Source organism: Mytilus trossulus, chromosome 7 (genome assembly GCF_036588685.1).
Source record: "Mytilus trossulus isolate FHL-02 chromosome 7, PNRI_Mtr1.1.1.hap1, whole genome shotgun sequence".
Lineage (NCBI taxonomy): Eukaryota > Metazoa > Mollusca > Bivalvia > Mytilida > Mytilidae > Mytilus > Mytilus trossulus.
In genome coordinates this window covers 50,635,104-50,779,282 of record NC_086379.1, presented here as the reverse complement: position 1 = coordinate 50,779,282, position 144,179 = coordinate 50,635,104, and the positions used below count along the sequence as shown (strand labels likewise).

Sequence of the window (144,179 nt, the reverse complement as noted above, 5' to 3'; positions counted from 1 at the left end):
TTTTACTTATTTATTACATATATGTAAACATAGAAAAATGGCATTAGAGAAAAGAACATGTAGAACATGGTATTGAAAATATCAACATCAACAAATGTCTATGATTGTTGTGTCACGTCAAGACGTCTTAAATCTATATTTAACAAGATTTGTTTTATATTGACAACCAATACAAAAGATTAGTTAAGAAAAACAGGATGCAGATTGACAAACATTTATGGAACAACCTATGAATGACTGATTAAAGATTAAATTATGAAATAAGTACAAACAATATTGTCATGATTTGATATCATCTTCATTTATTCGCAATTAAATCATTCTGAAAGCTACAAAAAAAGGATCTGGTCCTGTCTTCTTTCTTTTATATATGGCATATCAATTCTTATGATGTTTACACTGAAGTCATGCATATGTCTATCATTCAGGACAAAACCTGACAAGTGTCCAATAATTTACACTTAGAAATCCCCTAAAAATGATTCACTGCTCATGTGATGTTATATGGAGGTTTATGTACATTTGCCTGTATGTACAATGTGCCGAATTTATAATATCTGTCAAAGGAAATGTTAACTGTCTTTGCATTAGTGGCATGTTTGTCATATTTCTGAGCTGTTTTAGTTAAGAGAAGAGAAGTTTCATGAAAAATAATAGAGAGACTGCAGTGCCTTACCAATCTGAGATGTGTACTGAAATTGTCCTCGTGTGTAAACAAGGAAGGAAAATGAAGGAAAATGTCATGTGACTATTCCAGATATGTTCTCCATGATCAATATTTACTTCTCATATTTAATTTTCCTAAGTAAAACGGGATTGTGTCAATTCGTCCCGAGCTGAATATTTGTCAATGACAGTCGATGTTGAAAAATGTCGGTTTCAAAGATTGTTCCACTAAACACCTTAATAAAGTTTTGACTACGATTATTTCTACGAAAAAAAGATGGCCTTTAACAATTTTGTAATGAGATAATCAAATATTCTCAAACATTTTAAAGGTCTACTGCTAGATCTTAGATCACAATCTGTGCAATTATGCAGCAACATTTAGACTTTTGATTTGACTACGCTTTACATTACTATTCTCCATGCTTAATTGAACGATCGACTCATTACACAAACTTTCTTAGTTTAAACAATATTTATTAATAAACAATTTCAAGACAAATATTACAATGTTACATAAAGTACAAATATGGGATTCGGAAACAAGTTTTCTTGTTTAGAGTTATCTATACTATTATACGAGAAGACCTCATTTTGGATGTCGCTTCTCTTCTTTTCACAATAAATTAATATTCATGTCTCTGTGTCCTATATGTACAGTGCATAATCGCATTTGTCATCCATTCATATGATTATCCAGATTGAGTTATTTTGGGAGAAAAACGAGAAAAAAAGGCGTCCGGATATGTTTCCGTCACTGGACGAAATTTTAAGTCAGATTAGACTTCCGGTTTGCGTTTTCTGTTATCATACATATACTACGAATAAAGTGTATTTTCTGTCTGATATCCGTCATTGGACGAAATTTTAATTCAGATTAGATCTCCGGCTTGCGTTTATTGTATACTTTGAAGCAAGTACATATACTAGGAATAAAGTGTATTTTCTGTCTGATACCATTTTCAAGTTTAATTCTCAAGGCGGTAACATAGTTTATTAAATAGAGAGTGTCTGTATAATATATCAATGACCGCCATGGATCGATTATTAAACTGAGAATTGAATTTAAAAGAAAATACACTTTATTTATAGTAATAAATGTAGCAGGGCCTTTTCGGGACGTCGGGAACGGGTGTTTTGAAGATCGAAATTTTAGGATTGACCATTTCGGGATCCGGGATTTCTTTTTACGAATTTCAGGATGTCGAGATATTTAATTTATATTATATTCGGAACCTCGGGATTTCATGTTCTTAAGACTGGGATGTCGAGATCAGGACCCCTCCCGGTGCGATCCCCCCTTGTATGAATGTTTATAATATACAGATAAGCGCTAAAATTATCCATGTGTCATTAAAATTAATAGAGAACTAACCAAAAAAGGATTTCTTTTGTGGAAAAAGGAGGAGCCGGGCTAGAAAAACAATTATCCTGTCCCAAATTACCTATGACTTTTGATACCTTTTCTGAAATTCTCCAGTCATTACGTTTTTTACAAAAAAAGAAGATGAGATATGAATGCCAATGAGACAGCACTCCGCAAGAGACCAAAATGACACCGAAACTAACATTTAAAGATCACCTTACGGCATACAACAATGTGCAAAGCCAATACTGCATAGTTTGATATAAAAGGCCCCGAAATGACAATGTAAAACAATTCAAATGAGAATACTAACAGCCTTATTTAATTACAAAAAATGAACACTGAATTACAGGCCCCTGACTTGAGTGTTCATAATATACTACATGTATGTTCATAATGAAATTAGTAGAAAACAAAAAGATAGGAATTTTGGAAATAAAGAAGGAGGGTTAAAAAAAACATTTTCCTGTTCCTAAGTACCTATTACTTCTGATACTTTTCCTGAAATTCACAAGTCAGTAAATCTTTTACAAAATTCTTCCTACAACACTTTACATACTTTCAACCACGCTCTTAATGCCCGCGATTTCGCGGGTGTGTTATATTATAATTCTGATTTTGTAAAGAATCTCACTGATTCTACCAGAAATATACTTAAGATGATAGTATCAAAATGCTGATCCTTTTGATCGACAAATGTATTTGTTGAGTTTGGAGGCTTGATGTTTCATCAGACATTTGATATTCCAATGGTACTAATTGTGCAACCGTACTGGCCGACTTGTTGTTGTACTCGTATAAAGCAGGATTCAATCACAACCTTCTAAAAGACAAAAAGAAAAAGCACCTTGCGAAATTCTTTAACTTTACCTTTAAATATACTGATGATGTCTTATCACTAAATTACCCATATTATCCAGTGAAGTCGAAATTAAGGATACTACTTATACTAGCATGACTCATTCATACCTTGATCCCTTCCTTAATATTACCACAGAGGACGACTTCACACTAAAATATATGACGAACGGGACAATGTCTACTTACAATAATCAATTTCCCATTTCTCAGCAGTACTTACCTTCTACCTTATCGTACGATATTTACATATATTAGTTGATACGTTCTGCTCGAGCATATCACACAATACAGTTTTCGTATGAAGGAGTGTGCTACTTACGCAGCTCTAATAAAGTTATGAGGTGGTACTTTAAAAAATCATCCCGAAATGGTTGATCCTAACGATGTGTCTGTGTCTAAACTAACCAAGGACATGTTTTGAACGTCTTATAAATGTTAGATTGTGGTTTACATAGGTTTAGCTAACTTTAAGAACCATGTTTAATCCACCATTTTCTACATAAGAACATGTCTGTACCAAGTAAGGAATATGCCAGTTGTCATCCATTCGTTTGATGTGTGTTAATCTTGATTTTGCCATATGATTAGTGACTCTCCGTTTTGATTTTTCCTCGGAGTTCAGTATTTTTGTGACTTTACTTTTTACCAATTAATTCGTCTGATATTTAAAGTACCAAACGTGATCCATTCCCAAATATGTATGACTGTTCTCCTGACTGTGAATTCGCATTGCTATGCAGTGCCTCGATATTTTTTTATCCAGCGTTCATGTATTTAGTTACATAGTCTAACTTGTAACTCTGCTCAGATATTGATTTGTGTCATATTGTTTGTGGTTTTTATTTAATTTTTTTTTAATTTTTTAGTCGTATGTAAAAGAAAAGATAATCAATCACCCATTTCATATGTATGATTATAGTTTAACAACGATGTGCGTATAATTTTTTTATTATATACAGTTTTGGTTTGGAAGATAGACAGACATACTTAGTTGTACATTTCTATATTAATATTCATATAATTTTAGAAAAAAAACATTTCTGTGAAGTTACTTTTTCATACCTGTCAACTGACCCGTATTCTGCGGGTGTGACCCGAGATTTTCACTATTATGAGGGATCACCCGGGACACCCGCCGGGTCATTCAAATAACCCGGGAATTCCGAAAATGACCCGATTTCACCCGTTTTTCTTAGCTTTGAGATTGATTTCATAAGTAATATTCCTTTGAAATACCGGCAAATTCGTAATTCTTCCATGAACAGGAAGTTCATTTAGCTATACAAACTGTCAAATTAAGTGACCCATTAGGTGTATGGCTTCACTTGACAGCTTTGGTGTCAAAAACACTGTTAATTAACACCAATTACCTTAGCTTTAGGTCGTAAATAAATTGTAAACATATTTCAAATAGACGTCTAGAGCTACTTCCCCGTATTTGTCACCATTCAAAATTATTCCTTATATTTACGTTTTATGGGTGAAAAAGATTAAATCATTAATAAATATAAAATTCAAATACATATTGAAAACTAAATTTTTATTATTTATATACCTTTATACAATTTTTTTTTTAAAAGTTGAAATTTTTTTTTTACGTTTATACCTTCTTAAACTATATAACTATATTTTATCAAAGTCTAATTTCCTTCTATAATCAAAAAGGGTATGTTTAAAACTATATAGCCAGCAAAAAATCACTTTACTTTTGAACAATTTTAATTCTTTATTTGGATGAATACAAATAGTAAAGAACATAAGACTGTTACACAGAATTATAAAAATCTTTAAAAGTGCAATGAAGTAATAATTAATATGATTTAAAATGAAGAAAATGTACCATAAATACTGAAATTCAGCTCGAAAAAGTTCGTACGCGTTATGACCTGAGATTTGATTCTTCAATGCAGGTCATGACCTGCATTTTCATCGTCACAGGTTGACAGGTATGCTTTTTGTGGCGTTAATACATTTGTGTGACAGACACACAGATCGTAATTCCGTTAAGCTGTTTTTGTGTACAGTCCTAGATTAATAGCTAAAGTGTTTTACTCATTTTTAGTTTGTCACCTGATTTGTTTTCCTCTCAATCGATTTATGACTGTAAGCGGCGGTATACTACTGTTGCTTTTATTTCTAGTTATCTGTGGAATATAAGTTTATAGATATTTCATATATTTTTGCAGTGTTTCGTACCATACCTGACTTAAAACAACATCCATTTCATTTTTATAGTACACTGTTCTGTGAGAAATATATTAACGTACACAACACATGTATGTCATCAAAGTAGTACATAAAAAGTATAAATATGTGCATTCGAAGTGTGATATTTACAAAACAAAAAATGTGAAATTCTCAATTTAGTCTGCGATTGTTTGATAGTCTCCACTGGTCTCTACCATACCAGAAGGGATAAGATATCCCGATGTATCAATGTGTTGTATTTGATCAATGTTCTGTTGGACAGTTGTAAGACATCCTGAAGCAGGGATTTCTGATAATGGAGACACCTCATAGTATTGTCCTGCAATGGAATCTGACATCTGTTGTGGTATTTCATTGTAATTATTTTGATCTCGTCTGACTGTCAAAGTTGTAAAAGCAGCTTTCGTTAATTTTCTTCTGAGGATAAAAATTCTGAAAATATACAATGACAATATGTGAATGTATGGTCAATATACTAGTTATTTCAAACTTTGCATTTAAATCATCTCTTAAATATTTCATTGTGTGTGTGATCTGATTACACTGGAGTTGGGAGCTTTCGTTATCCTTTCCGTGTTATGTGGGTCTGTTCTTACGTATCATGTGCGTGGTGTGACTGTGAGATGAAGTAAATCAGTATTAACACTGTTTCATTTTTTTTTATATATGTAACAGCTAGTATACCGCGGTATAGATTTGTTATAAAATTATTGAACACATTTTAAAGAAAATGAGATATTGATACTTAGACAAATGTATTAGCAAGTAAAAAATCAATTAAAAAGCTGTACACAAAATACAAATAAGTGCAGCTATTGAGGTCATGGAATGTACATAATGTACTAAAAGGTCAGATGACATTCGTTTAATGTGTGTGAGCTTTTGATTTTGATATTTGCTTAGGGACCTTTCATTTAGAATTAACCTTGGATTTAAGTTATTTGTTATTTTACTTTTTACATGAGATGGATTTTATGGTAACTTTAGTCTCTATGTAACAGACACACAATTTGTCTTAGTTTATTATTAATATTGAAGATGCACAATATAACATAAACTTAAGTAAATTTCCATACTATTGAGAGTCTTCGAACAGCGGTAAACTACAGTTTACTTTATTTAGCTAGCTATGAACACAGAGATTTAATCTATTCAATTTTCTACATTTGTAAATGACAGTAACGCGTCAGAAATAAGACAACTGCTTTCCATTTGTTTGATGTGCATAAATTTTAGAATTTGCAATTAAATGAACAACTTTCTGTTTTGAATTTTCCTTGGAGGTCGGCCTATTTGTTACTTTTTTCATAACAGAAGATGAATGTGGGTATGTAGATCATTGGCCTTAGGGGCATGACTTAAATATCTAAACTGAGCTGGTGTACAGTATCACTGAAAAGTTTGAAAATTGAATGAATCAGTCGAAAACAAAGTTATGCAAAATCATTAAAATGCTCATCAAATTAATATCAGATGTTATAGCTCAAATATATATCGGCTCAAATAGATCAAATATTTTACATAACTCATGGCGTGGAAGCGGGGGTGTTGGATTTTTATTGAAATCGAGTTTGCTACAACATTTTGAGGTGGACATTTTAGACAATAATCGAGAAGACATCTTATGGATACAACTTAGATCAAAGGTCGATCAAGACATGAAAATGTACTTTTGTGTATGCTATTTACAGCTTAAACGTTCAAGCAGGGGAAATATAGCGCAAGACTTCTACGACAGTTTACTGTCACAACTCTTTTTATACAGTAATGATGTTCCAATATTCCTTTGTGGCGATTTTAACAGACGTGTCGGATCTATTCAAGATTTTGACGATATGATGGACTTATTTCCAGAACGAAAATGGGTTGACGATACAAGAAACGCGTTTGGTGATCATTTGGTAAATTTTCTGTAAGTCAGTAGATGTTGTTTGTTAAACGGTCGGGGGAAAGAAGATAAAAACAATTTCACATATGTATCAAATATCGGTAAATCGGTGGTGGACTATATGATCGTATTGTACAACTTGTTGACGCAGTATGAAAACTGAAATGAAACTCGTTTCTGATGTCATTTCTGATCACGATCTTCCATTGGCATCGAATTCAAATCCTCCGGATCATTCGTTTTACAGTGCTCTGTTCAACTATCTGGATATTCAAAACTGAATGAAATAAACTTTGATAAAGGAGATCAAGTATCAAGGAATATGGATAACTCACACAATTTTCTCAAATGAAAATACAACGTCAAAAGTATCTCTACGAACATTTTCTCGAGCGAACGTTGCGTCGTAGCACTTAGCGGCATTATAGACTCACTGCTAAGAGTACAGAACGTCAAAAACAAAATCGACGCAATTTACGATACCCTTATTAACACACCCCACGATGAAATGAGCGAGCATATGTTGTACAAAGATATCAGGTCATCGACTAGAAATTAAAAAAAATAGAGCCAAACCCTATTGGAATAATGAATTGAAGAATCTGTGTAAACGAGCTTGTAACGCGGAAAATACTATCTTAGATTCAAAGGTGATCATCGCAGGAAACTTACATTGAAAATGAAATTTAAGACGGCAAGAAAAACATTAGATAAGGCACTGAGACAGGAAGAACGAAAATTCACGAAGGAACGTAGAGAAAAGATACAAACGCTAAACACATCGAACCCAAAAGAATTCTGGAATGAGATCAGGAAATTAGGACCTGGAAGGAAAAATACAATTATCGATAACGTAGTGATGGATGATGGCACTTATTCTAACGACCCGAATGTAATCCAAGAAAGATGGAAAGAAGAATACTCAGAACTTTTCTCCGAAAACACTACAAACGTTGATAATGAGTTTATGAAGAGAATTAAGGCACTTAACAGTCCATGGGAGCTAGAACTCGAACAATTGCGAGTAAATGTAGATGATAATGAATCTCAACACATAAGTACCATGAACGACGAGATAACGATAGAAGAAACAAAACGTGCGATTCGGAAAGCGAAAAACGAGAAAGCCGTAGGACTAGACAATATTCCGAATGAAATAATAAAGAACGATAAACTGCTAACGGTCCTACATCGCCTCTTTAACACTTGTTTTACGCATGGAATAGTTCCGGATTACTGGGCCAAGAGTATTATTCATCCGCTTTTTAAGATTGGAAAAGACTATAGAGATCCTTTAGGATATCGATGTATTAGCCTCATCTCAACAATAGCGAAAACGTACAGCAATATTCTTAACACTCCAGAGGATAATAGTTTACTCAGCGAGAAACAGAATGGATATTGGAAACTCCAATCATGCTTGGACCATATATACAGTTTGTGCACTATTCTCCGAAACCAAACAACTTGCGAATAAAGACACTTTGTTTCATCGATTTTCAAAAGGCGTTCGACTCCGTAGATCACAACCTACTTTTTCACAAACTTTTGTCGATTGGAATTCATGGAAATATGTACAAAGCGATCAAGTAAACTTATGAAAAGCTTCAAACAGCGGTACGCTTAAACGGATCTCTAACAGACTGGTTTTCAGTAAAAGTAGGCGTCCGTCAAGGTGACCATTTAGCACCGACCCTATTCGCAGTGTTTGCTGACAATATAGTGACGGAAATAAACCGTATTGGTAAAGGTTTTTACATTGGAACAGATTATTAAGCTGTCTTCTCTGCGCTGATGACATAGTACTGATCTCAGATACAGTAGATGGATTACATTCATTACTTCATTGTATAACCGATTTGTCAAAGACATGGCGACTTAAAGTGAATACGGACAAAAAGAAGATAATGCACGAACGGAAAGCTTCGAAACCTAAGTATGATTACGAGTTCCAGTTAAACAATATGTCTCTCGAAACAGTCTCGAAATACAGATATCTTGGACTTGTAATTAATGAACATTTGGATTATAAGGAAACAACAAACGAACTAGTTTCCAGTGGAAGCAGATCGTTGGGTTCACTTGCGTCGAAATACTATGCAATGGATGGAATGGACTTTGATACATATACGAAGATTTTTGACTCCACAGTTTTATCTATACTGAATATTTTATCGTATGTTTTTATATGTTGTGATGTTATGCTATTGTTTCAGAAAAAGGGAGAAGGTTTGGGCCCATTAAAACGTTTAATCCCGCTGCAAATGTTTGCACCTGTCCTAAGTCAGGAATCTGATGTACAGTAGTTGTCGTTTGTTTATGTAATATATACGTGTTTCTCGTTTCTCGTTTTGTTTATATAGATTAGACCGTTGGTTTTCCCGTTTGAATGGTTTTACACTAGTAATGTTGGGGCCCTTTATAGCTTGTTGTTCGGTGTGAGCCAAGGCTCCGTGTTGAAGGCCGTACTTTAACCTATAATGGTTTAATTTTTAAATTGTTATTTGGATGGAGAGTTGTCTCATTGGCACTCACACCACATCTTCCTATATCTATAAAGTATGGATCCGGTGTGTGGGGACATAAACGCTATGATTCATTAGAAAGACTGCAATATAGAGCTATACGTACTTTTCTCGGTGTAAGTCTAACAACGCCGATACCCGCAATAACTGAAGATATGGGATGCTATCCGATTCATCATAGAATTCAGGTCAATATTTTGCGTCTTTATTGTAGACTAGTCAAATTACCTGACACTAAAATATGTCGTAAAGTTTTCGTCTTGGATCAAAATGTATCTACCAGATTTCGTGATACGTGGTTCAATCACGCAAAGAAATGGTTTGACTCATGCGGACTCAACGATGTTCTTTTTCTAGAGAATCAACATATTATAACGCCATACTTAATCGATTCTGTGAAAACGCATTTAAAAAACGAACATAAACAATCTTGGTTTGACACTATTCAGCAAATGCCTAAACTGAGAACGTACAAACTTTTTAAAACAGAATTTGAAACAAAAACTTTACTGAAACGTTGCTTAACTAGAAGTCAACGATCTTCTATTTCACGGATGCGTTGTGGGACATTTCCTTTAGAAATCGAAAAGGGACGAGTTAGAAACATTCCAGTAGAACGCAGAACTTGTAAAATGTGCGATACAGACTCCGTTGAGGACAAAATACACTTTTTGATCCACTGTCCAAAATATACAGAGAAAAGAAACAAACTGTTTGAAAATATTTGTGTAACATTCCGTGATATGTATGGTCTTTCTGACACTGATAAACTGTGTGAGCTTCTTTCTAACCACAAACTTAGCAAACTCGTGGCAAATTGTATAGCAGACTGTTATAATATCAGAACTATAACACTATGATCATTTGATTTGAAATTATTTATCTTATCTTTTTACAATTCGCTTATACACTGTATATATAACATGACACTAAACTTTATGAACAATGATAAAGTCTCTTAATTATATGTATGTTAGATAACGATTCAAACAGTGCATCATAAGCCTATTGGGCTGGCTGAAGTTTTATATTATGTATTTAATGTAACGATATACTGTATATTCAGGTTGCACTATAATAAACAATTCTTCTTCTTCTTCTATAGAGACAAACACCAATGTTCTTGCAAATATATAATATAAAGAAAAACTAGGCCTTTTCTGACATCTTTGGTTTATCGTGTTAGCAGATATACAGTTTTATACAATATGTTCCACACTAGCAAACGAGTACTGCATCCATAGCGAGTGAAGAAGGAAATGCTAACTCTTTGGGAAATGGTTGATTATTCAAATAATTTTTATTTCTTGGTATTCAATAATTGATGATTGATATTTAACGCTTCTATCTGAAATCTTGGCTTTGTCATGATTATTTGCTTATATTGCTGAAGGAAGAAATAAGGAAAAATCGACATTTGGCAGCAAACCCTGGCAATCTTACTCAATTAAGATCACACTCGAATGGACCTGCCAAGAGATTAATCCTTAGAGCTGACAATCTAGTGACTATTGTAGATAAGCTTCCTAGACCACTTACAACAAAAAAAAACTCATACTTTGATTTTAAGAATCTATATCTTTTATCAAAAAGGTAATGCAAATATGTCACTGGTTTGTCAGCCATCGGGATGTATGGCCCATCTTTGTATTGTTAGCTGTTGTTTGCCTTTTCCTCGTTTTCTTTTTTAACGAAAATAACGTACTCCAAGGTAAAATTAAAAGTAGAAGTCAAAAATAAACTGAACTGAACTTGGTAAAGACATTTTTTATACAGGCAAGTGCGACTCGAAACACATCATAGCTTGATACTAAAGTGCTGCACACAACCCAATACGATATCATTATGCTAACGTCATTTCACATGACAGACAGTTATATATATATATATAATCTTTGTTTTTAAATTTAAAAACAATTATACTCCACTTGATGATGTTCAGAGATAGCTTATTATATTACTTACATGATCAAGAAAACAATAGCAATAGTTGTTAAGGATGCAGCGCCTCCAACAGTAATTTTAAAACACAAATCTGCAATTATACACACATTAGAAATCATGCAAGATAAACAAATTTGAAATCATGCAAATACCTGAATGAATCACATATGTATTTAAAATGCATAATGTCCCGTTTAGTATATTTAGGGAGAGGGCAAATCTCTATTCATGTTAAACAAACTCTTGCAAACGAGTTGCGAAAAGTAGCAGACGGACATTCACACTCATAAATAGAAAATGAAATGTCAACGCCATGGCTAAAACAAAAAAGGCAAACGGAAAACAATATATTACATAAAACACCACATATTTTTCTCCCAACACTAAGTCTTGAAATTTTAGTAATTAAAATCTAAATTGTGGTCTCTTAAATATTATTACAAACCTGCTTGTGCATTTTTCATTGTTATTCAACGCAAAATAATTATCTAAAAAATCTGGGATGATCTTTTTTCACAAGGGATTTCTATTGTCTACTTATTGTACCTCGAACTTATTAACCCGGTGAAGGTCTTTAAGTTGAGGTTCAATTTACTTAAAGTCAATCTGGCATGACTAATTAGATACGCCCTCTTAAAATTTGGGGGTCCGAAATAGGATCGGAAAAATACACCCATCAAAATACCTTAATTTACAATTTGTTTGATTCAAACTGCTTTTGGTTGCTTAAATATCTACGATCAATATCAGGCAGTATTTTGTGGAAATAATAACCTGTCCCGAGCCAGGAGATGTTGGCTGCAAAAGGAATTTATTTATAAAAAAAGTTCATATCTCAATTATTTATAGTGGTCGTTATTGATTGTAAATTCATGACGTTTTGTTTAAGCAAGGAGGTTATATGAGAAGGAGAGTGAATATTATATAATACTTTCATGATCAGATAAAAATTATCAAAATATAAAGAAACCGACATGTTTATCACCCACTTGACATGGCCCTCTGATGTACCGGGCTGTTACCGCGAGCAGTTCGGGATATTAGATAAATCGCATATGTTACGTGATAGTTATCAGTGAACGGGTTCTGAACACTCCTTTTTGTTCCGAGGTCTTTTAATATCAATATAAACTTATCATTGAAGTTTTACTATTACAAAATATCAACAAGAAAATGACCTAATAATGAACTGGTACGGAAAAAGAAATATCCACATTACCGCTTGCGCAACATGGAAGAAGGTAACAGGAGACTTTATTTGTTCAATTAAAAATTTATCTGACTTGTACTTGTTATTTGTATAATAGTTGGCTGATTGCAGGATAAAAAGCTTTATATACAAGTTTTATGCTCGCGATCAGTTTAATCATAACCATGTTCTTATTCCAAAACAGCTACATAATTCCCCGTGCATGGCGCGAAAATTCAGAGAGTTAACATTATGAAAAATTAAAAAGAGAAACGATCCTTTCTAAATCTGTCCTTTGCTAACAAAGGTTTGATACTGTCTATTGTGGCAACATCCTTCATCATCAATCTGGTAAATAAAAAATTCCAATAATCTGATAGAATCACCACTCATACTTATACCACATATATTGCAATCAAAATTTCTTTATCTAGAAGCAGGTGGATCAGAATCTCAGACTTCCAAATAAATTGGTTTGTTTCTTTCGAAAATATGTTTAAGTGTTGCGTTCATTATTATATTTTATAGTAAAAAAAATTCATACCGAATTTATCTTTTGCTATACCAGATCTTTGTATAGTAGAATTGTGTGCTAACTTGAAAATTGTTGCGTTTGCAGGCAGCTGACTTTCACGATTCACAAATACTGGCGTGCTCATATGATCTACAAATATAAAGCACAATTTGTATAATTAAAAGAGTCTGTCATTATTAAAATAAAGATTTTCTATTTAAGAATATTTGTTATAATATAGCAAAAATAAATTAAATAGTTATGAAGAGAAATATTAAAATCTTGAGATAAGATATTAAAAAAACTATTACATTTTTGTAAATAATTGTCATCTAATTCTTGTGTTATGAAATAATAATGACTGAAGATTGAGAATATTTGTTATTTTGTGCTTCAATTATCTGCTTACATTTATAGCATTTAAATTAAAAATTGAATGCTTCTTTTTGTTAATTCATTGGGGTGTAAAAGCGTTGACCGAAGTACATTTTGAATTAAGCGTTTCCCTAAAAATGTACGCACGGTCAACGCTTTTACAACCCTATGAAGTTACAAAAAGAAGCATTCAATACTTATAATTACACTTTATAGCAATACTCATGAAAACACGAATTTTATTTAAAAAAATTATTTTATTCACCTGTGCACTTTATTGTGGGATCACGTGCTATTATGAATGAAAAGTTTTATTGAGTGATGCAATTGCAAATGCCCGCGTCACACTGTCCCGATTTTTATATACAATGTACGATGAACACCCGAATGCGAAAATTGTAAGTTCGTACGAAGTTGGTCCCGATCTCGTTAAAATACCAAACAGTGACCGAAGCAAGTACGATGAAGAACGAAGTCTATACGATAGTGCCGAAATTATATACAATAGCAAAAGATGGACATACGAAGAATAACCGAAGACGGGTATTTAAGTTTCATATCTCAGCCATCTCTACACGATGGATCACGAAGGCTACACGATGGATTACGAAGGATACACGATGGATTACGATGATGGCGCGATGACCATACGATGTCTAAAAGACGTCGTGTACAGCTTACTCTAAAACCAATATGCTTCAAAAGATTTTAACAACCTTTGATATATTGTTCCTCCTTGTAATGATTTGACATTTTTTACGTTCAAGGCCAAAGATCAAGGTCATGCAGATGGACTTGTTTTTTTTCTCAGGACTTCAAATACATGTAGCATAATACACAAGAAATTGGTTGCTCATTTTTTTAGCTGCTGGTTTTAAAGGCAATATTAAAGGTATTTCCAGTTACTAAATGTTTTGGTTGATTTATAAAAAAATAGTTTTTGTATCAAATATGCATATTCAATTTACCATTTTTTGCATGTGTCATATACAAATATAGTGTCCATATAAAACAGAAGATGTGGTATGATTTCCAATGAGACAACTATCCACAAAAGACCGATAATAGAATAAGTAGACAGCTCTCTCACAAGCAATAAAAACCCTAACTGTAAAAATATAAGGGCATATACTACAGGCACGGGGACACATTCTACTGAATCCACACAGCACGAGTAACAAACCCTGCAGAAAATATATAAAAGAAGATGTGTTATGATTACCAATGAGACAACTATCCACAAAAGACCGATAATAGAATAAGTAGACAGCTCTCTCACAAGCAAAAAACCCCTAACTGTAAAAATATAAGGGCATACACTACAGGCACGGGAACACATTCTACTGAATCCACACAGCACGAGTAACAAACCCTGCAGAAAATATAAAAAAAGAAGATGTGGTATGATTGCCAATGAGACAACTATCCACAAAAGACCGATAATAGAATAAGTAGACAGCTCTCTCACAAGCAAAACACCCCTAACAATATGTCCTCAATATGTTATTTACGATGGGATGCCAGGCTCGGCATTGCCTTGTTTGAACTGTTCAATGTGCGCACTAGTCTGAATAATCACCCATAATTATGCCCATGTTTACTGATCTATCCTATCTTAAAGGTAAGGTAATGGGTTCGTTGATCCCTTTTATTCAGAAAGAGCTCTTTCCAAGAGAATATCATAATAATATAGACAAAAGGAAGTATGTGGGGAAAGCAACAAATGCGGCAAAATATGACATATAGAAAACAAAATGTCTATGGAGTAAACATTCGTGTGAAAACAACTCAGACGATACATAAAAAAACCAGAATAATTAAGAAAAAGTTGATTTCCCTATATACGTGTACCTGTAGTGTCGGTGTACGAGGCGCGTTTATAATTTTCATTTCACTTGTAAAAGTAAATCCTGAGCCTGTCATAACTGCTCTCTTGTTCCAATTGAATTAATAGAAACAACGCTGTCTTCGTAGTTCCATCTTGTCGCCTTCGTACTTTTATTCGATGGCAACACGACGGGATTACGAGGTCTTCACGAAGTCGTGTTGCCATCGTAAGGCCATCGGGTAGCTTCGTGATTCATTCGTGTAGACATGGTAATGTCAAAACTGCCCGATGGAAACGCGAATACAATACGATGTATAAAGATGCATTCCCGGTGACATTACGATGGTGAGGATGGTGATACGAACTCACTACGAACCCTCAACATCGGACGCACCTTCGGGAATTTTTTAACATGTTAAAAAATTTAGAACCCTTCCCGAAGTTGTCCCAGAAGGCTAGAAAAAGTGGCCGATGGTTCTATGATGGTTAAAGATGGCACTACGAATAGCCCGATCTATATACGATCAGTCCCGATTTTGAAAATTTCCATAATCGTGTTGTCATCGGCGTAAAAATCGGGACTGTGTGACGCGGGCATTACGGAATAACATGTGATGCGCAGTTAGCCAATCAGAATAAAGTATTATAATGAAACATACATCCAATGTAATTATATAAAAATAACATATTAAAAGAAAATGAATGATGAAATTTCAAGCTACGTATGCATGGACTTGTTTTTCATTTGCATAGAATTACGTCTAAATTGATGTTTTGCAATTTATGTTAAAATAGTGTTATTGAATAACTTTTAATGATAAGTTTTACATGTATTGTCATCTATTACATATTGGTATGTAGTATACCTTTATCGTCAATTTAATATAAATAATCGTAAACGTGTGTGGTACCACGTATATTTTCCTTCAAATCATGATTACCCAATTCTGTAATCAAACTTTTAGGAAGCATCATTCCCAATTTGGAAAAGTTTCCACAAATCCATGCCCAGTGAATATGATAAATACTGAAATTGTATGTGCTATCAAACAGAAGATGACTACAAAAAAATGATAAGATGGTCTATGGTTTTGGGATTACACAAACAGTCATAATTTGATATTTAAAAAAAACCATCCAACAAACCAAAATATATAGATAGACTCATTGAGATCGATTTACCATAGAACAGATTTTTACTGTTTTATCGTTCTCATTTGTCTTTTTGTTTTAATAATTTGAATTAATTTATTTAGATATAAGAAGATTTGGTATGAATGCGATTGAGACACTCTCCATTTAAGTCACAGTTTGTTATAAGTAGGCAATCATAGAGAAAAGTACGGCCTTCAACAAGGTGCTTTGACGTATACTAAATATCATGATATAAAGAGCTCACAAAATACCAGCGTTAACCACGGAATCAGGAAATCAACAGTCTAATGTATATAAAAAATAGAAACACTTATGAAACAAACCAACAAACGGCAACCACTGAACAACATGTTTCTGACTTGTGACAGGTGAATAAATGAAGCGGGTTTAAAAGTTTTACAGGCGCCTATATTCGCCTTGTGTTTTTACGGGGACACAGAGCACTTAAAAAAGTTAAATCTTTTAAAATCAGTAAAGCTTATCAATGATCAAATAAGGTGTTTGTAAAACAATTATATGGGCTTTGCTCTTGTTGAAGACCGCATGGTGACCTTTAATTGTTAATTTCTTTGTCATTGTTGGTCTCGTGTGGAGAGTTATCTCATTGGCAATCACACCACATCTTCTTTTTTCATATATATAGGAAGTACACTACTAATGCATGGTGCTATTGCTAGTTATGTTAAATTCCTCAATTCCAAACAAATATCTCAAAAATAAGAGAAAACACAAACGACTCAACGTTAAAATGCAACACACAAAGAAACGAACAATAATACAACAATGGCCATCTTCCTGACTTGGTACAGGACACTTTTAAAGGGGAATAAAAGTGGTGGGTTGAACCTGGTTTTGTGGCATGTCAAACCTCGCACTTTAATGGCAAAGTTAAATATAACATTGAAATGACAACATAATATTACAGGACTACAATACAAATAAATAGAAAACATATTAGACAAAGAAAAACATGATTAATAGATAACAAAAAGCATCAGGTTAAAAATTCAATACGTCAAAAACGCGCCTTGTCCACACAAGACTCACCAGTGACGCCCAGATATAATAGATCGAAAGTGAAAAAGTACAAAGTTGTACAGCACTGAAGATCAAAAGTTGAAAAGGTTTCGCCAAATACGGCATTGTTTTTATGCCCGGGATAAGAACATTATTATTATATAGAACAATTCATGCTATTGCAAACAGTAAATTTTATCAAATGAATATGAAAGAGATATACATAAAGAAACTGAAACATTAACCAATTACAGAAAACTAAACCCCAATCAATAACGCCCAGATATAAAAGATCGAAAATGCGTCTTTCTTTAATAAGTTCAAGGTAATTTCTAATTGTTAAAAAATAAAAATTAAAAAGTGTTATACAAATATCACCATGACCAGTCATTCAACTTTCATTTATTACTATATTGATAGACAACTTTTAAGTTCGATGCATTTCCGTCAAAAACTTTAGTAACCATCATTCGTGCGTTAGGGGCATCGTCACTTCCGTTCAAATGTTGAGCCAGTAGTTGGAAAACTAAATTGCTCTATTGCAAAAATTATTCGGCAAATTAAATTTTCATGATTGACAAGCAGCACTGATAGGGAGTTTTGATTAAGTACGTACAAAACAAACTTTCTTTCTAGTTTACCCTGCACAATGAAGACCACAAAGACGCTTGATGAAAGGTAATAGTGCAGGGATACAGGCGTTCCCCTCTATCTGGTAAATGACGTCATAAAGGCGTCATCATTGATGAGTTTTTTCCCGGTGACGGATGAACTCGAAAGTGGTCCATTAAAATAGTGTACTTATTGTGAGAGTAACAGCCATGTGTAGAAATAATTTTTGGTACATGTATACTACCTACTGGTACCTGTTTGTGATTTTTGACCGGTACCATATTAGTGGTATTAAACCTGTATCTAATGAAAGTATTATTGTAATATTTGTGGTTCATATTTTTATTAATTTATTACTCAGTAAAAGGTAATTATTTAGTCAAAATGTACCGAAAATTAAACGAGCAAAACAAATTTCAGTCCAACTGTATGATAGCCCTTTTACCACTCACGAAAAATAGAGGATTGGGTGATGCGCGTGACACTGACTATAAACGACTGATAAATCGTGCTTTTAAAAGATTAATCTAATTCTAACTTCGTACTTTATTTGGCCTTTCTAACTTTTGTGGATTGGAGCATCAATGATGTGTCATTTAAAGACTAAACCCCCGTCTGGCGTATATACAAAATTTAATCCTAGTATCTATAGTTAGTTTAATGTTCCTTTATTTAGCATGAGGCTATCTTCATGACTATTTTAATCCCGCAATTGTGGTTTTGTGATATGGTAATTTTGAGTATTCTTGTTGAATATATTGTTTTAAGTGCTTAAGATTGTAGCACAATGTAGCAGACTATAAAGCTACTGTACATCAATTTTTTACAATCTAACATATTATTTAAATACACTCATCATAGATACCAGGACTAAATTTAGTATATACGCCAGACGCGTTTCGTCTACAAAAGACTCATCAGTGACGCTCGAATTCAAAAAGGTTAAAAGGCCAAATAAAGTACGAAGTTGAAGAGCATTGAGAACCAAAATTCCTAAAAGTGTTGCCAAATAAAGCTAAGGTAATCTATGCCTGGGGTAGAAAAGCCTTAGTATTTCAAAAAATTCAAAAATTTGTAAACAGTAAATTTATAAATATAACCATATCAATGACAATTCATGTCAGCACAAACAGTGCTGACTACTGGACTTAAAATTACTCACACATTGTTGTCAATATAATGGAAGTTTATTCTACTGTAATATACCATTGAGAGGTTTAGCTAGCCAAATAACAAGGTTTAATCAACAAATTTCTAAATAAGGATATGATTGTACCATGTTGAGAATATGAATGTTGTTTTCCATATTTTTTATGCGTTTGATCTTTTGATTTTGCCATTTGTAAATGACTTGTGTTTGGAAAATTCCTTGGAGTTCGGTAATTTTGCTTATTTTTTTTATTTCATATTTGTATCTATAATACTAAAATTACGAGGTCCTATTTGTCAGCCGTCATCACGTAAAAACGACAAATTCAAGAATTCATCTTTATATATAACTAATATCGGACAATAATGTTGATTAAAAATTACACCACTCCAGACCCTTTTGTTTTCCACATAATTAATATTGTCAATAATAATCAAGTTCCGGATCGAATCCGATACCGATACCAATATTATAATATATATTCACCTGTTGCCTATTACCTTATCTGTACGTTCCGCATCTGACAGGCGCACCACCAAAAGTAATATTTAGGACGCTACATATAATTAGACGGGTCATATCACAGGGTTGACACTACTAAATTCAATCATTGTCAATTTATTCCCTATTGTAGTATTTTAATTAGTAAGACTTTCTAAGATGACCATACGAATACTAAAAATCTGTAAGGCGTAGTTTTCAATATGTTAGCGGGCATGACGTAAAACAGCGAATCAAAGATTCATATGTATTAATTTTATAACTTATGTAGAACAATGCTGCTGATTAAAAAAAATACTCCATTCAAGGACCTTTTGATTTCCAAATAATTAATATTACCAATAATTGATAAGTTCCAGGTTGACAGGTTCAAGCAGGAAGATTTTGAAAGCAGAGAAAACTGTGCATTTTATAATCGGCATGACTTTATCTGATGACAATACCAATACTACAATAATACTTACGCATGGTTATATACTTTAATTCAGTCACGGACCTGCGATTTCACGGGTGTGTTCTAGTATCATAAAAAAATTAAGGCAATAACTTCTTTGAAAAGAAGCGAAAAGAAGTTCGAGTAGTATCTTTAACTTCCATTTCATCTACAAGGATATAAATAATGTTCTCTAGCTAAATAATGCAAAATTTGGTGAATATGTTGAAGGCATCTGTTACATCGAACTTGAAATAAAGGACACAACAGATACAATAAAATCTCCCCATATCTTGTCTTCTATCTAGAAATTGACAATGAGAGCGGGTTGAAAACTAATCTTTACGTCAAAAGAGATGAGAATCCCAACTTTCATTTTTCAATTTCTGTGAAAAGTAAAATAAAAAAAATACTGAACTCCGAGGAAAACTCAAAACGGAAAGTCCCTAATCAAATGGCAAAATCAAATGATGAAACACATCTAACGAATGGACAAATGTTGAAGCAATATTCCAGCAGCCCCTACATACGGGGTATATATCTCTTAGTTAATACAATATTCCAGGGCTTGTGTTTCCTATGACGAGATTTGCTGCTCATAAGCAAGCTTTAGCAGCAAAAGTTCCAAGAGATGAAGTTAAAATCATCCCTTCTGAAATTTTATGGACGCCATCATACGTTGGTTGTCAATTATGGATATCCGCTTTAAAATTATATCTATATGACAACTATTATGTCCCCGAGGGTATCACCAGCCCAGTAATCAACACTTCGATGTTGACATAAATAGCAATCATATGGTCATTTTTTATCAATTTCCCGTTACAAAACTTTATTTTTTTCGAAAAACTAAGGATTTTCTTATCCCAGGAATTATAAATGACCTTAGACCACAGTGTAGATACTATTCTGTACGCTATTCGGCAGTCGCGATTTTCGAAATAAGGATTTCCAACTGGCTAACAGAACGGTTTTGTTTCGGTGCTTTTTCTCATCATTTGTTTACTCCTATTTCTATAAAGTGCTTTGCACATCTTCAATGTACATGTATGTATATCATCATAAATGTGAGTAACTGTAACAAAAACATGCATAAGAATAAAAAATATACGTGTGCATCACACCAGCTTCATAGAAAAAAGTGGAATCGATGGACAATTTTGCTCTCGTACATGTAGTACAAAGCAAATAATCTGTTATTGCAAATATTTGCGTCAGTTTACAGTTAAATATATACTGTTTCAATATTCTTACCGTATTTAAGTAGAATGTTCGTATTTCAAATAAAAAAAAAATTCCTTGAGGATCCCAAAATAAATTACTGTACACTCAGTCTAAAATTGACTGAATTCTAGAACCGATTTCAGATTTTTTGTCTGTATGACCAGTCGTGATTTTGAAGAAAACAAACCAACGACAATTTAAAGGTTTATACGTGTCTATGTGTCTAAATATATTTCTGATGATTTTTGTAGACGGCAAAATAATTATATTTTTGTTCCGTCAGTCTTATTTAAAATCAGATGGCTAAAAAGCAATACATGATTCGCTTGTGGACTTTGTATTAGTGTGTCGTTGCAGTTATCTGTTTAGCTATTACATTTATAAAGACTATTTACACCGTCTGCCGTTGACCAATTGGTGATAACATACATCAAGCTTGTCTCTTTTAAAATAACAAAAAATAGATAGAAAAGCTTTGTTTAAAAACTTTAGGTTTTGAGGAAAGAATTAACGAAATTATACCCCGCCACTTCTATAGTCCATGTTTCGGAAAAAAATAAACCACCAAAAAAACTAAATTATAGGTGCACAGGGGCATCATTTTATAAAGAATATGAGGAAGTTTTATTAATATATGGTAAGTTTTTGAAAGTTGCGTATAGTAAAGGGGTACCACTCAATAAGGTAGTTGAAAAGTCCTTATCATGGAAATAGAAAACTGCTGAATTTTCGAAAAATCAAAATAAGAGGTGCACAATTGAATTAAATGATAAGGAATCTGAAAAAGATTCATAAGTTATAACAAGTGTCTGAAGGAAGTTGTGGATATAAAATAGGTTCGCCCAATATAAGGCTATGACAAAGTCCGTATTTTATATATAGAAATGTCAAAAATATGTTTACCAAAAATTCGAACTAGAAGGTCCATAATGCATTAAATGATTAAAAATGGAGCAATTTTAGAAACTTTAACAATTGGTTTTGGAGGTCACGGTTGGAAATACCTGATGGGTGCCCCCATATAATGCAATGTTCAAGTCCGTATCTTATATAAAGAGACCCCATTAAAGATTTTTAATAAAATTCGAAATACTTTCCTTTTTTTATATAAATAAGGCCGTTAATTTTCTCGTCTGAATTGTTTTACATTGTCATTTCGGGGCCTTTTATAGCTGACTTTGTGGTATTGGCTTTGCTCATTGTTGACGACCGTACGGTGACCTATATTTGTTAATGCATGTGTCATTTTGGTCTCTTGTGGACGATTGTCTCACTGGCAATCATACTGCATCTTCTTTTTAATATTATCATTTATGATACGGAAACCGAGAAAAAATAATTAATAGTTATACAAGTGACGGATTCAAGAAAAATGGGATCCGGCGGTTTGAAACCCTTTTTTAACTATCAATGCATTTATATAGGAACATATATTTGGAATACTCTTTTCTCCTGGATTGGACCCCTCTCCATTTAAAAATGTCGTCTGGAAACCCCAATGTATACTAAGTGGTTTATGAGGAGATGCGCTTACCGTGAAAACCGACGAAACATGTTATACAGGTCCAACGGACGAACGGAAAGACGGACTTCATTATCGCTACAAACCACCGCTTTACAAAGGGGTGTACAATTGAGTGTGAAAGAGACAGATCTACATCCAAAACAAAGTGAAGGAACTGTGTTCAAATATAGGTTACAGTACGGCCTCGAATGTTTGTAAATACATGCATTTTTAGATAACAATTAAATCTGTGTGGTTGCACAATTTTAAGTATAACGGAGGACATTTCTTAAACTTACAAACCTTCCTCTTATTTTAGCAAGATTCAAGCATCCTTATACTTAATATAGTAAGTCGAGTTCACCCCATCAAGCTAAAAAATGTTTGATAAGTTTTCAGGATGTGAATTTATTGAAATACATATGACTGTGTTATTTAGAAAAATGCCATCTTCTAATGTATCGTAAAAATTTTGAAATCACCACTCGAATACAGTGAAATAACGACTGGTCATACAGTTTCAAAATATACATGGGAGACTGATCGTACAGTGAGAAATTCAAACAAGTGTAATTTTCTTATTTCTTATTTCTGGCTTCAAAGATCTGACTAAAACTTTTACCACCACTCAAAATATACTTTATTTAGTTAATAAAGTCTGGTTTTTACGTTAATTTGTACAGTAAGGGTGCAAAAAGATTGTTTTTATGTTCACCGACTGATTTTCCTTATTGATGCACTTGAAAATCTCTTGATTAAGGCAAAGATACGAATAAATAATGTGCTAAATTTAATTATAAACCATTTGTGAATATCGATGTCAGCTGAATTAATCATTAAGCAATGTACAATTGAACATCTTACCGTTTAATACAGTATATCCAACAAATTTAAAATGTGATCCAAAAAGTTCTCGCTTCGAAAATCGCGACTTCCGGATAGCGTACAAAATAGTATCTACACTGTGTAGACGTATTTGGCACAATTTTTGGAATTTTGGGTCCTCAATGCTCTTGTTTGGCTTTATTACTATTTTGATCTCAGCGTCACTGATGAGTGTTATGTAGACGAAACGTGCGTCTGGCGTATCAAATTAAAATCCTGGTACCTTTGATAACTATTCCAATTATCGTAACTACAATCCATGCTTTCCATTGATATTGAGAGTATCCTTATTAAAAAGCGACTTAAAGATATTTGAATTATTAAATCAAAAAGACAGAACAGTATGCATTTGCATTAATTTGATAAGAGACTGTACTTTCTATTTTCAAGAATGGAAAAGAATTCGTAAACAAAATGAAATTCAATGTCAGTTCTGAAAAAGCATGAAATTACCCCGCCAAACTATCACAAACCTTGACAAAAACAAATATCTGTAAGTACAAACAAACATTTAGACAGTTGTGCTATCAATCTACAATTTATAATGTCCGTAATTCATGAATGTGCTGATGATGCAACAGAAAAACAATGAAGACGTACTGGCATGACTGATGAGATTCATTGCATATGATTTCGTATTAATTAATGAAAACGGAATAAAACTCAGTAAGCCATGCAGACGCAAAATCTTTTTGTTGCAGTGCTGGTATCATTACAAAAAAAAAGACTCTCTGATAATACGAGGTATCAATAAGTAGAATCATAAAAATACCGAACTTCGAAACTTCGAGGAAAATTCAAAAAGGAAAGACCCTTATCAAATGACAAAATCAAAAGCTGTCATATTTCTAACTTGGTACAGGCATTTTCTTATATAGACAATGGAAGATTTAACCTATTCTTATAGTTAGATAAACCCATCACGTGTACGACACATTGAGACAGTCGCATTAAAATCCATTATATTGACAATGATGCGTGAACAAAACATATAAATAAAGTATTGTTCGAAAGATTAGATTTTATTTGGACTTTTATCGAAATCCTTTCCATTTGAGATTTGCCGTAGGAATCAAGGAATGTCTATTAACGGTTATCATTGTAAATCATCGCATTTTAAAATAAATGACTATTTTGAAAGTCACAACGCCAAACAAACGTTGATTTTATCCACTACTTTTTCTGTATCATATCTAAATATTAAACTGATATTCAAAAGTATTGACAATTTAGTAAATCCACGTTTCAAAGATTCGATGAAGTTTTATTTGTATTTATTAGTAAATAGTTTTTGTTTGAGTTTGGTTCTAAGAGTTTAGGCATAACAAACTCAAATATGAAATATGTTTGCAGAACCATATGCGTCATGGTAACATGCAAAGTTTCTCCAAAGTGTTGCCCATTATGGTAAATGTTTTGAGAATTTTATTTGTTTATTATTTCAATGTAAAACAGTGTCACCTTGAATTGCGCACAGGCAACAATATAATTCTTCATTTTGAAGTATCACTTGCATCTGATGGCACCATGCACAATCCATCATGACACTAGTCTGTATCATCACTTGTTTCATTAAAAAAGGTTTTACTGGTGTCGAATATTTAACTCTTTATATTTATGTGGTATGTTTCTGTCGTGGGATGATATTTTACTTTAAAAACATTTGAAGATTTGCATCATACTTACTATCAATGTTTCGTATTTCCTCACAACCGATGACGGCGTTACACCTAAAAGTTATTAAATATGGCAGTTTGAGCTAACAATATTTTTTCAGCAGAATTATAAAATTGGGAGTCATATGAGAGTTATTACACATGATGGTTGCAAGAAGTTTCATAAAACTGTGTAAACATTTTTTTTTGTACAAAACTATGTACATGTAGTTTTTATCATTTGCATGCATTTTGCTGACCTGTCTCCGTGATTTTTGTTAAAATATTCTTTTATTTTGGAAACATGACATAGCAGGAATCAGTCAACATACATTTTCATCTGAATGCTTTAAAGCTGTTTTGTTAAGTGTGTAGTTCATTTGAAATAAATACCTACGTCTCATTGGCAAAGCAGTTACATCTGGAATTACATCTGAAGCCAAAATGGTGTTTATTACACTTTTCCTCGCAGTTGATTCCAAATGTTCCAGCAGGACAAACTAGTGAATTTGAAAATAAACATACTATCAATGTATATAATGATAATCTGTAAATTTATCATATATCAGTTGGATAGGTTCTAACCTATCTTCAAAACTGTCAGGAATTTTCTACATCTGTCTCCAGAACAGATTTCTGACACCATCTGTCAGAAACTGTACTCCCCTAGAACAGTTCTGATAGTTTTTATCCAGATAAATTTGAATATATTATACCAAATAAAAGGTTTTATCTTTAGAACATATTTACCAGTTTATAAGTTTTAATCATACAATTTGCAACCTTTATGCGCTGTTATGATTAGCGTAAACAAAAATCCAAAGCTTTTATATAATGACTCAATAATAGCCAATGATAAATCTTGCGGGGCGATGGATCATATAATTATGATATAGATACAAAATATGATGTATAATATATAACCAGTGAGTCTAAAAGAATACAACATCCAATAACTGTAAATTTTTCGGATAACAGATATCCTTAATCAGTATGATCACGATGTAATGAATTATATCAATCCATTCTGGTATAGATAATGCATATTTTAAGGTTTTTCTTGTCGTAGAACACACCGACTTTCTTTGAACAATCCTGATAACCTGGGGTGTGTTCTACTTCAAGAAAAACCTTAAAATATGCATTATCTGACTTATATACCGTCAAAAAAAATACTTATTTTATAAAGATTTGTAAAATTTAGTATCCTTCATGTCCTATTTTACCGACAACTCTCAAGTGGGATATTCCTTTCAAATGCGTTCAGGTTTTAATACGCCCTGCGGCTCATTTAGAAAGTGAAATAAAACTCACTAAATAATTTAGATATAAACCTTTTAAAAGTTATTATATATATATACACACAATAAAAATATTATTTAACAGCATGAAGTAAGACACAAAAATTTTAATGTAATGTTACCATCCGATAACGTTGCATGACAAATACAACACACATTGTAAGTACTTTATTTTACCACTTAGCTCATGGAAAAGGGGGCGGGAGTATGTTTTTTTCTATTTGTTATGAGTAAGTTCTATCGCAGAAAAGTGGTTATTTTTTTTTAACAATTTTACTTGAATCGAATGAAAAATTCAGAAAATTTGTCTTTTGAATAGCAATACATTTTATTTAAATATAATCGGGATATAATTTTATCCCCTCCGAACCCGACCCTTATGTGAGTCACGTTAATATTATTCAATAGAATATAAGATTATCTTATTTGTTGATCATTTGATAGAGTGAAAGGTATACATAAATTTTAAAAAAAGTTAAGAACTGACATGAAGACGAATATAAATACATGTAGGTCACAGTTTGATTTCCTCTTCAGTGTGTATCGTTCTGAACATGCATGAAATATTTGCCCCTGGACGTTAAGCAAGCATTCAGTTTGACTCAATAAGATTTTCAAAATCTTACACACGAATATGTTAAATTTAAATCTGGATTTATTTTATGAAAGTCTACAATAAAATTCATGTGACATATATGATAATGTTTCTTTATTGTAGCGATAAATTATCGAAACTTCACGTTATTTGTCTCTAAAATTAAAATGCGGGACTATAATGACGGTTTCTTTTACACCTTTTGAACTTTAAAAAATAAATTTCAAAATCGGCAACAAAAACATGAAAAAACTATTAGACAAATAAAGTTTTGAAGTAAATCATAGATTGCACGTTTATCAAGGAAAATAATGACCTCACACAGGTCATTATTATATGCCTTGGACATATTTCATTGAATTATGGTATCGTCCGGGTTGATTCTAAAAAAGAATGACCTATCGTTCTGAAAGAAAATGACTCCATATAGGGATTATAGAACTATAACAATCTTGAATTATATTCAAGACAGTTTTACCAACATCAAAGAGAAGCTAGTACAATTCTAAAATTTCCAAAGACGATGCAACGACATACATTAAATAAAAAATAGTTATAACGACTTGCACCATCCTGCAGTTCAACCGGTTTTATTGAAAAGGTTTAATCGTTAGAATATATTTACCAGTTTATAAGTTTTAATAATACAATTTGCAGCCTTTATGCGCTGTTATATGATTGGCGTTAACAAAAATCCGTATGCTGGTAACATATAAGAAAATTATTAAAAGAAAATAACGATTTCAATGCATCACTTTTTACTAGTACTTTCACCGCTTTTGCCGCAGATCTTCAGGTAATATGACTTGTAGATAAATAAAACAATTGATTGACGTTAACAATAGTATGACGTTAATAAATACAAAGGAGACTACTAATGTCACTTTAAGATTTTAAAATGTTACGTTAAAATTAGAATATCATTTATCATTTAATCCCGGGTTGAGAATGTTTATGAATAGATCTTTCTTCTTCCTCCAGAGAAAATCTGACGATTGACCATATACAATGGAAATATTTTAACTCGTCCATTAGAACAACGATGGAAATGGTCGTATGCCTGGATGAGTGTTAAATCTTCATGGTTGGTTTGCTGTCTATGTAAAGTCATTCTAGTCAGCAGTTAATTTTTTGTCTCTCCAACATAGAATTCCTCACAATTTGAACATATGGGAGAATAGATGACGTTTGAACTATTACAAGACATATTTTGCTTTACAGTAAAATGCTTTCCATTTTTGAAATAAATTGAACTTTCTTCTATTTAATTTGGACAAGTCATACATCGTTTATCGGTACATTTTTTTACATTTGGCACAGTTTCATTGAAGTCAAATTTCGAAGATGTTAAATATCGTTTTAGACTTTTTGACTGTCTTTTGCTGTTGATAATCTTCTTTTTCTGTAAGACCTTGTCCATTCTTTAACTTTTGTGTAAATTTGTTTCAATTTGTCGCATGAAACTAAATATATATATTTATTTGCAGATCTAACATTGTTGGACTGATGTTTAGATCAATTATATAATATGCAAATGTATTTTAGCCTTGTATCACCATCACTCTTGGGGATCCGATGGATAAAATATGTTGCAGCGTCGTCACGGGTCCACACATACTTATAATATAATTATTTCTGTGACTGCATCTTAAAATAATTTGTGGGATGCTGTACAATAGATAGTTCAGCTGAGCTTTTAATCTTCTTGCCTTATATATCAGGAAATGTGTTACGACGCTAGATTAAAACTGATGTGGAAAGGTAACACTCGTCACCGAAAAAAAGGAAGATATGGCATGATTCACAATGAGACAACTCTCAACAAGAGAACAAAAATGACACAGATATTAGCAACTATAGGTCACCGTAGGGCATCCAACAATGAGCAAAGCCCATACCGCATGGTCAGCTACACAAGGCCCTTAATGACTATGTAAAACAATTCAAACGAGAAAACTAACGACCTAATGTATGCACAAAAAATGAACGAAAACCACTGCATTACGGGTTACTGCAGGCACACACATAGAGAATATGGCGAAGTAAAACATGTAGGCGGGATCCCAACCCTCACCTAACCTGTGACAGTGTTTTGATAGTACAACATAAGAACGAACTACAAAAAATCTGTTATAAAAGGCTTTATTCATCAGATAGATAAAAATACAAATACTACACCTTCAAGAGAACGTGGACGGATACTTGTAAATCCATACAACAAAAACACACTATTTACAGAGAGTACTTGCAGTTACTGAAAGCTAGTTTAAAGCCATTAACAACTAATAAAAAAATCATGCATCTAAGACTGAATTATCAATCAGTATGCATCCAACATCCAATGAATTTAGTTTAGAGACGTCGTAAACAGTCAGAGAAAAACATCACCTTTTGCAATGCCAAGATACAGGTATCGACAGATTGGAAATCCAGGAATGTGAATATGTATTTATCTTACCTCCTATACATTGCTAGGAATATGATTAGTTAAAAGCGACCTCGTGGAGACCGTGTATTTATTAACATATTATAATAAAAAGTAAAAAAGTTTCACAAAGTTAATTTTACTTACTTGACAAAACTATAATAAACACATTTAATACTGATGATTATAACCGATTTGTAATTCGAGTGAATGGCAATATGTCGACTTAAAAAAAATCTAATTCTTAATGAACTGTTACACAAGAAGTCACTGGAACATAGTTTATTGAAGCTGTCTTGTGAATATGGTGTATTGCAGTCATATTACCATATTTGAGATCTAGATCTTCTAATAAACACTGTAGACATATATGAATGGCTGAAGACCTCGGTATCACTGTACGCAACTGCAAAAAGGCTAGCTCGCAAATAAAATGTGTAAATGAAAAGGATCGTGCACAACCAAGACCTACAAATGCAAAAAAGCTATGGTACCGTGTGAAAGTAAATGTCACCCCATGCCTACATTCAAGAATGTAATTAGCGATGAAAACTACCTATATATGACGTTAATATTTAATTTTTACGTAGTATTTTAATTATAAAAATAATACATTGTCATTTATATATAGAGGTATAGGAGGGGGGTTTAAATCTCATAAACATGTTTAACCCCGCCGCTTTTTTTATCAGGAGCCTCTGGCCTTTGTGTCTTGTAATATTTTTAATTTTAGTCTCTTGTGTACAATTTTGAGTTTAGAATGGCGTTTATTATCGCTGAAATAGTTTATATATTTGTTAAGGGACAAGCTGAAGACGCCTCCGGGTGCGCGAATTTCTCGCTACATTGAAGACATGTTGGTGACCTGACCTTCTGCTGTTGGTTTTTCTATGGTCGGGTTGTTGTCTCTTTGACACATTCCCCATTTCATTTCTTAGTTTCATGTTTACAACCATCATTGTTTTTTTTAGATACAGTTTTTTTTATTATTGAAACATATTTTAATGTAATTTAAGAAAAAATATACTTATATGGTCCATATACTCATATGGTCCGGCCCGTTAATAACCAAACAAGTATTATACTCATATGGACCGACCATACGCGTACGGTCGAGCCATACGCGTATGGTCCAAATACTTATGTGGTCCGGAACATATATAACAAAATAAGAATTAGTTTGTTATCAATTTACTGATACAAAATCAATATTAATAATTACCAATAAAAACAATATTCAGTGATCTAATTATACTGTTGAATTGGTTACCGTTTATGATCTTTTTATTCAAAGGATCGATAATTTTACTAAGATCGTTTCTTAATATCTGGGCACGGTAAACAATATTTCCGAAAAAATGAGGATGTGCTATCTCGTTCGAAATAGTTTTTTCTACAGGTACAACCAGACTTCTAAAACAAAACTTCTATGGAAGAATTTAGTTAACGTTTTCAGTAATTTGTTGTAACGAAATTCATGGCTTAATAATGTACCAGTAAAACATAGCAGTTATATAACGCAAATTTACAGATCTAACTTTGTTGGTATGAGGTTGAGACGAATTATATATACATTTTTTTGTACAGATGTATTTTCAATCTTGAATCGCCATCACTGCTGGTGATCCGATGGATACAATCTGTTGTAGAGTCGTCACTGGTTCAGACGTACAATTTACTTATAACCATCACTGTTGGTTATCCGATGGATACAATCTGTTGTAGAGTCATCACTGGTTCACACGTACAATGTACTTATAAAATCTGTTGTAGAGTCGTCACTGGTTCAGACGTACTTTAAAGTGCGTCTAGCTGCACCAGGGACAACTCTACAACAGATTTTATCTATCGGATCACCAGCAGTAATGGTGATACAAGCCTGAAAACAAATCTGTATATATAATTCGTCTCAACATCAACCCAACAATATAAGATCTGTATTTTTGCCTCCGTAAAGGAGTAGGTCCGGTAAGACCCCTTTTTGGCCCCAAAATATAACAGTTTTACAAAATTGTTCAAATGTAAACTTTTAGTTATTTATTGGACAGTTGAATTATTCTGCCACATAAATATGGGTTGTTTTTTAACAATACAATTCACATATATCGGGTTGTAGCGCCATCAAGTCATGCTAAATTACTGAAATCTTCAAAATTCTATCATTTTAGTTGAATTTTAGACGGTTTCCGTGTAAAACGAAAGTGGCCGCATTCGTGTTCATCCTTAATATTGAAATGTAAGTTGTATTTTATGATAATACATAACATATTAAATATAGGTTGTGGATGAACACGGATGCGGCCACTTTCATTTTTGACAAAAACCATCTGTAAAGTGACATTTTTCAGCATATTTGGTAGATTTTTCATATTTGAGCTGGAATCGGATCGATTTTAATGACTGAATCAGTTAAAATCTTTCACATAAACTAATTGAATCAAGTGAAATAGACACTTAAGTGTTTAAAAAGTGTTCAAAATCTTTCGTCAGATAAAACTGAAATTTGAAGCCAAAATAAGTCCTTACCGGACATACTCCTTTGTTGGTCTTCTCTTGCTAGGATTCGAACTCGTTTAACTGAGATATCATGGTCGAAAGCAAATTTACCAATCTGACATTTTTCGGCTGATGATTATTAAACGAATTATATATACTGCCTTTTACATTTATTTCTACTATTTTATTGTGAAAGTTATTACCTATGCAAGTATGTCCGTTGGAGTGTAGTCTGTAGTTTGGACAGCATCTCAATTTGGAACGGTTGACGCTATAAAATAATAAATAACGAAGCACCAGATAAAAATGCATTCTGTGGATTCATTATGATTCATTGGATACACATTTTGTAGATTTCGTGAGTACAGGTGAACCACGATGTCTGCAAATTTTCTATAGGTTTGTATTCAGATTTCGGCAAAAACATTTATTCAAATATTCAAGATATTTCGTATAAACGAAAGTAAACCACAGTGTAGATACTATTCTGTACGCTATCCGGAAGTCGCGATTTTCGAAGCGAGAACTTTTTGGATCACATTTTAAATTTGTTGGATAAACTATATTAAACGGTAAGATGTTCATCTGTACATTGCTTAATGATTAATTCAGCTGACATCGATATTCACAAATGGTTTATAATTAAATTTAGCACATTCATTATTCGTATCTTTGACTTAATCAAGAGATTTTCAAGTGCATCACTAAGGAAAATCAGTCGGTGAACTTAAAAACAATCTTTTGGCGCCCTTACTGTACAAATTAACGTAAAAACCAGACTTAATTAACTAAATAAAGTATATTTGAAGTGGTGGTAAAATTTTCAGCCAGATCTTTGAAGCCAGAAATAAAAAATTTACACTTGTTTGAATTTCTCACTGTACGATCAGTCTCACTTGTATATTTTGAAACTGTATGATCAGTCTTTATTTATTTCAATGTATTCTAGTGGTGATTTCAAAGTTATTTACGATACATTAGAAGATGGCATTTTTCTAAATAACACAAATATATTTTAATAAATTCACATCCTGAAAACTTATCAAACATGTTTTAGCTTGATAGGGTGTACTTGACTTACTACATTAAGTATAAGGATGTTTGAATGTTGCTGAAATAAGAGGAAGTATAATACAAAAGAAGATGTGGTATGATTGCCAATGAGACAACTATCCACAAAAGACCAAAATGACACAAACATTAACAACTATAGGTCACCGTAGGGCCTTCAGCAATGAGCAAAGCCCATACTAGTCAGCTATAAAAGGCCCCGATAAGACAATGTAAAACAATTCTAACGAGAAAACTAACGGCCTTATTTAAGTAAAAAAATTAACGAAAAACAAATATGTAACACATGAACAAACGACAACCACTGAATTACAGGCTCCTGACTTCGGACAGGCACATACATAAATAATGTGGCGGGGTTAAACATGTTAGCGGGATCCCAACCCTCCCCCTAACCTGGGACAGTGGTATAAAAGTACAACATAAGAACTAACTATAAAAATCAGTTGAAAAAGGCTGAACTCATCAGATAGACAAAAAATACAAGTGGACGTGGCCGGGTACTTATACATCCCGACACAAAAAGACACAATAAACAGATTTGAGAGTACTCGCAGTTATACTTAAAACTGTACAAACACAGATTTAATTGTTGTATAAAAATGCATTTATTTACAAACATTCGAGGCCGTACTGTAGCCTATAATTGATCACAGTTTCTTCACTTTGTTTTGGATGTAGATCTGTCTCTTTCACACTCAATTGTACACCACTTTGTAAAGCGGTGGATTATAGTGATAATGAGGTCCGTCTTAAAAAGACTTTCCGTTCGTCCGTTGGACCGGTACAACATATTTCGCAGGTTTTGTAAGCGCATCTCCTCATAAACCACTTAATATACCTTGGGGTTTCCAGACATTTTTAAATGGAGAGGGGGTCCAATCCAGGAGAAAAGAGGATTCCAAATATATGTTCCCATACAAATGCATCGAAAGTTAAAAAAGAGTTTCAAACCGCCGGATCCCCATTTTCTTGAATCCGTCACTGGTATATTAAAATTAACTATAATTAATTATTTTTTCTCGGATTCCGTATCATAAATGACAATATTAGAAAGAAGATGCGGTATGATTGCCAATGAAACAACCGTCCACAAGAGACCAAAATGACACAGATATTAACAAATAAAGGTCACCGTACGGCCTTCAACATGATGAGAAAAGCCAAAACCACAAAGTCAGCTATAAAAGGCTCCGAAATGAGAAAGTAAAACAATTCAAACGAGAACATTAACGGCCTTTTTTAAATCAAAAAAGGAATGTATTTCGAATTTTATTAAAAATCTTATATGGGGTTTCTTTATATAAGATACGGACTTGAACATTGCATTATATGGGGGCACCCACCAGGCATTTCCAACCGTGACCCCCAAAACCAATTGTTAAACTTTTCTTAAATTGCTCCATTTTTCATCAATTAATGTATTATGGACCTTCAATTTCGAATTTTTGGTAAAAATATTTTTGATGTTTCTATATCTAAAATACGGACATTTGTTATAACCTTATATTGGGCGTACCTTTTTCATATCTACAACTTCCTATAGACACTTGTGATAACTTAATGAATCTTTTTCATATTCCTTATCATTTAATTCCATTGTGCACCTCTTATTTTGATATTTTGAAAATTTATCAGTAACTGTTTTCTATTTCCGTGATAAGGACTTTTCCACTACCTTATAAGGCTTATTGGGTGGTACCCGTTTACTATACGCAACTTTTAAAAACTTCCTCATATTCGTTATTAAATGATGCCCCTGTGCACCTATAATTTAGTTTTTTTGTAACATTGGTTTATTATTTTTCCAAAACATGGACTATAGAGGTGGCGGGTATAATTTCGTTAATTCTTTCCTCAATAACTAAAATTTTTAAACAATTAAAGCTTTTTCTATCTATTTTTTGTCATTTTAAAAGAGGGAAGCTTGGTGTATGTTATCACCTATTGGTCAACGGCAGACGGTGTAAATAGTCTTCAAAATGTAAAAGTTAAACAGATAACTGCAACGACACACTAATAAAAAGTCTACAAAAATCATCAGAAATATATTTGTTTTGTCTAATGAAAGAAATTACACGTTACAGTTCAATTGACACAATCATAATATCACATAGAATGAAATTCAAAACAGTGTGGTTGTGGCCATTGATCGACACATTAAATTCAGCCATTGACTAGGACAATTTAGGTGAACGTTTGTATGTAGCGACCAGTGCTCACTATGCACTTTTAAAATTTTTTAAACTATGGGGTCACCAAAGTTTCTCAACACCTAAATAAAGTAATTCGAAAAATTAATCAGAAATAACACGGATGTTTTGATTTATAACAATTATATAAATCAAAACATAAAGATTATTCCTGATTAATTTTTCGATATATTTTATAATTAAGACGTTTAGAAACCTTTGGTAACCCCATAGATTAAATGTCTATCGTAGGTACGTCGTGAACAGTGGTCGTTACAGACAAACGTTTACGTAAATTGTCCCAGTCAATGGATGAATTTAATCTGTCAATCAATAGCCACAGCCACACTGTTTTGAATTTCATTCTAGACACGTATATACCTTCAAATTGCCGTTATTTTTTTCTTCAAAATCACGACTGGTCATACAGACAAAAAATCTGAAATCGATTCTAGAATGCAGTCAGTTTTAGACTGATCGTACAGTAATTTATTTTGGGATCCTCAAGGAAAGCATATATTTTTTATTTGAAATACGAACATTCTACTTAAATAAGAATATTGAAACAGTATATATTTAACTGTAAGCTGATGCAAATACTTGCAATAAAAGATTATTTGCTTTGTGCTACGAGAGCAAAATTGTCAATCGATTTCACTTTTTTTCTTCGAAGTGTGTGTGATGCACACGTATATTTTATATTCTACTGCATGTTTTTGTACCCGTTACTCATACATTGTATTTATGATGATATACATATATTTAAGTTGTGCAAATCACTCTATAGAGAAAGAAGTAAACAAATGATGAGAAAAAGCACGAAAACAAAACCGTTCTGTTAGCCAGAAATCCTCGCTTCGAAAATCGCGACTTCCGGATAGCGTACAGAATAGTATCTACACTGTGTAAAAGAATCCACAATACTTTACAAAAGTACAAGCAGGCGAACAATGAAATCTGGTAAGGTGGTATGAACTAACACGCAACACATTTTTATTGGCCAACTTTCAGACCCAATTAAAAATCTCTACTTTATGTACATGAATAGGCGTTCTAACAGAAAATTATAAAAAAAGAGTTGAACATGAAGTGATAATAATATTTCTCTAATTCTATGGAAATTTATCCCTTTTCTAACCCATTGTATAAAAAAATTTAATCAACGTGTGGTTGATGGTGATCTCAAAAGATCATTGGTTGATTTTAAGGGTCATGACCTTTTTAGCTAACTGGATGAATCAAAATTTGATAACAGGTGTTAATGAAATTGACAACTTCGTGCAATGTGAAAGGCACTCGAAGGGGATTTTCGGTTAACAAAAATAGAAAATGTCTTTTTAATCATTAGAGAAACAGATTCTTACATATTTACTCGTGGATTATCGGATTTATCCAATCTCGATAGTTAAATTATAAATTTTAAAGTCCTCGCCGATGCGTCTCGGACTTTAAAATTGATAATTTAACTATCGAGATTGGATAAATCCGATAATCCACTTTATCATATATTTAGTACAAAATACAGCTATTTTGTATATCTAATAAAGGTTCTTTTTTCCAGTCTGTATCACCTACCCTGTATCGCATACCCCGTATCGCATGGCTAAACCCGTATCGCATACCCCGTATCGCATGGTAAAATCCGTATCGCATACCTTTTTTTTTTTTTTTTTTTTTTTAAACATCAAGTCAGTTTTTTTGTTTTTTTTGGCTTAGAAAAAATTTCCAAAAAATAGGTCAATTTTTGGAATGACGTCATTGTTTGGTATGTAACGGCACGAACGTTAAGTTTTCATATTCTATGTGACGTCACGAACATTACGTTTTTGCAACATATTTTTTGGCACACTAAATGCAACTATAAACATACAAAACACTCAAATAAATACATTAATAAACAAAATATCTAAAACAACAGATTGTAAGGTAACCCAGGTGCTTCGTATAAATAATTGAGCAGTTTTTTTAAGGCTTTGAAACAAGAAAAAAGCAGAACTGAAGGTAACCCAGTGCTATGGATCAGAAAACAGTTCATATAATATAATACTCTTCTGTTGAAATATATGATAAAGCGTATAATACATGGCAAAATCCGTATCACATGCCGTATCACCCTCGACCAATATCATCCCTTGGGCCTAAAGGCCCTCGGGCTTATATTGATGTCTCGGGATGATACGACATATGATACGGATTTTGCCATGTATTATTCTCTATGGTATCAATGTAAGAATCTATATTCACATACCACATGTGATAAAGACAACTAATAAGAAGGAATGTATAACGAGACATTTTCCCTTTTGCTTATTAGTATTATGAAGCAAAACGACATGCTTATAATTTCTGTAAGTAGTTGTATATAGATTTACGATCTCTTCAGAATAAAAGTCTGGATAGCCAAACCTATAAGAAGTTTGATACAACAAACAACTAAAACGGCCTAAAACAATGTCTCACGCCGTGTAGCACAAATTTACCTAGTGATATAGAACTAGTACTGTAAAACAGTTAATTCTCTTCAACCTTCGGACTTTTTTGGCCTTTGTTATATGTTTTATTTGAGCGTAACTGAGGAGTCAATTGTACATGAAACGCTCGTCTAGCGTACACAACTTCCATCTTAGTTTCTTAGATGAAATATGTGTGTTGATTCTAAATTATACAGAATAATAACTATTGTCTAATAATTGGGAAGTAGGTTTAAACACGCTCAAACTTATCCTTATTTTTCCATAGATGTTAAAAAACTTGGAAAATATCCGCTGCATTATAAAAATGCATAATCGTGCCATTTTAATATCAATATATCAACTTACTTTCGATATAGACAAACTCCTGGAGTTTTATTGTTGAGACTTAACGAAAGTTTCACAATAAACACAATATAACGTACAAATACTAATTGATACAATAATTTCAACATGGCGAGAATCACAGAAATAATGTATGTTTTGCTGAAAATACTTATCAATAATTTCCTGATTGTTGGATATTTCCTGTGTATATTTATAAGGAGATCCTCATGGTAAATATTTTCCGAGTTATTCGATTTGTTTATAATAATTCAATGTTTGCTATTATAACTATTTTGACCAGAGCGTCTATGGTGCGTCTTATGTAGACAAAACGCGCGTCTGGCGTATTAAATGATCAGCCTTGTTCCCTTGATAAATATTTAAAAATATCTGTTAAAAAAAACAAAAGGGGCTATGTATTCGACAAGCATATCATCATCTGGACAGTCATGCTACATAAGGTTTTAAAAAATATTACTTTTACCATAATTTTTATTAATGTTGGCTATTTGGTATCCTTTAAAATCGTGTTACCAAAATACCGAAACTAAAATAAATTAAAAAAGAAGGGGAAGTCCATAAAACCTGACAAAATCAAACGCTCTACTTTATTAACCATAAGAACGAATGCAAAACAACTCATATTCCTGACTTTGAGAGGCAATTTCTGATAGATAAAAAATTATGGCTTTAAACCTGGTTGTATAGCAAGCTAAACCTTTTTTTAACAGTTGTTTACAGTTTCTTCATATCTATAATACTAAAATAACGAGGTCCAATTTGTCAGCCGTCATGGGGTAAAAACGACATATCATGTTAATGTATGTGTAATTTTGGTCTTTTGTGAATAGTTGTCTCGTTGGCAATCATACCACATCTTCTTTTTTATATATCAAAGAATTCAACTTCATGTATAGCTTAGGCCACACTAATTTAATTTCTTGTTCTACGGATTTTTGGACTCTAAATATTGGGGCGAGCGAGCGATTTGAAATTTTTTATAAAAAAATATTTAATTTGCAAATTTTTGAGGCGAAGCTTGAAAAGTAAAGGCGAGCGATTATATTTTTTTTGTGTAAACATAAAGTAGTAGGTTTTGACAATATTAAAACATGATTTATCACTTGTACTTTGACATTTCTTTAATAAATGAAGTATTTTCCACTGTTCACTAACAAAAAATTGAATAATTAGAATTGCTATATGTATATGTGCTAATTAATGAGACAATTCTTCATCCAAGTCATAATTAGGTTATAAGAACAATTTTATAAGTATCCCAGCCTTTTCATTTTTTGTAAATAACACTTTTGAGTACATTTAGTACAAAAGGGCTCATATTTTTCCAAAGAACTATATATCTATCTGGTATTAAATGGTAAAAACATGTCTAAGATTTTTGTTGTATTCCTGGACCTTAGCCATGTTAACACATTGTATTTAATATTATTTAAAACAAGTGGACCCCTCTAGTTGTTGAAAATATGATGTTTTTCTCCTCTTTTTAAGTAATAAATTCGAATTTTCAAATTATTTGTATAGAAGCACTATACAAATCCTTGTTTTTTCTTTTCTACAACAGTAATGATCCCATATGTACTCTGTCTGAGGGAGGATTGTTCCCAACCTGATGATACCAAAAACAAGTCATAGTACACCCTTTAACACAGGGCCTCGACCCAGACCAAACAGCAAGATATAAGGGACCCCACAATTATAAGTGTACACAATTGAAACAGGAAAACCAAAGATTTAATTTATATAATACTAGAACACACCCGCGGAATCGCGGGCCTTCAGAGCGTAGTTTAAAGTATGTAAAGTGTTGTTGGAAGAATTTGGTAAAATATTGAATGACCGGAGAATTTAAGCAAAAGTATCATAAGTCAAAGGTTATTGGGGACAGGAAAATGCTTTTTTATCCCTCCTCCTTTATTTCCAATATTCCCATTTTTTGGTTTTCTATCAATTTCAATATGTACAAACATTTAGTATGTTATAAACATTCAAGTAAGGAGCCTGTAATTCAGTGGTTGTTGTTTGTTTATGTGTTACATATTTGTTTTTCGTTCATTTTTTTTGTACATAAATAAGGCCGCTAGTTTCTGGTTTGGATTGTTTTACATTTTCAGTTCGGTCGGGCCTTTTAAAGCTGAGTATGCGGTATGGGCTTTGCTATTTGTTGAAGGTCGTACGGTAACCTATAATTGTTAATATCTGTGTCATATTGATCTCTTGTGAAGAGTTGTCTCAAAATAATAATCATACCACATCTTCTCTTTTTTTGTAATGAATGAATTGTATAAAAGATTTATGACTGGAGAATTTCAGAAAAGGTATCAAAGTTCACATGAATATTTTAGCACTTATCTGTATATTATGAACATTCATCACTGTATAAATATAGTGTATTTACTTTCAATTCTAAGGTTACTAATCGATCCATAGTGGTCATTGATATAGTATATAGACCCTCTCTCTTTATTAAACTCTGTGAATGCCGTGGATAGTAAACTTGAAAATGATGATAGCACAATGGCTTTGAAATTATGTTTTAACAATTTTCCCGTAGACTTCTATAGTAAATCCCAATGTTCTATTTTGAGCCTTGGTGGTTGTGTTAGTTGGATGGCAGGTTCATCGGATATTCGTTTAAATTAAGATATCTTATTCAAAATTGTGGCTAAGGTTAATTGTATTTGACCCTGTAGATTAAGTGGATTATATTATTGAAATTTACATTTAATTTATAAAAACCGTTCAAAAATTTACTATAAAGGACACTAACTTCTTGAAATTTTTCCAAGTTTGATTATATTTTGAAACGTACAGTTTAAGGGGAGAAGTTTTTTGTAGTTAAAAGTTAACGGATGACGTCGGACTTTGCCCTTTGGACTTGTGAGCTGAAAATTATAATAATGTTACAATGTCAAAGTAGGCTCTACGGTGTCCTTTAAACATTGTTTACAAAAATACCTAACATAATGGTCAATTAAAAAAGGAGGAAGTCCGTAAACCTATGAAAATCAAACGCTCGACTTTTTATATTTATCAACCAGCATTACGATTGGTACACAACTGTGATATTCCGGACTTTTCATGTATTTTCTTAAGAAAATGGGGGATTAAACCAGGTTGTTTAGCAAGATTAACCTGCTACTTTTTAACAGCTGATTACAGTTTCTTTATATTTGATAACATTTTGTTGGCAGTCTCCTTACAAATATTTTGTACAATTTACCAATATTGAGTTTCAGCAGTCAAACTATATACACACAAATACTAACACAGCTGATTCAAAACAAACATATAAATACATTTTGACATTCCAAATGAATAATTAGGAAAAAGCAGCTTAAAATGTAAATTTGTATTTCTTTGTAATATGGCATATGAAAAGTTGAATGTGGACCATTTACTGAAGTTGTAGTCCGTGAATGGGAATGATGTCATATATAGAAAAGATACGAATATCAAAGGTTCAATAAGGAAACGAAAAAGAAAAACCAACAATGACGTATACATTGATTTACATTGAAAACTATAAACTGAGCAACATGAATTAGTCCAGTCCATCTAGCACAAATTTGATCCTAACCTTAAGGTTTATGACCCCTTCTGTAGACATTTTTGTAAGATCTTTTTAAACTTTAATAGTATAAAAGCTACATATATAATGAATCATAAAGATAGGCCATTTTGTAGATATACCTAGGGGTAACTTACACTGTTTCATTACATTTAATTGAATAAGAGGACTTTTGACAAATAATCAAGATTTTTATAGAAAATCCACAGCCTTTAATTCAGAGATTTTTGTTATAAAATGTGAAAAATATATTACTCGCCGGTTTTTCTATGATGTGCTAGCGTTTATTTTTTTACAAAATGTTCTAAGAATCCTGTAAATTCATAAAAAAAAACTCGTGCTGAGTCACAAAATTCGAGTGCACCCTAAAAGGTGTATTTGATTTGGTCCATTTTTATATTTGTTTTAACCAAAAACGTCATAAATAAACTTGTTTTAAGGAAATCAATGCTATCACGGCATGCAATAGTCCTATATTTATCAGTCAACAAATTGCTAAATTTGAGAGAACAAGGATAAAGGCTGTGTTTTTTCTATAAAATGTTCATATGTTTAAGCATTTATTTAACATAAGGGTACATAAATGGTTGTTAACTCTGCAGAGAAGGCAGAACTATCAATAGAAATTGATACAAAATTATAACTTCACTGCTTCTATTCAGCAGGATGTATTGGTTCTAGATATTTTAGACGTCTTTAGAGTATCACAAACAATAAAATTGAGAAGGGAAATGGGAAATGTGTCAAAGCGACAATAACCCGACCATAGAACAGAAAACAGCCGAAGTCCACCAATGAGTCTTCAATATAGCGAGAAACTCTTGCACCCGGAGTATTCTGGCAGCTACATGTAGTCCCTTCAAAAATATGTATACTAGTTCAGTGATAATGGACGTCATACTAATCTGTGAATTATACACAAGAAACTAAAATTAAAAATCACAAGACTAACAAAGGCCAGAGGCTCCTGACTTGGAACATGCGAAAAATTGCGGCGGGGTTAAACATGTAAATGAGATCTCAACCCTCCCCCTATACCTCTAGCCAAAGTGGAAAAGTAAACGTATAACAATACGTACATTGAAATTCATTTCAAGAGAAGTTCGATGTCAGAAGATGTAACAAAAGAAAGTAAACAAAATGACAATAATACATAAATAACAACAGACTACTAGCAGTTAACTGACATGCCAGCTCCAGACCTAACATAAACTGATTGAAGGAGTATGTCTTCATCGTATGAATATCAGGCACAATTCCTTTCATTATGGGTTTAGTATCATACTTTCATAAAATATATTAGAAGATCATAACCCGTGTTATGCCAACTGTTGGTTTTTTTTAATGTGTTTAGTTCCGATGCAAAGACCCTTTAAGTGAATCAATATTAAAGCCAAAATATGCAATCTTTAATGATCTGACATCAGTATCGTAACTATATCCCTTCTTAATAAGTCTGTTTTTATAAGTTTGTGAGGAGAATACTGACATGTTTGTGCTTTGTAAAGAATATTACAATAAATTATTAAATTTGAAATACCTGAACGTATAAAATGTCTGCACGTTGAGTTATATTTACGAATTATTTTCTTATACCGATGATAAAGTTTAGTAAATGTTTTGACTAGTTTGTGATATCGAAAATCCTGGTGTTTTTTTTTAGTACTGCATTAATTTCTCTCGCTAAAATATAATACGTTGTTACGTAAACGAGCGAATCGTACAAGTTGAGATATAAAAACACTATAAGATGGTGACAAGGGAACGTCATCACCTAAAAATGAATAATTAACGATAGGAAATTTAAAATCATCTCTTTTATCATTAATTTCTTTAGTATACATACTGAAGTCGTCATTACTGAGAGCCAATATATCATCCAAATATCTAAAAGTATTGTTAAATTTTTGTATCAAATGTTGGTTTGATGGGTCTTTACTAGTTTTAGTCAGAAATTGTAACTCATAATAATACAAATATTGGTCCGTAATGAGTGGGCACAGTTAGTCCCCATTGGAATTCCAATAACTTGACGATATACGGAATCTCCGAAGCGAACAAAAATGGTATCAAGTACAAATTCAAGCGCAAAATATAGTATCAAACTCTGCATGTGTTTTCATATCTTTTATCATGCAACAACCTAGATTTCGTAATTTATTAGATTTAATAAAAATGATTAAGAATATATTTTTCTTTTTGTGGATTAAAGTTTCTTTAAACAAGGTTGATGCTGAACAAATATAATTTACAAATATAAACAAAACCAAATTTTCACATTATTATTTTCAAAATGGAAACAAAGCCACAAATTTGCAATTTCTTTAATGCAATGTGCAAAAAAAAATTATACATAACACTTCGGTTTTGTACATTTCATGTCCAGAAGATGATATAATAATATAGTCAATATGAATTATCATCAAATTACATGTATCATTCTTATCATGAAATAGAAGAATATCAACCAAAAACTAAAGAAAAAATATACTATTTTAAGTTATCTTCCCTTTCCAATGTAAATTTTCTAAGTTTTCTTTAAGTTAGACTTTATGGGATATTTTTCTGTGTATATTTGGGGCTTAGTGCTACAGATTGTAAATAAAATATTTCCTGTTGCAATTAGTTTGAGATGAAACCTTAGTCTCACTAGACGAAATCCCCAAAAATCAAGGTTAAACTCAGGTGAATTTAGGTGCTTCTACAGGTAACCACTCCTAAAAAAACGAAATGAAGTTAATTAACATGTAATTTTTAGACCTGTTCCTACGGATTGTTTTAATCATACAGGAAGAGTTATAATTATTCGACAGTTCCGCAAAATGAACTAAGATGAATCCAAATTAGAAACCAGCCCCACAAATAAGTCAACTTCTACCTGGACCGCCCCAATCGAACCAGACCAGATTTTTTGAAGATGGTGTATCTCCTTTATTTTTCCTTAAAATTTAAGAGTAGGTTTTTATTGATATGCACTATCAAAATATGCCCTAAATATATACAATCATGACCTTCTTACTGAACCCGAAATAGCCATTAATTTTGTTCATGCTCGTTTCTTAAATGATCATCAGACAGCTATATTATTAGAGATTATTTGATGGGTGAAAAAAAAACATGATGTGTAACAAGATTCCAAGAAAGCAGTGCGTTAGTATTAGAATGGAATATTTATTTTAAATAAATTTTTAGGCTTATGTATTCTGATGTAAAGTTAATTTTATGCAATTTTGTGTGCATTGATAAGGCCAATTCGATGACCTCAATCAAATGTTTTATGTACTTGTCGAATGAAATTAATCAATATCATACTTGTTTATAATTTTAACAAATGAATCAGTTTTGAAGGCAACATCATAAGGAAGTAAATATTTTTTTTTATATTAACATTATTACGTTAGCAAGCACAATATAAATTAAATTGTTTTCATCCAAACATTAAAACGTTAAAGTTTCCGTTTCCTCGACTCAAATATTTATGATTTCCTGTTGGGAAGATTCATCCATATGAACAATATAATGACGAAGTTCCAAGGGCTCATTATACATTTAGATGTTGTGATCACATATAGTTTCATTAACAGGCAGTACCATTTGATTGTTATTGTTGGGTCGCTATATTATGTTGAACAAACTTGAATATTTAACTGTTTTCTGGATTCAAACTCGTGTGTCGAAAATCAACGGACAACGCCATGGTTATAATATGAAAAGACGAACAAACTTTCACTTGTACACACAACACAACAACGAAAACTAAAGACTTAACAACACGAACCATACCTTAAACTGGGGTTGATTCCATGTGCTCCGGAAGGGTAAACACATTCTGCTGATTCATGGAAAAGAGCACTAGATTGTAGTTTTTAAATGAAGTATAATATATGATTCAAAATTGATTTTAATAATTCATCAGAATGATGTGTAAAATTTAAAAAAAAAATCTAGATTTTTATGACTCGACAAAAACGATTGAATGTTTGCCCTAATAAACTTATTATCAAAATAAACTTAAAGAACAGACTAAAATAAGTCACTGAATTAAACAAGTCAGATGTTGATGCCTTATTAAAGTATTATATTTCATATAAGTTTCTATTATCAACTCAAATTATGGACTAATTTAATCAAGCGGATTCCGTTTGACAGGTTAGAATGACATATAAATGATGTATATCCTGTCAATGATGGTAGTGGTAACTATTGCATTGTAAAGGGATCTCCCGAATAACCGTTCGAAGACTAAATTAACTTGACATCGAAACGGTTTGTAGAAATGTTATGTTAGGACTAGCGCAGCATATCACATATCAAGGATTTGTCATGCAATAACAGAAAACATATCTTATTGTCATAAAGACATAAAAGTAAATAAACATAATATAGCAAAGGAATAACAATTCTATTATGAAACGCATGGAAAACAATATAATACTGCTGCCCTCAGTTCTAATGATTGTTTTACAAGGAGCCAATATTTTCCACATGTTTCGTGATAGAGGGGTTTATTATTTCTTTTGATTTTTGTATGCAGCTCAAGTATATCAAGTATAGTGGAGGGTAGAGCATTTACAGCACATTTTTATTTAACCCACCATATGCATATTATATATGGGTACGGCCATAAATGTCGTGCATTTAAGGCGCTTCTATGTACATGTAAACTTTAAAAAGTTAAGGAAAGATATTGAACAACACAAGAGACCAAAATGACACCGAAATTAACAACTGTAAGTTACCGTACGACCTTCAACAATGAGCACAGCCAATACCACATAGTCAGCTATAAAAGGTCCCGAATTTCAATGTAAAACAATTCAAATGAGAAAACCGTCCACTTACGATTGTAGCAAAAACAATACTTACCTGTTACAGTAGATCTTCTTTTTGTGATCAATTTTATTGAACTTATCTTTCATAGTTCTCATGATAATACACTAATTTTAATTATGTTTTAATCAAAACCGCGAATAATGGTAAAAATGACATAAAACAGCAACAATTTCATCAGAGTCGATTGGTGATTTCGACTATGCTGAATCATTTGTACATATTTATTACTGTACGTTTGATGTTCAGTGTTTATCAATTATAGTTTTCAATATATTAGGCAAAAACACCCCAAAAAAAGTAAAAATCGCAATTTAAGGGTAATAACTCCAATAAAGAATCATCGGGCGATTTAAACATCTCGACTTATTTGTAGATATTGTCTTGTTGTTTATGTTAATATGTTGTATGTCACTGTGTCTATCTATGATCTCTGACCATATTTGTCAATGTATCAAAAACATCTAAACCGTCCATCTGCTTCAATATGGTTCATAAGTGCTCCTCGTTTTTATTTAGATTAGACCGTTGGCTTTCTCGTTTGAATGGTTTTACACTTGTCATTTTTGGGGCCCTTTTAAGCTTGCTGTTCTGTGTGCAATGGGTGAAATGAGGCTCCGTGTTGAAAACCGTACTTTGAACTACATGTATAACGGTTTACTTTTACAAATTGTGATTGAAAGTTGTCCCATTGGCACACATACAATGAACAACATCTTCCTATATCTACCAATATTTATGAAAAAATACTCTACACAAGTAGCTGAAGTATATTAATATTCTAGAAAGTTTTATCAATCAGAATAACAATAAAAGTAAACCAAAATGAGACGCTGGCAATATATTAATTAAAACCGTCAGTCGATCCATCTGATTCATCTGTCAGTCCGTCTCATCCCATGAATATTTTTCTCTCATCTTTCTTATGAACTACATTACAAGTTTTTCTAAATGTTGGTATCAGGGTTAAAATGAGTCATCTATATATACCGTGTGATGCGTTTTCAGATTCACCACTTAACAACGTCCTGTTTACCTTCCTTATACTTTTAACGGGGCGGGGGTATCATTGGTGAGCAGTAGCTCACAGATTCACTTGTTTTACTAGTAACCCACATCTTACTAAATTAGGAAAATTAATGTTTAAAATTTTATATGTTTCGTTGGTTTGACCAAATTTAAGTTGATTTAACAATGTTGTATCATGGGCATTTTTGATGATAATGAAACTAGGTAGCATTTGGCATGCTATTGTGTATACGCATGTTAGATTGATTTGAAAAGTGAAATGTATACTAACGTTGAACTTAAAGTATTGTAATAACTAAATCATGTGCTAAATAAACTTATCATAAATACAAGGATAAAATTTTATATTTACGCCAGACGCGTGTTTCGTCTAATAACGACATATAATGTCACTCGACTATCATAAAGGATCCAACACGAATATTCCCTTGTTGTGTGGTTGTAAAGTGCAGTAACTTAACCATACATGTAGCTCTTTGAAATCATTTAAAAATCTGAATTTTAGTTTCTTTGCTGTTATAGATCTCTTTTTTTATTTGAGACTGGACTGTTCTGGTACTAATATGAAGTAAGATGTGAAGAAACTACTACTGGTATTTAAACATGTAAACAATTGGGTTTAGTATATGGCGTTCTTTATCACTGAACTAGTAAATATATTTGTTTATGGGCCAGATGAAGGACGCTTTCGGATGCGGATATTTCTCGCTGCATTGAAGACCTGTTGGTGACCTTCTGCTGGTCCCTATGTTCTATGGTCGGGGTGTTGTCTCTTTGACACATTCCCCATTTTCATTCTGATTCTCAATTTTATTCATACATGTACATGTACATGTATGTTCAACCATATTTTAAACGATACATTTTGTCGTTTGTAGCTGTATTACACATATTGTTTTTGTTCATTTTTTTGACATAAATTATGCCGTTAGTTTTCCCGTTCGATTTTTTAACATGTTATTTCGGGGCCTTTTATAGCTGACTATGCGGAATTATCTTTGTTCATTGTTGAAGGTCGTACAGTACCTATATTTGTTAACGTCTCTGTCATTTTTGTCTCTTGTTAAGAGTTGTCTTATTGGCAATCACAATCGTTTTTATAAGATAGGTAAAAGTATACAAACAAAGTGAACACAAAAGCTACATCATATAATTACGTATATTCAAGCATTATTCATTATAAGATATAAACTGTACCGGATAGTACACGGAATTGTAAATGATCAGTATCAATCTGTAGTATAGCCAACGGAAAAAAAGATTCAATCGAGGCGGAGAGAGAGGACAACAAAAATAAACAGCTTATATTTTCTTTCTTCCAAGCCGTTTCTATCAATTCGATGAGGTTAACGTTTATAAAATGATTTTCATGATATATATGATGTTTTCTTTTTTATGTCAATAAGAACCATACACCTAGTGTCCTGAACATTTCGAAGTCGATCTGTTTTCCGTCGATCCGTAGGTCTGCAATTTCAATATTTTTTTCTATCTTTTTATTCGATGAATTTTAAGAATATGAGCATGGTATAAACGTATATTGTCTGAAATAATTAAATAATTTAACCCTAAGCCTGAATCTATTTATTTCGATGTATATATTAAGGTAAGTCAATCCAAGTGGAACTTTCAAATTTGGCTTAAAATTTGCTCGCTATCGCCCTAAACGGGCGTTACAGACCGCATACGTGTATATGTCATATACGGTCACTGTGTCAATAATAATTTTAGTCAATAAAGAACCACAGTGTGGTTCGGTTTTGTTTTGTTGTGTTTTAATTTTGGCTCAAGAATCGTTTATAAATATTTAATCTGGCTCTTTTGATTTTCTAAATGAATTGCGTTATTTCTCCACGATTTATATGTGTATAAATTGGAAAGAGAAAAAAAAATATCCTATCTACATTGAAGTTTGGAAAAGGGAATGCCCTATTATAAATCAAACTGATACAGTAATTTTATTATAACGACTTTTTATTACACCTGCTAAAGTGATTATCACAACAAACGCCCTGTGGATTTTCTCATTAACAATTTAGATATTATCAACACTACCTTCACGCCAGTGATTGGGTGTAACAGTTTCCTTCAGGTTATTTTCCAGTATCTTTTAAAAAAAAAATGCTAAACTGCAATATATTCACCTGGCAAATTTTTTTAATTTTTTTTTTATCTTAAAAATGGAATATGAGAGACATTATATAATATGCACTTTTAAAAGATGTCTACTATTTCTATTTCACAAAAAAAAAAACACAACCAAAGGCATATATGCAAATGTAATACATGTAAATAAATAAAAATGATGAAATAAAATAAATCATACGTATATAATGTTAGAGTTGTTTAAAGTGAAGGCATACGTGTAGTTGGTACAGTGGTTCAAGTCCGAAATATTTATTTAGTTTCTAAAGTCACAGTTAAATATGAATTTTCTCATGGTTGAAGGCCGTACGGTACCCTATAGTTGTTACATGTAATTTCTGTGTCATTTAGTCTCTTGAGAAGAGTTAAAATATAATTGAGAATGGAAATGGGGAATGTATCAAAAAGACAACAACCCGACCATAGAAAAAAACACAACAGAAGGTCACCAACAGGTCTTCAATGTAACGAGAAATTCCCGCATCCGGAGGCGTCCTTGTCTTATTTGCAATCATACCACATCTTCTTTTTTCATATTTGTAAAACTTTTCGTAATATAAAATAAATAAAAGAGAAATTATCCGTCACAATTTGTGTTTTAGTATGGGTATTATTTGGTGATGTAGAGTGCCCAACGTTTGTCATTGAACGTAATCATGGTGAAGCTAGTTCTATTCCAAAACTAACCCGCAAGACCATACCATGGCCTTTATTGTAGCGGATATTATAATGAATCAACATTTTATATGAAATAAAAAAACAAGAATGTGTCCACAGTACACAGATGCCCCATCTGCACTATCCTTTCTTACATGTATGTTCAGTTGACTGTGGAAATCGGGTAAAATCTCTAATTTGGTGTTAAAATTTGAAAGATAATAATTATCATATTAGGAAACGTGTGTACTAAGTTTCAAGTTGTTTGGACTTCAACTTCACCAAAAACTCCCTCGACCTAAAACTTTAACCTGAAGCGAGAGAGACAGACGGACGAACGGACGCACATACCAGAAAAAAATCCCAATAAATGGTGCATAAAAATGAAGCTACAAACAACTCATGTGAGGGTTTACTATCTGCATCGAAATCGACCACCCGCATACAGTGTCAAAAGATTTAACACACTGATGTAAATGATAACTGCGACTTAGTTGTCACAATGTCTGACATAGAGTAAGATACATATATCTAACTTCGCGTTGACATAAGCGACGAGTACCTCTTGGACTTAACCTTTTTGGGGTCTGATCCTGATTATATTATCTAGAATTAACATTTTGTGTTTGATCTATGTTAAAGGTGCCTAATAAATCTCGAAAGACAAAAAGGATACAGAGATAATGATATATTTCATGCTAAATTAAACTTATTCTTTATATGTTTTGGACACTGGCCATGTGATAATAGTAAAATGGCTTTGATTGCGTTTAATTTATAATGTTTCTACCGGTAGGGATTTCAAAGACCTGTGCATTCATATTTTTTAAGTAGGTATCAATTTACATGGTTTAAGGAAACTTGTATTTTGTTGATACTTAACTGCGGGGTTTTGCAAAACTATGCACATTCCTATAAAAAAAAATAGTAAATCGTTGAACATTTAATTCGTAGTTCCCTTGTTAACACGAAATGCACGAGTATTGGTAACCAACGAACTATAATGATCCACAGTAACTTTTTTTCCAAAATAGCTCGAGTTACTATATTTATAAATTTTTGAAACTGAAATAACAGCCTTTCAACTGCAAATAATTCGAAGTAAAAATAGACATATATTTTTACATATATATATAGAGTTATTTAAATTGATGAGTCAACTTATTTTGCTGATCTTTTTATTTTAGATTTACACTTAAGTTTGCCGTTGTTCAAACATAACTTTCGTCCATGTTTATTAACCATTCAACGAAGATTTTTTTTATAGTAATTGACATGTTTTCACGATGATTTTCTTTTGTAAACGTACATTGTATTTTACAATTTTTGGGGAAAACAAATATTTAGGTTCTATTTCTGTTTGATATGGAAAACGAGATCTTTCACTAGATGAGGTATTATTCCAGAAATTCATAAAACAAACACTTTATGTTTTACCCTTAATCACCAATTATACACGTTTATAAGCAGTTACAGATTAGTGCTTTATTTTATATACATTATGGATTAGTATTCAGTTTTTTTCGGGGAAGGGGCGAGGTATTGCTCAATCTTAAGTCTTCTTTGAAGTGATTTATTTTCTCTTCTTGACAGTTGTTTGCTCGTCTTTTTCGTATTGGTCATGGCGTCACATGTATCTGAGATTGTTCGATTTGTTATTATGATCGTCATCTTGTGTTGTCTTGCATCCCTGGAATCATGCATAGTCCCACAGACATTCTGGTTTAACTATGCTGATGATGTGGTATACAAAAATATAATATGATTCTGAATGTAACGATCCACCAAAGAGAAAAAAGATTATGTGAATAATAAATTTCCATCTGCAGGTGCACGTGACGACACCCTATACTAAAAGCAAAACCGATATGGTACAAGGCCCCAGCTATATCAAATGGTAAAAGTTCAGGCAAAACTTGTTTGTAATAAGCAAATTAAACGGTAAAACGTAGTACAAGTAAACGCAGGTCTAAAGTGCTCTTAAACAAGAACAGTTGTAAAAAAAATGATTCAAACACATAATTGATTATAAACAAAATTTAAGAATTATTGATTTTCAGTATTGAACTCTTTTATCCATGTGCTTATCAACAACAATTGCCGAGTAGTAGTATATAAAGCTCTGATAATTCCTCAATGATATTGAAAATAGGGCTGAACATTCACAGACAACCAATTAGTATTAAACGACCATTAATACCATGTCTGTACCAATGTACTACATATAATGAAAAAATCGTTGTGTCCATATCAATTTCAACTTGCACAAAAGTAAAGTGTCAGCCATTGATAATATATTCCTAATCACGGCTGTCATTTTTTGGCGTCGTACTTAATTTCGTTTACGTCATTCTAACTTGATATTTGGTTGCATGACAAAGTACCAAATGTAGATCGATATATCTGTTCATTCCAATAACCTTTAACATTCTTCAACTATCTTTTTTATGAAAAGAAATATAATTTAAACATGCAAAGAATTTATGTAAACATTACGAAACAATCACGACCATTTAAACAACAGTATCAATTAACTACAACGTCTTTAAGTTGACGAGTCGTGTCATGGTCAGGATGTGATATGATCTAAATCTATATTTGATAGACAAATGTACGCGTGTCATCCTATTGAAATACGATTTAGATAAACAAATAAGGTATGCAGGTCTTTTAAAATTTCAAAAAGACCCGGTCTATTTATTTGAAATTTTAAGTAAGTAGTCATATAGTACGGTTTTACCTTTTTCGTGGGATGTTAAAAAAAACACCTCAATAATTTTAATCTGTTTAGACATAGAAAAACATGATAATTCTGTAAATGTTCGGATTTTGAAAAACAACATTTACATGTATTCTGTGTGTATTCCTATTTTGAAAACCAACACAATTCTGTGATTGTTCGATATGAAATAAGATTACATTTATAGAGATCGTCAATCAAAAAAAGTATTAAAAAAAAAGTTTAACCAAGGATTTGTATCCTTGATTAAAAAAGACTAGAAGTCAGCATGCATGTGCGGTCTTCAAGCATAAAGTGTTTTTCGTCTGTTGTAACATGTATGCATAGTTAGTTATTATGGTGTGACACCACTGTCCAAGGTCACTTGGAAGATTTAGCGCAAATAATCTACATTTTTGGATTCGAGCGTCACTGATGAGTCTTTTGTAGACGAAACGCGCGTCTGGCGTATACTAAATTCAGTCCTGGTATCTATGATGAGTTTATTTATTAACACCGCCATATTCTGTATGTACCTTTCCAAAGTCAGGAGCCTGTATCTCAGTGGTTGTCATTTGTTGCTGTTACACATTTGTTTTAGCTCACCTGACCTGAAAGGTCAAATGAGCTTTTCTCATCACTTGGCGTCCGTCGTCCGTAAACTTTTACAAAAATCTTCTCCTCTGAAACTACTGGGCCAAATTTAACCAAACTTGGCTACACTCATCATTGGGGTATCTTGTTTACAAAAAGTGTGGCGTGACCCCGCCAATCAACCAAGATGGCCGCAACGGCTAAAAATAGAACATAGGGGCAAAATATAGTTTTTGGCTTATAACTCAAAAACCAAAGCATTTAGAGCAAATTTGACATGGGGTTACAGTGTTTATCAGTTCAAGACCTATCTGCCCTGATATTTTTAGACGAATCGGACAACTTGTTGTTGGGTTGCTGCCCCTGAATTGGTTATTTTAAGGAAATTTTGCAGTTTTTGGTTATTATCTTGTATACTATTATAGATAGTGATAAATTGTAAACAGCAATAATGTTCAGCAAAGTAAGAGCTACAAACAAGTCACCCATGATCAAAATTGTAAGAGGACACCTTAAGGAGTTATTGCTCTTTATAGTCAATATTGAACAACTTTTCGTCATTTTTGTAACTTGTACAAAAATCTTCTTTTCTAAAACTATGGGCCAAATTTAACCATACTTGGCCACAATCATTACTAGGGTATCTATTTTAAAAAGTGTCAAATGACCCCACCTACCAACCAAGATGATTGACATCAGTAAATACAGTAACAGGTGAGCGACACAGGCTCTTGAGAGCCTCTAGTTAGTTCATCCGTTTGTGTGTGGTCGTAAGTTTAATTTTCTCGTTTGAATTATTTTACACTTATTTCATTATTTGGGAGCCTTTTATAGCTGACTATTCAGTATGGGTTTTATACATTGTTTAAGGCTGTACGATAACCGATACAGTGTAGTTATTAATTTCTGTGCTATTTGGTCTGCTGTGAGGAGTCGTCTCATTGGTAATCATACCCTATCTTCTTTAGTTTTTTTACAACTACAATGTATGTATGTGACCAATATCGACACTGGTTCAGTTGTTGTCGTTGGTTCTTGTCTTTGGTGTTTTTCATGTTCTGTTTTCTTGTGAATTACACCGTCAGCTTTTTTTCAATTTGCAATTGAATTGCTTCATTTTTATCATGTTTTGTACCTTTTGTAGCCGACTTTACTATTGGGTTTTTTTTTATTGAAGGCCTTATGGAGCCTACGATTGATTTTATCCAATTCATTCGAACTTTCGTGGATAATAATGTACATGATCAGAATACTTGACAATGGAGGAATCGATCGAGATGCATAAGTTTTGTTCAAAACACGTGTCATATCAAACGTACAGCTAAAATGCAATTAGCCCCTGAACAACATTCTTGCTTTATATATACGTATCCCTTAATACCTTTTTCTCCAATACACATCTTGTCGGGCAGGGTATTTGGCAACGACTAAAACTAAAACATTAAATAGATAAGTGCAATAAATATCAAACCTTTGCCCTGTGAACACATATTTCATGTAATGTTATAGCAGGGTTTGACATAGCTCTTGTCAGTTCAAAGTGTTTTACTAATGAGGTTATTTGTCAGCTGTTTTAAACCGTGTTGTCAAAACATGTAACTACATATTTTGTTACAGGTGGTTCATTAACCTTCCCCCTTAATTTATTTTTATACAAGATTTGATTTTTCCCTTGGTACAGATGGTTACCGTTTAGAAGAAAACTATTTATACAATCTATACTTGTTACTATTCATATATATTTGCTTACTATTTGAATTAAGAATCCGTTCTCTCATGTGTTACTTCACCTTCAAATTGTAGCAACCTGTCTGGTGATTTTTGCACCGTCAAAAATGGCTTTGACAGTATGGAAAGAGCTCTTTTGTCGTCTTTGCACAATAAATAATGATATGAAAGGAGAGGAGAAGAGAAGAGACACTAAAAGGGATCGAATTTGATGCGATAGAAAATGAATGGATATTTGGGGTAAGTCGGAAAATCAGCTCATGACACTAAAAGAGGGACGAAAGACACCAAAGGGACAGTCAAACTCGTAAATCTAAAACACACTGACAACGCCATGGCTAAAAATGAAAAAGACAAACAGAAAAACAATAGCACACATGACACAACATAGAAAACCAAAGAATAAACAACACGAACCCCACCAAAAACTAGGGATAATCTCAGGTGCTCCGGAAGGGTAAGCAGATCCTGCTCCACATGCGGCCCCCGTCGTGTTGCTTATGTGATTACAAATCCGGTAAATAGTCTAATTCGGTAGGTCAAATTCATGAAAGGGAAGGGGATTGTAGTTACGACGTAAGGAACATATCCGATATCATTTGTGAAACGGTTATTCCATAACGGTCAACCAACTAAATAAGCCTCCTCAAAAGAATTGATGGTAATACATGTTTTTTTTTAAGAGATTGCTGCCCAAATCACGTACACAAAAAAGAGAAATAGAATTATTGGAGATGTATGATATGTCTTATTGATCTCAACATGTATTCAGTATATGTAATTAAAATAAATAATAAGTAGGAATCATCAATCGTAAAGAAGAAAAACAAGGTCATAACTTAAATTAAATAAACAAATCTCCAATAACTAGATGACAAGAAATTAAGACGGAGTAATCCGAACCAAAGTCACTGAGAACGAAATGATTTTTTGCGAAAATGCTACATGTACATTTAGTAATAAAAAAAACCTACAACTTGAAATTTTCCAAAATGAGACCTTTAACAAAATGTCATCGTAAAGATTACGAAGGGATGATTTTAACTGCACCATTTTGAACTCTTGTGTGGTGCCTTGTTACAACTTATACAAATTAACCGTGATTTGTTTAAACGTTATGTTTACAATATATAGCAAGAATTTCAAAGTTGCTGTATTTAAAGCAGAATTTGTGGAGAGGACTATTTTGATGTGGTTTTCTCTTTTGTTTTGTTTTCATTTCTGTTTTTTTTTTATTTATTTTTTTTACTTTAAGAGTCACAGGAAAGCATATAGTACGGCAACAAACCAAAAAGCCATATTCCTTTTGTGTCTGTCCCAAATCAAGAGCCTGCAGTACAGTGGATGTCTTTGGTTTATGTAAGTAATATGTTTTTGTAATTTTTTTCTTATATTCATGGTAATTAGTTTCTTTCGAATTTTTCCACATCTTTCATGTCGAGGCCTTTTATATTCGACTACACGATATATTGCATGGTTTTCTCATCTGTGGCCATAGTATTGCTCACTACCTTTTATTATACCTCTTGTTTAGAAAATACTTGTCTCATTGTCAGTCATCTAACATCTCATAATTGTATGTCAATATATGCTACGACTTCCTGGAATTTGTGTGTCTTACGGTTTCTTCATTGCTCTGATATTTATGGTTAACCAGTTTGACCTCGTCTTACATACATGTACATGTTGGAATTTTCCACGCATATATGTATAGTATACTAAATATGTTGTGCATGTACATGTACATGTATTATTTGCATACATTTTATCATTAGCAGTATTACCATGCATTTTTATTGTTGCATGTGTCAGAGTCCAATCCCGATGAAGTCTGGACCATTTAAATAATCTTTGTTAGCAAATTCTTTGGAATTAAAATCGAGTTAATCTTTTTGGTATTTTAAGAGGATAATATCATATGTAGACTTCATTAATAACATATTTATGCATGAAGATGATATCTTCCTTTAAGAGCTCGTTAGGCATGTAAATAGAGATTGACGTTTAAAGGTGTGTTTGCTTTATTCTACTGAATGTTGCATAAAATTACAGGATATATATATTGACGCCTTTCTTTCATGTTTTTGAAAAATATTAATTTCAAAGGAAATCACACAAAACAGTTAAGAAAGATTATTTGTATAATGTCTGGAATCAAATTAGTGTTAGAAGATTTATTTCATCAACCCTAAAATGGATACATTTCATTCATACAGATCAAAGAGGGTGTTGAGAACTCCAAAACTAGCTAAACCCATGGTACATGTACATGTGAATTTCCAAGTCATACGTAATAACGAAAAGTGTCATTGCAGAAAACGTCCTATATTGATATCCTCAATGTGAAATGTAGTGATCATTTTCCTTCTGTACAAGGTTAATATTTTTAAAAGTCTTTAAGAAATGATGATTTGCGCTTAAGTTATGGGTGTGTGATTTTTTTGGTAATTTTTGGTAAAGATTAGGATTACAACTTTAGCTACTTAAATTAGGATAATCGAAGATTCAAATTAAATTTGATTCATTTTTAACAAGTGGAGCAATGAGCAGACTGTCAAATTGATTCAATCAAATAACAAAATTGAGAATGGAAATGTGGAATGTGTCAAAAAGACAACAACCCGACCAAATAGCAGGTCATTAATGGGTTTTTAACACAGCGAAACAAATCCGTACCCGCAGTCGAACCCTTATGCAGTTGATAGTGAGCGAGCAATGTCCGGAGTTTATCGTAGAGACGAAAGATACCAAAAAGATATATTGAAAATAAACTCATCATAGATACCAGGACTAAATTTAGTATACACCAGACGCGCGTTTCGTCTACAAAAGACTCATCAGTGACGCTCGAATCCAAAAAAGTTAAAAAGGCGAAATAAAGTACGAAGTTGAAGAGCATTGAGGACCAAAATTCCTAAAAGTTTTGCCAAATGAAAAATGAAAACACACTGACAATGTCATGTCAAAAACGAACACCAACAAAGTATAACAACAGTACTAAACAAAACATAGCACAGGAAACTAAAGACTAAGCACTCAGCACTAAGACTCCCATCAGAACACAGACGGGGGTGATCGCAAGTGTTCGTAAAGGGTAAGCAGATCCTCCTGCACAACGGTTGGCATATCAATCATTTTGCTATTACTTCATCATTAAGCATTTTTAAACCATCTTCAAACCATTTTAAATATTTGGTACAACTCTTTTTCTGAATTATATACTTTGTGTATCGCCTTTTCTTATCCTACAAAGAGATGTATAAATGAACACGTGTTATATAGGTAAAATTGAGAATGGAAATGGGGAATGTGTCAAAGAGACAACAACCCGACCAAATAAAAAAAACAACAGCAGAAGGTCACCAACAGGTCTTCAATGTAGCGAGAAATTCCCGCACCGGGAGGCGTCCTTCAGCTGGCCCCTAAACAAATATATACTAGTTCAGTGATAATAAACGCCATACTAATTTCCAAATTGTACACAAGAAACTAAAATTAAAATAATACAAGACTAACAAAGGCCAGAGGCTCCTGACTTGGGACAGGCGCAAAAATGCGGCGGGGTTAAACATGTTTGTGAGATCTCAACCCTCCCCCTATACCTCTAACCAATGTAGAAAAGTAAACGTAAGGTCTATGTTTGTAATTTGACACACACACCTTAATGAAATATCACATCAAATATTAGAAGTACTCGCGGTTGATATTTTACAATACTAAGATTTTATTAAAGAAACGCATTCAAAAGCTCGTTCAAGAAAAACACAGAGTGTATACATGTCAGGTTTACCAGTTTATCTCATAATAGAAAAAAATGGTTTGCAAATATTATACTATTACTGTAAATCATTACATACAATGTACACAGCAAACAAACGCAATGGAATAGCATTTTTATTGCTGTTTGTCATCTCAAATTCATAGTGTTGAAGGCATTTATAACACAGAGCAATAACTTTACTTGCAACTCACTATAAGTTTAAGACTGCCAATAACACTGATTTAAGAGGCATTCTTGCAACTGAAAATAACGTACCAATTGTGAATTGTAGAAGGATTGAACTGCTACACTTCAAACAATTTCACAAAGATGAATAGAGTTTAAGCCAATCGAACAGTTGTCAATGGAATTTTAGCATAAATTAAGAAAATAATTCGTTATACAGACTTGGAGAATTGAAGCTACAAACAAATGCTCAAATCGAATTTACAGTTTTTAAAGCTAAATCACAATTCAGCATGAAGAACATACTTCGTAACATGTATGCGAACAATCTTTGTAAAAAACCGCGTACACAACGCTTCTGTATCATTGTGTGTGGTGTGTAAATCTGGTCGTGTGCCGTTTGTTATTCCGAAATATTTATTTTCGGTTTTTGATTTAGTAAAAACGGTGCCGTTGGTTTTGTCGTTTCAATTGTTTCATTTTCATGTTTTCATGTCGGGGTCTTTTATAGCTAGCTATAAGGTATATATTTGTTCCTGATGAAAAGTAATGCGATGATCTACAAAATGTACATTTGCTTAGATTCAATAAATGTTTAAAGTCTTATAGCCGGTTTCATTTGGTGGTTATAGTTGTATCATTGCCAATATACCACATATAGTTTTTTTTTTATACCATCCAATTTGTTTACATGTACATGTACCTACAGCTGCTTTTGCCATTTTACTTTTGTGTCTTTAAAATGCTTATACATAACTATGTACATTCAAATAGTTTCGGAAAAGTCCCTAGTGTGGACAGTGTTACTTGCATATTGTTTTTTGTTATACCTCTTCCAAATTTATTGCTTAATGTTTTATGCCTAAAATAGCAAGTAGGGGGATGAAATCATACTTTCAAAAAAATGGGTTCATAAATTTCAAAGTAAAGTAGTGACTTGGTTCAGCTGAAAAATGTTGAAAATTAGCATTTCTAAGCTGTCAAATAGATTTCAAGACCGGGTCCCGCTTAACACAAAATTGTCATTATTTTGAGTTACATATAGAGCTTTCGATAGAATTTGTCCCAAAAGTAGTACAACACACAGTAAAAATTATATTGAGAAAGCACAGAAGGGATTTTTTTAAATTTTCTTTTATTTTCTAAAATGAACCTACGAATAGCTGTGTTCTGTGGCTAAAGGATAAGATCCGTCTTAATAGACATGTAGTTTGTTTGCATTGGAAATTTGAAATAAGAAATGGAGATAAATAAATTAAGCAGCCTACAACAGACATATCATACCATGTGAGATTAACATACTTATCATTGCCAAATCTATATAGATCGAATATAATAACATTTCATATATTGGTACCTTATAACAGGGTATTGACCACTTCGCTTTATATCATTTAATTAACAAGTCATGATCGCGCATTTAATTAAAATTAATCACACCTCGACAAGTATTTTGGTCTATTAAATTATATTTATTTGAGAATATTAATAAATACTAGTTATCAAACCGTTTAATAGTCCTGAGAATATCAACAATTTCATCTTAAATATTAAAGACAGATCTAAATTTCTTTTGACATTGATGCGAATAATCACATTACTGATATCTATCTTCTTAAATAATTCCACGCCCGAGTAGGTTTTTGGCGATTGCATTAACTTTATAAAATATATATGCACTTCAAGGTAAAACTAAACGACAACAAGTTAATTTTATCATCCCTTGTTTGTAAAATATATATAGTGTACGCCTCTCTATCGTTAAGGTAGTTTAAATACACTATGACACCGCTTGTTTTATCAAAGTTCAGATTAAATCGTTGGTAAATCTGTCCATCAAAGGGTTGAAATATACATCGTGCATAGTGTCACATTTCCAACAACTACTGTTTTCTGTGTTACTTAATTTCAATTTAAAGTCCGCTTTGAAATTTATGTTTTTCGTTCGATGGCATTTGTAACGTGTTTCAGTGTCAACACCAACTGTTTAAGACATATTTAAAAGGATGATTTAAAAGTTTCATTTTCTTAAATGACAAACGATAGATTTTAATTTGAAGGATTTAATCTGAGGATAACAAGAATAATGCATAAACTACTGAAAGTGTTTTTTGTACAATTAATATTGTTTTATGTGTGTACATTTTCAAGAAAAATAGGAAGAAGTGTAAAATTGACACATAGGGATAAATTAATGATTGTAAACTACCATAATGATATTAGACGGCTTATTTATGCATCAAATATGCAAGCTTTGGTAAGTTTTATATTTTATTTTTACTTTTGATCATCATTAATTCAAACTATCATAACTTTGGATTTGCTTACCTGTCCGGAGCACATGAGATCACAGAGGATTTTTTATATATATATATATTTTTTTTTACTTGTTTTTTTAGGGAATTCGTGTTGTTAGGGCTTTTTAGTTTTCAATGTCTTGTTTTGAAGACTGTTGATTATCTTTATATCTTTTATGCTAATTGTTTTATTACCATGGCGTGGCCTGTTTATCTTCGACTTATTTCATTATGCTTGATATCCCTGTGGAACAGAAACTTTCGCCACTCTTTCATACCAATGAAATAGAGAATACTGGTTAGATGTGCTCTTATTCATAGAGACACACAAAATTTCTTTGGTGCTGTGCTAAAAAAAATTAAACATCTCTAAACACAATACCAAATAATCAAACCCAACACTTATCCTTGCTTCTTCAATCACATCGCAGCATATAAAATTTCATGAAACTGTAGGTATATGGACTGGTGGACTGACATGTAGAGGTTTCTTTAGAGTGGAAAGGTTTTCAAATGTTACTGCATTATATTGCACATACATGCATATTGTTTTTATTACTTGCTACCCAGTATGGGTTTTGGTCATTGTTGAAGGACTGTACTTAATGCAACATATATATGGTTGCTTAAATCTACGTTATTTTGGTTGATAGTCGTCTCATTGGCAAACATACCACATCTCATTTTATATATTTAAATCAAACCTCAGCTAGACGTTTTTGTTGTTAACATTGACATGAACAGCTTGTTAACAACACACACTTCATTTCACCAGTCATGTTACTTCAAAGAATTACATACTAAGCTGTGTCGATGTAAGCTTGGAAAAGAATACATTTCTCTTGTATTTTGTATTGTCTTTATTTTTTAAAGTTACAATGAACATGTTAACAGTCGATTTATTTTACACGATGTTTTTTATGCTTTATTGTCCCTTTTTAACGTTCATTTGATTTTGATAGTGTTAACTTGAAGTTCGTGTTTTAAACGATAGCTTCAAGCACAGCAGCAGTTGTAGGTAAACTGAATAAATTTTTCAAGTTATAAACAGTATATTTAGATTCAAAATTGTCTTCTAGAAAAGAAATTGTGCAACTGCACCATCAACTCAGTCCCCATTACTGTGCCTATGGTTCACTTGCGCTAAGTTATGTCTATAAAGTCTTAACATTGCTATTAATTTGTTGATACTCAATATATCATTGACGCAAGAAGGTTTTATATTTGACTGTTGCGTATATTTATGTCAATCAAGAAATTATGTATCAATACCATTTGAATCGGGTCATTATAAACAAGAATTATATTTGGTGTATTATCACCTTGTTGTATTATTTATTACCTGTGCAATATATGTGCATTTTAACAATGTTTCCCATTACATAAAACTCATATCTGTTAACTAGAACAAATTAAGATCTGGGTTTAAAGTTGTATTTTATTCGTATATACGGACCCTTCTACATGTAGGTTAATTGTTCACGCGACAAATACACTAGACGAAAAGGAGTAAAATGCTTTAGGGAATTAATCAACACTGTAGTCTATATTTCGAAGAAATTACACCAACAAAAAGTAAAAGAACAGACAATCGAAATTCCAAAATCATAATCAATCAGTTAAAACTCGTTAATGAACTGAAGTGGTTCGGAAGCGTAGACGCTTTGAACTCCAATAGTCGCACCCGTTATGTGGCTCATGGCAAAGAACAAATGCATGTTACAAATGTACTTCTTACTGTTCTGAGATGGGACTAAAGAACGTGGTTATGACAAGTGCGACACATCAAGTGAAGATAAACTTCAATCCAATTGAAATTGGTATTACAGTGTATATTATTTTATGGTTTGAAAGGTTCTTTTAATTATTAGAAAACCGTGAGCATAAAACTCTGAAATCTGAGACTGACTTGACATACTTCTGATTTGTCCCCCTCCCTCTTTCGATAGATTTTTTCGTTTTGTTGTGGGTAGAGGTTTTTCAAAATATGATATAAAAAGAAGCAAAGGTGTTGTCCAGTTTACATCACATTTTTAAATGAGTTTGGCGCCTTGGTATCGGCGTATCAAAGAATACATTTATATGATAACTAAAAAAGTATATTTGAGAGTGATTCGTGTACATGTATATATTTAAATTGTTGTGCATCGTGTAATGTAATGATTTAAAGATTAAAGTAAACATATATCTATACTACATGTATTTGTTCAAAATATTTTAATATTCGTGTGTAACAAATGGCGATGCCGCCTGTCCTATATTCATCTTTTTGTTTAAAGTTAGTATAGCCCTATTACATTTACGTTCACTTAACCTGCACCATGTTGTACAAATATTGTGCAATATAAGTAGTAAATAATATATGTGCAAAACAAACACGCATCGCTCGATCATAAATTTTAATAACATTACGACTATTTAAGATTAAATACAAGACGTATACATACAGGTACACTAAACGACTGAAATATAGCTTCTCAATTATAGATATAGTAATCGGACACAAGGGTGTTGCAAATAAGGAAATTGTCGTCCTAGGAATATAAACTAAATCATCTTTGTAGACCACATGACCATATTCTTAGACAGGAGAAATGCTGCATGATCGTGTAAGCTGTTACATGCTTCACAGGCTAACGAAGTCCATTAAACTTTATTTCTTAGTGATTATGTTTTTTGCAAGTTTGGTTTTTTATAAAGGATGAAACGTTACATGCAGAAGCATGCTTATTTTTTACGGATTGTTATTCAATATTTTATTTCATTTTATTATCAATTTTATGTGTTATTTAATTCTGACTTAATCGGATATAATTCGAGATACCAACCCGTTTGCCAAGCTTGACTTGTACCTTTAACCCTGCATACCGTGTTTTTTGGTAGTCACTGTCGTTCTCCAATTTCTGTGATTGATATTTCCTTTCGGCTTTGTGAGGTCTGCTTTCTTGACTATTGAATATTAATAAAAGGAGATGGCGGTATATCCCAATGAGACAGCAATTTACTACGTCTAAAATATCATATCCTTTACTGATATAAATTCAACTGTTGTACTGTTGAAATCTGAGAAAGTATTTAGCAAACATGCAGATTTGTGTTTAGAATATTATATGAAGGACTATTCCTTTTTGAGAAGCAAACGTTTTGCCATTTAAGACTTTCTTCAGTCAACTTGCTAATGGCAATGTTCAAAATCAACATCCAGATGTATGATTTAATAGCCATTTTATTTGTATATTATGTAAAGTTTGATATTTAATGTTTGCGTTTTTAATTTATTCGTGTATAATTGTCACATAACGGACGAACATTTCATCTAATCTGTTCTTAAATGGTGCCTCTTTTCTAGTATCTTCAAGCGAAATGACCACTTGACTATGAAAAAAGAAATACAGGACAAATATTTAGTACGATTTTCTGTAAAATACTTTATAAGTATTATTTTATTTATCAAATATGAAATTTGACTATGACACGTTAAATTTGATATATATAGAACTGAGTATAATAATTAACAGTCAAATTACAGTTTCGCCCTTTCGATACAGTTCTTTATCTAGGTACTAAATTTGATCATATTGGGATTTAAACGATAAAAATGTGTATACCCCCAACAACGACAATCAACTTGACCGTCATGACCCATCGTGACCTATCTGACAGACTGTTGTACATTAACTCATACGTATTGTAACAGTTGCCGATAATACATATATAGGTAGCAAGAGAAGTCTGTTATGAAATTAGTATAAGATTATAAGAAGAAAAAAGAATAATAAAAACTAAGATCAATACCGGGCTTTGATTGGTTGTTAATCTCTATTCAACGTCCAGCAATAAGTATTACACAAATATTCATATCGATAATATATTAATGAGATGTATATACATATATATATGAATATACCCTGCTTTAAACTTGAACTATCTAAATGGGTTTGGATTGTAGCGTTTTATCTTCATTTATGTCAGACCAAGTTATCTTTGAGATAATTATATTATTCAGACCCCGAACCAATCAGCACAGAGATATTAAACTGTACCGTTTCCAAGAATGCTGGAAATTACTAAAAGTAAGCCCAATAGACGCACTTTAAATATTTTAAACTATCTGTTGTGGATAAATCTAGCACACTTGTCCCAGTTGTCGAATCTATATTTTTCAACTGGAGACAGTTTACTTACATCTTCAGATTTAAAACGCGAGGCTGACCGAGCTTGTGAACATTTAAGATTTAGCTGTCGAGAGTTCAGAAATATCTATTGCACAAGATTAGGTGGTAACTCTATTTCTCTAATGTCAGTAATGGTCATGATGAGTTTTAGACGATAAACAAACGTACTTATCCTTCTTTTCTAATGATCCGGAAAAATATGAAGGGTTCACTTAGAATGACATTCAAAATAGTGTGGCTGTGGCTATTGATTGACAGATTAAATTCATCCATTGACTGGGACAATTTATGTGAACGTTTGTCTGTTAAGACCACAGTTCACGACGTACCTACGATGGACATTTAAACTGTGGGGTCACCAAAGGTTTCTAAACGCCTTTAATAATAAAATAATTCGAAAAAAATTATCAGGAATAATTTTTATGTTTTGATTTATATAATTAAATAAATCAAAACATCGTGTTATTTCTGATTAATTTTTCGAATTACTTTATTTAGGTGGTGAGAACCTTTGGTGACCCCAAAGTTTAAAAGTCTTTTAAAAGTGCATAGTGAGCAGTGGTTGTTACATACAAACGTTCACCTGTTTTTTTATTTGGTCGGGTTGTTGTCTCTTTGACACATTCCCCATTTCCATTCTCAATTTTACCTAAATTGTCCTAGTCAATGGATGAACTTAATGTGTCAATCAATGGCCACAGCCACACTGTTTTGAATTTCATTCTATATAAATTTTGACTTGGAAGGAGTGTTGTGTCATTGTCACTCATACCACATATTCTTATGTCTATGTGTTCCTTCTATGTACACTAATGTAACGTCCCCAGACAATCCGCTACATGGTCGCCCAGTTTTATTATGACCAATGAAGAAATGCTATAAAACGAACAACACTTTGATTTAAAAATATAAAACATTAAAATATAAAGAATTGCACACATCTTTGTATAGTGGTGTAAATACATTTTAGTGAATGATGGATGTTTTTACACATTTATTGAAGTAAAGAATGAAAATAAAACAATTTTATCATTAGTACAAGATATGAACATTTGATCTAGCAAATTATCACGAATGAGGTGATTGTTGCACTGATAACCGTTAGTATTATCACAGCATTTTCTTCGTCTAGTTTGGTTGTCCTAATATTTATTATTTACATTAAAACGATACAGCATATCTCTGTATGTAATCTTTCAACCTATTAATGGTGTAACATTCAAATTAAGCCTAATCAGCAATCAACACCCAATGGGAATAGGTAAATCACTGAAATTGATAGGGTTTTGAACATTAAACAATTGCCTATGGTTGTTGGACAAGCACCAAGACGTAGCCTCCATATATTTTGTAATGTTACACATTTAAGACACATGGCTATGTCCCAGTTACATTCTTAATATCTCTAAATGTTTTTTTTGCTTTTTCTAGGATTCAAACCATAATTTTACACAATCTTTTTGTGAGTTGGATGTGATAATTGAAATGTAACTTCTTTATGTAACGTGCCCTACATCCGTTTAAAATGTTGTAGTTTACATGTATGTGTGAAAGTAGATATTATTTATCTCTATCTTGAGATAGAAATGTAAGGGCATGGTCCCATAACCCATGTTTTGTTTATCTTTTTTCATCTCGTAGTGCTTTTTAAGTTCTCTCTACTATCTACTACCTGTAGTTTAGGCGGTGTTATTTTTTCGATGATACTTAATATGTATAGCCTCTTGTAGTAATGCACATTGATTTTGAATCTCATAAGAATTAAGGTACATGTATATCATAATCAAATTGTCATTTTACATTATCAACATGGAATTTGTTTGTACCAACAACATATAGTTTATGATAAAAATCTATTTATAAAAAAATGAAAAATGCATTTTTTTTCTGATTTTTTGTGGAAGTTCAGTAAGTCAAAATTAATGCAAATTTTAAAGACATTTTCCATTTACTGTACGTAACTTGACATTAAAGTTTTTTTCGATTTTGTTTGTTGCTGTCTGCTTACACAACCCACAACTCCTACTGTTTCGTCATACTTATTTTATAAACCATTATTAAACCTGTGTGTTAGACAAAAATGAAATATAATATACAAAATATCAAATTTAAGTGGTATACAGTGACCTCAAGTATTCCTATTTTCTTTCTCACGAAAATATTTGGGGGTTGATTGGAATTTGTATTTGGTCATATATCTTAATTTAATATAAAACTACTGTCATTAATGCCATATTTGACTTTATCCTTAAATTACTATTACGAATAAAACTCTAAAATAAGCGTTTAATTGAAGAAGCAACATTTAACTTAAATTTCATGAACACTGAGAACTGAGAACTGAATTTTATTTTCTAAAAGGTCAATGTCCCTAATTGTCATGTCATGTAGTATGTCAATACGTATGTTCACTTATCTATATCGAATTTTTGTAGAATAAGCTTGTAAGGCTGTCTCTGTTGACAAACGTGATCCATATCTTTCAGTTTGTATAAACGGTTTACTGTTTTAAGTGTTTAAATGTTATTTTCATGTGATGTTCGTTCTTTCAAAATCTAATGATTTTCAGTTTGACTTCCTTTTTTAATAATATATTTGTATACATAGCAAATCCTTGTGATCTTTATTTCAAAGCATGTTTTTATGAATTGTACAGGCGAAAACAAACATTCCCATGTTAAACATGACATTAATAAAATGAAAATCAGCAGTCATTCGAAAAAAAGTAGACCTTGTCTAAATTAAGTAAAGAAATATTACGTATAGGTATTAGTGAAAATACACAAGGTCGCAAGTTCACTACCGAACAATGTTAATACATCTTCGTATATTGACAAGAAAGCTTACCTTGTTTCTACCTAAGAGATACATGAACATGTACATATACATGCAAATAATGTGTATTCTTAAAAAATGTCTTATCCATACCTCATGAATCAATCGTTTATCAAGAAATCCAAACACCTACTTATAATGTGAATATTTGGAATTTTTATAACCCCCCAAAAAAGCGAACCTCCTTTATAAAAGGGTGTGAATATTGATTGTAAGTGTCCTGAAATGATTCACCACCATGTCCCTTTTTCCAATTGCAATGTTTCCATTTGGAGCATAGAATGATCAGCTTTGCCTTCCCGTTTTCAACATTAAAATAATAAATACGCAAGCTACATGGAAATAACTGCGTCGTGATAATAGAAAACATATCTTGTCGTTAAAGTAAAAAAGTCAAGTGTGTTTTCACCTTCTTAACCGTATAAGGATTTTAAAAGGAATTTATTTGAAAACCACAACTACAACATGTAGATATATAATAATATTTGAAAAGCTTAACAAAGTACTGAACCTAGGCTCCGTGTTGAAGACCGTTCCTTGACCTAATATGGTTTACTTTCATAATTTGTGACTTGAATGGAGAGTTGTCTCATTGGCACTCGTACATATACCACATCTTCCTATATCTACATAATATAGGTAAGCAAAATCTTATTCCATATATGTGTCGTGTACAAGTTGCGATTTTGTACAGGTTATAACATGTACAAAAATATTGTACATGTTATAACTTGTATAATGCAAAAATACAAGTTATAACATGTACAAACGTACCTCATACATGTTATAACCTGTACAAAATAATGCTCAAAAATGGTTTTAACTTGTACAAAATGTAAGATAAATCTTAATGAAGTAAAATATACATTTAAATTCACCATACATATGACAGTTGTTATCCATCCGTTTGATGAGTTTTGATTTTGCCAATTGTTTTTGGATTTTCCTTTTTGAATTTTCCTCGGAGTTCAGTATTTTTGTGTTTCTACTTTTTATGCCTAAAGAACAACAATAAATAGGCTAGAACGTGTCTTTTTTCCATAGAAGACAATGCTCACAAAGTTTCAAAAATATATGTTTCATGACTTATGTTGGCAAAATGTGTTTTCATTTAATTGTATGTTTTATGCAGTCCATCATGGCTTAAATAAGTGTGACACTATTTACTTAATACTTGCATTCCATCAATGACAATTACATTAGATACTAGTAACTAAATTCTTCCAAAAATTTTAAGAAAGATGCTTAATAAATTTGGGTAATACTTCTCCCTCTTGTTTTATCGCATGCAAAGACTAAAACAATGTCTTATATGCTTACTCTGTAAAAGCAAGAGCGAGCTGAAATAGTTTTCATTGGACCACGCTTCATTATCAATATCTTTGGATCTACTCTTCAACATTTTTGGCCTTCAGCATGACTTATGTAAATTTATAACTCAATCTTTTTTATAAACTATAAGATCATTGCATGAGGCGAATGTCATTTTGATGTTTTAAATATATATTCTTCCTTTGAAAGCATGTAGTTGTGGCCTTTGGATGTTGTGTGCTCCATTGGCGGGTTGTTGTCTTTTAAACACATACCTCATTTCCATTCCTAATGTTATTTGTAGACCCATCTATCATGGCTATCCTGTTATGTCTTTTAGTGTCAACTTGTATTTTACTATGCCTTTAAAGTGAACACTCACAATTACATTTAATCAAATAAAGATATTTCATAAGAGGATCATAAGACATGTCCTAAGATATATATTATGACAGGGCTTAGGAATGCTTCGTAATACCGACACGTGGACATTAACTGTATCAAAAAAGGACAAAACACACTAACAAAGTTACATGATGGAATAATAAAAAAGTTATGAAAATATTATTAAGGTCAATAACATCTGTTGCAATAATAGAAACATATCCTTATTTTTCGATTTTGTACAAGTTGAAACCATTTTTAAGCAATATTTTGTACAGGTTATAACATATACGAGGTACTTTTGTACATGTTATAACTTGTATTTTTGCATTATACAAGTTATAACATGTACAATATTTTTGTACATGTTATAACCTGTACAAAATCGCAACTTGTACACGGCATATGCATACAGTTTCAAATTGTTCCTGGTATTCGTTTTTGTTAGTCTTTGTATGTGAAAACATTCAAAAATACAAAGTTCTATTTTTAAAAAGGACAGCAACTAGCTCGATTGCGTGATGCACCTGTCAGGGCATATATTTGTAACCGCAAGGTATTACACAAACTAGTGGTTTAGTCTGTGCTATTGCCTTCCCGTTCCAATACAGATTGTGATTGAGGGTCAGACAATTTAAAATGAAGAAAATATTTAACAACTTACATTAAAAAAAAAAGTCATAACCAGTTAACAGTAATGTAAATATTTAAAATATATTAGATCAAATACATTTAATCGCTATAAAGGACATGTTTTTCTATTAGCAAATTTGTAAATTATTTTGAAATCTGAGAATATGACATTTAAATTTTAAACAATCAGTATTACAATAATGAGAATATTGCATAACTTTAAAATGTTCTTGTGTAGTCATCATGATATTTTAATTTCATTGCCAAATTGATAGTGTCATATAGTAATATGAATATTATAATGTTCATGCTGTATTCTGCAAGCTTATTAGCTTTGATTGAAATGCAGTATGATAGCAGGTATTCAGAGCAGATTACGAAAATTGCTGACAACCTTATTTCCATATTTCAACTGAAAATTCTTCAAATATCAGACTACATATATACAGGTTATCAGTATGCATTATTATTTGATCCGAGTTTTAAAAACATCTTGGCACGCGATTTACGTTAAAACGTCTAAAGATGATATATTGAGTTTCCGGTATTAAAAGAAGTCAATTTGATTGGATAAAAGTATGACAAGGTCATCAGTTGCGATCGTATCTGATGACAGATGTCTGGACACAAAATAAAAGACATATTTGAAGATTTAAATGATTTATTGCTTTTTAGCACTCAAGCATAGTCTTATTTACGAGTAGTTATTACAGTTGGTAATGTCTCCCCTGATAAAATACAGTTTAAGACACTCGTATTGCATAGTCGATGACAACCGCAAAACCTAGTTAGACTCGAGGTTATATATATATATGACTATCATATGCTGTTCACCATGGATAGTCCTTTAGAATGTTGTCGCCGATCAGAATATATGAGATCTCCCTTTATAAATTGACCGTATTTCCCGAAAGAAATCTGAGCACTTGAAATGCTGCATGTATACAATTGCACGTAAATACCTACATTTATGTAGTCGCCTATCAGAGATACGAGAGAGAGAAAAATAACCTGAAATCAAAAGGAGTGTAGGGAGCATTTATACCGTTTTACGTCCATTGCGTGATAAATGAGTAAATTTTTTTTCACTCTTTTTATAGAAACAATTTAATCAATTATATATATTGAACAAATATTTGGTGATCTATCTAGCTTCTTCGTATAGACAATAAGAATAAGGTTTTGATAACAAGTTCTCTATTCCTCTTGAACATCATTGCATGTACGTAGCTCTCACCGACATCTGAATCTTTAGAACAGCTAAAGACAGTAAGCATACTGAACAAATAGACTAATATCGGGATGTATAAGTACCCGGCCACGTCCACTTGTATTTTTGTCCATCTGATGAGTTTAGCCTTTTTCAACTGCTATTTATATTTCGTTCTTATGTTGTACTGTTATACCACTGTCCCAGCTGAGGCACTTGTCTCAAAAAAAAAATCCTAAATACCTTAATATTAAGGTATATAGGAATTCTTTTTTTGTGACAAGTGCCTGTGTGTCATAGATTAGGGGAGGGTTGGAATCCCGCTTACATGTTTAACTCCGCCACATTATTTATGTATGTGCCTGTCCCAAGTCAGAAGCCTGTAAATCATTGGTTGTCGTTTGTTTATGGGTTACATATTTGTTTTTCGTTCATTTTTTTTTTACATAAATAAGGCCGTTAGTTTTCTCCTTTGAATTGTTTTACATTGTCTTATCGGGGCCTTTTATAGCTGACTATGCGGTATGGGCTTTGCTAATTGTTGAAGACCGTATGGTGTCATTTTGGTCTTGTGTGGATAGTTGTCTCATTGGCAATCATACCACATCTTCTTTTTTTTTTTATAACTCCGAACTTTTGAAATACAAAGACTTTTCCACCTTGGGAATTCGAATAGCTTACTTTAGCTGTATTTGGCAAAACTTTTAGGAATTTTTGGTCTTTAATGCTCTGCAACTTCGTACTTTATTTGGCCTTTTATACGTGCTTTTTTGTTTCGAGCGTCAGTGATTGGAGATTTGTAGACGAAACGCGCTTCACGCCTGCGCAAATATAACATTTTAATCCTAGTCTCCATGATGAGTTTATTTTCAATAATTATACATCAATAATCAATTATCTGGAAAGAAAAGTGTCTTTCATTGTTTAAAGATATATTCTAATTAATAATGTCAAAAAATTAATTATTCCTCATTTTTTCCGGCATAGTAACATATTACAGAGAGAAAAGCAGGTTTGTTTGTTATGTTTGTTAACATCTATACTCGGGACTGGCGCATTCACAAACATGTAAATATTTTGCAGAAAATTTAGGATTTATACCTCTAGTCGACCCTAATGTTTCCAAACGCATATCAATATTTGGTAGAAAGTTTATATATTGTTTATAAGATTTGTACATGTGTACATGTAGTATTTGCTATAATGGGACTGCACTTTTAAAAGGTACATTGTGCACATGCATTCACTTTGATACATGATATTAAACGTTAATAAATCATTTATTGTTAATGTATGTACTTATATAGGAATATGTAACGTTTTATCATAACCTTAATTATAATACTTCATTCATAAAATATATAAAATGACCTGCAGTAAAAAAAAAATACAAACACCAAAAGAGAAAGATTGAAAATGATAAAACTTTATTATTTTGTTGTGCGACTTAGATAACTGTTTAACTGGTAATTTTTTGACCTGATATCGTTGAGCAGTGAGTTGTGTAGATTTGTTTGATGGTATTTAGCCTTAAACGCCCAAACATGCCCACTGGCTTTGAAATCTATCCAAAAACGAAGTATATTAAGCAAAACAGTTATATTCTTTTACGATTTAATTTAAAATTAACGCAAGATTTATTACTGTGAGAAACTGAAAGTATATATATAAATTTGTGTATGTGATTATATAAAATGCAAATGCTTGCATCTTTTAAATATGAATCCCTGAGAAACAAATGTAAAGTCAATCTTATAAAAAAAAAATATAGTTAGCATACACAAAACTTGAGAGCACAGTTTATACCAAGTACTTCAAAATTCAACACTTCAGTTTGTTTTAATATCTAAATGATAAAATGCACTATTATCATTTTATGTATGTTTCGATGCGTTAACTCATGTAAGCCAATATCGTCGATCTGAAAAGCCTGTCGTAAGGTTTTAGTGTATAAACAGCTTGGAGACAAATACTTTTTGATCTGAGGATCAAACCCAACAAGAAGACTCTAGGTATGTTTCCCTCGGCTTGTTTTTGTTTGCTGTTCTTCTGATTCTGCTTCTGCTTCGAAAATACAGCATGTACTCTAAAACCAATAGTTTGATTTGTTAATAATAGATATGTTTTTGAATGATAACCATATGAGCATCTGTCTAAGTGCCCACATTCAAAGAAAAACTGCCTTCCTGTTTTGATAAAAATAACGATAGGTGAAGATTTTGATTTTGGTTCCACTAACAATAATTCGCAGAACATACATGTGTGCAATGAACTTGACCCTAAGGTGTATCGAGTTCTTCTAAATCCTGCATTGTAAATTACATGAAGAAAATAAAACAAACTAGAGGAGTGAAAATCATTATTGGAATAGGCAAATTTTAAGATTTTTTTCAGTAGTTGGCCGAAGTTTCAGTGGTTGGACGAAAACGCGTATGAACAAATCCTGTTAGCAAAAATGCAGAGAGATTTTCACTAACGAAAACAGGCTGGAAATGAATACATTTGAAAGGAAATTTCACAATGAAATTGACCATAGAAACGAGGAATGTGTTAAAGAGACAACAACCCGACCAAACAGCAAAAAACAGTCGAGACCACCAATGGATATTCAATATTCAACACAGTGATTAAAAACCCTACCAGAAAGCGGACTCCAGATGTCCCTTGGACAAAAATGTGTACAAGTTTTAGCTTTCTTAAAAGCTGTGGACTTCTTCGCTCTATCCTAATTTAATGTAATATGTGTGCATGTGGTATGTTTAGATAGTTGATTGATATAAAATGAATTTGCTTTAAGAGTGTGCGTTATGGGTGTGCCTCTCTGGAGGTGTACCTAGGATGCTACCTAGATTAGGAGAAGTTATGAAATACACATAACGCTTTTTTGAAAACGTTGTATAGGAACATTATAAAGCAAAACAAATCGTGAATATTGCAGATTGACAAAGCAAATAAACGTGCATTGATAATTGATATTTGAATATTGAATTTCAGTGTGCAATATATGCATAATAAAACGAAAATGAATTAATGACAGTTGATCGGATCGGATATACACGACATAAGTTAATTTTCCGGATTTTAATGACTTATCCTGAACGAGAAAAGTCTGTAATTCTTTATCTCATTTAAATCAATGGCTGTTGCTAATTCTCAGCCGCATCATGAAGTAACCAATCAGTGATCAGTAATAATTTCAAGATGGCGTGTATTTCTACTGATACTAATAGCTCCGCACCGTGATGCAAAGCAACTAGTTCATCGAAAATGGACGTCACACTTAACTCAAAAACATACAAATGAACGAAATCAAAAAATATATAAGACATCAGTTGCTTTAAAAATAGGGAGCAAATCATTTACCAAAAAGGGTCTTAGAAGGTTTAACTTACTTAATACTTCAACTCATTATTTTTTATAAGTGAATATAGAGGAAGACGGATTTGAAGTCGCTGATTTTATAAATATGTATGTAGATCTTATATATATAATATGTTTAACTTGCATTTTGCTTATTTCGCAGTCTTTTTGAACATGTGTGTATTGTTAATAGATTTATCTTTAAAAAAAAAACCATAACGCTTCATGTTTAATGTTTTATACCAATATAAAATGCATATGTAATGACACTTGTTACATAAGGCTTACAACAAAGAATTTGTTGATATATGATGTCCGGATTATGTACACTATAAATTGTTTAACTGCATGAGATGAATATATTTAATAATTTGAATATAAAGTTGTTAAACAATTTATCGCTTTAGGATTCAATTCAGAGACCTTTTTATACGCACATGTCACAAATAAAATAACTAAAGTGTCGGATTTAAAAAAAATGCATATTTTATAAAGTAAAACAAAAAAAGTGCTTTAAAAATGCTTTCAACATAAATTGTCAAAATGATATTTTTATTATGCATTAAATGCTAAATTCACACCTTGTAGATTTTAAATAGAATACAATTTGCATTCCATGTAAAGGATATAATGTAACTCAGCTATAAATCATATTCTTTTTTGCAACAAGACTATAACAAGTAAATATTTGTGCAGTAATACTTTTTAGTAGGAACATTAAATCTTTTATTTTTATATAATTTATGACCTTTGTGTACTTAGCTGCCAGACACAAACGAGTTTGATAACCATATGGTAGACATACACCGGTCCAACGATTTACAGAAAAGAGCGACGATTTACAGAAAAGAACCGAAAAGGACCAAAAAGAACCGAAAAGGACCGAAAAGAACCGAAAAGAGCATACAAATAATGTTGAAAAAATGTATATATAAATATATATATAACTCGTCTAAATAGCTATCAAAAGTACCAGGATTATAATTTTATACGCCAGACGCGCGTTTCGTCTACATAAGACTCATCAGTGACGCTCAGATCAAAAAAGTTAAAAAGCCAAACAAATACAAATTTGAAGAGCATTGAGGACCAAAAATTCCAAAAAGTTGTGCCAAATACGGCTAAGGTAATCTACTCCTGGGGTAAGAAAATCCTTAGTTTTTCGAATAATTCAAAGTTTGGTAAACAGAAAATTTATAAAAATGACCATATACAATGTAATTGATATTCATGTCAACACCGAGGTGCTGACTACTGGGCTGGTGATACCCTCGGGGACGAAACGTCCACCAGCAGTGGAATGTGGAAAGGTAACACATGGCCAGCGAAAACTCTTTTTTTGAGAGCCCATGTGGTCGTGTGGTCTAGCGGGACGGCTGCAGTACAGGCGATTTGGTGTCACGATATCACAGTAGCGTGGGTTCGAATCCCGGCGAGGGAAGAACCAAAAATTTGCGAAAGCAAATTTACAGATCTAACATTGTTGGGTTGATGTTTAGACGAGTTGTATATACATTATGTACACAGCCATGTATCACCATCATTGATGGCGATCCGATGGATACATCTGTTGTAGGGTTGTCACTGACTCAGACGTACTTATAAATATATATATATATATATATAGTTTAAAAGTAAAAACACCAATGTAAACCCCCTCGTAATAAAGGAATGTATAATTCAAATTTAGAGTGTACATTGATATGGATATGTAGACTTACAAAAAAGTTAGATTTCCCTGTATCAGATTGAGGTATTTAAAATTTTGAAAAAAAATAATCAAAGTGTCATTTCCGTTGTTTTCGAAAATAGAATTGTAAAAAACATTTGAAGAAAATTTCATTTCTTGTTACATGTAAACCTTGGCAAACTTTATAGTTTTATAGTTCGTTCTTATGTTGTCCTGTTATAACGTACACTATCCCAGGTTAGGGGAGGGTTGGGATCCTGCTTACATGTTTAACCCCGCCACATTACTTACGTATGTGCCTGTCCCAAGTCAGGAGCTTGTAATTCCGTGGTTGTCGTTTGTTTATAATGTGTTACATATTTGTTTTTCGTTCATTTTTTTTTTTACATAAATAAGGCCGTTAATTTTCTCGTTTGAATTGTTTTATATTGTCTTATCGGGGCCTTTTATAGCTGACTATACGGTATGGTCTTTGCTCATTGTTGAAGGCCGTACGGTGACCTATAGTTGTTAATGTTTGTGTCATTTTGGTCTGTTGTTGATAGTTGTCTCATTGGCAATCATACCACATCTTTTTTTTTTTTATATATTTACGATGTTCTTGGTTCGTTCTGGGAACAGTTTATGTTCCTGATTCGTTTAAATTTCTTAATTCAATTTACGGTATAAAACGATTGGCTACATGGGAATAAAAGGATATTAATCAATAAAAAATACATCATTATCTATATATTATAAATTTTGTGCAAAACACAGTGATTTTCTTTCATCTTTTAAGGAATATAAATAAATGAAAAGCGCACCCGCTTTCGCCTGATATAATTGATAATTGTTTACTCTTTATATAGCCGCCATATAATAGCGTATAGATTAAAGGGTGTGAAAAAGTTAATGGCATGTTTATTTCTATTAATAAACTTTTGTGAAGAATATCTTTTTATTTAGAATAGACTTTATATAATTTTGCAATTTGCTAATTTTCTTCGATTACAAAACATTTCGATCTCCTTTTCGGTTCTTTTCGGTCCTTTTCGGTTCTTTTTGGTTCTTTTCGGTCCTTTTCGGTTCTTTTCTGTAAATCGTCGCTCTTTTCTGTAAGTCGTCGAACCCGACATACACCGGATATAACCTGGTCTATTTCAAAGCTCTGTAATGAATTCTTAGACCCAGGCAGTATGCAACGTGATGAGGATATAATTCGGACCTTAGAACTTCAAGATTTATAAGCCTGTAATTACGGGGCGCTGAATGGGACTCTTGTGGTTTTGTACAAAATTCAATTCTGTCATAACAAAATCAACAAAACTATGTGCTACAGACTTGTTTTGTGAGAACTTCAATTTTGTGATGACAAAATTCATTTGTGTAGAAAAAAATCATTTTTGTCATGACAAAATTCATTTTTGTCATGACAAAATTCATTTTTGTAGACAAAATTCATATTTGTCATGACAAAAGTCAATTTTGTCTTAAAGGTATGCAAATATGTTCAAATATAAACATATTTGCATACAAAATTGACTTTTGTTACCTGATATGGAAATTAAATCACAAAAGTCAATTGTGTACGGTAAGATTCAATTTTGTGAGACAAAATTGACTTTTGTGAAACAAAATTAACTTTTGTGAGACAAAATTGACTTTTGTGAGACAAAATTGACTTTTGTGAGACAAAATTGACTTTTGTGAGACAAAATTGACTTTTGTGACATTTTTGTTGAGACAAAATTCAATTTTGTCATTTTTGTTGAGACAAAATTCAATTTTGTCATTTTTGTTGAGACAAAATTCAATTTTGTCATTTTTGTTGAGACAAAAGTCAATTTTGTTAATTTTGTTGAGACAAAAGTAAATTTTGTCAATTTTGTCAATTTTGTTGAGACAAAAGTCAATTTTGTGACGACAAAATTCATTTTTGTGATGACAAAATTCAATTTTGTAACAACAAAATTGACTTTTATGAGACAAAATTGACTTTCGTGAGACAAAATTGACTTGTGAGACAAAAATCAATTTTGTTGAGACAAAATTCAATTTTGTTAATTTTGTTGAGACAAAATTCAATTTTGTTAATTTTGTTGAGACAAAATTCAATTTTGTCAATTTTGTTGAGACAAAATTCAATTTTGTCAATTTTGTCAATTTTGTTGAGACAAAAGTCAATTTTGTCAATTTTGTCTCACAAAATTCAATTTTGTCAATTTTGTTGAGACAAAAGTCAATTTTGTCAATTTTGTCTCACAAAAGTCAATTTTGTGTAACAAAAGTAATTTGTGTGTAACAAAAGTAATTTGTGTGTAACAAAAGTCAATTTTGTCAATTTTGTCTCACAAAAGTCAATTTTGTCAATTTTGTCTCACAAAAGTCAATTTTGTGTAACAAAAGTAATTTTTGTGTAACAAAAGTCAATTTTGTGTAACAAAAGTCAATTTTGTGTAACAAAAGTCAATTTTGTGTAACAAAAGTCGATTTTGTATGCAAAATAGTTCACAGAAACCGAACTAAACTAATTTAAATACAAAATTGACTTTTGTCGCTCAATTTTCAAATTAGGTAACAAAAGTCAAGTCTGTGTAACAAAAATGAATTTTGTCATGACAAAAGTGACTTTTGTCCGCTGATAGATAATTTTGTATGACAAAATTTCAAATTTGTAGTATGATACAAATTTTGTTAAACTGAACTCATTTTTGTTGAACAAAAGTCACTTTTGTCCGTACAAAATTGAATTTTGAGTACAAAATCACAAGAGTCCCATTCGGCGCCCCGTAGTAATAGTCTTACAAGTAATGAGGGTTTAAAAAGGTAACCTTGTTTCTCTTTACCCACATTCTCTCTTCTTTTATAGCAGATTCCATTGAGTGTGTAGTGTAAGGTAAACTACTCTCCATTCGGAGTAGCATAATCCAACAGACAGATTGATTTGTTTTCTGTAGGACTAGTCTATTCTTAAAGTAAGGTAGTTTACCTAACCTAACAATGACTTCACGGTTCAGCTAAAAAGCAATCTAAGCAAAGATATTATACATTTATTTCCCGTGCCTGATGGAGATATGAAGATTTGTTCACTCAAGAATATTCATATTTCACGAGGGCTCTGCCCGAGGGAAATATGATTTTTCGAGGGTGAACAAATCTTCATATCTCCCGAGGCCAAGGGAAATGAATGTTTTATTCCACTGTCTAAGCTTTGTATACTATCTGAAATTCAAATATTAGTTTGCATACCGGCATTTTTTCAGACTTATTCGCTTGTTTTTATTACTGAACACGACATACATATTGATAAACAGTACGGATAAACATTATTAATTAGTCTTTTTGTTTTAACGTCTGAAATAAATTTGAACACGATAATGATATATGCTATTGCTAATTAGAAAATAAGAAGTTCAAGACGTTATGTACATAAACCGCGCATAACGTCGCACGATTTAGTCCCGACATGTCAGAGGGGAATATGATACTCAGAGGGGAATATGAAGTTTTGTTCGACGTCACGTGTCAAGGTTTCAACCAATCAAATGTTGATTTCGCTATCAAAATCAACATGCAGTGGAATAATACCTTTGGCTACACTCAAATCACGAAATTAATCTCTATTTTTTGTATTTTAGTTTTCTTTTACATTAATTGGCAATGCCTTTTTTCTGTACTTTTTATACCCATTATTCTCTATTCTGTAATACCAATTAAGGCGTTCAGTAATCGCCATGTACTAGAAAGTGTATCATTAGAGTGTACACATACATGTAGCAGATATTTGTAAAGAATTTTTTTAATTGAATTTGAATATTGAAAACAAATATGCATAAGCATTTAAATTTGTCAGTAGCATTTAATCCGTACTAAGCCATTTTGCATTATGTCTTAAACCTTCTGTTTCAGAAATAGGGAATCTATGTTACCAAGAAAACAGAAGTTTTTTATAATGGCTTTTTGTATTCCAAACAGTATTCTGTTTTTAACTTTTAATAGATTAAACACTGGCGCAGAAAATTGTCCAAAGGGAACTGTCAAGCCACATGTGTGCCTATCGTTTAAAATGTAACATTAATTCCTTAAGGGACGACATCAAAAGTTCAATGAAGGATAAAAAAAACTTAATTCATATAATTGCGCATGTGCAAGTAAACAAGTGGTGCAAATTTTTGTGGATAAAGTTATATGATTTATCGTATTTTTTGGGATATAATTGCTGTATTGAACGTTTGGATTAATGTGTATGGTATTCAGGATATACTATTAATCAAAATATAGTGGATTAAGTGTGAAAATGACCGATTCTGAGATGAATCCTCTGAGTAAGCAGTCCGCGGACAATTATGTGCAAGCAGTAATGGCACCCGAAACGCCGAATCAGATTGCTGTCCCAGTTGAAATTCATGCAGAGAGACCAGTGAGTAACTTTAATATCTCAATTTCACAAGATAAACATAAAACTAGCTCAAAACGTCGACGATCAGGCGACCTTAACAAGCGAAACCTTAAAAAACAACGAAGCGAGACTACCGTAACAGATAACGAATTTGGACACGAATCAGTTGTCGCACAGTGTATTGAAAAAGGAAATAAACAGTGTTCAGGCAGCGATATCAATGATATAAAGGCCATGGTGATTACCTTAACGGAGACTATGAACACATTTTGTGATCAATTATCGTCAAGAATAGATAACATAGAAAGTAATATTTCAAAAACAATCGAACAAGTGGTAGATAAAAAGATTAAAAAGGTGATAAATGAAGAGCGCAAAAATACGAAAAAAGACCTACAGAAATTAGAGAAAAGAGTTGATGATGACATGTCAAAGTTTAAAAAAGAAGTTAAGAAGGATATAGAATGTGTACAGAAAGAACTTTCTTCAATGGGAAAATCCTATGCAGAAGTACCAAAACAGCCGAATGAGAGACTAAATATTGATAACCAACGAAATAACATCATCATCCGTAACTTACCGGAAAGCGATAATGAAAACGTCATGAACAAAGTCAACGGACTTTTAAAGGACGGACTACGACTAAAAGACATACGTATTCAGTCAGTTGACCGTAAGAAAAGTATGCGCGAAAACAAACCGGGTGTCATTATAGTAAAATTGGAAAGTACGGAGGACAAGCGCAAAGTCATGGAAGTGAAGAGGAATCTTAAAGACACAAGAAATTTCAGGGATGTCTTTATTGACCACGACCTACCAAAATCACAACGTATGTTAAACGCAAACCTACGGCACATTGTGAAAACGATCGGGAATGACAAGCTTGAAATCCACGGATCACGAATTCAATTGAAAAAGTTTAGCGATAATATTCACGATAACAGCAATACTAATGAAAGGAATAATGGATACATAAACACTAGATACGATAACGATAATCGCGATAATCGTGCAAATGGTCGCAGAGACTATACCCGTCGCAATAATGACTGGAATAGAGACCAACGTCACTCAAATGAGCGAAATGTTAGTAATAGCAACAGGAGTTATCGTTAGTGGCGCTGCGGGTTTTGGAATGTAAAAGGATGGAACATTTCTGAGATAACTAGGTCCGAAAATCACATTTTACGACAAACTTGTATAGAACAAGAACAATTAGACTTAATAGGAATCGCGGAGACGCATTTGACAGGAAACAACAGAATTGAAATGGCTGGATATAAGTGGATAGGACATAACCGATCTGAGATACATGTAAGGGCGAAAAAAGGTTCCGGAGGCGTCGGGTTTCTAGTGCGGAGCATTTTAGCAACGCAATACAATATAGAAGTGATTGATTCATCGAAAGAGGGAATTTTATGGATAAACTTAGAACACAAGGATGGAAAAGATGGCTTTAAAGCGTGTGTTTGTTATCTGCCACCGGTAAATTCGACAAGAAATGTTGATGCAAATGAGTTTTATGATGCTTTACTGAGCCAAGTTCATATGTACGGGAAAGATTCCTTATTTGTCTTATGTGGGGATTTCAACAGTCGTTGTTCAAACTTTGAGGATTATATACCTGGTGTTGACAAAATCCCGGAAAGAAATATAGTCGATTTTAAGAGTAATTTATACGGAGAACTATTATGTGAATATTTGATTAATTCAAGTTGTTGTATATTAAATGGACGAAATTGTGTTAAAAATAACTATACATATGTCTCTCAGCTTGGTTCATCTGTGGTGGATTACTGCATCGTTCCTTACGAATCTCTTAATCTGTTTGAAAATTTTGAAGTTATTACTATGTCAGAATTATTAGAAAAGCACAATTTATTAGAATATGCCGATCCACGCGTGTCGAAACCGGACCACTCAATGTTGATATGGAATATAAATATAGATAAAATTGTGAGAGGAAATATGAATGAAGAAATTAACACTTCTGAATATAAAAAGTACGATCTTAATAACATTCCCAGCTCATTCTTAGCAACACATTTACATAAAATAGAAGATTTAATTTCATCATTGGAAGTGCAAAGTGCAAATTGTTCTGAAATTGATCAAATTTATAGTGATTTTGTGAATTTATTGAAAGTCGAAATGACGGAAAATTTAAGCTACAAAGTGATTAAAATGTCATCCGGGTTATTAAACAACAAAAGACGACGAATTAAAAAACCGTGGTGGACAGATAAACTCACAAAACTATGGAATAATGTCTGTGTCGCAGAGAAAGCCATGCTTGGAAGTAAATCTGATTCAAGAAAGCGTCAGTGTCGCATTGAATTCATTGATAAAAGGAAAACATTCGACCGTGAAGCACAGAGGGCGAAACGAACTCATTGGAGAAAACAAATGGTTGAAATAGACGACATGGAAACTACTAATCATAGCGAATTTTGGAAAAAAATCGGACGTATTGGTGTTGGTACAGAACGAAGAAAACTTATACCTATGTCGGTTCAATTGCCAGACGGAAGCATAGCCCATGGTCGTGAAGCAGTGGTTACTGAATGGAAACGTTCGTATTGTAGTTTACTGAACCCAGAAACTGTCAATTCAGAATACGTAATGGACCAAAGACTTGATACCGAGATTGAAATGAATAATGAAATCACCAGTTTTGAAGTAGTGAACGCTGTGCGTAGCCTAAAGCGTAACAAAGCCGTTGGCGTGGACGAAATACCGGCAGAAATCCTAAAAGTCCCAAGTTTACTGAACTTTTTACACAAACTGTTCAACAAGTGTTTTTCGAGTGGATTCATCCCTACAACGTGGACAAAGGGAATAATAAACCCAATCCCGAAATCGTCAACATCAAATCCGAAAGACCCAATGAGCTACCGAGGTATAACGTTGGTACCAGTGTGCTATAAACTATACTGTCATATACTAAATAACAGGTTAGTAAAATGGGAGAACGAAAATGACATTCTTCATGACGGTCAAAACGGATTTCGAAAAGGGCGCAGTACAATTGATCACATCAAATCGTTAACATCAATAATAGAGACTAGGAAATTAAAACGTTTATCGACTTTCGTTGCATTTATTGATTTTCGTAAGGCATATGACGGGATAAACCGAGCGATGTTATTCCAGAAACTATTCGACCTTGGTATATGTGGGAATATTTATAACGCTATTTTGTCTCTGTATAAGTCCGTGGAATGCTGTGTTCGTATAAATGGACATAAGACAGACTGGTTCAACGTTCAATGTGGTCTTAAACAAGGCTGTTTGTTGTCGCCATTACTTTTCAACTTGTATATAAACGGATTAGCTACATATATCGATTCACTAGATATTGGAATTGACATCGATGGGGAAAAGGTGTCCATGTTACTTTATGCCGATGATTTAGTGTTGTTATCAAACACAGAAACAGAGCTACAAACATTACTTGATGCATTAGATTTATGGTGTACTGATAACAAGATGACAATAAACGATAACAAGTCAAATATAGTTCACTTTCGACCAAATTCGTTCCCGAGAAGTCAAACAACCTTTCATTGCGGAAACCACATTTTACAGACAGTAGAACGTTACACATATTTAGGCTTAGTTTTTACAGAACACTTGGACTATAACGTCATGGCAAAGTATATTGCAGCAGCAGCTAGTCGAGCACTTGGACTTGTAATATCGAAATACAAGGGACTAGGAGGTTTACCTTTTGGAACTTTTACAAAGCTGTACGACTCTATGGTTTGGAGTACTATTAGTTACGGTGCTGCAGTATGGGGAGATAAGTCATTCTCGTGTATAAATGCCGTTCAAAACAAAGCCATCCGTTTTTTCATGGGAGTTGGTCGTTATACCCCAAACGTTGCAGTAAATGGAGATTCGGGATGGACACCACCGTCTGTGAAACAATGGCGGGTAATCATAAACTATTGGAATCGGTTACGATATATGGATGAAAATAGAATAAATAAGAAAATAGACATTTGGGCAGAGCAGAATTTCAGGCGTCATCGAGTGTGCAAAAACTCAAACTTTAGAATTTATAGTCTATTCGAATCATGTGGTATAGCGAACTGGTTTGATGACACTGATATTGATAAGCAGCAAGTTGACAATGCTATACACGTAAAACTTATGTCTGACTTTAAACAGAAATGGAATGAAGATCTGCATAAAGACACTTCTAGACGAAATGGACCAGGAGGTAACAAACTACGTACATATAGAACATTTAAACAGGATGTATATACAGAACTTTACCTAAATAAGCTGATTATACCTTCACACAGAAGAGCTTACTCTCAGTTTCGCTGTGGTGTTTCCCCAATACGTGTAGAGACAGGACGCTACGAGAGTCTTCCGGTAGATCAAAGAACTTGTTTTGTTTGTGACAATAAAATTGAAAACGAGGAGCATGTATTGACTGAATGTCCGTTATACGACGATTTAAGAGACGAACTGTATAAGATTTTAAACTTTGAATACGAACATTTTAGTCTATTGCCGAATTTTTTGAAACTTTCATTTATTTTAGCGAGTGATAATATTAATGTGATACAAAAAAAGTGCCAAAACCTGCAAGCTAATTTTAGACCGTAGAAGACGTTTTTTATACCGATAATTGATGTAAATATGTTTTATCATTTAACTTTTGTTTTATAATTGCTTTTTGAAAATTTGTAAATACTAGTTCCTTTTAATCCGTCTCTCATAATTCTTTTAGAATGGCATTAATAATTTTAAAAAGGTTTACTTTTATAATGTGAAATGTTTATACTGTATTATTGATGGTGAGACGTTAATAAAATATTATTGTATTGTATTGTATTGTATAACCCCCTACCCTCCTCTTAACTTAATTTGGGGGAAATTGATTGCCCAATAAGGATATATGTAAAATCGATGTCAATTTATACAAAACTTGTAGCAATTTGACCCCCTCCCCCAACAAATAAACTCATTTTCTTCACTCTACGAAAAAGATAAAAACGATCGATACATTCCATTTCAAAGATGGCATACGAAACTTTGTTTGATTGGTTGGAAGTTGTCTTCTTAACTTCAAAGGACGATTGAAGACGGGAAGGCAGTGATGTAATTGCCGCTGAGACAACTACCCACCACAGTTCAAATTTCGGCAATTATAGGTCACTGTACGACATTCTACACTGGCCAAACACGAAACTAGCTACAATAAGCTATAAAAGGCGCCGACACGACAACATTCGAAACATGTGTAATATTTTAAAATGATTGTATGGTGAACATATAGAAAAAAATCATTAACATCTGTCCTAAAAATTGACCGAAAGTGTTATTTTTTTAAGCCAGACAAAATTGTTGAGTAGACACGGAGTCACATTCAATTGCACGAGTTCAAATGGTAATATACTAAAAATCGGTGAACGGTCATTTTGAGTTTAATTGGTTGGTTAGTGATACAAGACCAACAGTTATGTCCCCTATCAGCAATACATAGTTATTTGTATACATAGACTATCTTAAGTCAACATATCTATTACCTCAAGACCATTTACATTGTTGTTTAAAATGAAGTGGCCGTCAATGATCGTCGTGTATATCTACAGACGGCGAATAAACAGTTTACTTATTTGTCCATAAGTAAGTCATACCAGTCCAAATAAACACAAGTCTGACTTTAACTCTATCGTGTCAATAAATGTAGATACTACTTCTTTAATGTAAAAACTGGCAATAGTCTAAGCATATGTATACGACGATGAGGTACATGTTTAATTGCTTAATGAGACAAATTTCCACCAGAGACCAAAGGATGAGGATTGAATTTAATTAACTACTCGTATTATCGCTCACCATACGACCTTTAACAACGACCAAATCTATATCGTATACTAAGCTTTAAAAGGCTTCAACGGAAGAATATTTGTATGATAGTTTCTATCTTAACCTGTCCTTTATCTATCTAAATCATTACACATTATCTGAAGTATCAACTTATCAAATGACGACATTTTGAAGCAGTCTCAAGAATCATCTACAAACAATTGAGTATACTTATTAATTTCAATTGTCATGAGTATACTTATTAATTTCAATTGAGTATACTTATTAATTTCAATTGAGTAAACTTATTTATTTCAATTGAGTATACTTATTAATTTCAATTGAGTATACTTATTAATTTCAATTGAGATGTTGCATGACTTTTTTGTACAGTAAACTTACGTAGAAAATTCGAATCCTGGTATCTATGATAAGAGTTTTTATAATAAAATGCAGTTTTTTTATTCCCCCTTTTTATGGTGTTTAATTGAACAGTATTTCACTTTTCATGTATTGAAATGGTTTCGTTCATTTTCACCAACTTGTTACTTCTTCAACAGTCGAAAATGAGTAATGGTCTTTGTATTCGTTGTGAGCCAAGGCTTTGGTTTGAAGACCGTACTTTGACCTTCAAATTAATGTATAATGGTTCACTTTTACAAATTGCGACGAAGAGTTGTCTCATTGGCACTCATGTCATATCTTAGTGTATCTATTGACTGTCCCGTATAGTTTTGCACAGTCGTACAGATTAAAAGCATATGACAAGGGTTTTCGTTAATTGAAAATATGTTTTCATTCATTTTTAGCTAACTGTATCGTGTTTTGTCATCTCATGTTGTACTATTATACATTAATATTATATCCAGTGAACTTTCTCCTTTGATATATACATCAAAAGAATACAACGTGAACTATGTATAGATTAAAATAAAGAATTCTTTCACATGGCAAATCATGGGCCGCAAGATTAATTTGTCATTTTCAGTGTTTAACAATTTTTTGCTGTATCAATAAAATGTCGAGCTTTTCAGCTTGACTTATTAACTTACATTAATGCATTATATGTAATTGTTTTAAATTTGCAATCTCCTCATATACACAATGTAGAGTTCAACCTCAGACAGTATTGACTATTCTGGTTAGGCATGTTTGTTCCAAATAATGTTTTAAACTTTTTGCTTTCCAAGTTTTTGTCTGCATGGAGCAAAAATGGATAACTTTAAATCAAAAGCTTTTGCTCAGCACAATCTATTAAGCATGGATCAAATTCTACTGGATAATTTTGTCAAAGCAACATTTTACTTAGACACCAAGGCATATGTTTTGTTAAATTCAACAGACAGAATCAAAGAAATAAAATGAACAAAACTTGATAGTGAATAAATTATACCAAGTGTTGCTAATGTGTATTCAAAATTAAACCAAGTTTGTTACGGGGAATGGGTTTTGCTTTTTGTTGAAGGCCGTATGGTGACACATACTTACAACATCTAAATCATTAGATCTCTTTCGATTGTTGTATCATTGACAATCATACCACATCAGCATATTTCATGCAATTTATCTGAATGATATACGTGTAGTCTTTTTTCCTTTTAGAATTGATTACATGAAGTAATTTTGATATAAATAATGTTTCTGACTAGAAATAAATCTCCTGATTCCACGGCTTTTCCGTTGTTGAAAATGCCTCTTTTCTATTTCTTAACTTGATTTTTTTGCTGATTCACCTTAGTTTGACGTTAGTTTTATTGATTATAAAATTGAGAATGGAAATGGGGAATGTGTCAAAGAGACAACAACCCGACCATAGATTAAACAACAGAAGAAGGTCACCAACAGGTCTTCTAGAAATTCCCGCACCCGGAGGCGTCCTTCAGCTGCCCCCTAAACAAATATATACTAGTTTAGTGATAATGAACACCATTATAAATGCTTTGAACCTAGCTCCATAAAACATAAAATTGTGAATGGAAATGGGGAATGTGTCAAAGAGATAACAACCCGACCAAAATAAAAAAAAACACAACAGCAGAAGGTCACCAACAGGTCTTCAATGTAGCGAGAAATTCCCTTATAACTGTTTATATGTTTTCTTCTTATAAAAACGCATTTGATATATGATAACTTCATAAGATTGATATATACATACATGTACATGTGTAGCAACTTAACAGCCTAACAATTCACTCATACATTGTACATGTTCAATGGTACAATTCTATGTTGACTGTGTTTTGCGTATTACTGTTTGTCTGTTTGTCTTTTTCTTTTTTAGCAATGGCGTTGTAAGTTTATTTATGATTTATAAGTTTGAATGTCCCTCCGGTATTTTTCGCCCGTCTTTTAAAGCGTATTATAATTAATTTGAATTATTCATGACTGTCTATTGGTATATAACAAATACAGGGAAACGATGTGGTACATGATTGATTTCCAATGAGACAAATATCTACCAGATTTAAAATGATGTGATGGTGAGCAGTCATAGGCCATTGTTCGACCTTCAATAATGAGAAAACCCATACTGTATAGTCGGTTGTCAAAGGCTCCGACATGAAACAAGTCAAACAGTTAAAACGGTATGAAACATGTCAAATTGTACATTAACAAATGTCCATTGGTATCTTTTAGAGTTGGGACCATGCAGCTGCCGAGAAAGCACGAGAGTGGGGACATAATTGTATATTTAATAGACTATGGGATGACAACTATGGTGAAAACTTGTATAAAACATATTTTACAAAAGCTACGAGATCTCGTGAAGTAATGATGGACGCATTGAAAGATTGGGATAAAGAGAGACAAAATTTATTTTCGTGGGATGTGAAATGTACAGAGAGTGAAACATGCAACTACAAACAGGTAAGCCAAGGTCATAACTAAAGGTCATAACTATTATAGTATCTTTAGCCTTATTTAATGTTCTGTTTTTAATTTACATGGACTTGATTTGTCAACTTCTTCGTGCCAAAACAAACTATGCAATCAGGAATGTGTTTGTTTATGTATTACTTGACAATTACTGACATCCGGAATATTATCATTTTGTGATAATCTAACTTTAAACTGCGTTTCTGCAAATTGAATTATCAGAGATTAGACTTTGGACTTCCACTGACTAAAGTTTTACCTTGGATAGGACGAGAAACGTGCTTGTAAAAAAAAGAATGCACAAGACAGCAAAAAAATCATTAGAACTTTAGTGAAAAATTACAATGTATAGGCAAAAAGAAAAACAACCCGAAACGATGAAAAGACAAAACACTAGAAACAGTTATACGAAAAATGGGGTAATAAGTAACCCTATCGTCTCCAAGGACCTCTCAAATGATTTTTGCAAACAGTTAAAACATAATTAAATATAGCCAATGAGATTTTTCATTCTTCAAACTAGGACCGGCGTATTAAACATTTCCATATACTAACTTTTGTTGAGTCAAATCTAGTTTCCTTTATTAGCTAGTCAAGGTCCTTACTTCTGAACATGGAACGTTAGTGACATAATATTTTTCTATAATATTCGGTTGTTATATCAATAACTAGTTGTGTTTAATTGGAAACATTTTTTGAGGGTTTAAGCGCACACGGGACAACATTGGTGAGATTCACCCAAAAATACATATTTACCAAAAAAAGGTAAAAAATTTAATAGCGATATACAGTGGAGATCAGTTCTAACCTCTCATTAAATCTGTCAGAATCTGTCAGGAGAACTGTTCTAGAACAGTACGTAGAACTGTCAGCCTGACACCTTTTAGTCAGTTCTAGGTTAGAACTGTTCTAGCTAGAACTGATTTGGACAGTTCTACCTAGAACTGATCCTGACAGTTCTACCCTAGAACTGATCCTAACAGTTCTACCTAGAACTGACCAAATATTTGGTCAGTTCTACTTCTAGAACAGTTCTGCAGTTAGAATTGATTACAAATTCTACGGCTAGAATTGATTTATAAATTCTACGGCTAGAATTGATTTATAAATTCTACGGCTAGAATTGATTTATAAATCCTACTGCTAAAATTGATTTATAAATTCTACGGCTAGAATTGATTTATAATTTTTAAGAAATCTTTTACTAAATATAAAGGCTTCGACAAAATAGCTATTAATATTATAAAGAGTTTTGCTATTTTGCCGGTTTTATTTCAAATTTTTCGTCGGCAAGAGAACATGTTTAACCCCGCCATATTCTGCATGTATGTGACTGTTCCAAGTCAGGAGCCTGTTATTCAGTGATTTTCTTTTGTTGATGTATTACATAAATTATTTGTTTTTCTTTCATTTTTTAACATAAATTAGGCCGTTAATATGGGGGAGGGGGCATTATTATTTCAATTGTTTTACATTTGTCATTCCGGGAGTCAGGATGGCTCGTTTAAATAACAAAATTAGCTTACCATCTATAATGTAATACGTTGTTCCGGCGGATCCAGCAGTTTTAAAAGGGGGTGGGGGTCCCAACCCAGGAAAAAAAGGGGGGTCCAACTATATGTCCCCATTCAAATGCATTGATCGTCCAAAAAAGGGGTCACCCCCTCTGGATCTGCCATCGATCCACTATAAACTTAAACTGACCATATTTGATTTCTTCATATCAATCTATATACTTTTAGCTGCACATTGCAGGAATCCAGTTTATTTTAAGGCAAGGATACCAATTATATTGGCAAACATTAATGATTTCAAAATTTTATTTGCAATCAATTTATAATACTAACATGTCCTCTTTTAATTTAAAATATTGAATCTTAAACAAATGTGATATCTGTTTACGAGTAGTTTTCTTACCTCGGATGGACCTGTTATACAAAAATCTTTTGACCGCATCAATCTAAACTGACCTTATTTGCTCTTTCTATCTGCAAATCTATATAGCTGCACAGTAATTCAGTTATAACTTTAGGTCAAGAGGGACTGTAATATACAAGTTACAGCAATATCGGAAAAAAATGACTTCAAATTTTTGTTCGCATAAATTTAAAGTGCCAGCATGTCCTCTTTTTATTCAAAGTATTGAATCTTAAACAAATATCAGTAGTTTTTATACTTCAGACTGAGTCGTGTAATAAAATCTTTTGACCGCATCAATCTAAACTGACCTTATTTGTTTTTCTTCCTGCAAACCTATATAGCTGCACAGTAATCATATATAATTCAGTTATAATTTTAGGTCAAGAGGGACTGTAATATACATGTACAAGTTACAGCAATATTGGAAAACAATGACCTCAAAATTTTTTTCGCATGAATTTAAAGTGCCAGCATGTCCTCTTTTTATTCAAAGTATTGAATCGTTAACAAATATCAGTAGTTTTCATACTTCAGACTGAGTCGGGTTATAAAATCTTTTGACCGCATCAATCTAAGCTGACTATGCGGTATGGGCTCTGCTCATTGTTTAAGGCCGTACAGTGACCTATAGTTGTTAATGTTTGTGTCATTTTGGTCTTTTGTGGATAGTTGTCTCATTGGCAATCATACCACATCTTCTTTTTTATATATAAACTGACCTTATTTGCTCTTTCTTTCTGCAAAGCTATATAGCTGCACAGTAATTCAGTTATAATTTAGGTCAAGAGGGACTGTAATATACAAGTTACAGCAATAGTGGAAAACAATAACCAATGATGACCTCAAAACTTCGTTCGCATGAATTTATAGTGCCAGCATGTCCTCTTTTTATTCAAAGTATTGAACATGTTGAATCGTAAACAAATATCAGTAGTTTTCATACTTCAGACTGAGTCATGTAATAAAATGTTTTGACCACATCAATCTAAACTGACCTTATTTGCTCTTTTTTTCTGCAAATCTATATAGCTGCACAGTACTTCAGATATAATTTTAGGTCAAGAGGGACTGGAATATACAAGTTACAGCAATATTGGAAAACAATGACCAATGATGACCTCAAAACTTTGTTCGCATGAATTTATAGTGCCAGCATGTCCTCTTTTATTCAAAGTATTTAATCGTAAACAAATATCAGTAGTTTTCATACTTTAGACTGAGTTGTGTAATAAAATCTACTGACCGCATCAACTAAAACTGACCATATCTGCTTTTTTTATGCAAGTCTATATAGCTGCACAGTACTTCAGTTATATAATTTTAGGTCAAGAGGGACTGTATGGAAAGCCAACGGGGTCAAAATTGTTAATTCGTGATTTGTAATGTATATTGATGCTTTGTAACTTGTCATTCGTTAAATGTCGATTTGTAAATTGTCTATTTGTATATTGATGTTTTTTAACTTGTCGATTCGTAAATTGTCAATTTGTATATTGATGTTTTGTAACTTGCCGATTTGAAAATTGTCAATGTGTATATATACTATTGATGATTTGTAACTTGTCGATTCGTTAAATGTCAATGTGTGAAATGTCAATGTGTGAAATGTTGTATTATGCTAACGATCATTATGACGACAGATGGCGCTTGGTATAGAGCTCTTCTTATGTGTATAAGCCTACTGTAAGTATGTGCACCGCCATATGGAATATATACCAAAGTAATTTAAATCAATTATGTACACCACATATATATATAAAAGAAAACAAATAGACAAATGCATTTGTTTGTTTTATATGACATGTATACCAGGGACTCGGTTATATATAGAGGTGACCTCAAATAAACATGTTTGTTTACGAATGTACTGGTCACCCAACTGGCCTTCAAAAAATTTGGATGGGGTTTGTCACTTCCTGTATTAAGGTATATAGATGTGTCGCTGGAACGGGCTTCCTCGTCAACTTCGCAAATATAGTACTGTCACTTGGCAGGAAATTTCTACTCAATATTTAACCGGGTCAAAATAAGTCTAAATACATGAAATATAAGACGGGGCTTGAAAATTTATACTAATATTGTCATGGGCCGCAAATTTTTTACTAAATGTATAATGGGAGAAAGGTTTGACACCCATTATTTCATAATATTATAATCTCAATATGAAAATTTCAGAAAAGAATGTAGTTATCTAATGATCTTTTAAAACAAGAAGTAAATGGAAGAAAAATATTTATATATTTTGCTCCTGCATGAGTAATGAAGATAACAAATGTTTTATCATATCATATTTGTACTTTACAAAACAAACTGAAGTGAAAAATTATTTTAGATGAGTCACTTATTTAATGTATACTTTATATCAAAACTGTAATAAAATCTAAAGGAATCAGAAAACTAAACGAGGACCTAAAATGGACTACCAATATTTCCAACGTAGCCAAGAAGGCAAACTAACACTAGTTTTCCTGATAAGAAATTTGAGATATTGTTTATCGGAATGCAAGAAAATCGCATATATATTTCAATGGTCAGGTAAATAATGGGATATCATATGGTCAATAGTATGGAACCAGAACACATCTACAAACATCAATATTAAAGCTTGAAAGAACTTGATACAGCGACAACCTGCGATATTTATAACAGGAGACAAATCCAGAGAAGTTGGTTACGTCTCTAACACGCTCACCATGCAAACTGAAACTACAAGACAAACAGACAAGACGCTCAAGCCAGAAGCTAATATTTCTGTACGAGGTGGTCCAGGGGCTGGTTTCTCAGTGCTATAGAACCAGACAATTAAAAAAAAACTCGTACAAAAAGAACACTGAATTGCTGCCAAAGGCCCGTTTTTACAATTATAAAATTGAGAATGAAAATGGGAAATGTGTCAAAGAGACAACAACCCGACAATAGAGCAGACAACAGCCGAAGGCCACCAATATGGGTCTTCAATGCAGCGAGAAACTCCCGCACCCGGAGGAGTTCTTCAACTGGCCCGTAAACAAATATGTATACTAGTTCAGTGATAATGGACGTCATACTAAACTCCGAATTATACACAAGAAACTATAATTAAAAATCATACAAGACTTACAAAGGTAGGTGGCTCCTGATTTGGGACAGGCACAAAAATGCGGCGGGGTTAAACTTCTTTTTTTTTTTTTTTTATCTCACCCCCCCCCCCCCTTTAATACAGCCACTTTTAAACATTTTGACGCCCTATCCCTTTGACTTGTCAGAGAAAAGATCTCACCATCTCGCTATTTGCATGACAAAGGCAATTATCTCCAATATATATTGTTACACTAATTTTATTTCCCTATGAAAATATTTGCACATGATTTTGGGTTTGTCCCAGATGTATGTACTTGGTATTGAGTAGATGGTACATGTAGCCAGGGATCCTGACTTACTGCTCTACAGAAGAGACAGGCGGAATACAACATAGTTTGTGAATTGGATATTATGATTATATTGTTACAAATTCATTGCAAATGATTTTTAAAAATTTCATATGACATGCAAATTTCAAAACAAATAGCTTTATTAATAAACATCGTGAATCATTTCGGTTAGTTCGATTCGATCGACAAAATATTAGATTTGGTAAGGTTGCCGGGCTATAAGGAGGTGTGGCACCGGTTGGGGTTCATTTGGGGAGGACTGGGCGTTAATCAGCTATTGAGAACGAGAGATCGTGAATATTTTGGTCTTTTTGGTTGTAAACTTTTATAGAAAGGAAATCTGGTAGCGGCAATTTTTAAGCTTCTTGACCAGAACTATTCAGTAAGCATGTATATTAATATATATATGTCAGCCCTTTCCCCTCCTGTCAGAATAAAATGGTCCGATCATAGCATTTTAGGATTAATTAAAATCGTTTATTACTATAGTATCTAGTTTTTCCAGTAATGATGTAGCCTTTTATAGCCGACTGTATGGTATTCTCATTGTTGAAGGCCGTAGATTGCCTATTCTTGCTTATATTGTCTTTATTTGAACTTCGCTTTGGTGGATAGTTGTCTCATTGGCAATCATACGGTTTATTACTACATCTCCTTATTGTATTTACCTGAATAATCCAGTCTTAATATACCACTGACCAACGACTAGTTCATTAAACTCGCAATTAGGATAGATCGATAACGTTGAGGGGGGCTAAACTAGCCGGGATGCATTTTTATATATTTTAATCCGTCCTCGAACGAAAGTCCACGTCAGTAAACAAAATAGAACTGGGATCCTGTACACATGCAATTTTTGTTTTGTTTTCTTTTAGACGCATTTGCTGTAATTAATTGATTAAACTTTCTTAGGTTTATATTTCATATGGAGGTGCTCCTACTTACTACTACTAGGAGGCTTATACACCGAAGAAGAAACCGAGCGCCATCTGTCGTCATAATGATCGTTAGCATAATACAAAGATGACATTTCACACATTGACATTTAACAAATCGGCAAGTTACAAATCATCAATATACACATTGACAATTTACAAATCGGCAAGTTACAAAACATCAATATACAAATTGACAATTTACGAATCGACAAGTTACAAAACATCAATACACAAATTGACAATTTACGAATTGACAAGTTACTAGACATCAATATAGAATTTACAAATAGGCAAACATCAACTTACAAATTGACAATTTGCAAATCGACATTTAACGAATTGACAAGTAACAAAACATCAATATACAAATTGACAATTTACGAATCGACAAATCGGCAAACATCAATATACAAATTGACAATTTGCAAATCGACATTTAACGAATTGACAAGTTACAAAACATCAAAATTGGCAAATCACACAGTTACAAGTTACAAATTGACAAGTTACGAAGTAAGAATTTTGACCCCGTTGGCTTTCCATAGGACTGTAGTATATAAATGACTGCAATATTGGAAATTAAAGACCACAAAAAAAAAAAATCATTGATTGAGAGTGCATTTCCTACTTTTATTCAAAATATCGCATCAGAAACAAACATCGTTAGATTTCATATCTGAAATTATTTGTCTGCATCAATCAAACCTGACCATATTTGACAGCATCAACCAAAACTGACCATATATGACTACATCAGCCAAAACTGACCATATTTGCTCTTTTTTATGTACCGTTAACTCTTTTAGTTGCATAGTAAATCTGTTATATTGTTATGTAAGAATTGATTGTATAATACAAATGATAGAAATATTGGAACACCTTATTTCTTTTGCATCAATTAACAGTGTCAGCGTGTCCTCTTTTTAATCAAAATATTGCATCATAAACAAATTTCAGTAGTTTTCATACCGAAGACAGACTGGTATAACAAAATTGTGTGTCTGCAGCAACTAAAACTGACCATATTTACACTTTATTAGATAATTATATAGCTGCATAGTAAATCACTTATAAAATTGAGAAAGGAAATGGCGAAAGGTGTCAAAGCGACAACAACCCGACCAAAGAGCAGACAACAACTGATCACGATGGATAGTATAATTTAAATGACAGCATTTCCTCTTTATAATATTCAAAATATTGATTAATAACAACATTATTTGACCACATCAAACAAAACTGAACATATATACTTCATCATGTAAATAAATACATGTATGGCCTCATTGTAAACCAAGAATATTTCTATGTCAGGATAGATACTGCATGATAAAGACAATACCAAATTTCAAAATCGATTTAGCGCGCCCTTATTTCCTTTTTGTATTGATAATATTATTATTTATTAAGAAATTACTGTAATATTTTTTCTGTCTATGAAGAAATAACATAAAAAATTTGGTGCACACTGAATAACGCGGGTAGCAGGTTTTTTTAACAGTGTGCATGCACCACATTTTTTATGTTATTTCAAATAGACAGAAAAAATATTAGTCATTTCTTATAATTTAATTCTAACTTCCAATTTAAACCTTGGCAAACAATGAAAAAACGTTGATGACGATACGGTCATATGACTAACTTTTATCTATGGGCTGATAACAAAATAACGTCAGCCAATCAGTGACCAGTTACATCCAAAATTAAATTATTAAATAATGAATCGTCACAAAAGTGACTTTTTAAGTCAGTGTAGTTCATGATGTTTTTTTTTTTTTAAACAAAACTATTTAACGGCATCATCCAACACTACATGACTGATTCATATACTTTATTTTAAAATGAAAAGTACATGTATGAGAAGTTCTCTTCTTGGAATAATTTGAAGGAGGAAAATGATTGGTTTTGGTTGTAGCCTAAAGTCCAGTGGCAAATGTTTCATTCATGTTCCCATTGAGTATATTTTTCTGACGTTCCAACTTCCACACTCCCAGATTATTTACGAGATAATGCAAATGTAGCCTACATAGTTTTTTTACGTTCAACAACACTTTTTTCGTTAAAATATCCCATAATTCATCCACTGTACAATTTTCGTTTGAACATTTGTCAAAACAGAATCTTAAATCATGAATGTAAATCCAAGGTAAACAAGGTAAATTAAGATTAAACTTCAATGAATCAAATGCAGAGTTTTATGAAGAGACTGTTAAAGACGGGGAACGAAGAAACGTAAACAATGATGTTTTCTATGCAATCTTATAAAAATGTTTCTCCGATGAGTTGGATAACCTTCAATTCACTTCGATATGTGTACATGTAACGTTTGATTAGTAAAAAATATAGAAAATCTGCTATTAAATAACAAAGTAATTGGAAGTGATTTATTTCTTCTAAATTCTTAAGTGCCCTTACTGTAGTGACGTCATTTAGAACTGTTCTACAGTCCTGACTGATTTAGTCAATTCTGCTGACAGTTCTACGGTTAGAACTGATTTGGACAGTTCTACCCTAGAACTGATCCTGACAGTTCTACCTAGAACTGATCCTGACAGTTCTACCTAGAACAGTTCTAGGGTAAAACAGTTCTAGTTAGAACTGTTCTAGGACAGGTTAGAACAGTTCTATGACAGATTATTCTGACAGTTCTAATGAGAGGTTAGAAGTGATCTCCACTGTAGCAACAAATGTACCATATGCCACTCTGTCTGATATAACTATAATGTTTTATACTTTCAAAATTAGTTATCTGATATTTAGACCAATTAACACTAAAATGACGTTTGAACAAAAAAGCAGTGTTGACATTTAATAAATTTGAACTATTAACATACAAAATTCATTTTTCATTTTTTATAATGATTCTTTTATAATGCATTTTAATAGTGATACCCGAAACTGTACGTATTATTTAGTGTAAAAAAAGATCATATCAATTTTAAATCAAATTTCCATCTCTGTTAATCAATAATTCATGTAAACTACAAAATGATTTAATTATCGTTATTATTGTCAATGAAATCCTCAGTAAAAAAAATAAATATTTTATTTAATCTTGAATGATGCGGACAGAAACGTTTGAAATATGATTCCTAAGGTATTACAAAAATTAAAATTATGTAAAAATTAAAATGCACTTAAATCTATAGCTTTTTATACGGTATTTTAGGTTATGCTCATTGTTGAAGACTTAACTGAGCTAGTTTTGCTGCATTATTATGTCACATGTGGATAGTTGTCTCATTGGCAATCATATTAACACACCTTTTCCTTTTTTAACTAAACAAATACTTTAAAAAAAATTAAAACGTGTAAACCCGCTGCACATGCTGCAATTGTTTGAACCTGTTCTAAGTCAGGAATGTGATGTTCAGTTGTTGTCGTTTGTTGGTGTAGTCCATACGTGTTTCTCGTTTCTCTTTTTTTCTATAGATTATACCGTTGGTTTAATACTAGTAAATTTGTGGCTTTTAATTGTTTGCTGTTCGGTTCGAGCCAAGGCTCCGTGTTGAAGACGGTACTTTGACCTACATTGCTTTACTTTTATAAATTGTTACTTGGATGGAGAGTTGTCTCATTGACACTCATGCCACATATTCTTATATCTAAATCTACATGTTCACTAAATATAAATATAAGGTCAAATTAAAAGTCAATTGTTCATGAACAATTGATAGGTCTTTCCTTTTTTCTTTTATTAATTGCCTTCTTAGTTAAAAAAATATATGGTTTCTAAGGACTTTTATGTTCATAACAAGTGGTTGCTAAGGACAAAAATCATTCATAAGGATACAAATATTACTGTTAGTATTAAAAATGTCATATGTACTATTCATATTATTTAAAGTTAAAAAAATAAGTGATTGTTAGGGACTTATATGTCGTTGCTAGGGACAAAAATGTCATTTCCAGTATTAAAAAATTCATATTTATATTATCCATAGCCTTCTAAGTTCAAAAATTTATGGTTGCTAAGGTGTTTCATGTCGTTGCTAGGGACTTGACCTCTGACCTTGACCTAACTTTGTAGATCTTATTATGCTGATCATTATTGCAATTCAAAGTTTCTTTCTATCTCTAACCACTTTTGGGTTATAAGCAAACAATCATCATTTCGGACCCCAAAAACAGTTTTGGTGCCCTAGTACCATAACAGTTGGTCCAATGATTTTAAACCCAACATAACAAATGTAGATCTCAACAAGACACACATTTTCTCCGTTACATTTTATCAGCCATCTTTTACGGTTATTTAGGAAATCCGATAACAAGCTAAGGTCAAAATCTAGGTCATGACCTTGACCTTTGACCTTAAGTCAATTTTCATGTCCATGTCAATTAATGATCATTGGTGATGATCCTAGGTGGCTACAATTTACAGTTTCTGAGTTTCAGTGGCCAACCGAAATTTGTTAATTTTCAAAGGGGCATAACCCTACCAATGAGTCGTTGAATCTTTTCGATTCAAATGTAACGAAGCACAAGGATCTGTTCCTGAACAAATTCCACCCTTTGTTTTTTTTCTACTTATTATGGTTATTGAGTTAGAATGATAACAAGTTTTTTTGTGTTAGGGGAGATAACTCCTATAAAGGAAATGTTACGGGGTCGTGCCCTCACCACAAGATAGCTTTTGGTCAACCGATACTAAATACCTAATATCATTTCAACATGTCGCGTACTTTTTTTGGGAAATTTCGTTAAAGTTTGGCGGAAAGAATAATAATAATAATTAAAATGTCAATTGTTCTTGAACAATTGAGAGGTCTTTCCTTTTGTAATGTAAAATACATGTTCCAATAGACGTAGAATGTATTGAAAAGCTTTAAAACACACTGAATATCTTTTAAATAAGGTAAAAAAACATAATTTGCTATATGGGACATGACCTTGACCTTTGACCTTTTGACCTTTGTCAAGGTCATTAGTCCCCAATGTCATTGCTGAAGACCCCATGGGTCTAGGACCTTTGGTTATACAGTTAAAGCTGATTTTGCCTTTTCAGAAATCTAAAACAAGGGTTATGCCCCTTATAGAAAGGTCAAATCTCTTCGGTCAAATGTCAAAAAGTTGCGCCTCATCCACCTCAACGCGTTTTTCACTATTTACTATTTCTGTAAGTACAATCGTTTTTGAGATATCGACTTAAAAGTTTTAAGGTCAAAGGTCAAGGTCAACCTGAAACAGCTTTAAAAGACACTGAAAATCTTTAAAACACATTGAAAATCCCTTAAATAAGGTTAAAATCACTAAATTCGCTATCTGGTACATGACCTTGACCTTTGACCTTTTGACCTTTGTCAAGGGCATTGGTCCCCAATGTCATTGCTGAAGACCCCATGGGTCTAGGACCTTTGGTTATATAGTAAAAGCTGATTTTGTCTTTTCAGAAATCTAAAACAAGGGTTATGCCCCTTACAAAAAGGTCAAATCTCTTCGGTCAAAATGTAACAAAGTTGCCCCGTAATGACCAAAACATTTTCCACTATTTAAAACTTCTGTAAGTATAATGGTTTTTGAGTTGTTCTGATAACAAGGTGTTAGGTCAAAGGTCAAGGTCAACATACACATTTGACCTTGAGGTATTTTTCAAAGTCACATGAATTGATGATGAATGGTGAAGATCCTAGGTCTCTACGACTTACGGTTTTTGAGTTTTGGTTGTCCACCGACACCGGTTAATTTTCATAGGGGCATAACCCTACCAATGAGTCGTTGAATCTTTTCGATCCAAATTTAACGAAAAACCGGGGTCTGGTCCTGAACAAATTTCACCCTTCGTTTATTTTCTACCTATTACGGTTACGGTGTTGGAACGATAACAAGGTTTTTTGGTTTCGGAGGAATTACTCCGAACCGACAAAATATTTCGACTAACAGGGTGAGTTCCAGATAGGTATTCATGACACCGATACAAAGTGTGAACATGAAAGCGACACGTCTTACGGTTTAGGCTGCTAACTTCGTCAAAGTTTGGCGGAAAAAGAATAATAATAAACAGAAGAAATACAGTAAGGTCTTTCCCTTTTGTAAAAGGAAAGACCTTAATAATAATAATAATCAGAAGAAATACAGTAAGGTCTTTCCTTATAGAAAAAGGAAAGACCTTAATGAATGTCAGAGTTTAGTATCGTTAGTTTCTGTCAGAGTTAAGTAAAGTATCGCATAATTTCTGTCAGAGTTTAATAGTATCGTATAATTTCTGTTGCAGCTAGTCAGTGCCAAATCGGATTCGGTTGGTTGTGCTTTGATAAAATGTCCGAGGATGATCGAAAGTAAGAAAACAACCAATTACAATATGAACTATTTCATCTGTTTCTACTCACCAAAGTAAGTATATTAAGCTGTAAAATAAATGACTTAGTACATGTATAATTTTAACGCTGTGGAATAGAATAGTTTAATTTTTTTCTACAAGAAAGGTTGAATATGTGAAGGGATTACTCCCCATAGAAAACTTAGTAGAAACTTACATGAAGTTTTTCTTTAGCTCAGTCGGTTAACGCGCTGCCTTGAAACATAGAGATCCCGGGTTCGAGTCCTGGTGGGAACATGCGATTTTACAAGTAGAAGCATGCTCTTCGGTTACAAATACAACCATTGTATGCATAAAAGGAAAGAGGCAAAAGATATCTGCAGGATATGCAAACTTATTTGTCGAGAAAAAAATTTAACTGAAATAGTCAGTGCAAAAAAAAATTAGAATATAAAAAAATCAGTACACACAACACAACATACAATGTATGAAACAAATGACTGGACTAAGCAACACGATCCTATCAATAACCAGAAATGATCTCATGTGCTCCGGAAGGCTAGCAGATCTAGTAAATTTATAAAACAACCTGGCGATAAGTCTAAATAAGGAGGTTTCATTTGACATAACAATTGGAACATAAATTATCTAGAAAATATATTCTATAACAGTACACCAAGTCATGATGTCGTTCGTAAAATTTTAAAATTGGTAATTTTAATTTCACAACTTGGCACAGCAGGAAGATATGCAGGTTCTGCTCGCATGTTGCTACATCGAAATTAAAAGTTCAATATTAGGAATAGTAGTCAGATACACAATCGGTCGTTTTTTTATATTAAATAATGTAATAAATTAATGAAATAAAGAAATTATCCATTTTTAATAAATTACAAGAAATTTATATACTTCAGCCTCGGTCACACCTTACCGGATAGCTCGAACGGAGAACTTTTTTTCAATCCGTTCTTATCCGTTATACGTCCGTCCATATCTGGTGCATGTCCGTTAAGCAGTACCGATTATCAGGTTATCTGCATGTTGATATCGTAAAATATCAGCAGCGAGACATGATATGAAGCTTTTTGTCGAGTGAGCGTAGCGAACGAGATAAAAAAGCCTTCATATAATGCCAAGCAGCTGATATTTTACAATATCAATATGCAGATAATCTGATAATCGATTTATCGGGCTATATTTGCGTGTTTCGGAAGTGTTTGCTTTGTTTCGCCAGCACACAAAAGATAACTTGATAAGTTCAGGTCAAAGTTATTAACGTCGGTTCAAACATTATGACGTCGCTGATAAGTCCGGGTCAAAGTTATTAAGGCCGGGTCAGCGTATTTGACGTCACAAAGACATGATACGGAATAATATTAAGAGCTGAACAGAGTGATATAGACATTTATCGGACCACTGATGAATTATCACGTTGTGATTGGTTAAACGCCGTCACGTGGTGACCCCCTATGAGACCGTATGGGGTTAGTAAGTTTCATATGGGGTTCGTGACGCGTTAATGGCGACGTCATCTATTAATGTTGTTGTGTTTCATTGTTTATTTTTCAACAAAACGCCGCAGAAAGAGTCAAGCGTCCGATAAATTCGTTATACGGTTAACTACTGACCCCCTACGGATCCATAGAGGGTGAATAAAATTCATAGGGGACTCGGCCTCCGGCCTCACCCCCTATGGATTTTACTAACCCTCTATGGATCCGTAGGGGGTCAGTAGCGAACCATATAACTTATAAGGGACGACCGATAATACGTGTTATCCGTCGACGTCTGTTTTGTCCAACGGATAAAATGTCCGTTGAACGTTAGGCGTCCGTTTTGTACGGTACTTGTCCGTTTCGTTCCGTTTTGTATCCGTTACGTGTCCGTTATACATCCGCTGGAGGTCTGGAAGAAAAATCCACCAACAGACTCCTACCGGTCGTGTAACGAATAAAACGGACGATGAACGGATCTGAAACAGATAAATGCCAATTATTGGTATGTCAGATTTCTTAAGGTTCATGAATTCTTATTATTCATAATCGATCTTAGAGTATACATGTAGGCTCGTCTTCACAATCAAGCAGCTCTTATTCAGGCCAGACACTGCCCTTTGGCGGCATTTTGAAGAACAAACCAAAACCAGTTACACAGAAACATTTTGAATATTTATGCGATTTACATGTATTATTATTGTCGCCTTTGATTTTCCGTATATCTTGTTCATCCGTTTTATCCGGTTTGCTTCCGTTAGATGTCCGTTGGATGTACGTTCGATGTCCGTTCTGTCCGGTACGTTTCCGTTGCTCGTACATTGCATATCCGGTGTGTGTTCGTTACACGTCCGTTTTATTCAGTCAGTACATCAACAGACTCCCAACGGATAACAATTTTGTCAACGGACAACTTTTATTTTCATCCGTTAGGCGTCTGTTCGTGCTTTCCGGTAAGGTGTGACCGAGGCTTTCGGTTTTAAAGTTATTATCGGTTATTATCATGTTCCAATAATGTTGGTAACGGATGGATCAATCTTTTTATTTGGGGAAAGGCGGTGGGGCATGCTCATATTTTGAATCGAGCACTCATTGTTTCGTAAAAGTCGAAAAACATTTTTTGATATCCTAATTAAAAAGTAAAACACGTTATGTTTAAAGGGAGACATCTTTTCATGCAGCTACAAACAATGATCTGAAGTCTAGCGTCGCATACAACTATCCAAATTCTTCTTTTTTAGGATATCAGTCTTAATAATGTATAAGGGTTACGTGTTAAAATCAAAATCTGACAAGAGGTTATAGAAATGCGCTTAAGGTGGCAATTTCAACCGAAACTGATATCACTTAAAGTGAATATGTCTGGTCCATAAATCAAAAAAGTTATCAAAGAGAATAGAAAATGTTGCTGAACTGTTATTTCAGCGTTAATATGGCTCTACAGTGTCACTGAAGAGCACGCTAGCTTGTGATATCGACCATGACGAGATTTAAACAAACGAATTGCACACTCTTCAATATTCTGAAACATAAACTTTGTTCTTTTTTCTAAACCGCAAACATACAAAGTTAATGTTTGAAATATTTGAAATTATAATGTGAAATGCAGTTTGCTATTTCCTCTTGTACATGTATATTTACACTTAACAGTTCTTAGGTTTAAAATTCACCGAAAACTGTGAAGATTACAATACAGACAATGTATACTCGTAGAGAAATCGCTGTTGAGAGGCTAGAAAAAATATATCCTGAACCGCTCTAGATATTAGATTCCGCCGATTACAAGAAATGAGATACATATAGTCATATTGTAAGAAAAACATACACTTATCTAAACATGGGCGGGTTTATTAAATGACTGTCATATTACAACAACAGCTTGCTATTCATCTTATTCATCAAAATATATTAGGGTTACTTAAATAAATTAATTTATAACATATATCATATATGATACAGATAATGTTAAACCTTATTCACTACCTTTCCAGAATTTATTCATCCAGTGATGCAATGTTTCCATTCAACAAAAATCAGCTTCAATTTTTTTAGAAGCGTGCATAGAAGAATTGTATTTATCTAAATTTGGTTTTGATTCATGCATATGTGAGAACCGTACTTCAAGATAAAGTTATTTAAAGAATATTTTGAGGAAAGGGTAGTGTTGAATGCCACTGAAATATAAGGGCGATTCGTTTAACGTCTGACTCAGTTCTTTGGCCGGACGTCTTGCTCTGTTTTTTGACTTGCAGATAGTGGGATTTTTTTAATCACATGTAGCACATGTCTTTCATTTATGTTTCTAGATATATGAATATAACAAATGTAAATAGTTAATTTGAATTATAACACCTGATTTGACGTTTATTTTCAGAGTAGAATTAGATAAACAACCTTTTACATATGGCAGGAAATGTTCAGCATGTCCACAAGGCTATCACTGTAAACGGAAAATGTGCACAAGTAAGAAATTAAATATGTATTAGGTGCAATATCTCGAGGTTTTTTACAGATCGTCAGCTTGTTGATGGAAATGATTCAGGGCTGAATGAGATTCAAGTAGCAAATATATAGTTCATTCCTCGGAAAGGATAAATCTAAATTAATCTTTAACTATCAATTCCTAAGATCGACATTTTGGTGAAACTATTCATAACCAATACAAAAGCAAAATGTACTTTATTTATACAATTTGCAAGATATGGTTGTCGCTAGTTTGCAGCATTCATAACTGTTCAACGCATTTGTCAATAGAAGTTCCCATTTTTGTGAAATAAGGTTTTGATCTAATACATTGACAGTAAAAATGTAAAAAGCATAAAGCTAAAATTATGTTCCATGAAGTCAGGAGAGTCAAAAGAACATTTTAAGAGTAAACGTTAAGCCTCGGTCACACCTAAGAATTGTTATACATGTATGCATTTATGAAAATTTATGTCTTTTTCTCTCAATCTTTCCATAAAACAGAGAAGAAATGGAAAAAAATCAAGCACAGTGGAAATGTGATTAAAAAAAAATTACCAGAAAGAAATCTGAATATACCAACAACCAATATCATCATTCGAGAAGACTCTAGAGGATATACACATCACAGAAACACATCGAATGACCAGACAAATGTATTGTTACCAATACCGCCTGCAGCATTGACGGGGAGAGAGGCCAGTGAAAAGGTGTTTAATGGTGGAAATACTGAAATAAAAATAACCCCACGGAGGAGAAGAAGTAAGATTTGCATATCCAACTTTTTATCATATCTGTTACAATAATAAAAACCTAACGTGTTTTTTCGTTTTAATTCTAACTAACTAAAAAATCTTAATTGATTTTAACATACGTTGCTAATGAAAGTTACATGTAAGCTTAGTAACTGATACCACCTGTGCGCATGAAAAATATACATGTATATTAACTATTTCTATGCTTAAATTCTTACATTTAATTTCCCCCTAAAAACAAACTTAAGATTACTCGAAAAACGATCCTTTTTTATGAAAATATAAAATTAGTATTCAAATAGTGTTGACTGGGAAAAAAGCACTAACCACTAATCGTGGTTTTCAATGGTTTAAAGAATTCAAAGGTAACGATCATTAAAATGATCAAATTTATATTCTTAAAGTTAAAAAAAAGACAAATAAGCAAATTTAAAAATGCTAATGTAATGGCTTATTCATGTGTTCATTTGTACATGTAGAAATCATGATCTTAATTTGTTAGATCTGAATTTAATTACGGTTGTGGGGTGTTCATTTATTTTGGTTTTAAAAGACTAGTGCAAAATTAAGAGTTTGAACGCTGTTATACTTTTAAAATGACTCATATACTTACATAGGTTAACAGCTGGATCGCTGGAAAACCAGCATTACAGCACTTTAACTTTTTACTAATATTTGAGTTTAAACACAATGTTTAATTTTATGAATGCATACACGAATTTATTCCACTAGTGAAGCGACAATCTAGCAGACGATACTCATCATACGACGATTACCTTCGTAGAGATAGACTACGTCGGGAGAGACAACGAGCTCAACAATTATATGAGCGTGAACAGCTAAGACGCCAAAGAGAAGAACAGGCGGCTCATCAAAGACGCAATGCAAGGCCTTCTGCAGACATACGAAGACGACCTAACACCCAAACCGAAAGAAGACAGCCGCAAAGAAATACGGCACCAGGCGAGTCGTGGCACGCCTGCTTGCTCTGATATGCATTATTAGTTCCCTCCATAGCTAGAATTATAGCCGCCTTTTTAGATCGAGGGTGTATTATATGCAATTTGATATAAACAGAATATTTGGAGGAGTTTCTTTTAAATTATAATCAAGCATGCATTGTAGCACTATTAGATTATGCTTTGCACGCTAAGTTAGATGGGTAAAAAAGAAAAGGTGCTCGGCATGAGTTTTAAAGTCAACATATATTAGCATTCAACTTTCTTTCTTTAATGAATTGTATGTATAGACATCTGTAACTTTCATCTTTAAAAAAAGCCCAGTTTCGGTTTGAATTTATAGATATTAACTGTTTTATCTGCCTTTCTTAAGGTTGCAACAGGGGTTGATTTCCAATCCTTTTGTATGCAATTTCTGCTTTCAGAAAAAAATTAGATGCAGAACAGTCATATGTACATTTTAACTTGTAATCAATTGTGCATGTAGTAGTAAAGTTTATGGATAAAATCCTTTATATAGTATGTTTCTAATCAAACTTGGCTATATGATAATTATGCTTGCAGCATTTTGCTAGATAAGATAAGATAAGATAAGATAAATTTTATTTTCCAAATTAGGTCCCCAGGGGGGCATATACACATAACATATATGATTGATACAACATACAGTATTTTACATAACATTGTCAAATAAACTATTGAAATAGTCATACAGGTATTATTTGTTAAATAAAAAAGTATTTGAGAGTTGCTACTCCAGAGATGTGGCAAACCCCACTTTTTTTTTTTTTTTTTTTTCTCACTTGATTTTATAATATTTTGCTGAAAATGTATAAATATAAAATATAAAATAAATGATTGTTTAGCTGCAACAGACACCAAGGGACGATGCTCTAGGATTGTGATCTTAAAAGCTCTAACAATCCTCCTCGTATCTGATGAAGAAAAACAAACACAAATGAAAAAAGTTTATGTATATTCACAGCAAATAACATATACTGCAGTAAACAGGTATTGAGAATAGTGTAGGTTTCCCTACTGCAACAGACACCAAGGGGCGGTACTCAAGGAGCTGTGGTATTTACACAGTCCTCCTCGTGTCTGAAGCAGACAAGAAGGCCACATAATTAACAATTTTTCGAAATAAATTTACATGCAGCAGTGAGAATAGACTTATCTTCTGTGTTCATAAGCCATATCAGTTTATCTCTTGCGTTAAGAGTTAAAAAGTTGGGGCAACTTTTAGTTATCTCTTGAAATAGATGATTCCGGTCATCATTAAATTTAACACATTGGAAAAAAAAATGATATTCATCCTCCACATCTCCGGAGTTACAACGAGTACAAGTTCTGTCATTTAGGAGAGTACCCTGATACCTTCCAGACTCAATTCTTAAGTGGTGTGATGAAATTCTGAGCTTTGTTAAGCTTCGTCTCTGTTCAAAATTCCCAATAATGGAAAGATATTTTTCTCTTCCAAAAACTGATTTAAATGTAACATAAGTTCTAAGTTTACCATCTGAATGCTTTACCAATTCAGTGTTCCACAAGTCTATAAAATATGATTTTAATATTTTTTTCATATTAGCTTTGAAGCTATTAATTTTTGGTAATGGTGAAGATAGATGATTGATGTCTGGGATCATTTCAAGAATTGACTTCATAGAGCCATACCAAGATGTTTTTTTTGAGTGAGAAAGATTCTGTGATGTTACATAAGCATCTTTAAGAAGAGAAAATTGGGAATCAAGATTTTCCAAGCGATACCAGTAATTTAACATGGATTTAATCACATCATAATATAGTGGGAATCGTCCTAGCTCGGATAAAATTCCAAAATTCATGGATTTTTTATGAACACCTAAAACCAGTTTACAAAATTTTATATGTAGTCGCTCACATTTTAAACTGGATTAGTTTTTTTCAAATGGTAAAGTTCCATTTCTGAATCTTGCTGAGAATGGATTAAAAGTTCCCCATATTTCAGACCCATATAGGAGTATTGGTTTTATGGTATGATCAAATACATGTAAGCTGGTATTTATGCTTGGATTAAGTGATAATAAATTCTTGTACAATTTATAATAAGCCTTCAAGGATTTTTTATACAGTTCATTTTGAGCATATGAAAATGACCCTGATGCACTAAAGTGCAAACCAAGATATTTATAATTATTTACACTCTCAATCAACATATTTTCATAAGTAAATTTTTCACAAATGTGTCTGCCTGCTTTGTTGAATATCAGAACCTTTGTTTTGGTGTGATTTACACTTAAACACCAATCTTTACAATATTTTTCTAGGTTGTTTAGTCTTGTTTGCAATCCTTTAGCAGATGTTGATAAAAGGACCAAATCATCTGCATATAATAAGCAATTAACTGGTTTTTCATTAAGTATTACAGGGTCTTCACTTTCTTTTAAATACTCTGGCAAGTCATTTATAAATAACTTAAATAGATTGGGACTTAAATTGTCCCCTTGTTTAACTCCAAGTTTTATTTGGAAAAAATCTGTTACTCTGGATTGAATTTTAACACAAGATTTACTTGATTCATACATGTGTTTAATAACATTATAAAATGAAGTACCCACGCCCGCAGATAGTAATTTCAACTTAATACCAATATGAATGACTGTGTCAAAAGCTTTCTGAAAATCCACAAAGCAGGCATAAACTCTTCCATCCTTTGAATTACAGTATTTATCAAAAATACATTTAATAATAAACATGTGATCTGAAGTTCTAGCTTTTTTTGTAAAACCTAATTGACATTCATGAATTAATTTATGTTTCAATAAAAAATCATCAAACCTACTATTTAGAACACTATTAAACACTTTTCCAATGGCACTGGTCACTGTGATTCCTCTATAATTGTTAGGATTTGTAATGTCACTAGATTTGTGAATTGTTGAGATGTAACCATCACTCCAGCACTTGGGATAAATTCCAGAAGAAAGACAAGTGTTAAAAAGTTTTTTAAGAATAGGTAATAGAATTGATTGACCATGTTTTAACATATTGTTTGAGATGTTATCCATCCCTGGACTTTTGTTAGGTTTTAGTTTAGCTAAAGCTTTTGATATTTCAGTGTCTTTTATGGAAATATCAAGCTCATTAAAGCATTTTACTGTCTCTAATTTATCTAGCTGTTTTTGTAATTCTTCCAGGCGTGCCTTGAATTTGTCCTGTAAAGTATTCAGATTTTGAAAATGTGAAAACCATGTAGATGAATCAATTGTAGAATAATTTTCATCATGTTTTTTGGTGTCCTTCAAGTCATTTATAAGGTTCCAGTATAGTTTTGGATTGTCTGCGTGTAAATTTTCTAATTGATTAAGCAAGGATTGTTTGTATTGTCTGTATGTTTGTTTCCTTGTGTTATTGTACTGACGATAAAGTTTGTAAAAATGATTTTTAACAAGTGGGTCTTTTGGATGCTTTGAGTATATTTTCCCATAATTTAAAAGATGCATTCTCATATTTTTTAGGTCCTTGTTAAACCATTTTTTGTGTTTTTTATGTTTTTTACTGTTTATTTTTGGTCTTTTTAAAGATTTGCATGCAGCTAAGTGTATAATATTACTTAACTCTTGACATGTGTCATCAACTGAGATTTGTGAGTTGTGTGTTGTCTTATTGTTTAAATTGTGTAATTGGGTTTGAATGTCAGCAGAGCCCAGTGCCATTAGAAAGTTATTAGCCGAATCATCATCCCATTTAAAATTAGGTGACAAGGGATGTGTATTTTTGTCTTGAAATAGACTTTCTTGCTTATATGTAGCAAGTATTTCCCATTCTAGTTTACAATGAGTATCTGACAATGTTGGTATAAAATCTGAGACCTTAAAATACAAGATTTGGTCCAGGATACTCTCCGACAGAATAACATAATCAACAGTACTAGACCCGTTTGGTGTATGACATGTATATGTACCAAACATATCACCCAGCACTCTTCCATTTAAAAATCTCAGTTGATTACTTATACATAAATCTAATAGGTCTTTTCCCCTAGTATCTAAAACTTTATCTTGATTTTTTCTAGTGAGAAGTTCTTTATCTATTGTATAATCAGTATTTACTGGGATATATTTACTACTGTCATTAGCAATAAAGTCAGGCTCCGATGAAACTCTAGCATTAAAATCTCCACAGAGTAAAATTTTACCTTGTTTTTGAAATGTGGAGATATCATTTTCAATACAATCTAGAATGTCTTGGTCGAGTCGCTGGGTGTATGCTGAACAACTAGGTGGAAAATATACTAAATATATATACAGATCTTCTGTAAAACCAAAATAATTCTTTTGCAAAAGTACCCATTGATAATCTGGGTTTGTATTATTTAAGATTTTAATATATGGTTTTAATTTGTCTTTAATCAAAACTGCTAAGCCTCCAAAATATCTATTATTATGCTTAGATTGTTTTCTGCAAATTGCATGATAGTGAAAAGATCCCATTCTGTTCATGTTTATGTTAGGACCTGTATGTATTTCTGCTAAAAAGACCATGTCATATTTTTCAATATTTTGTATGAAAAGAGGATCATGTGTTTTATCATTATATTTTGAAATTAAGCCACCGACATTCCAGAAACACATTTTAATGGAGGATTGGTTTGAAAATCTTGACATTATACCTTAACAGTAATTTTAATAAAATAAAAAATTTCTTGAAAGAAATATATGACTAAAAAAAAAAAAAAATCAAAATAATCTATAAACTTACAAAGACCTCTTTCTTGGAGCTTGCTTATAATTGACAAAAATATAGCTCTGAAGGTAATTTGTTAATATGATCTTAGATATAATGTATACTTATATAAGTATCTCTGATAGTAGTGATCAAGCAATAAAAAAACAATTTCAATGAAAAATAGCTATATATAGTATAATATCAGATCAACTTCTTGTTGAGAGTTCTGATGATGATCACAAGTCAATATAAATCAATCATAATCACGCCCACGTCCTCGTCCTCGTCCACGGTTTGGTCTCTGTCTGGATCTACTTCGGGGCCTTGCAGGTGGTAGAGGAATGTGCAACCCAGTATGTATTGCTCTTTTGATGTTGCTTGCAAGTATTGATATTCCCTTGTCATTTAAGTGAATTTTATCCTCGAAGAGCAGATTGTCATTAGGATTTCCATTTACCAGCATATTTGTGTGGTCTGCAAAGAAAATATTGTCGACACCACTGAACTTTTGTTTCAGTAAAGCATTTATTATTTGCGCATTTGTGAAATTTGTTATACTGTCCCTCCTTGGAGTGGTGAATGAGATGACACACTTAAGTAGTGGCCATTTAGATGATGCCTCAGATATTATATGAAACAGTCTATCAACGCACTGGGTCGGTTGCTTTATTTTAAGATCATTTGTTAATGAGTGAAGGACCAGCATATCTGGAGTATCGGTAAATGTTGATAGAAACTCTGACGTATCATCTAGAGTGTACTGAATTACCTTTTTTATATCTGCAGCTTGGGTTAATTTTTCCACATGTATACCTTGAATGTTAGATGTTCCTACAAAAAGTAGTTTAGGCTTAGCTGGGGGAACTCCTCGAACTAATTCCTTTTGAATAGAACGTGTTGTTGCTTCATCAAGGGATGCCGATATATTTGATTTCAGTTGGAGAATTTCATCTTGAGCTTCATCAAGTTTCTTTTTCACTATATTCAATGAAGATGTAAGTTGAGTAATTTCTTCATTTTTTTCTTCAAGTCTTTTAGACTTAAAATCAATTTCATTGTTATTTGAAGATACCATTAATTTTATTTGATTTCTGGTGTCTTCCAACATACTCTGTTCATGCTTAATGGCAGTATTAAACTGCTCCTGGAGAAGGACATTGTTCCCTTTTTCTGTTTGTAGTTGCGATTTTAAAGACTGAATTTCATCTTCAAGTAATTGCACCTTTTTTTTAGTGCTGTAACATCTGCAGGTTGAATAGTTTCAACGGCTGTCAATTTTAGTTGTTTTATCGATTGTGGTATATTCTCTATAGCTTTCTCACAGTCTGTAACGGCTTTTAATATTTTTTCTGTATTAAAGGAATTGCTACTCTCAAGTTTAGATACAGTTTCTGTAAGCCCAAATTGAAGCCTTTTAATATTATCTGCATAATTTCCATTTTCATCTGTATTGACATGTTGATCTTTTGTGTATGATTGTTTAATGGATGTTTCTGAATGTTCACTCTGTGATCCCTGATGATCAATATTTATATCTGTAGTGGATTGCATGATTTTCTCAACTAATTTGAGGAGTTGCGGAAAGTCATTTTTTACAAATTTTTCATGATTATTTCCTTGACACTGAATCAGGCCAGTCTTTATGAAGAATGTTATTTTATACAGAAGTTTATTATCTTTTGTTGATTTGATGTCAATTGTAACTGACTTGAGCGACTGGCTTTGTGATAGCGTTGGGGGGCTGTCAACCCAGGAAATTTCTTTGTCAGAATGTTTTCCATAGAACTCAAAATAAAATATGTTCAGTGCTTTTATCCAAGGTTGCACTCGTTCGTATGTGGTTCTGAAAGCAACCATTCTTGCCTCATCTTCATAGATGGTTGTATCTATTTGTTCGAACTGGCAACTTTTCCCTTTTTCGGTTGTTGGATCGACCAATTTTTTTGGAAGGTGTGAATGTGGATAACAATCAGTTATTGAATCACTTTCAATTAATAGTTTTATAGCGGGGTCATCAAAGTTTATAATGTCCATGTTTTTGTTCATAAATTTACCGATATAGGACTTTAGGACTTGTGTGAGCCTGGTTACTCGATCAGCAAAAAATAAGCGCTGCCATCTTGGATATGACCTAATCCCTGATAGAATTGTATTTTGTTTTGGCTTTACAGTTTATGTTTACTTTTAGCTCACATATATTCATACTTTTAAACTGCCATGGCACTGTTGTAAACTGTAGAAATGCATTTATTTCAGGAGAACAAAAAGCTAGAAGTTTTACATTTATATTTTTTATATTTACATTTTGTTCGGAAACATGCCTTTTGAACAGAATTACATGTAGCCTTGTTGGATTAATTTGTTGACAGTACGTTTTCCCCTCCATTGGGAACGTCAATATTGTTTAACCGGATTTTTGTGACAAAAATGTCGGTTATTGATTTGGGGATGCTCGGCGGTCGGTCGGGCGGTCGGTCGGTCGGGCGGGCGGCAATCAAATGTTGTCCGTGCATTAACTCATGAACCGTTTTACCAAAGCTTTTAAAATTTTAATATATTGTTACTGACAACTAAATGAAGGTCAAGTTCAATAATGGCGATTTTGACTTTTACCGTTCAGGAGTTATGGTTCTTGAAAGATTAAAAAATGGCGTTTCCAGTCGTGTCCGTGCATTTACGCATGAACTGTTCTACCAAGGCTTCCAAAATTTTAATATTTTGTTACTGGTGACAAAATGGAGGTCAAGTTTAATAATGACGATTTTGACTTTTACCGTTCAGGAGTTATGGTTCTTGAAAGATTGAAAAATGGTGTTTCCAGTCATGTCCGTGCATTTTCTCATGAACCATTCAACCAAAGATTTTCAAATTCTAATATGTTGTTACTGATGACAAAATAAAGGTCAAGTTCAATAATGATGATTTTGACTTTTACCGTTCAGTTGTTATAGATCTTGAAAGATCGTAAAATGGCGTTTCCAGTCGTGGCCATGCATTTACGCATGAACTGTTCTACCAAAGCTTTCCAAATTTTAATATGTTGTTACTGATGACTGAATTGAAGTCAAGTTCAATAATGATGATTTTGACTTTTACCATTCAGGAGTTATGGTTCTTGAAAGATTGAAAAATGGTGTTTCCAGTCGTGTCCGTGCATTTTCTCATGAACCATTCATCCAAAGCTTTTCAAATTTCTATATGTTGTTACTGATGACAAAATAGAGGTCAAGTTCAATAATGACGATTTTGACTTTTTACTGTTCAGGAGTTATGGTTCTTGAAAGATCGTAAAATGGTTTTTCCATTGATGTTGTTGCATTTACTCACGAACCATTCAATCTAAGCTTTTCAAATTTTAATATGTAACAGTTGATACTGATGACAAAATAGAGGTCAAATTTGATATTGACGATTTTCACTTTCACCAATCATCAGTAATGGTTCTTGTGATATTGCCAGGACACAAATAAATGTTTATAAATCCGGTTTGCTGTCGTTGTGAAAAATTATTGGGGGAGGGGGCGAACATTTTTAGTATAAAGTCAGCAACAAATGACCATATCAATTCCGATACATAATTTCTATATCTTTATATCAAGTCATGGACTAGCTAATCTGAAACATAAATAGTTTCCATAATAATGGCATCCTACTAGTTTTTGATTGGTTGATTACTTTTGTTGGTGTTCTTTTCAAAACGTTACGTGGACAACCTTTAAAGCATATCCGGGTCGGCCGGAATGAAGAGTAGAAAACTTTGATGTTCATAAAAAAAGGATAGGTTTGATAGGTGCAGAAAAAGACTAAGTAACGGGCTTTATTATTCCGTTTTACGGTTTGTGAGACATATCAAGATATCTTTCAGAAAAATAAGGGACATAACTCATGTTACATGTCGTTGATTTAAAAAAAAAATGACCAATGAATCTTGAAGATATAAAAAAACAATTTACATCTATAATCTTAATATATATATTCTGTGGATATCTTTTTGTTAACAATGAAGATTCTATATCACGAAAAATATGTAAGTTCGTGTTAACGAGAGAAAACTCATAGAAAATATTTGGTGAAGCAAGGTAATAAACATTTTGCGATGCAAAAAGAAAAACAAAATATAAACTACAGGAAAAAAACCTACAAAAACAGGGTTTAAGGAGAAAATAATATTCAGAACAAATTCACATGGGATTTCCACATAGGAGTGGAAAGACACAATAAATCATGATATCTTATATACAATTATCTTACTAGTAATTTATAAAATGTACGAACAACAGGGATATACTGTCAATCTTTCTTCATCATTTGTAACTTTGAATTGAACATTCACATCATGTGTACTTATTCTGTGTGTATAAAACAAACGTTTAAATTCATTTATGCGATCTATTATATCCTATGCATTTTTGCTAAAATTATATTCGATTGATAATTTTTAACATTCCGAAACACGTGGATTGTTTTCTCTTGATTGCTTTGTAAATTATAATTTTCTGTTGAAACAGGTAGTGTAACAGTAGAAGAGCAGAATTATCTTACGCAGGCGCACAATCTTCTGCGTGGGAGTCAGATGACAGCATTGGTAAGGATATAATAGAGTAATTATAGGATGCATATTAAGAAGGAATAATGGATAAATTTATGCGTCTTTTTCTCCATAAATAGGAAACAGATAGACAGAAAGGATAAAATAAAACATAAAACCGATAATGGCAAACATAACCACGGCCAAAAAAAAATATAAAAATGGCAAACAACAAAAAACATTACACATTAGCTAGGGTATTAAGAGAGGTTGAGTTCTTTCAAAACATATTAAACTCCGCCCCATTTGTTACATTGTAGTCTTGTATGTACTTTTTTTTTTAAAATTTTGGTTCATCTATATGTTTTGGAGTTTTGTGTAAAGTCCTTTTTCGATTTACATTATTGTTCAGGGGCCAGTTGAAGCCCGTCTCCAGGTGTGTAGATTTTTCACGTTATGTTGAAGACTTATCAATGATTAAGGGCTGTAATATGCTTTTTCGTCGAGGTGTTGTCTTTTTGACGCATTTCATCTTTATTATCACAATTTTATTATTTAGAAAAGAAACTAAAGATAGACAGTTAAAGAAAACGTTATTACAATTTATGTTGGCATAACTAAAGATAGAGATTTGTATTATGTGATGTCTCAAACGGCTAACGGACTACTTATTTGGCTTCGCAACTATGACATATCCATGATCATCCAACACAACCAACCAACTCTTGATAGTGTCCATAGTCCTTTCGTAGAGATAATGTAGACTTTACTATAATAGAAGACACTTGATTCAATAGTTTTGTGCGGCATCCTTCTATAAGGAATCGTAGACACAGTAATAAGCTTTTTTTGTATGAAGATACGTAGATTTTAGACTCATCTGAGTTTTGGTCTTTTGTGAAAAGTTGTCTCATTGGCAATCATACCACATCTTCTATTTTATATCCCCTAGGAAGATTATTATAATAAGATTATTCAATATTAGTATTTTTCAAAGATCGATTACTCTCTTGTTTTATTATATTCATTTATTTATGTAACTCTTTTTTGGTATTTTTCAGAAATGGAGTAGATACCTTCAACGATGGGCGGATTACGTTATACGATGTCAGGTTGAGTATCCCGGTCCTATAACCACATACACAAACTTCGGAAAAATTTCAAATGTAAGTTTCTAATCATATAACTGATAGTTTAAACAATAACAAGAATTCGAAATATATTTTACAAATTGAACGATATAGGCTTCAAACTTCAAAAATTATATTAGGCCAAATCTGAGACTACTATAACACATGTGTTATAGTAGTCTCAGGCCAAATCAAATAACCCCCCTGTGTTGTATTCTTAAATGATAAAAGCATGTAACCAAATGACGGAAGATATGAGTTGAGTTTTGATATGTTACAAGTTTCTTCGAAAAGTGAAAAAAAATGTATATAATTTATATTCAACTGAAAATCGTAACTTTCTTTATGGTCACTCATATCTTAAATAAACCATGTCTACATGTCATGATATCTAAACAGTTTTATTGGGTGAAACATAATGAGCTAACTGTTTTAGTAAACAGCTCCAAACAGAGACTCATTCTACATAATTTTGACCAGGTTAATGCAAATTCATTTTCCCTCAATTGCTGCAGTGATTATAATTCAATTTATCATCCAAAATGTGATATGTAATGTTGGAGTGCAATAAAGGGAACATAATTTACCAAATACACAGTTTAAGCAAGTCATTAATCTTTTTGTTTTATTTAAAAAAAGAATGCAATAAGTTGTGCGACTCCCGCAGTGTGAATAATTGCACACAAGTAGCCGGAGAAACACCAACATATGATATACAAAAAATGAATTTATTAAATATTTTAAACCATTCACTGTATATCGCAATCTTAGTACTTCGCTAAATACAATGTTTTTTACACACACTTGCAATATTATACTGAATTTATCATGTCAAAGCTATTTCATCACATATCTCATGTCTTTCTAACTTATTATATTTTGATTATAGGGCGGCAATATCTATAACATCGTCTACAACTGGGGAAATGAAGGATATAATGTCAATAAAAAACTTGAGACCGGTTGCAGAACACCTGCCGACAGAGAAAGATGTAATCATAACGTTATTGTAAGTTCGTAAATCTGAAGAAATGTAATTATTGTAAACAAGACTTTATGAAAATGAAATGATTACAGGAAACAAAACGCTATTTGCTTCTCAGCAACAATAATCTTCTTTATCAGTAAAAAATACATTCTCAAAATCTATTCGAAACAATACTGTACATTTAGCTTTAACATTAATATATACTGAAGTGGTACATTTTAATGTTTAGGTGCCAGCCTCCGGGTGCTGGATTTTCTCGTTGTGTTTAAAACCAATCGATGGCTTCTTTTAGTCGGGTTGTTGTCTCTTTGACACTTTCAAAATTTCCAAACCAAATTTGCAAATGAAGGAAAACGTCAAATTGGCTTTTTGAATTCTTCATGTATGATGGACTTATTACATAGCGTTGTACTAACAACAGTCTTTATTATGACAAAAGAAGAAGAGATTAATACGGAGATATTATTTTTAAGAAATGAATGAAAGTTGTCTCCCTTCCTACAGAAAATCGGTTAAATGATGACAACATCTGTTAACCGATATTCAAATCTCGTAAATCGATTAGAAATAGAAAAATCAATGTAAAAACACAACTTACGGAATCGTACGAACTCTGCATGATAGGAGGAAAACCGGGTGCATAGAAAGGGAAGTGTCTTTTGCTGTGCATACCTATCACACTTTGCGAATTCTGTTAAATTGTTCCTTTTAAAATTATTACACGATGATGACTGTTTTACCCATATTTTAACTATTTTATTTATTGTGTCTGTTTAGTAAACGCATCATTGTAAATTAAACAGAATTTGATGAGACTGTCATCAAAGTGTGAAGGTTAGCGCTATAAAACCAGGTTTGATCGCTATAAAACCAGGTTTAATACACCATTTTCTACATTTGAAAATGCCTGTACCAAGTCAGGAATATGACAGTTTTTGTCCATTCGTTTTTATGTGTTTTGTTATTTGATTTTGCCATGTGATTATGGACTTTCCGAATTGAATTTCCTCTAAGTTTCTAAGTTAAAACTTTTTTTGTGATTTCACTTTTTATACTCAACACTACAATCGTGAATGATATTTGAATACCTAGTCTTTTAGATACCGGATAGCAAGAGCTACTTTACTTTTAAAGCTGGTGAAAAAGAATGAACGTTGTATGTTGATGCTAAATTTTACAGAGCTATTGATTTTGTTGTTGATGTAGCCCGTATTCACACTAACCTAGTAATATGTTTAACAAACTCTCTTGAAGAGTATCGTTACAGCAAAATGCCTTGAGTGTGTATGTAAAAGTTATATCTTTGGTTAGCTTGCTTGCTAGCTGAACGTCAATTTATTATTAGGCTGTGTGTGCTACTCTCATTCAAGAATAGTCTATTACTTCAGACAGATAGATTGGTTATCTGTCAGACTAGTCTACTCTTTAAAAAAGAGAGTAGTATACCTAACTTAATGATGAATGAACGGTTCGGCTAGCAAGCAAGCTAACCAAACATATTACCTTTAACTGCACACTCGATGCATTTTGCTGTACTATTATTTGATTATCACGATGCATGCTGTGAGGGCCTCAAGGTAGATTAGCGAACGCTAATCGAGTCACCCTCTTTAAATAAAGTCATTACTTACTTAATTACTTACATGATAACATTTCTGATTGTTTGTTTGCATAATATTATTGCTCAAATTTAAAGTTCTACTTTTAAATTACTGTTTATACAGGTGAGAAACGAGTTTCTGCGAGAGTATGCCTGTGCTGCTAGAAATTGTCAGAGTGGAATAAGACAACTTACTTGCATTTATCGATAGCTCTGGAAAAGACAAACAAAACTCTAAAGAATCAAAATATATAATGTACTACCTTTTTACTCACAGATAATATTCAGGGATATATGACTGTTACATTATACTAGCATTTCTTTGTAAACTAAACAGTGATATTCGCGACATTAATTTGTGACTAATAATGTAAGTCTTGTTATTTAATTCCAAATTTGTTTTTCAAGTTTGTGTGTATATATTGAAAGAAAATTATAAGCATAAATGTACCAATGTAAAACATATTATTTGAAATTTGCGTTTTGAGATGTTAAAAATGTATAGGTATTAATCTAAAATGTTTTTTTATTGTACATGTATGTGTGAACAATTCGACGGTATATAAATAATTATACTGACCAGTGCAAGAGTCCTTAATGTAATAGTAATATGAAATCACCGGTAAATACATTTTTTTAAGCTAAACTATCTTTTTATTTCAGGCTGATTGAAATTTGTTCTGTACTTTTACTTATCAAGAAAGTTTAATTAATGATACATTTATAACATAACTGAATTGCTTTGCAAATGAAAAGAAATTTTATTAGAGATAACAACAAATTTCTGAAATACATTTACAAAGTAAATAGCAAAACAACCAAAATATCTGTTTTCTAGATACAAAATCTTACAATAACATATAATTTTACAATAATTAGTTATTACAAATAAGTTAAATGAAGATTCACTGAAAGTGAAAGTGTAGATGATTTGACTTTTGATATTAACGTATTGAAATGTTGTGTAAAAGATCAATCCTTCTTTAGTTTTATATAACCTTTAGTACAGATCTCCTCGAAGATCTTTCAAACGAATGTGTGTGACTGTGTGAAATTGCCAGAAATATACGATACATGTATCTTATTATGTTATATGCTAATCTGAATTTTTTTTTTAAATCCTGATTTGCGATTTTTATACATTGTGTAGGTGTATATACTATATTTAAATATTTAAAGGACAGTTGTGTAGTATAACGAAGATCATATAGATTTGTAGATATTGAAATACACGATGCTTGAAATAAAAATTCTTAAAATTACAGCTAGTTATTTTTTTGTTCAAATATAAAGCCTCGGTCACACCTTACCGGATAAGACGAACGGACGCCTAACAGATGAAAATAAAAGTTGTCCGTTGACTAAAACGGACGCCTAACGAATGCATAACGGACATGCAACGGATATCCAACGGACGAGAAACGGAGACGTAACGGACAGAGCGGATGTCGAACGTAAATCCAACGGACGAGTACCGCATAAAACGGACACCTAACGGAAGCGTACCGGATAAAACAGATAAACAAGATATACGAAAAAATTAAAGGCGACAATATAATAATAAATGTAAATCACATTAATATTGAAAATGTTCTAAATAAGTAAGTAAGTAAATTTTATTAGTCGGCATATATATACATATTAACAGACAAAACATGAGCTCTGGTGAGCTTTTTAACCGACTATCACAAACAACTCATGCAAATACTACCAAATAAAACTGAAAAAAAACATGCAATACTGTATAATGAAAGCAAATCTATTTGATTTGTAAGCCTCCAGAGTCAAAGTTCTGTGTAACTGGTTTTGGCTTGTTCTTCAAAATGACGCTGAAGGGCAGTGTCTGACCTGAATAAGTTAAACAGCTGCTTGATTGTGAAGATGCGCCCTTACTCTAAGATCGATTATGAATAATAAGAATTCATGAACCTTAAGAAATCTAGTAATTGGCATTTCTGACGTGAAAGGGGTAGGTCCGGTAAGACCCCTTTTTGGCCCCAAAATATAGCAGTTTCACAAAAACTTTTAGTTATTAATTGGACAGAAGAATGCTTCTGCTACATAAATATGGGTTGTTTTTGGCAATATATTGCACATATATCGAGTACTAGCACCATTAAGTCACGCTAAATTACTGAAATCTTCACAATTCTATCATTTTAGTTAAATTTTAGACGGTTTTCGTGTAAAACTAAAGTGGCCGCATCCTGTTCATCCTTAATATTGAAATGTGAGTTGTATCTTATGATTACACATAACATATATAAAGGTTGTGGATGAACACGGATGCGGCCACTTTCAGTTTTGACAAAAACAATCTGAAAAATGACATTTTCGAAATATTTGGTAGATTTTTTCATATTTGAGCTTGAATCGGATCGTTTTTAATGACTTAATCAGTTAAAATCTTTCACATAAACTAATTTTACCGGACCTACTTCTTTTCAATTTGCATTTATCCGTTCATCATCCGTTTTGTCCGTTGCATGTCCGTTAAGCGTCCGTTTTATCCGTCGACGTCCGTTCTGTCTGGGTGAAAATTTTGAGCATGTTCAAAACTTTGAACGGACGTCTAACGGATAAAATGTCCGTTGAACGTCCGTTAGGCGTCCGTTTTGTACGGTGTAAAACGAAAGTGGCCGCATTCTTGTTCATCCTTAATATTGAAATGTGAGTTGTATCTTATGATTACACATAACATATATAAAGGTTGTGGATGAACACGGATGCGGCCACTTTCAGTTTTGACAAAAACAATCTGAAAAATGACATTTTCGAAATATTTGGTAGATTTTTTCATATTTGAGGTTGAATCGGATCGTTTTTAATGACTTAATCAGTTAAAATCTTTCACATAAACTAATTTTACCGGACCTACTCCTTTTCAATTTGCATTTATCCGTTCATCATCCGTTTTGTCCGTTATACGTCCGGTAGAAGTCCGTTTCACATTCGTTCAACATCTGTTTTATCCGTTAGACGTCCGTTAGAAGTCCGTTGGTAAATTTATCTACCAGACCTCCAACGGATGTATAACGGACACGTAACGGATACAAAGCGGAAACGAAACGGACGAGTACCGTACAAAACGGACGCCTAACGGACGTTCAACGGACATTTTATCCGTTAGACGTCCGTTCAAAGTTTTGAACATGCTCAAAATTTTCCACCGGACAGAACGGACGTCGACGGATAAAACGGACGCTTAACGGACATGCAACGGATAAAACGGACGCTTAACGGACGTGCAACGGATATGGACGGACGTCTAACGGACTTGAACGGATTGAAAAAAAGTTATCCGTTAGGCGTCCGTTCGAGCTGTCCGGTAAGGTGTGACCGAGGCTTAAGTGATATAAAAATCTCAGAAAATCATATCGTAGTGGTTATGGTAAATAATTCACCCAATCAGGTTAAAGTGTTCAAAAAGATCTATACCATCACAGTAGATATGAATTTTAAAAGAATTTTGAGATAGGAAATATTTGGAATAAGTTAAACAAAACACCGAACTAAACAGTTATTCAAAACCTCCGAATAGCACCTCAAGACCAACCAGCCCAATGAACACTCAAAGTTAAACACACGATAGTGGGATGCATAAATACAGATCAGTCAAGACATGTCAAAAGCTATACGAACAGACGAAATATAACAGCAGTGATATGAAAAATACCGGAAAACCGTAAAAGTAAATTAAAAAAAAGATATATTTCAGAACCAGAATCTACATGTATAACATAAGACCATATTATAGAATTTGTGAAGTAGACACTGCATATTTATCTATTTGGTACTTTTCGAAACATCAGCATTTCAAAATGTCTGATTAATACAGTCAAAACAAACTTTCATTTTGATCACTGATCACAAAAGAATAATTTGTGTTCATTAGTACGTAACCAAGACGACACCGTGCTTTGACGCCAAAACCTGACATTCAAAGCATCAATCGTATTTTTCAAAGTGTCATTGATAAAAAATACTGGATGATTTAAGACTTTTACTTTTTAATAAAGTATTTAATTTCCACCACACGGAAAACATTGTTTGTTCACACACAGTTCTATACTTTTTCACATTTTGGATTTGATAATTCTTGTTGTAACTGAAAATAGCACAATTGGTTATTTTTTGTCTTTGAGTTTCAACTTATATACAATAAAGACTGCCAAAATTTAAATACTCTCTATTTAGACAATATACGTATAGTGTCTTGAAATATTAAATTTATTTGTATGAGGCTTAGAAACGGGAAAATGCGAGGTTCTACCGAGCATTTTCCCGTTTTGTGCCGAATACAAATAAATTTCATATTTTAAGACACTATACATATATTGTTTTTATACTGAAATCGAAAAAAAAATGAAAAATGAAAAAAACATGTAACAAAAATTGTTAAAAAAAGTGTTTGGAATTTCCCTCTTGATGTACTATTTTGGGGTATTTCCCTATGAGCGTAGTTCAGATGGTAAGACATTGGCATAGTAAGGAATTAGAAAGGGAAAATTAACTTAATTAATAACATTTGATAAACATGATATATAAATAACCAATTTGAAGACATAAAAGTTTAAATTGAAAAAAGTTTGACCATTGTTACTTTACGTTGTCATGGTCGCGACGTGATGTTGTTGATGAAATACAATAAGGAGGCGGGGCTTATAGGTCAGTTGGGGTCATTGACGTATAAAGCTAACGTTTATACGTATAGCTTTATCTGTACAGTAAACTAGCTGATTGCAGTATAAAACCGTTTCTGTGTCCCTAGGTGCTTTTCGGTAAGTTTTTACAATGTGTTTGCATTTTGTTTAACCTTGTATTTGTATTTAACTGCATTTTTATTATCTTTATCGAGAATGAATTATTAAACTATCTTTTAATCGGAGTCTATTGAATAAAAAGTAAGAGTAGTATACCGCTGTTAAAAAGTCATATTATTACTTCTGTAACACTGGCATCCGACATTGGACCAAATATAGAACCAACCGAGCTTGTACAAAACACCCGACAATGTATGACAGTCTTGTTGAGACAGAGAAGGTTAAATAAACTCGAATACAGATTAGGTAGAAAGTGATCATGGAGCAAATCATGGAAAAAATACAGTGAATGTACTTTACGTTTATTATGGAAGATCTCGTTTAGTAATAAATGTTTGCAAAGACAAACACATTTATTTTATGGAGTCTATCTACCTAAAATAAAAAAGAAGTAATCATTCTAGATAAAATACACTATCTTCATGAAGAAAGCATAGCAGGTGATAAATAAATACATGTAAGTAAGAAATATGATACTGATGTTAAAAAAAGTCAACATGATGTTAAGTTATGGAATATAATTCAGAACCTGATCATCATAAAACTTAAACAATAAAAAAGAAACGAAATTCTTCCATCAGAAATTTCAGGATTGATTAAAAGGAAACCACATCTAAACAAGAAACTATCTTTCAAAAAGATATCTGACGTATTTAAATTTGAGTATATGTTCAAAACTATCATGTCGATAACCTTCAGAAGCACAATGACTTAATGATGCAGGACCTCTTTAATAAAATCTCCATCTGAATGTAACTACAATAAATTCTTTACTAAGTCTGGTTATATTAAGGCAATATAAGAATATTGTGATGACACCTACAAATTTATTTGTCAAAAAATTCAGTGCAAAAAACAAGAAACAAATATACATTTACTACAGTAACTGTTTACATTGAACTTGATTCATGGTTAACAAACAATTATTTAAATAAAAATCGCTGGATCCGCATAACGGTTAGTACTTTTCTGAGATTCACATTATATTGAGATGTGTATGGTTATGTTCCAGACCATATGAGTATTTGAACGCGTACGGTCGGGAATTTTTGTTTATACCCGTACAAGTATAAACGTACTGTCTAGTACGAACTTGACCATACATGTATTTGGATCATATATGTTCATGTTAGACAAAAATTTATCACAAAAACCTAAAAAAATTATTTGTCAAAAAAATCAGTGCAAATAACAAGAAACAAACATACATTTACTACAGTAACTGTTTACATTCAACTTGATTCATGGTTAACAAAACTAGAAACTATTGGTAGTATAAGTAGTATCTTTCTATTTACATTCCCCCAAACCCCGCGGAAATCTCACATGTGTAGATGCGTTCTAAAAGTCATGTACCTTCGTACAAAGTTTACATCAAAAATTATATAATTGTCCCGAATAAACAGCTGTCATGGATGCAAAGAGCTATTGGAGAAACAATTATTTAAATAAAAATCGCTGGATCCTCATAACGGTTAGTACTTTTCTGAGATTCACATTATATTGAGATGTGTATGGTTATGTTCCAGACCATATGAGTATTTGAACGCGTACGGTCGGGAATTTTTGTTTATACCCGTACAAGTATACACGTACTGTCTAGTACGAACTTGACCATACAGGTATTTGGATCATATTTGTTCATGTTAGACAAAAATTTATCACAAAAACCTAAAAAAATTATTTGTCAAAAAATTCAGTGCAAATAACAAGAAACAAACATACATTTACTACAGTAACTGTTTACATTCAACTTGATTCATGGTTAACAAAACTAGAAACTATTGGTAGTATAAGTAGTATCTTTCTATTTACATTCCCAAAACCCCGCGGAAATCTCACATGCGTAGGTGCGTTCTAAAAGTCATGTACCTTCGTACAAAGTTTACATCAAAAATTATATAATTGTCCCGAATAAACAGTTGTCATGGATGCAAAGAGCTATTGGAGAAACAATTATTTTAATAAACATATAAATCTTTCTAAGATCTATTTCAAATATTTATAGTTTTTCACTGGCTTTCCATCGCGATATAATTTTCGAGACGTTTTTTTCAAACACAACCACCATGACAGCATTTTGTCCAATCACAGAAAGGATTTTCGAGCATGCGTATTCTGTTGCCAAAGTAAAGTGTCCTCAAGTTCAAAGTGCACAAACCGAAACTATACCGACTACGTCGGAAAAAATGTATCTATCAAAATCTGAAGTATTCAAACTTCGCCTGCGCTTCGATCGATAGTCATAACAAGGCCTATATACAATTAAATCGACAGATGAATACTATGCTCTCCAAACGTACTTGTTTTCTCTTGACCATTACACAATCTATGAGAGTCTAATGTTGCTTGTACAAATTAGGAAAATCTTGTTTGCTTGCCGAAAACACATCGTGTAAATATATGCATGCTTTTTACAAAATATTAATTAAAGCTTCGCTGGATCCGCATAACGGTTAGTACTTTTCTGAGATTCACATTATATTGAGACGTGTATGGTTATGTTCCAGACCATATGAGTATTTGAACGCGTACGGTATAATTTTTGTTCATACCCGTACAAGTATACTCGTACCGTCTAGTACAAACTTGACCTTACATGTATTTGGATCATATGTGTTCATGTTACACAAAAATTTATCACAAAAACTTTTATCGAGTTTTACAAATTATTGTTACTACAATATAATACGGTAACCAGACATATTTTTTTAAAGATTTAATCGGCAAACATACATTTTACTATATGAATATATTATATATCATTGGATTCGGAAAAATGAGTACTTTTGAAATATTGATGTCGTCAAAAAGAAATGTGGTAACAGTTTTGCATAAAATAAATATCAAAGATAAAATTCTTTTTTTCTTTCAGGTCTTCAAAATTAAGGAAATAGGAAGTTGATTTATTATGAAAATTGGCGTTTTTCAAACACTTGCTCTATTATACAAGATCAACACATATTCTGTTAAAATTACAGTAGTTATCTTGTCGGTTGACATCCAACCTCAGCAATGAATGATAAATATTATTTTACCTGAAGCCTATTATCATACAAGCTCATTCATGTAACTCATTAAAACTACAAATCACTCAATACCTCGGAAACAGTTACAACTAAAAAAATACAATTAAAACGATCCAGACAACAGAATAAAGCCTGGAGTATCTTCTGGTTCATCTGAACATGGGCGGAAATTCTATACAATTCTGACATGTAAGGTTTTGTTGTGAACAAACACGTGACCTTTTACGTGTAGTTTTTTCCTTACATGAAAACACAAGATCCTGTAGGAATTCTGCTGACACTTGCCCCCTTTTGAATACACGGGGTGTAATGAATCATTTACCCTTGCCAGCTGCACTTTAAAAGTGACGGAATAGGAGGTCTAGCAATGTGTCATGCGGTCGTAATTTTAGTTCGAAACGAAGTACGTAAAATATGCCGTTTCAGTGCTGCTTTACAAGAAGGTAACCTGACTAAACTTTACATTTTTTGAGGCGCATTTCATAAATATCATGATTGAATGATTTAAAGAAATTTTTAGGAACATAAAGCTATGAAATTAACTTTCATGCCCAAACATGGAATTCATCTTTGTCAATATTACCAAAGTTCTGCAAACCACTGAAACAGTCTTGCGTTTCCTTCAAAGTCCTGTAGACAGTTTGTTTACCTACTTCAAACAAAGGCGAAGTTGTGTTGCATCCGGTAAGTGCTTGTACAACAGGCAAAAATTTACAAATTGTTGGGAAAGACAGGCACATGGTTGGTGAATGGGTAAAAATCTTCGCCCATCCTTTACATTGCTAATGCTCTCCATCTGCATCCACAACTCGCTTGTATTTGTAGTAGTGAAACCACAGAACAATCACATTTGTATTAGAGGTCCGTATGATTGTTCTCCCGCTCTTTTCTATTTCTTTAAACTTAGTGTCAAAGTTTAAGTCACTAAGTATTATACGAATATCGGCCTACTCTTGAGTGCTAAACAAGTTATCATTATTAGTGTTGCAGCGTATAAATAACTTTCCGGCTAAGTAAAGCTTACAATCAGGTGGAATCATAGGGGATTGTCAAAGTTTTGAAGAATACAATTACCAAAGAAATTAAGGAGAGCCTGTGTGTTTTCTTTAACAGAAATAAACTTCTTCCAGTCAGGAATACTTCTCCCTTCAATCCTCATCCCGTGAGGACTACTTCTCCCTTTAATAATCTGATACACTCCTGTCGAAGCTGTTGTCCTTGTGAGGTGTTCCCTTTCAGCAGACTTTATAGAGTTGTCCATGTCGTGTGCTGTGTGCGCTATATATAAAAGCATTGAGACATATTTTTTTCAATAGTTAGCTGCGAGATCACCGAATGTTTTACTTTTCTTAACATTAGTACATTGAACCAATGCCATACAATAGCTGATGTAAGTTGTTGTTGCTGGTACAAAGGAAGGTAGGGAAAGGGATCTACAGGGTGCGATAGCACATTTTCTATTGTAACATCATCTCTACAGTTTGCCAAAATCAGTGCACATCTAAATAAAGTTCTGGATTATGTGACCTGAAACTATTTCCCCCATTTACATTTAAGGTTTGTTTTTGTGATCATGTTTTCAAACGTTTCTATTTTTGTCTTTGATATTGGACTATCAAAACTTCTTGAATTACCTAAAGAAAGAGCTCTAGTGATGAAATGTATAGACATGTTCAAGCCTTCCTCGACAGCTGTGAGCCAAAATTTTTAATATTTCTTGTAGCATGCATTCCAGAAGAAATATTGATAAGAAATTGAGGATGGGATTCCACATATACATGTAAGGGAACAATCATGGTGCATTCAGATGGTTCATAATGCCAATACCATGTACTTCTTCTTTTTTATTGCTGTTGGTTTTGTTTTCTCGTGTGAATTAGCATTTTTGCACCAATTCCAGCCCTTTCCATCATTAAACGACTAAGGTATTCTTAGAAATGTTTAATAAAGGTCCATCTTACAAGCGCTGACTTTTGATTTGTTATGCCTACAGTGCCAAATGATCACCTTGAAGCTTTTATAACGGTCATTTATGTTGTCATGTCGGTCCATATACCTTTAAAGTATTCTGGAATCTGTCTAATGGCAAAGTCGCCATCTATAAAAGTTGATCGAATATTCTTAAAAAAGTTGTAGCATATCGAGTATGTAAACTGGCATCTGCCTTCAGTAATTGGTACGGTTGGTTACCAAAACTATAAGGTAATATTTGAGAAGACGATCTCAAAGAAGTGACAAATAACCTTATTGTTTCTCTCATTTGATACCAAAATATTGACGACTTTATGGAATTTTATTAGTTACATAGTGCGTTAGTCACCTAATATGATATATACAGGGTCAGTACATTCCATATGGGATGAGAGCGAATCTCGAACGCCATATGGAATTTACTTACCCTGTATATATCATATTAGGTCACTAGCGCACTATGTAACGAATTTATCTTACCGACTATCTTTATTTGTTGAATTTAAGACTAGATTTGTCTTATTTGCTATGATCATAACACATCTTCTTATTTCTGTATTATAGTGAACAAGTGTTCAATTTTAAGAACCTTCATCAAATGGTCTGCACTTAAAAACTAATGTTAACGACAAATATCTATTATCAACAACCTTGATATATCAATATTAAACAGATCTTTCAATACTCTTAAATACCACTGCGTATCATCGCCACCGGAAATTGGGTACTAACGAAGCGGAGAGAAATAAAAAAAAAAGTAAACAAGTTAAGAATTCATTCAATTTAAAGCATTTCCACTCATTTGATGAGGGTGCCGCTTAAGGAATGATTTTCTGATATATAATTCTTTAAATTATTAGGCCGATAAGGACAAAATTAATACAAGATTTTGTGTAATACTCCAAAACTTGCCACTTAGTACCGGAAAATTTCGAGGTCTATCGTCCTCTGTCGCCCCATTCTCAAGATATTGAACTGTTTGCCATTATTTTTCCAGACACATTTTTAGATAATTATAGTGTGGCATCATATTTACTGAAATTTGTTGTCAAAAAGATGTATTTTAAAGAATATAGACCATAAAAAATAAAGTCTAGGGTACGGCAACTTGCTCGTGTTGACAAATTTACTGTATGGCAACTTGTTTTCAACTGTATGGCAACTTGCTAATTTTAAAATAGTTATTTACCGTTCTTTCAAAGAAAATAAAGTATTAAGTTCAAATATCTAAGGGTGGTACCTTTTTATGTTAAACTGTTTTTGCCCTTTTCAGTATGGAAAGAGAATCGTCCATAGATTTGATTTCCAATAGTAATAATGGTGAAATATAATCTCTTTTTTTTGTGTGTAACCATGGCAACAATCAGCATTTATTTGATACCAAATATTGCAAAATAGGGGGTTGATCGTGTCACAAAGATCTCAAAAACTTGGTCCAAAGGAAAATTTCAAATTGTTATACGATGATGACTGATGTACCCATATTTTGACTATTTTATTTATTGTGGTTGTTTATTTAACGCATCAATGTTGATATAACTAAATTTGATGAGACTGTCATTAAAGTGAGAGGGTTAGCGCTATAGAACCAGTTTTAATCCACCATTTTCTACATTTGAAAATGCCTGTACCAAGTCAGGAATATGACAGTTCTTGTCCATTCGTTTTTGATGCGTTTTGTTATTTGATTTAGCCATGTGATTATGGATTTTCCGAATTGATTTTCCTCTAAGTTCAGTATTTTTGTGAATTTACTTTTTTCAATCAATAACAGTGATACCTTTCCTGAAACCATAGACATATATCTATTAAGAGGTGAAAAAAATCGTATGCATTTCTGCTGGTTTTTTTTCTCATAAAATTGAATTGAAAAGATCGAGCGTCAAATCTTTGTTGAAAAACAATACAAAATGACTTATAAAACATGCTAAAAACAATCTAAATGTTCATATAAACCCACTAGGAAGGCTATTATGTTATTATTCAACTATCTAAAAATCAATTCAATTGTACAAAAACTTTCATATTTAGGAAATTTACCATGGCTATAATGCGAAACTAAACTTGTAACTGTGTATTGGTATACCTGAAGCTGTCTCCTAAGTGAGCAATCATTTAACCACAAAAAGGGGGTAGGTGCAACAGATGCGGCAGTGTTAAACACATTGGGATATAGCATGCCCTCTGTATATGTCTAACCAATGTAGTTATTTCTGACTTCTATTTGTAATGTATCCAAAACGTTAAAAGGAAAGGCCACTTCTTATCCAGCTAAAACCCTGGTCAGTCCTATGATGAAAATAATTTAGATGTACATGAAATGTTTGATAAGTTATATTGACCCAGAGTACCTGGACGGAATTGTGAAAAATAAAGTACCTTTTCAATTTGCAATTCGTAAAATAACTGAACAGTTTGGCCTGGTAGAAGAGGCCGAAAATTGAGGACTTGGTTCTCAAATTGATGTCAAATTTGCTAGTCTAAGACTTCAAAATGTAAAGATGGGCCTAGGCTTTTTATATATCAACTAAGAGTTGTTAATTAGGATTTGGAAATGAAAGAGTGCTTCAACTTGTGACACCTTACATGTTACTTTCTGATTTATACACTGGTTTTGATGAGATAAAATAAAAAAATCAGTAAACCTTCGCAATTTCTTTTAATAAAATTACGTAAGCAATGAGTCGTATGAATACTCTGACTGAGATATGTAACCATGATCTATAAGAGCCCCCGCCATATTCACTCATTCTATCTGTTTGTTACACTTTCCTACGTCTTAACGATAACCCAAGTTTGCTACGACTGATCGACATAAAACATTAATTCAACACTATACATAACCAGAAGAAAAATCCTTTTTGCTGTTTAGAGCATTTTCGATTATTCATAAAATACATGTAGTGTCCTTTTTCTTGGAGTCAATGACAATGACTCCGTCTGCTTTTCCATCCGTTCAATTATCTGTCCATGTGTCAATAAAAAAAAGACATGGTACTAGCGTGTGTATTCTGAAAACTAGTCAGCTTTATAAAAAATTCCTTATGTAGCTTGGCATTTCTGCGACTTTGTACAGTGGTTTTCAAACTTTTGAATACATTGAAGATATGCACTTCCCCTTTTTCGTTGCTTTTGTGTTCGTTTGGAAAAAGGGTAAATTAAAGTTGCTGTTAACTCTTATCAGTATATAAAATTTGTTGTTAACTGTTCTTATCAAAATCGAGGTGTTGTTAACATATTAACGGGCCCTCTATATTCCCCCACCACCGCCACCACCATCTAAGTATGCATTAGATAGAACTACCATTTGCTTGACAGCATTTAAGATGTATACAAACTATATCTGACAAGAACATTAATTGTAAATGCAATTCCCGATTTGCTTTTCCTTACTTTCGATGATTGAAAACAAAGTATTTTCTTAATTTTTCTTTTTACATATTAATCATTTCAGAAATTAAATAATAAAACAATTGAATGTGTCTGTTCGAATACTCGATCCTGTGGTTCGGTGCTTGTCGTTGCTTCATCTCTATCCTATTTGTTGTGTTCATAAATTGTTTTGTTATGAGTTAGGCCGTTAGTTTTCTTGTTGAGTCCTTCCACATTTTTCGGTCGTTGCTTTTTATAGCCGACTATAACATGTTTAAGGTACGAGTTTTCGTTGTTGAAAATTGACTGTTGAAAGCGGTACGCAACGAGGACTTCTGAACTAAATTAACGGCATATATTTAATAATATTTGATAAGTACGACATTTTGTATATTTGTAAGCCTGTAAAGCTTTGATATCAACATAATATTGTCACTTGATATTATTCAAACAGTGATTAATTTCCTCTTAACATTATAATAAATTGCAAGACGCCGTACAGACAAAAGTTGTTATTTTGCAATTCGCCGTACAACGTTCTGCAATTCGCCGTACAACAAACAAACAATGATTTTGTCCATATTCTTTTAAAAACATGTTTTTGACAACAAATTTCAGTAAATATGATGCCACACTATTTTTATCTAAAAATACAGTGGAGATCAGTTCTAACCTCTCATTAAATATGTCAGAATCTGTCAGGAGAACTGTTCTAGAACAGTACGTAGAACTGTCAGCCTGACACCTTTTAGTCAGTTCTAGCTAAGAACTGTTCTAGCTAGAACTGACTTGGTCTAGCTAGAACTGATTTGGACAGTTCTACCTAGAACTGATCCTGACAGTTCTACCCTAGAACTGATCCTGACAGTTCTACCTAGAACTGACCAAATAATATTTGGTCAGTTCTACTTCTAGAACAGTTCTGCGGTTAGAATTGATTACAAATTCTACGGCTAGAATTGATTTATAAATTCTACGGCTAGAATTGATTTATAAATTCTACGGCTAGAATTGATTTATAAATCCTACTGCTAAAATTGATTTATATTTTTTTAGAAATCTTTGACTAAATATAAAGGCTTCGACAAAATAGCGATTAATATTATAAAGAGTTTTGCTATTTTGCCGGTTTTATTTCAAATTTTTCGTCGGCAAGAGAACATGTTTAACCCCGCCATATTCTGCATGTATGTGACTGTTCCAAGTCAGGAGCCTGTTATTCAGTGATTTTCTTTTGTTGGTGTATTACATAAATTATTTGTTTTTCTTTCATTTTTTGAACATAAATTAGGCCGTTAATATGGGGGAGGGGGCATTATTATTTCAATTGTTTTACATTTGTCATTCCGGGAGTCAGGATGGATCGTTTTAAATAACAAAATTATCTTACCATCTATAATGTAATACGTTGTTCCGGCGGATCCAGCAGTTTTAAAAGGGGGTGGGGAGTCCCAACCCAGGAAAAAAAGGGGGGGTCCAACTATATGTCCCCATTCAAATGCATTGATCGTCCAAAAAATGGGTCACCCCCTCTGGATCTGCCATCGATCCACTATAAACTTTAACTGACCATATTTGATTTCTTCACATATAAATCTATATACTTTTAGCTGCACATTGCAGGAATCCAGTTTATTTTAAGGCAAGGATACCAATTATATTGGCAAACATTAATGATTTCAAAATTTTATTTGCAATCAATTTATAATACTAGCATGTCCTCTTTTAATTTAAAATATTGAATCTTAAACCAATGTGATATCTGTTTACGAGTAGTTTTCAGTTATAATTTTAGGTCAAGAGGGACTGTAATATACATGTACAAGTTACAGCAATATTGGAAAACAATGACCTCAAAATTTTGTTCGCATGAATTTAAAGTGCCAGCATGTCCTTTTTTTATTCAAAGTATTGAATCGTTAACAAATATCAGTAGTTTTCATACTTCAGACTGAGTTGGGTTATAAAATCTTTTGACCGCATCAATCTAAGCTGACTATGCGGTATGGGCTCTGCTCATTGTTTAAGGCCGTACAGTGACCTATAGTTGTTAATGTTTGTGTCATTTTGGTCTTTTGTGGATAGTTGTCTCATTGGCAATCATACCACATCTTCTTTTTTATATATTAACTGACCTTATTTGCTCTTTCTTTCTGCAAAGCTATATAGCTGCACAGTAATTCAGTTATAATTTTAGGTCAAGAGGGACTGTAATATACAAGTTACAGCAATATTGGAAAACAATGACCTAAAAATTTTGTTCGCATGAATTTAAAGTGCCAGCATGTCCATTTTTTATTCAAAATATTGAACATGTTGAATCGTAAACAAATATCAGTAGTTTTCATACTTCAGACTGAGTCATGTAATAAAATGTTTTGACCACATCAATCTAAACTGACCTTATTTGCTCTTTTTTTCTGCAAATCTATTTAGCTGCACAGTAATTCAGATATAATTTTAGGTCAAGAGGGACTGGAATATACAAGTTACAGCAATATTGGAAGACAATGACCAATGATGACCTCAAAACTTTGTTCGCATGAATTTATAGTGCCAGCATGTCCTCTTTTTATTCAAAGTATTTAATCGTTAACAAATATCAGTATTTTCATACTTTAGACTGAGTTGTGTAATAAAATCTACTGACGCATCAACTAAAACTGACCATATCTGCTTTTTTTATGCAAGTCTATATAGCTGCACAGTACTTCAGTTATAATTTTAGGTCAAGAGGGACTGTAGTATATAAATAACTGCAATATTGGAAATTAAAGACCACAAAAAAAAAAATTTCATTGATTGAGAGTGCATTTCCTACTTTTATTCAAAATATCGCATCAGAAACAAACATCGTTAGATTTCATATCTGAAATTATTTGTCTGCATCAATCAAACCTGACCATATTTGACAGCATCAACCAAAAATGACCATATATGCTCTTTTTTATGTACCGTTAACTCTTTTAGTTGCATAGTAAATCTGTTATATTGTTATGTAAGAATTGATTGTATAATACAAATGATAGAAATATTGGAACACCTAATTTCTTTTGCAACAATTAACAGTGTCAGCGTGTCCTCTTTTTAATCAAAATATTGCATCATAAACAAATTTCAGTAGTTTTCATACCGAAGACAGACTGGTATAACAAAATTGTGTGTCTGCAGCAACCAAAACTGACCATATTTACACTTTATTAGATAATTATATAGCTGCATAGTAAATCACTTATAAAATTGAGAAAGGAAATGGTGTCAAAGCGACAACAACCCGACCAAAGAGCAGAAACAACCGATCACGATGGATAGTATAATTCAAATGACAGCATGTCCTCTTTATATTCAAAATATTGAATTGCTAACAAATTTCAGTAGTTTCGATATATCAGACTGAGTTGTTTTAATAACAGCATTATTTGACCACATCAAACAAAACTGAACATATATACTTCATCATGTAAATAAATACATGTACCTCATTGTAAACCAATAATATTTCTATGTCAGGATAGATACTGCATGATAAAGACAATACCAAATTTCAAAATCGATTTAGCGAGCCCTTATTTCCTCTCTGTATCGATAATATTATTATTTATTAAGAAATGACTGTAATATTTTTTCTGTCTATGAAGAAATAACATAAAAAAATTTGGTGCACACTGACAGTCAGGGGTACTACTTGTACAAGTGTATTTTATTTACTTGAAGAAGTAAAAAAAAATATACTCATATAAGTAAATTTGTAGGATACTTATACAAGTGAATTTATTTACATTATTTATTTACTTATATGTGTATATTTTTTTTCACTTCTTCAAGTAAATAAAATACATTTGTACAAGTAGTACCCCTGACTGACTGAATAACGTGGGTACCAGGTTTTTTTAACAGTGTGCATGCACCACATTTTTTATGTTATTTCAAATAGACAGAAAAAAATATTAGTCATTTCTTATAATTTAATTCTAACTTCCAATTTAAACCTTGGCAAACAATGAAAAAACGTTGATGACGATACGGTCACATGACTAACTTTTATCTATGGGCGGATAACAAAATAACGTCAGCCAATCAGTGACCCGTTACATCCAAAATTAAATTATTAAATAATGAATCGTCACAAAAGTGACTTTTTAAGTCAGTGTAGTTCATGATGGTTTTTCTTTTAAACAAAACTATTTAACGGCATCATCCAACACTACATGACTGATTCATATACTTTATTTTAAAATGAAAAGTACATGTATGAGAAGTTCTCTTCTTGGAATAATTTGAGGGAGGAAAATGATTGGTTTTGGTTGTAGCCTGAAGTCCAGTGGCAAATGTTTCATTCATGTTCACATTGAGTATATTTTTCTGACGTTCCAACTTCCACATTCCCAGATTATTTACGAGATAATGCAAATGTAGCCTACATAGTTTTTTTAACGTTTAACAACACTTTTTTCGTTAAAATATCCCATAATTCATCCACTGTACAATTTTCGTTTGAACATTTGTCAAAACAGAATCTTAAATCATGAATGTAAATCCAAGGTAAACAAGGTAAATTAAGATTAAACTTCCATGAATCAAATGCAGAGTTTTATGAAGAGACTGTTAAAGACGGGGAACGAAGAAACGTAAACAATGATGTTTTCTATGCAATCTTATAAAAATGTTTCTCCGATGAGTTGGATAACCTTCAATTCACTTCGATATGTGTACATGTAACGTTTGATTAGTAAAAAATATAGAAAATCTGCTATTAAATAGCAAAGTAATTGGAAGTGATTTATTTCTTCTAAATTCTTAAGTGCCCTTACTGTAGTGACGTCATTTAGAACTGTTCTACAGTCCTGACTGATTTAGTCAATTCTGCTGACAGTTCTACGGTTAGAACTGATTTGGACAGTTCTACCTAGAACTGATTTGGACAGTTCTACCCTAGAACTGATCCTGACAGTTCTACCTAGAACTGATTTAGTCAGTTCTACCTAGAACTGATCCTGACAGTTCTACCTAGAACAGTTCTAGGGTAGAACAGTTCTAGCTAGAACTGTTCTAGGACAGGTTAGAACAGTTCTATGACAGATTATTCTGACAGTTCTAATGAGAGGTTAGAAGTGATCTCCACTGTATGTCTGAAAAAATAATGAAAAACAGTTCAATATCTTGAGAATGGGGCGACAGAGGACGATCGACCTCAAAATTTTCCGGTACTAAGTGGCAAGTTTTGGATTATTACACAAATTCTTATATTACATTTGTACTTATCGGCCTAATACTTTAAAGAATTATATATCAAAATCATTTCTTAAGCGGCACCCTCATCAAATGAATGGAAATGCTTTAAATTGAATGAAGTCTTAACTTGTTTACTTTTTTTTCTATTTCTCTCCGCTTCGTTAGTACCCAATTTCCGGTGGCGATGATACACAGTGAATACGCAAGCAATACCTAAGTTAATTGGAAATCCACTACTAACCGTGTATTGAAATAAGCCCCGCCTCCCTATTTGAAATCGTTAAAATAAGGTGTTACAACATCGTTTATGATAACAGAAATCATATGACGGGTGTTCGTTTACAATGTAGACCTCAAAACTTTTCAAAGCCTATTTTCCTTTCTAGTAAAAGAGGGACGAATTATACCAAAGGAACTGTCAAACTGATAAATCTAAAATTAACTGAAAACGCCATGACTAAAAACGAAAAAGACAAACAGACAAACAATAGTACACATGACACAACATAGAAAACTAAAGAATAAACAACACGAACTCCACCAAAAACTAGGGGTGATATCAGGTGCCCCGGAAGGGTAAGCAGATCCTGCTCCACAGTGGCACCCGTCGTGTTGCTTATGTGATCACAAATCCGGTAAATAGTCTAATTCGGTAGGTCACTTTCATGAAACGGAAGGGGATTATAGTTACGAAGTAAGGAACATATCCGATATCATTTGAGAAACGGTTATTCCATGACGGTCAACCAACTCGTGATGGCGTCCTTAAAATTTACGAAGGAATGATTTCAACTTCACTAATTTAATAGCTGCCTTGTGAGCAGCAACCCTCTATCAAGAAAATCATGATAGGAGATGCAAGCAGGGGAATATCGTAACAATTGGGAGATATAAACCCCGTTTGCAGGTGCTGCTGGAATGTTGCTACTTATAAATGGAAAGTTTACAACTGGAAAGCTGAAATCTACGGAAGCGTATTAGCGCCACACATTTTTTTTTTTATTTTTCATCCTATCTTTGCGTTATAACGCAAACCTTTGCGTTATAACGCAAACCTTTGCGTTATAACGCAAACATTTGCGTTATAACGCAAACCTTTGCGATATAACGCAAACCTTTGCGTTATAACGCAAACCTTTGCGTTATAACGCAAACCTCTGCGTTATAACGCAAACCTTTGCGATATAACGCAAACCTTTGCGTTAAACGCAAACCTTTGCGTTAAACGCAAACCTTTGCGATATAACGCAAACCTTTGCGTTATAACGCAAACATCTTTATTTCAATTATTCATTAAGTTTTGTATATATGTCCGTCTGTCATTCATTCATTTCGGATGTGATTTACTAGTAGATAAAAAAAGAAACATACATACAAGGCCAAATCATTATAATAAATATGCATAGGAATAATGGAATAATTGAAGTGCAATTATACATAAATTAAGACTGATTTGTGCATCAGAAAAGTATATAATTTAACAAGAAAATAGATATAGTATATAGTCATATTAAAATTGAAAGATCAAAAATAATGTCATACAATTGTGAAACCTCCAAGTCAAATAGACAAAATGATCTTTCTGCTTTAAAATGAATTATTAATAAGGAAACATTTTTTTTAAATCTCAGAATATGATCAAGATTCTTTGATAGAAAGTCATTGAATTTTCATTTCAATATAATGAAGTATTTTTAAGATGCTTGGGTAGCAATTTGAATAGAGAGAACATAATTTTATTAATGAAACATCTTCATTCTATACATTTATTGCCAAAGGGTAGCTTGTTTGAATGTAACCTACTTTACACAGTTCTCAAACGAGAGCTTACTTTGGAAGTATATTTATATTCGGTTATAGCTATATTAGCAGGGTTGATTTTTTTCTTAGGTATAACCTCAATTTACTCAATTTTCTTTGTAATATATATACTAGTAGTAACTTGGATATCGTTTTTGGGGACCTTATAGTTTGTTGTTTAGTGTGAGCCAATGCTCCGTGTTGAAGACCGTAATTCGGCCTATGATGGTTTACTTTTACGAATAGTGACTTAGATGGAGAGTTTTCTTATTGGCACTCATACCACATATTCTTATATTATTATGCTCATTATTAGTCATTGATATGATCTAATTATTCAAGTAGTTTACTTTGCAATTACTACAAAGGTGATAAATTTTATTATATCCAGCCTCCTCCATTAATAACTACTGTTTCCTTTGAATCTTAAATAAGAAATAAGATAAAACAAATGTTTGCGTTATATCGCAAAGGTTTGCGTTATAACGCAAAGGTTTGCGTTATAACGCAAAAGGTTTGCGTTATAACGCAAAGGTTTGCGTTACAACGCAAAGGTTTGCGTTACAACGCAAAAGGTTTGCGTTATAACGCAAAAGTTTGCGTTACAACGCAAAGGTTTGCGTTATATCGCAAAGGTTTGCGTTAAAACGCAAATGTTTGCGTTACAACGCAAATGTTTGCGTTATAACGCAAAGGTTTGCGTTATAACGCAAAGGTTTGCGTTATAACGCAAAGGTATATCGCAAATGTTTGCGTTATAACGCAAATGTTTGCGTTACAACGCAAAGGTTTGCGTTATAATATAACGCAAACATAGGAAGAAAAATTAAAAAAAAATGTGTGGCGCTAATACGCTTCCGTAGAAATCATCTCTTTTGTCGTAAAGTTTTGTTTTCCACCGACCCTCATATTGCCAATTTCTAGATGTAAGTCAAGATATGAGGCCGACTTAACTGTATCTTTAGTATCCCTAAACTAACGCCCATTATACCAAAATTGCACCGTACAATTTTTTGACGACAAATTAAAATGTTTAGTTTAACCTTTGAACTACCAATATTGTGATTTATAGCCGTAGAGTTCAAATGACATTTTAACTCTTTAAATAAGCGAATTTCCCTTACTCGGTCACCGTACTAATTTACATTGTAAGTAAGTGAACATTAACTCAGTTGAAATAAAATAATTTAACATGTTTTGTTCATGCATGTTCCTTTGCATTTGCATCTCTTAAATATCAAAACTATGTTTATACAATCATTTTTTGCACAAGTAAACAGCTGCTTTGACGGTTTGTATTGTAAAGTTCCTAAATATTTTAAAAATGTTTCTTCCTACATGGTGTTTCCTTCTTTACCTTCAATTCAGGGAGAAATATTCAATTTATGTATATGTATAACTTCTTTCATATACGTTACAGGAGATGAAAAGTTAAAACATTAAGTGTTTATTCCAATTGCTGTTATTAATTTTCTTTTATTGATTCACGATTTCAGTTTTTTTTATCTGTTATATACATTTGTATCTAATAAACTTGCACATCTTCCTAAAATCAGATAGACTGTACGCGTACATTCCGATTGTACATGTCTGCGTATTTTGAAAATGTATGCGTGAGGTCCAAACACTCATATGGTCTGGAACAGTTACACAGAGAGGCGAAACTCTTTGTTATTAATGTCTCCAGTTTTTTCAACATGAACGAATATAATCTATTAATTATTTGACGGTTGTGGAAAACTTTGATCCCGTCATATAACTGTTCTCACAACTACTTGCTTGCAATACTATGCGTCCACCTAAATTAGTGAATAAATTATTTATTTGTCTGATATTTTAAATCTAATGAATGTGTTGCTTTGAGTGTACGCTTTTCTTCCAATTGTGTTTAATTTTGAAACATATAAATCAAGATCACATAATTATGTAAACACACGGGGAATATTTAAGAAGTGTCATGGGATGCTTTTCCTGCATTAAAAAGTATAAAATTAAATTTAGAATGGAAAAACTAATGGCCAACATAATTCAAATCGGATATTTAATGATACGTATGTTACATTAAAAAATGAATTCACTTTCATTTGATTTTGTCATGTGATAAGGGACTTTCTGATTGAGTTTTCCTCGGAGTTTAGTATTTTTGTGATTTTACTTTTCACCCAGGGATTTTTTTTTTAATTTTCCAATCCTATTACTATTTGTTTACTGCTT

General features: G+C 32.6%; 3 protein-coding genes across 3 annotated transcripts; 2 read left to right on the top strand and 1 right to left on the bottom strand.

Moving 5' to 3' along the window:
* Positions 1 to 61,372: 61,372 nt before the first annotated feature.
* LOC134725231 (cysteine-rich secretory protein LCCL domain-containing 1-like) lies at positions 61,373 to 108,863 on the top strand. The gene is made up of 6 exons (XM_063588882.1): positions 61,373 to 61,872; positions 90,352 to 90,582; positions 103,071 to 103,189; positions 106,983 to 107,071; positions 107,576 to 107,833; positions 108,559 to 108,863. The coding sequence occupies exons 1-6, from the start codon at positions 61,702 to 61,704 to the stop codon at positions 108,816 to 108,818; spliced, it is 1,128 nt and encodes a 375-aa protein (XP_063444952.1). The 5' UTR covers positions 61,373 to 61,701; the 3' UTR covers positions 108,819 to 108,863.
* An 815-nt stretch (positions 108,864 to 109,678) lies between these two features.
* Positions 109,679 to 113,266, bottom strand: LOC134726499 (uncharacterized). Its single transcript, XM_063590903.1, has 3 exons — positions 112,378 to 113,266; positions 111,059 to 112,104; positions 109,679 to 109,720 (listed from the first exon to the last, which is right to left on the bottom strand). Exons 1-3 carry the CDS (start codon positions 113,264 to 113,266, stop codon positions 109,679 to 109,681), a joined length of 1,977 nt encoding a protein of 658 aa, XP_063446973.1.
* A 4,721-nt stretch (positions 113,267 to 117,987) lies between these two features.
* LOC134725232 (uncharacterized) lies at positions 117,988 to 123,000 on the top strand. The gene is made up of 4 exons (XM_063588883.1): positions 117,988 to 118,077; positions 119,082 to 119,186; positions 120,040 to 120,159; positions 121,863 to 123,000. Exons 1-4 carry the CDS (start codon positions 118,066 to 118,068, stop codon positions 121,947 to 121,949), a joined length of 324 nt encoding a protein of 107 aa, XP_063444953.1. The 5' UTR covers positions 117,988 to 118,065; the 3' UTR covers positions 121,950 to 123,000.
* The last annotated feature ends 21,179 nt before the right edge of the window (positions 123,001 to 144,179 follow it).

Bases quoted from the DNA above. Each gene is read 5' to 3' on its own strand.
- LOC134725232 (XM_063588883.1), top strand. The intron at 119,187-120,039 runs GTAAGTTTCTAA...TTTTGATTATAG, and splicing joins ACTTCGGAAAAATTTCAAAT to GGCGGCAATATCTATAACAT. The intron at 120,160-121,862 runs GTAAGTTCGTAA...CTGTTTATACAG, and splicing joins GATGTAATCATAACGTTATT to GTGAGAAACGAGTTTCTGCG.
- LOC134726499 (XM_063590903.1), bottom strand. From the start codon at position 113,266: ATGAACAGAATGGGATCTTTTCACTATCATGCAATTTGCAGAAAACAA. The intron at 112,105-112,377 runs GTAATATTATAC...ATTTACACGCAG, and splicing joins TGACACATGTCAAGAGTTAA to ACAATCCAAAACTATACTGG. The intron at 109,721-111,058 runs GTAAATCACACC...TTTCTTCATCAG, and splicing joins GTAAAGATTGGTGTTTAAGT to ATACGAGGAGGATTGTTAGA.
- LOC134725231 (XM_063588882.1), top strand. From the start codon at position 61,702: ATGCATAAACTACTGAAAGTGTTTTTTGTACAATTAATATTGTTTTAT. The intron at 61,873-90,351 runs GTAAGTTTTATA...GGTATCTTTTAG, and splicing joins CATCAAATATGCAAGCTTTG to AGTTGGGACCATGCAGCTGC. The intron at 107,072-107,575 runs GTAAGAAATTAA...TCCATAAAACAG, and splicing joins TAAACGGAAAATGTGCACAA to AGAAGAAATGGAAAAAAATC.